Source organism: Melospiza melodia, chromosome 21, assembly GCF_035770615.1.
Source record: "Melospiza melodia melodia isolate bMelMel2 chromosome 21, bMelMel2.pri, whole genome shotgun sequence".
NCBI classification, from domain to species: domain Eukaryota; kingdom Metazoa; phylum Chordata; class Aves; order Passeriformes; family Passerellidae; genus Melospiza; species Melospiza melodia.
In genome coordinates, this window is record NC_086214.1 from 13,694,973 (window position 1) to 13,830,919 (window position 135,947).

General features: G+C 47.5%; 6 protein-coding genes across 15 annotated transcripts; 4 read left to right on the forward strand and 2 right to left on the reverse strand.

Moving 5' to 3' along the window:
* Window positions 1-3,666: 3,666 nt before the first annotated feature.
* On the reverse strand, window positions 3,667-21,984 carry AKAP1 (A-kinase anchoring protein 1). Of its 3 annotated transcripts, XM_063174208.1 has the most exons (12): window positions 21,899-21,968; window positions 15,750-16,151; window positions 11,109-12,705; window positions 9,693-9,826; window positions 9,065-9,191; window positions 8,689-8,819; window positions 8,430-8,607; window positions 7,620-7,770; window positions 6,906-6,973; window positions 5,950-6,023; window positions 5,387-5,452; window positions 3,667-5,259 (listed from the first exon to the last, which is right to left on the reverse strand). In XM_063174208.1, the coding sequence occupies exons 3-12, from the start codon at window positions 12,679-12,681 to the stop codon at window positions 5,200-5,202; spliced, it is 2,562 nt and encodes an 853-aa protein (XP_063030278.1). In that variant the 5' UTR covers window positions 12,682-12,705; window positions 15,750-16,151; window positions 21,899-21,968; the 3' UTR covers window positions 3,667-5,199. The 3 variants fall into 3 exon arrangements, with proteins under 3 accessions (XP_063030278.1, XP_063030279.1, XP_063030277.1); XM_063174209.1 differs by lacking the exon at window positions 15,750-16,151 and having other exon boundaries at window positions 21,899-21,984; XM_063174207.1 differs by lacking the exon at window positions 21,899-21,968 and having other exon boundaries at window positions 15,750-16,288.
* A 2,839-nt stretch (window positions 21,985-24,823) lies between these two features.
* On the reverse strand, window positions 24,824-98,218 carry NF1 (neurofibromin 1). 6 transcript variants are annotated; one of them, XM_063173803.1, is made up of 59 exons: window positions 98,122-98,218; window positions 91,164-91,307; window positions 89,814-89,897; window positions 87,151-87,341; window positions 84,791-84,897; window positions 84,465-84,532; window positions 84,151-84,226; window positions 83,480-83,637; window positions 82,790-82,963; window positions 82,498-82,620; window positions 82,127-82,201; window positions 81,684-81,815; window positions 79,380-79,514; window positions 78,730-78,843; window positions 78,306-78,385; window positions 77,620-77,743; window positions 76,846-76,989; window positions 76,283-76,529; window positions 75,883-75,956; window positions 75,683-75,766; window positions 75,131-75,571; window positions 74,539-74,678; window positions 73,982-74,104; window positions 73,624-73,707; window positions 73,418-73,534; window positions 72,105-72,286; window positions 71,821-72,032; window positions 71,077-71,238; window positions 70,432-70,535; window positions 69,785-69,920; window positions 66,769-66,831; window positions 64,791-64,949; window positions 63,881-63,978; window positions 63,615-63,761; window positions 63,004-63,150; window positions 62,556-62,666; window positions 45,423-45,855; window positions 44,894-45,234; window positions 43,978-44,180; window positions 43,518-43,711; window positions 43,044-43,184; window positions 42,555-42,834; window positions 41,240-41,454; window positions 40,921-40,982; window positions 40,681-40,795; window positions 39,749-39,850; window positions 38,737-38,877; window positions 38,283-38,409; window positions 37,599-37,730; window positions 36,921-37,056; window positions 36,009-36,166; window positions 35,038-35,160; window positions 34,229-34,356; window positions 33,673-33,773; window positions 33,065-33,207; window positions 32,912-32,958; window positions 32,079-32,295; window positions 30,995-31,045; window positions 24,824-29,429 (listed from the first exon to the last, which is right to left on the reverse strand). In XM_063173803.1, the coding sequence occupies exons 2-59, from the start codon at window positions 91,164-91,166 to the stop codon at window positions 29,287-29,289; spliced, it is 8,352 nt and encodes a 2,783-aa protein (XP_063029873.1). In that variant the 5' UTR covers window positions 91,167-91,307; window positions 98,122-98,218; the 3' UTR covers window positions 24,824-29,286. The 6 variants fall into 6 exon arrangements, 5 of the variants coding, with proteins under 5 accessions (XP_063029873.1, XP_063029868.1, XP_063029871.1 ...); XM_063173798.1 differs by lacking the exon at window positions 98,122-98,218 and adding an exon at window positions 97,377-97,475; XM_063173801.1 differs by lacking the exons at window positions 66,769-66,831; window positions 98,122-98,218 and adding an exon at window positions 97,377-97,475.
* On the forward strand, window positions 46,855-50,396 carry EVI2A (ecotropic viral integration site 2A). The gene is made up of 2 exons (XM_063173811.1): window positions 46,855-47,002; window positions 48,922-50,396. Exons 1-2 carry the CDS (start codon window positions 46,899-46,901, stop codon window positions 49,760-49,762), a joined length of 945 nt encoding a protein of 314 aa, XP_063029881.1. The 5' UTR covers window positions 46,855-46,898; the 3' UTR covers window positions 49,763-50,396.
* EVI2B (ecotropic viral integration site 2B) lies at window positions 51,725-54,307 on the forward strand. Of its 2 annotated transcripts, none has more exons than XM_063173806.1 (2): window positions 51,725-52,047; window positions 53,040-54,307. In XM_063173806.1, the coding sequence occupies exon 2, from the start codon at window positions 53,071-53,073 to the stop codon at window positions 53,887-53,889; it is 819 nt and encodes a 272-aa protein (XP_063029876.1). In that variant the 5' UTR covers window positions 51,725-52,047; window positions 53,040-53,070; the 3' UTR covers window positions 53,890-54,307. The 2 variants fall into 2 exon arrangements, with proteins under 2 accessions (XP_063029876.1, XP_063029877.1); XM_063173807.1 differs by having other exon boundaries at window positions 53,043-54,307.
* Window positions 55,635-59,515, forward strand: OMG (oligodendrocyte myelin glycoprotein). Of its 2 annotated transcripts, none has more exons than XM_063173805.1 (2): window positions 55,635-55,892; window positions 56,825-59,515. In XM_063173805.1, the coding sequence occupies exon 2, from the start codon at window positions 57,026-57,028 to the stop codon at window positions 57,887-57,889; it is 864 nt and encodes a 287-aa protein (XP_063029875.1). In that variant the 5' UTR covers window positions 55,635-55,892; window positions 56,825-57,025; the 3' UTR covers window positions 57,890-59,515. The 2 variants fall into 2 exon arrangements, with proteins under 2 accessions (XP_063029875.1, XP_063029874.1); XM_063173804.1 differs by having other exon boundaries at window positions 55,640-55,892; window positions 56,621-59,515.
* A 10,932-nt stretch (window positions 98,219-109,150) lies between the features above and the next one.
* Window positions 109,151-117,071, forward strand: WSB1 (WD repeat and SOCS box containing 1). Its single transcript, XM_063173659.1, has 9 exons — window positions 109,151-109,262; window positions 109,742-109,910; window positions 110,777-111,045; window positions 111,913-112,044; window positions 112,455-112,555; window positions 114,667-114,839; window positions 115,131-115,244; window positions 115,358-115,465; window positions 115,955-117,071. Exons 1-9 carry the CDS (start codon window positions 109,223-109,225, stop codon window positions 116,112-116,114), a joined length of 1,266 nt encoding a protein of 421 aa, XP_063029729.1. The 5' UTR covers window positions 109,151-109,222; the 3' UTR covers window positions 116,115-117,071.
* The last annotated feature ends 18,876 nt before the right edge of the window (window positions 117,072-135,947 follow it).

Genomic DNA, 135,947 nt, shown 5'->3' on the forward strand with positions numbered 1-135,947 from the left:
CACTGGCAAGTGTCCCGGGGTCCAGAGGAGAATGAGCATGGTCTGAATCTGGGGTCAGAGCTTGTGTGATTGGAAGCTCAGCTGTCCCTGCAAACAGCCAGCCCTGGGATGTGACAGCTCTGCCAGGAGCAGCAGCAGTGCTGGGACTCCAAGGGGAGCCAGAGCCAGGGGAGCCCTCTGCATCCCAGCACACTGTGACCATCTCAACAGGAACATTTTCCCTGACTCATTCACACCTCTCTGGCTGTTGCCTCTAACAATCATGCTGAACTTTGCTTCTCACTTCCTGCACTTGCAAGTCCATTTTCAGTGAGAGGACAACAAGCTCACTTAATTTTGGCTGGAGGGACAAAATGATCTTATTTGAGAAAAAAATAACCTTGCTTCTGTGTACTGAGGCAGCTCTGAGGGAAAGGCACGCCACGACCACAAAACACATCCAAGCAAATTAGGGGTCTGTCTCTGTGAGTGAAAAGTAACACTCTCCCTTTATCATCTCACATCCAGACACAGTGTAAGGACAAACCTGCACAAGCAGAGATACAATCTGGACCTGCGAGCACAGAGGAACACCCCAGGCATGTAAATCGCGGTGCTATAGACGCAGTGCACAGCTGGCATGATCCATCTCCCCTCAAGGCCCGCGAGCCGCGGCTCGGCGGGGCTGGGCCGGTGCTCGAGTGCCATCTGCTGCTGCCTCTGCACGGCAGCGAGCCGGCCGCGCTCCGAGCAGGGCAGGGAGGGAGGGAGGGACGGACGGCGGGGGTGCGGTGTGAGGGGGACAGGGCAGATACAAAAATAGCAAACCAACTTTTCTCCACTGCGACTCTTTCCTCATTATGCGTGATGCCTTTCTGTCCTCAGGCAGGGCTGGGCACCTGCAGCAGTTCACCCTGCCACCCCTCACAGTGTGTAACACTGGTTTGTGCCACAGAAAAGCAGCTGTCGATAGCAGAATTAGAGCTACAGGCTTGACAGGGCAGCCAAACATTTCTTCCTGCTCTGACTAAACAACTTGTCCAGTGAAGAACAAGCATCTCCCTTAGGGCTGGGGTCCCAGGAATCCCTCCTGAGCATGCCCCAGCAGCCACACTGGGAGATGGTGGAACAGCCAGGGAATGTCCCTGCACCAGGCAGAGCTCAGGTGATGTGACAGAAGCAGGAGATGCCCATGCTGCCACTCATGGCTGCCAACAAGAACAGTACTTGAGGGCCAGAGAAGTGCTTCAGGTGCACTTGGAGAACAACAGACATCAGAGAAGCCCAGAGCCAGGGATTACTGTGAGAGTGCTGCTATCCAGAAATGAGGGCACCTCACTTGAAACAGCATGAAATGTCTCTTCAGTGTACTTGAATCCAAACTGCAGAGTCAGGGCACAAAAAAAAGAGTAACATCCCCCAGGCAACACGCAGGGTTTTGAAGCTGGGACATGAAGTGCACAACCCAGAGTCCCTCTGATCCCTCTCCCAGGGGGAGGTTAAAACCTTGGTGTAGTGACAGCTGCAGCACAACTCCCATTGCCTTCCCCTGCTTTCCACAAGGATTGAGAGCATTGTAAAAACATCCAAACCTGCTTTCAGACACCAATACTCACGGCTGGGCGTGTGCAGCAGCTTTACAACCTTGATTCAGCAAAAGGAGGAAAGCTTGCAGCAGGTGTTCACTCAGCAAAGGCTCTGCAGGGCTCAGGGTCTGCTGGGAGCTCAGCAACCCCTGCTCCAGGCTGTGGAGCAAAGCTCAGCAGCTTCAGCCTGAGGCAGGGCAGGAGAGGAGGCTGTAAGCTGGGGGCAGTGTGGCCAAGGCACAGCAGGGCCATTACTCACCTTCCTGGGCACTGGCATGACGGATGAGCCGGGGAGGCTTTGAGGCAATTTAGAAAAGAAACAGGAAGCACTTTTCCCACTCACAGGTAATTAAGTTGTGGGACACACTGCCACGGGGAGCTGTGAAGGTCAGGAGGACAAATGGCCTCAAATGCCCTTGCAGCACCTCAGAGGGGAGCTCCTCTATGAGGCACGGGCTGTGTGAGGCACCAGGCTCAGCAGTGCTGAGGAGCTGGGACCCAGGGGCGTCAGGGCAAAACTGCTCTGACACTTCCTCTGGCAAAGAGCCCCAAGTCCTCCTCCAGCTGCCATCCTCATCCCTGTTGCCCAATGCAGCCAGATTTTTTCCTCTATCATTGCTGGTTTTTTTTTTTTTTTTGTTTTTTTTTGTTTTTTTTTTAACAGGGTGGGGAAGGAAGCAGAGGTGACTGAAGCCAAAACACAGCCCCTGAGACAATGAACTAAAGGCAATACACGTTTTCTAATTCTTGCTCAGCAGTCTCCTACATGCTGGCTTCCCAGGGACAGCCCCGAGCTGGGACCCCATGGATCTGTGTGATGCAGTAGAATGGAAGAGATAATACAGCCTGCACCTCAATTTCCTTTTTTTTTTTAGGGAGTAAAACCTCTGCCAGTGAAGCACCAGGGATGTGCTGAGCCAGACTCTGGGCTGCACCTGTGGCTCTGGGAGGGGAGAAGCTGAGCTGCTCCTTGTGTCAGACAGGGGTTTCCTTACCCTCCATCTGCTCCAGAAACTGTGCCCTCCTCCTCCCTGAGGAGCCCTGAAACCCGTGTGCCAGAGGGAAATCAGCTCTGGGCTCTGCAAGGGAGCAGCCCTGGCACAGCAGAGGCTGTGGCAGGAAGGGATGGGCTCCTGATCCTCCGCCCTGGGCAGGAGGACAAGGGCCAGCAGCCACAAGGAGGCCTCCCAGGAAGCACCTCTGCTCCATGGGAAGAGCCTGGAGAGGGGATCTGGGCAGGCAGGGGCTGCTTGGCAGGGAGTGCTGGAGTGTGCTGTGCAGCCCGTGGAAGCTCTCCAGGAGCGTATGAATGAGGCATCTCCTGAGACCTCATTCATTTCACCCCTAATAAAATTACCACTTTCCAAAGGGAAAAGCCCCTTTGAAGGGCTTCAGTCAGAGCACCCATGGGACAGCTCAGCTCCATGGGCCTGTGCTCAGCCTCAGGCCTGAGCCAAGGATTACAGAGCTGCTTGGGGGCCACTGCTGGATTTATGAGCAGCAGGACCTGCTCCAAACCCAGCACAGCTCATCCCCAGGTCTGACAGGGCACCAAGCACCACTGCCACAACCTCCCCTGGGCCTTTCTGGACTTGTGCCTTTTCCAAGCAGTCCATATTCAACTACAACCTTCCCCAGCTCAGCAAATCTACTCACTTTTACCACAATACAAAACAAAACCCAAACCTAAAATAGCCCCCCGTATTTATGCTCCTGTATAGGCTGAGTTGTGATTTTAAAGAAGAAAGAGCTGTGTATCTGTTACCTGCCAACACCTCCTCATTTCAGTTCCTCTCCCCCTGCAATGTTCTATTTTACTGCAGTTTAAAAACCAGGCAGCTCTCAACACAAATAGGAACAGGATGTTCTTCCACAGTGCAGAGCCAGAGGAAAACACGGAGCTGGTGCTGGCAGAGCTCCCCATCCCTGCTGTAGAGTCCTGACTCTGACACCTCTCAAAGAAGAGAAAACACCAACATTCAGACAAGTCAAACTTTGCCATGAACAATAAGCAGTGACACAGCCACCCCACGGGTGCAGAGCAAGGAGCCCGGGGCTGCTCTAATGGAGGCAGGAAAGGAAGGCTCTGAAGTCATCACAGTTTCACTAAGACGGCTTAAAATTCGAGCTTTAATTGAAATGGAAAGAAACATTCCAAAAGGATATATTTTTTTATAGATCTGAGTTACCCAATTTAGTTTTCCTTGGATGTTACTGCAAACATGAACATTAAATCAAAGCATCGACTAGGAGAGAACTCCAAGAAAGGATATAACCATTCCCTAGCACAGGGGATTGGGCTAAAGGCTGCTGTAGGCCACTGTCCAAATGTGTGGTGCCCTGGCATGTCAGCTCACAGGATGTGAGCACATCCTTGAATCACCTGAAGCAGCTTCTGAGGACTGACTACATCAACAATTTCTGGCAAGTGTCTTCTCTGCCAGCAATAAATCCCAGCTCAATCCATATCTAAAATGATACACATTAGAGGGCATGTCTTTAAGAGCATTAAGTCAGCTTAAATTACTTGAGCAAAATTTTAAATACGTAATAGAAATCTAAAAAGGAGCAACAAAAAAAATTGAGAGAGAACACCACTGCAAGAGTAATGCCAAGTTGTTACTTTTTTTTTTTTTTTAACAGATCTGTACAGCAACATAGCAAAGGATGCAGCGATCACAATTTCAACCAGACAGCAACCTAAGGGGACACTAATCCTCATACAGCAGAGCTGAAACACTCCCAACATTCAGATGCTCCAAATAATTTGGCTACCCTAATGAGCTCCATACCAGTTCTACCTATATAGGACATTTTGGTGTGAAAAAGTTTCTGTAAAGTTCCCTTTGTTTCCAGTGTTTTTCTTGTACAAAATATTACAATGATTTTTTAATATATATTTACAGACTTGCACGGCTAGAAAAATATAAACTACAATTGGGCTTGGCAAGCAGTTTCTTTTCTTTAAATACATGACATTTCAGAGCAAAAATTGTAGTGGTAACATCCTGCACTCCAAGCCCCTGCAGGGAGAGCAGATCAAGCCTAAAATCCATGATTGCAGTGAGACACAGGAACACAACTCCTCCACCTCCTGGCGCAAGGAAGACACAAGATGGATGCTGTTTGTGCAGGTTACTGGCACAATACAGAAAAATCCATAACTGAACATTAAATTCCTTAATAACATTCATTAATTTCATAGGCAGGGCCTGTTAAAAAGAGGACAACCGATGTAACTTTTGGGAAAAGCAGACACCGTGTTCGTGGGGCGCGACACAGCCGGAACCAAAGCGCGGTTACCGTTCTGGGGGCTTTGCCTCCTGCCACCCCCAAGGCTTTGACATCTTTTGCATTTAAAATTTGAGCAGAGGCCAGGGAGGACTTTTTGCTTTAAAGCTACAGTATTTGTCATTATGGCTTTGAACACCCCCTTCCAGGAGATGAGGTATCTGTTCTAGTGAAATGGTAACAGTTGAGCAAAACGTGTTTCAATGGACCACAAAACTCTGCAGGCAGGTGTGAGCGGGTCTCCTCGGGGGAAGTTGCCAAACCGAATTGTAACAGTGCAAAACAAGATTTTGTCCTTTGTTTTTTCTCTGCAGAAAGAGTAGTCAAGGCATCTAGGACATTGCTAGTAGTCGAGCCACCGAGCAAACCCTCTTTCCACCAGAGTCCTGTTTATTGACACCACCTAAAGGGAGGGGGAAAAAACCCAAAGAGTAGATAAGTGAACAAGCCACAGCAACAAACAGTGGTTCTGAAAATTCCTAATCAACAATAAAAGGTTTATGATTAAAGAGTCTTCAGCATATACCCACCTCATCTCCCATCAAGTTCCACAGCTGTATCAGTGGCAGCCCTGTGACACTGTCATAATTTGTGACCTGGAAACACAGAAAAACGTGAGTGTGCAGCAATTCTGGTGCCAAGTCCCTCACATGGACAGCCACAGCTACTACCAGAAGCACTTCAGAACAGGTGAGCACTTCTGGACTGCAAGCAGGTGCTGCCTGCAAGTCTCTGGGACATCACCAGACGTCCCAGGGCAGCCTCTGGCCAGCTGCAGCCAGATCCCACATGTCCCTGGTGTAAAACCAGGGAGGACTGGCAAAGCAGTGCACACCCAGGGGACCCCAGACTTGCTGGACACCGGGCCCTGCTGTGCTCCGTAACCATATCCAGGTTCCCTTCCCCCTGCCTGCATCACAAACAAGAGGGAACACTCATCCCCTCCAGTTCCAGGCAGTGCTGATGGGAGTTCCCAGCCCCAGCACTTCCCAGGAGCCAGGCTCTGGCTTTGGGGTTTATGTAACACACAGTGCAGGGCAGAGGACACCAGCAGTGCCACCAGCAGCAAGGCTTCTCCAGACAGGGGCTGTACCTGTGCCACGAGGACAGCACCTCTGGTCATCTCACTGACAGCAGCGTCGGCTTCCGGGGAAAAGTGATCCTCATCTGTGGGAAAAGCAGAGCAGAGCAAACACATGAGGTCCTGCACAGACTTTCCAGGCCAGAAAGGACTACTGAGTTAATGTTCTCTGTCCTCCTAGAGACAGAGATCCCTCACAGCCAGCTGATCCCATCCCTGGGGCTGTTGGTTCTGCAGGGAAAGGAAAGGATGAAGAGCTTCCTACAGCCACCAGCCACAATCATGTAAACAAGTAGCTGATGAATCAGGAGGCTTTAAAGACAGCAAAGTACATCTCTGCAGCACCTTGGAGCTGCCATTGTCATTTTGATCCTCAATAAACCAAGCTCAGGTCCCTCAGGGCTTTGCTGACCCCTGGCACTGGGAACCCAAAGTGTCTGTACCGCAGGTGCCCAGCACCTGAGCAGACCCAAGGACAAAAAAAGCAAACCAAAGTGTTTCCAGGCAGTGACTGACATTCTCCCAGTGCTTGCAGGCTTGGAGTTTGAACACAGAACTCTACAAATCAGTCATTTCAGGAGGAAAATGTCAGGTATCTGTGTGCAGATTAAAAACTAAGTTTGCATTTACAGCAGCTCTGTGACAGAAGAATTAGAGCAGTTACAGCTACTGCACCTACACCCTGCCAGTCCTGCCAACTTGCTGCTTAGGACAGTAATTCATTGTCTCCTCCAAGCAGGGAAAAGCTTGAACATTTATCATCTTTCCCCTGGATTCTGACAGGTTATGCCATGCTAGCACATTTAGAAGAATACAATACAATTTTTCCAGTCGTTCCTCTTGTCACATCAGAGGTTGCACTGGCAATAGAAGGTGGAAGGTTTAGACAGAATCATGGCTTGGACACATCTGGCATCCATGGAAACCTGCAGGAGAAGGGCCAACAGTACATCAAGAGCTCCATTTACCTGGAAGTGGCACCACATTGTCAAGTAAAACTTCTGCTCCTTGGAAAGGTAGTGTTAAAAAATCAGACCTTAAAGAAAAGAGTATCAGAGTAAGAACAGGGCTTTAAATCACTCCTACATTCTTCAATGTGACATTGATTAATCAAATTGCTCTTACAGGAATTCAGTTTTAAATTAATGACAGTCAAGCCAAAAAAATACAAATCAGACAATTCTCCCAGCAATCTAAGAGCAGCAATAAATTGTCTGATTAACATGCCAAGCTGGATCAGGCTCTAAGCAAAACCCACCTCCACCAGGGAGGCTGTGCTGCCTGTCTCCCAGCTCTGGGGCACAATCAAGTATTTAATGGGCCTGTGTAAGAAACCCTTGATCCAACACAGCTGTCCCAGACAGAGGGGCTGGAGCATAGAGAATCAGGAGCTTATTCCTGGCTCAATCAATTACACTTCAAGGCCTCCTGAAGGCATCCTTTTCTTTTCCTCAGCTTCCACACTGAAGTGGCAGAAGCTGCCATTTCCTCTCCCCTCCCTTCAGCAAAGCCTTGCAGGATCTTGCTGTGCTCCCAAGAACCCACACTCATTGCTGAGCTGAACCTTTGCACCATTTCCCACCTCAGCTGTGAAAAACCTTTAAGAATTCAAACTGTACAGAGTCCTGTGATTAGGATTTGAGGCAGACATGGCCTCAGGTCATGGCAGAGGATCTACAGACCTGATTTGCCTGAGTGTGTCAACTTTCACTTTATCATATCCTCCATAGTCCACGTATTTGAGCTCCACCTCATCGGTCTCCTCGAAGTAGCTGATGACTTGAGCCCGGAGCCATGCCCCATCCAGGCCTGGAGCTGCACAGATAATGCCAACTGCAAAACACCAGAATGCAGAGAAGAAAGGCTCAGGATAAGTGGATTTCCAAAAATCAGCACTTCAGCCATGAGCAGTGCTGCTCATTTATCTATGGAGAACCAACAGCATTTCTTAGGCTGCTTCCATCTTCCTGCAACATCCCCCACAGCCCCAGCACAACAGGCCTGCAGCTGAGACAAAGGACTGGTGGGTTTTACTCTCAGCTCTGTCTGCCACAACCAAGCTGCCCTGCCCAGGTACCCAGTTCCCTTCCTGTCTCCACACAGGAATACACAACCCCTGTCCATGTGATGCACCCTTCACAGCAGGTGCAGACACGGACACAGTGACACTATGAAGGTGAGGGAGCAGATCCACACTCTGCCAGCAGAAATACCCCAGATGCCAGGTTGACTGGAAATAAGCTGAGACAGGCTTGATCTCACTTTGGATTTCAACATGCAGCTACGTGGCTTGGGAGGTACTCCAGGGATGAGCAGGGTAAGGGAGAGCAGAGCAACATCTGTACTCTGGCAGCAGCTTAAAGATGAGATGACACGTGAGCTATCACATCCTCATCCACTGGGAACTTCCCACACCTGACTCAGGGACAACAGGTTTGCACAGGAGCCCAGAACTTTCTCAACAGAACAACGTGTGAGCATCCATGACTTGCCTTCTACTGGAGTGGGCAGGGTTGGGATTTCGGGCTGGGAGTAGCAGGCGAACATCTGCTGGTCGAGGCTGCGCAGCACGTGGAACGTGGGGTGCGTGTGCTGCTGCAGGAACATGTGCCCTGCGTCCACCTGGTGTGCCACCACCACCTCCACAGTGACTCCATCGGGGAGGAACAGCTGCCACGGGGAGGAAAAACCGTTGTGAGTGCTGCTGGCAACGCAAGCTCCAGCCCCAGCACTGCCAGAGCCGGGACTCACCCAGGCGGACACGAGCAGGGAGTGAAGCGGCATCGGCATCGGCGGAGGGAGGGTGTAGATGTTGGTGAGACACAGCTCTTTGAACTTCTTGCCAATCAGGCTCAGGACTTTCTCCACTTGCTGAGAGGTCCCTGGAAGACAAGAAACCCATGGGAAGTCTCTAGCATGGGCATGCTGAGGACATCTCCAGTCCTGTCACTTGAAGAAATACAACTGCCAGGATCCTCCTGCACTACCTCAACAGTGTAAGTTTTAAGAGGTTGCCCAGAGGAGTTTTGAAAAGCACTGGACTCAGAAGCCACTAAATCCATTTAAATTCCTTGCTCATCTAATTAAATCCCCCAATAGACCATGAATAGAGACATATTCCACTCACCTTCGATGTGACAGACTTGGGAGTCACGGAAATAAGGTAGTGTTGAGACATAAATCTTGGCACCAGACGCTTGTCTCAGGTAGCTCATAAACCTCCCCTGTTTGCCAATCAAGCGGCCAACCAATTCCTTCAGGAAAGGGACAAGAAAGCAACAGTCAGGAAGGGAAACACAGATCAAACATCTCTGCCCTCTCTGGGTTACACCACCCACATTCTCAGTTCCCCCATTACAGGCAGGATAAACACAAGGCAGTGCTGGACCAGTGCAGAGCTCAGGGGGTCTGGGAGCTCAGACCAGTAAGCACAGCTCATTTTGATAATCCCCTGTTCTGAATACCTGTGTACCCTCAAAGCCTCCTGGATGCTTTCAAAGCACTGGACTTCCAGGCTGGATGGAAGATAATGGAGAATAACAAGTTCAACCAGCACCATTTCCCTGGGTGTAGCCCTGGAGTGCTGCATGTTTACAGCTGTGCATTGGCTCCTCACCCCTGTGAGTCCTAACGGGAGCAGAATGCTCCGGTTGTCCTGGACTGGCTGCTGATCTCCCTGGGATGGCACAGAGCCAGCAGCAGACCAGGAGGTGGCTGTGGAGGGCAGGATGCTGAGCAGGCCAGCAGCTGGTTACCTTTGGGACCTCGATTTCCCAGATAACGAAGTCTGGCTTGCTGGATCCTCCTTCCAGCTTCGCGTTCTGGCGAGCCACCGTCTTCCTCATGGCACTGCCACTGTCCACAAAATCCACACTATTTACATCTGAACCTACGAGACAGACACAAGCATTCAGACTGCCCCCAAAACCCACACTTACATTCCCACCCCAAAGGGAAGGGCTGCAGAGTGACCCAGTGCTACATGTGCCCACTGTGAGGCATGGTAGGGGGCTGCCTTTTGCCCAAATTTGCCCTATATTTGAAGAAACAAGGTGCAAGAGCTGAAGTGCATTTTGCTCCTAAACCATCAGCTGATACCAGGAACATTTCTGCCTGGGAAAGGGACAAACTCCAACAGCCTCCTCCTGACCACATCTCTGATACAGCCAGTGTAACACGACCTTGGTCCTTCCTCCCATTAACAAGCAGAAACATGAAGATCCTCACTTGCTTGCAAGTATTCAGACCATGCAGTGAGACCAAAGAGAAAAATGAACCCAAGAGCTGCTTCACATTTGCCACATCTTAATGGGTAACACAGCACAGAGGCTGAGAAAGGCCAAGGGTGCAGCTGTTGGCATCGGCTTTGTAGGCAAAGGGAAGATTTAAGACTCACAGCCTGGACGTGAAGGTCAGCTGGGTGACCTGTTGTCCAACACTGCCACCTTATCAGCTTTACCCGCTGCATTCCCCTCTCCCCACCTCAGTGTCTCAGTGCCACCAGGCTCCACAACTCATTCCTGGGCCTTCTTGTCACACCAGCACTCACAACAAGGCAATACCTTCTCCTCCTGGCTTACTCTCACTAGTGAAAACATTCTGTGGGTTCAATCCTTCATTGTTGGCAAACTCAACCCCCATGTCTTGCAACAAGCAGTGTTCCAACTGCTTTGTAGCAATTACTAGAGACATCCCCTGTCATTAAGGGCTGTTGGCACCACAGGGTCCTACAGAGGATTTTAATTCCCCTCCCCAAGGTCACACAGGCTAATGTTTGCTCAGACAGCTTTGCATGTACTGTGCCAGGCACACATCATCCAGCATCTACAAGGGAAAAGCAGCACAGACAGATGGGGGAACTCCATGAATATTGCTCCCTGTTGGGATTTCTTGGCATGCACCTGGCCCCTCCAAACAAAAAGGCTTCAGGGTAATTGCTCTGCAACCAGCTGATTCTATCAGAATTCATCAGAGCTCTGCTCTGGCTCCTCCAGCAGCACCTCAGAACCTGCCTCACCTTCCTGTCAGCAGCAGCCCACAAACAGGGGTAAGCAGCCAGGGGGTCCCAGAGGTCACCAGAAACCACTGGAATGAGGTCTCACACCTGCAAGGTGCTCCCCAGCAATGCGTGTTCACTACATTTTCTGCAGGAGGATTTTGCAGTCCCTTACCTTCTGAGTGATCTCCATCTGTGCCTGGAGCACTGCTACACTCCTGACTCAGGTCTGGCCCATCCTCTTTCAGGATCCCATTGCTGTAGGGCACCGTGCTGCCCTCGGGCAGCCCCGCAGCAGAGGGGGTCTCCCTTGGTACCAAGCACTGCTCAGCAGACGTGTCTGGGGCTGAGGCTGTGCTCAGTGAGTCCGGGTGCTGCTCTGATGTGACAGACAGCACTGTGCTCTGCAGGGGCTCCTCCACACTCGTCCCACCTCCAGGTGTGTGTGTGCCATACCCAGAGTCCTCCATGGACAAAGGTGACTTTTCCAGAGAGTTCTCCACATGAGTCCGACCAACTCCTTGGGACTCCCTGCACACGCAGCTCTTCACCTGACAGTCCTCTGTGCTCCCCTGAACAGGGCTGGCCCAACAGCCGTGTGATGAACAACCTGTCACACCCTGACCCTGCTCCCCTGCAGCCACACCCTCATCAGCTGCTGTGGCTCCCTCCACAGGCACCTGAGCAGAGGCACCAACACTCTCCATTCCCAGAGGAGCCTCAGCCCGGCTGGCCTGGCAGAGCCAAGGGGATGCATCACCTGCAGAACCCGACAGCACTTCCTCAGTTGCTGCCAAAATGACCTTGGAAATTATCTGTATTGCTACCTGCTCAATTTTCTCTACTTCCTTGTCCAAACTCACTCCTCCAATCTTCTCTCTTTCCAACTCATCTCCTTTTGGCTGTGTCTCCTTCTGACATACTGGTACAGTACCAGTGATTGGCTCGGACATCTCTTCTTCCCTGGACTGCTTTGGACAGGTAGACTCCAAACTCCCTGGTAACACACTCACTGCAGAATCCTCGTGACCTGATACTTCAGCTTCATTCAGAAAGGCTTGTGGGGCACCGGCTTCTTTCTCCAATCCCAAGCAACAGGCTGTCACAGAGCCAGTAGCTGACTGCACAATTCCTGGCATCTGCTTTTCCTCAGGGGGCTTAAACGAAGACTCATCCGACTGCTCCGTGTTGCTGGTGTCCTCCGTGACTCCCAAAGACTCCTGTGTCAGGGGTGGCTGCTGGCCTTGGTTTGCCCCTAAGCCTTGCCCCAGTGCCATGTTCTGGTCACACTCTGAGCTCCCAGCCAGCACAGGGAGCGAGGCACGAGCAGGGACACCGCCTCCCTCTCCAGATCCTACCGATTCCAGCTGCTCACTGTCGTCCTTGGGGCTGGGCCCAGCTGCTGTGGCTGGCAGGTCTGGGGGGTCCCGTGAGAGCTCTGGCCCCTCGTGAGCTGGGTGCAGGGGAGAGGGCGTTGTCAGCCCCGCAGGCAGCAGGGAGCTGGGGGCTGGCTGCTCCAGGCACTCCTCTTCTGACAACAGAGGCACTCTCCGAGGGACACATGCTTCTGCCTTGGGACGTGCATCACTCTCTGATACTTCCTCCTGCTTCTCCCTTGCAATGGCTATTGCTTGTTTGTTGCAATAGCCCGAGTGCTTTTTTCTCCAGGAATAGATCCACCAGCAGCCAAGAAGCGCCAGCACTCCGGGAATGGCATACGGGACGAAATTGCGGAAGCGTAAAGCCATCTTACAGGGCTTCAGCAGTTACACCTAGGAGAAACACAAATAGCATTAAAATAGTCCCAGGGAAGGTGGCAGGAGGTCCCATAAGTGCCCCGAGGGGTACTGCTATTAGCATGGTCAGGCTTGTTTTCCAGCTGCTCTAGAAATGCACATCTCTGCTCTACCAGCACTCCACAGAACAAGATCTTTACCCAAGACTAGGGATATCTGGACATGTCTCATCATTATGTTCAATGATTTCACCCCTCCTCACCTCTGCACTTAATTTCCCCTTGCCTCCTCTGCCTCACACCTCCACAGCTCAGTCCTGCCCCCAGGACAGCCTCCAGCACAGCAGGTTCCTCCAGCACCAGGCTGGGCTCCCAGCCCAGGGGACCACAGCATTCCATGGCGGGGGCTTGGCACACAGCAGGGCTTCCCAGCTCTCCCTTGAAAGGCAGCACCCCATTCCCGAGGGCTCTGGACTCTGACAACACACACTCCTATAAAGCCTTAGGAATGCAGCTCCAAAGTTTATTCTACATCCAAACTCACTACACTGACAGCTGCCACTCCCCTGACTTGAAAGCTGACAGCTCTCCCTTTTCCTCTGCAAGGCCTGTGACCTCCTTCCCACCTGGACAGCCAGTCATGCTCCTTCACTGGCAAGCCTCATGGGGCAGGGCTGCCATGCCTTCCCTTTTCCTTAAGGAATGTCTGCAACAGGAATGCACAGCTAAACTGTTACCACATCCCAAACAGCCTTGCTGCAAAGCACTTACAGTTTATATTTTCACTGCACAGGAATTAAAGCAAAACACCACATGTCTGAGGGTGCTTACACAGACAGGCTTTAATCCAAACAGCCCCCAAGACTGTTGCCAGCAAGGAACAAAAATAAAGATTGTTTTCAGGAGATAGCAAAATCTTAGAAATGGGAGCCACCCACTGGAAGAGAGCATTATCTGGCTCCTCTTTAGAAGCATAATATTTCTATGACAAGAGAGGACAACCAAAGCAGTTGGCCCCAGTGAGTCTCAACCAAAAAACCCCTTCTGTTATCAGGACTAACACCCCAGCCACAGCTCCCAGTGCAACACTCCTTCAGGCCACAATCTCCACAGGAAGCTGATGACATTCTAGCTGAGGGACAAAACCATGCCTCCCTCGGGCTCAAACCCAGTGTCAGAGCCTCAGATAATCTCATATTCACCCCAGATTTCTCACCTCCTCCAGCCACACTCTCCATTCCACAGGAGCATCCACACAACTTCACCCACACTAGCTCAGACTCTGCCTTGCTTCCTGCAGGGCCCAGACACTGAGGCACACAAATGAATGAAAGCATGGCAAAGGCAGGGACTAGAAAATTGCTTGTTCAATCCCAAATTAAAGGTCAGCTGCAGAGACGATTTAAGTTCAGTAATATTCCCAGTACATCACAAATAAGGCATTTATGTTGTTCTACACAGAGACTTGCATGTCCACTGGACATTTGTATCTGATTAAATAAACTAAGTAACTAAGAGGTGAGCCCTCTGTTAATGGCAATGTCTGGGATCTTAGAATTAAAAACCCAACAAACCTATGCAATACTGTGGCTGTTCTGTGTTTGGAAGCTGGCAAATGGAAAGGGTGAAGCCTCTACATCCCCAAGACAAAAGGTTCCCCTTTATGCTGCCCAGAACAATGGCACATTGTGAGCTGTGAGTGCTCATCTGCTGCGTGCCCAAGTTGTTGTAATTAATGCAGATCTACCCTACAAGCTGTCTCTCAGGCACACTACAAACCCAAATTAAAGTAGTTCACATAAGTCCATTCCCAGCAAGCATTCCCAATTAAACAGACAGCCCTATTATTATCTGATTCCCTACTAAGTTGCACCAACTGTCCAAACCATAGCCCCACGCAGCTCTGCAGCACAGGGAGATGGTTGCAGGATGCCCCAGAGGGAGAAGCCTGTCCTGAAGTCTGGCAGACAAAACAGTTCTGTGAGTCATTCTGAACATTATCATCATTTAGGACATAGATCTTCACTCCTCTATGATACCTGGATGAGTGGGGACTGCTGGATTAGCTGACAGCTCCTTGCAATGCTCATTTGATTTCACGTTTTTGATTTCTTATTTAAGCCAGAGCTGCATCACTACCAGGATCATGTGAAACGGGAATTCCACATCCGGCCATCGGTTAGAGCAGGCTGAAAGGCAGTGGCTGTGCACGGGATGCCAGCAGACATCCCAGAGTGCTGGGTTGGCCGGGAAACAGCTCAACACCAACAAACATCCCCTCACACAGACCTGGCAGGAGCTCTGGCAGATCTTGCCACGCTGGTCACAGCCTGGCTGCACGTGATGCCTGAGGACAGCGGATCAAACTGCCCACCCCAAGGGCTGGGACACTGCTCCTTGCCCACTCCTGCCCCAAAGCCACTGCCCAACCTGTCCCAGAGCAACCAAGCCATCCCCCCACTGTCTGACAGCCAGCTCAAGACTGCAGTGGCAATGGGATCATTTTAACACACTGGAGGAAGAAAGCCTGGGATTTTCCTGCCAGCAGCAGGACAGAAAATGGCAACTTGTCAAATCACATGCCCTCAAGCAGTGCCAAGAGGGAGGGAGCCTGGCCCAGCAGGGCCTGCACCCTCCCTCTCTGGGCAGAAGGAGCCAGCTGGGAAATGCAGCAGCTCTGGACAGGAGAGGAGCAGCCTGCAGCAGCCAGAGCCCCCAGAAAACACTGCATCTCCAGCACCATTCCCAAGAGGCAGGGCCCCAACAGCCCTGCACCATAAATAGTGCAGAGCTCATGCACTGTATGCGCTCAGCCCAGCACCAGCCACTTCCACTTCCCTCTGGCACGCCGGGAATCCAGCCTAAATGTCACACCTATCATGGGCTGGAGAGCTGCAGCTGGGCCATGAGACTTCTCCAAACTGCTAAATAATTGCCTCTACACGTCAGGATGGGATCAAGACACCAAGGGGAGAGGAGGGCTCCGTCAGCTCTCCAAGTCTGTGTCCTGACTTGATTTATGGAAAACTGCTGGTAAAGAGCAAGGAGATGAGGACAAGAAAGAATGCACACATTACCTACCTGAGAAAAAAGCCAAGGACAGCCAATTTACTCTACTGGTTTACATTAGGGTCCCAGAGCAGTTCTAAGCCACCTTGTCTCCTGGCCAGGACACAGAGCCCTCAGCACTCACAGCCTTATAAGGTCAGAAATGTTCGCAGCACGAGGTTCCCGGGGACGCCAGATAATTCATTCTCCAGGTCCGAGAGGAGTTCAGCAAGCACTTGCTCAGAATCTCAGGGCTTCCTACACACAAGGACGTCTGTTCTGAAGGTGAGCTGGTTCGAGTCTCCACCAGGAGAGAGGCCAGGTTGACTCCCAAGTGCCTGAGCCCCCATGCTCTGCAGGGACGTGCCCTCAGCCGGTCCTGGCTCCTCCGCTTCCCTCTGCCCCTGCACTTGAGAGGCTTCCAAACTCTGAAAGCTGTGGAAATCAAGGCTGGAATTAAAGCCTGTCCTAAAGGATCACAGAGCAAATTGGAAATGCAGCTTCAACAGCAAGGCCAGGATGCCTCCTGACAAACCCTGCAGTTAGTGAAGCAGCACTTGGGAAATAAATACTATCTGGGTGAAAGAGAACTGGACAGGCTGGCATGGTTCAGACTAAATGGGACCACGTGGGCTCTTAAATTTTTCCATGCTAAAAATAACTGGTAGCACATGCTCTGCCTTATAGGAGGCATAAGAACGGGAGTTAACAAAAACCTAAGGAACTGGGGGCCCTACTGTTGAGATTAAAATAAGAAAAATTGCTGCACTGAGACAGACGTAAGGACTTACATAACCCACCCTTGGCATGAGGCATATTTTCATCGAAAGCTGAACTGGCACGTGGCACTGCATTATCTAACGGCAGCTTCTTTGTGCTTCACACAAGATGCAGGAGGCAGAACATCCACACCAGAGGGCCCTCCTGCCAGTCCTGCTGCAGCCCGTGCTCCCAGCTGTTCCAGCTGCAGAGCACAGGGGGTTTCCTCCCATGCAGGTCAGCAGCAGCCCTGGCCTGAGCTTACAGGAGGGAGCTGTGAAGCTACAGCAGCCTGCCAGCCCTTGCATCACCAGGGTGTCACTGGGCCACCAGATTCCACAGCCTCCCCAGCCCTCTGGGCAGCCAGCCTGGAGTACCCCCACCAAACCCAACAGCACCCAGAGCCAGGAGCTCAGACTGCGTGACTCAGGAGCTACCAACACCCAGAGACAGGTAGGAGCCAGGCCAGCAAGATCTCAAACTGGGTGGCACTTGTTTTAAAAGAAGCCAACAGGGAAGTCTCTCTGTACTTAACTAATTAAAGGCAAGTGCTGTGCAGCAATTTCTGCTTCAAACAGTAGCACTGAAAGACTAGAACAGCAAGAGATAGCCCTTAAGCAACACCACCTTTTCACAGCCCAGTAAACATGGACTGTGAGCCCAAGGAACAGGCTCCTCTCTGAATAAAACCACCACTGAAGCCACTTCACAACCTTAGAATATTTAGGAACCAGCAGTCTCCTATTTGCAGAAGGATAAACTGCGACTTAAGTAAAAGGCTGAAAAAGCTGGTTGATGTAGAATTAAACTAGTGCTCTGGAACAAGAAACACCATTAACACCAGGCTGTCTTTTATCTCTGAGATAAAAACTGCTTTCAGTGTAATCAGCATCAGTGCTGTTCCTACAAGAGCTCAGTCCCCCTCAGCTGGAGCTGCCACACTGATTGTTGGTTCTGCGCTTTCCCCCACTCAGCAGCCCAGCCCTGGCCCAGCACAGCTCCTGCAGCAGCCTTTGCACCAATGCAGGACTCAGAACACTCCTATTTATTTCCACACTCAGAGCTTTACAATAAAAGAATCAGCTGGGCCAACCTGTAGGGTTTTTTAATACATGTTTTGGAAATTAAGAAGCTCACAAGGACACAAACACCAATCCCCAGCAACCCTCAGCATTGCTCTCATGGACTCAGGCAGGGCCTTGGGTGCTCCTGCTCTGCAGGAATGAACAGTTTGTAATTAACATTAATCCTATTAGGTTATTGAGCTCCATACTGCTCTTGATATCTTATTACCTCCCTGCTCCAGTTGTTTCATTATTTATAGTTTCCTCACCCAAGTTGGTGTCTGCCTGTGAATCCTCTACTGCAGAGAGCTTTTTCTCCACTTTCCCAGAAAAGTCTTTCAGATACTTCAGCAAGCACCAAAAACTGCTTCTGTACCACTCTACCTGTACCCCCACAGTACAGGTAAAGCAGCTGTTATTCTCCTTATAACCTATCAACACATTACAAAGATCTGCATCTGGGAAAAGTTTTATCTTTCATTCTCTCTGCATTTTCACTCAGGCTGGAGAACAGAACAAATTATTTTCCAGAGTTTCAGAATAAACACATACAATAATCAGCCTTTTGTGTTTGCTTCTACGTAAGGAAGCCAATGCAGCCCTTGCTATGGGTAACACAGAGTAGTGGCCACTACATGCACAGCTTATAAATGAAGATTTAAAAGCAGCCACCTGAGTCAGATGGCTGGCATCTCTATCAATTTCCACAGAACACAGACTAAACTAACCAAGGGCTTCCAATACACTCTGCACAGGAGACAAAAACAAGCTGGAATCTTCAAGGAGACAGGACGGGGAGGTTTCCAGCAAACACACTGATAGGGCTGCAAGAGCCAGGAGCCAGGAGCAGCAGAGACCAAACAGGTCCCCAGGTATCTGGGGAGCAGCAGCAGCTCTGCTCATGGGATGTTTGCTGGGCACAGCCGCGAGACCTTGACAAACAGCTTCCCAAAACAAGAGCTGCACTGGGCTTGGGCAGAGAGCAAAAAGCACTGCAGTCTGGTTGGCAGCCTTGTGGCCAAGGCTGGGCTGGAGGAGAAACTGCAGAAGCACTCAGAGAGGAAGGGCAGCAATCAGCGAGGAGAGGCCCTGTATTCCCCTGTGCTGGGAGGGAACAGCAAAGGCTCCACTGAGAGCCACTCATGGGAAGGAGCAGCAAGACACCCGTATGAACAAAGGCTATGAGAGTGGCACAGCACACGCCAGCCTCACCACAGAGATCTCCAGAGTTCCCCATTCCCAGGTTCATCTCCAAGCAAAGCTAAGGCCTCTGATACCAGAGGCACATGAAAATCATGAACTTTTGCCAGGAACTGCTGCTATTTATACCCAGAGTCAAAAAACAGCCACAGCACATGCCAAGTTTCTCATCCTCAGTGCCAGGTGGCAGCAGAGGTCAAAAGCAACCCCGACCAGGACAGGTCTGCAGCAGCGATTTGTTTGCTCAAGAATGATTTTAAATGGTCTTTTTATGGAATATTCATCTCTGCTAGTACAGGACCCAAAAATCCAGTTAGCTTCCAGCTGACAAAATGCAGGACCAGAATCCACAGAGTGGACAATAAAAAAAATGTACAGTGAACCAGCTGAAGACAGAACACCTGAAAAAGCAGTTTGGGACATGCAAATATCTCCCCTTCTAGCAATCCCCATGAGAAACAACTGCAACAGCTTCAATTTCCAGGAAATATTAAACACCTGAAGAATAAAATAGCTTTTTCTGAATATCTGAGTGTGGCTGCCTGAACTTAATCATCATTTCATGAAGTCTAACCAGCCATTTGCATTAAGAGCTCCACAAAAGCACTGCAGTTAGAAATCAGGATTTAAAAAAGGCTAATCATTAGATCTGAATCATGAAACAATTATAAGTAATTAATGCTGCAATTAATGCTTTTTATTAGCTCTAGATGTTGCTAGGGGCAACTGGGATATCAGCCCCAATCCTATTACAGGCTCCCTGGACGCTAGAAATACCTTAAATCGTTTTTTTACATGAGTTAAGTGCACATGAACAAGGAGAGGCACAGATAAGTGGGCTATGTTGCTTTAAAAGCATTATGCTCTTCAGATAACTGCTCCTGCAGAAGTGCACTTGCTCTCCAATCCCCCTGCAGCCAGCCTGCAATGTTTTCAAAGTGAAGAGAGAGTTTCAGCCATCACAAATCCAACTGCTGCTGGCTCTGAGAGCTCTGGCTGCACTCCTGCAGCAAACTCCTGTCACAGTTAACTGCACAGGCAATCTGCACCTTTGGGAACAGACAAATCGTGGTGGATCTGAGCTGCAGGTCCTGTCGCCTCACACCCTGGGCAGTGAGGGAATTCCTCTTCCCCCATTTCAGGCGTTGTGGAGTGTCTAGGTTAAAGCCAAGGCTTCCTAGGCAGTCCATAATTTCCAGTATTACGATCTCAAAGCATCTCCAACATTCTTTAAGAAGGAATCTGGTTCCTTGGATGGGTTTCTAAACCAAGGCTGAATAAGGAGAGCACTCCCAAGTACGAAACAGCTGCTAACACACAGCAACTGAGCTCCTGCAGTGCCATCCACACAGACCCTGCAGCCCCAACATATCATTAGCTTCATGTCTGAGAGCAAACAGCCTGTTGCAGAAGATACTGCTACAATTGCAGTGAGAGACTGACCTGCATAAACCCCATGAGAGCTTTAAAAAGTCCTTTAAGAGCTCAATGAAACTTAAGCAGAAGCTGAAGGACTGTCAGGTGAAATCAAGGCACGAATGGATTCCGGTGGATTCCATCCTACTTCAAGCACTGCTCAAGCCCTACAGACTTCTCCCTTCTCACTTACTTGAGAGCTGTCATTTCCTCCGGGTCATTTGCACTGTGCAGCACATGCAAGCACACCAGAACGAGTCACAGTGAGGCTGTGCTGCCCTTTTCCAGAATCACAGGCCCTTCACCAGGTGACAGGTACAGCAGGTCAGCAGGTGCCTGCACAGCCCTTCGCCCTTACACAAGCAGCTCATTAAAGAATGAGGAGGTTAATTGACCCGAAGTGGGTCACACAGTGATCCCAGCAGAGGAGCCAGCTCTGTTGAGCTGCTCTGGCAGCTCTGGCCCAGCGCTCCCGAGGAGGGAGAGCCCCGTTCCTGGGTTCCCGGGGAGCCGCTCCACGTGCTCGGTAGATCATTCACAGCCACAACGTTACACCAGCGCTACACCTTCCGCAGCACCAGCCAATTCCTTTCACTGAGACAAAGTCCACAGGGCCCGATAACGCTCGGCAGGTGCAGCACAACCCCGGCAACACGGGAAGGCCCGACTTCTGCCATCCCACAGCCCCTGGCCTTGCCCAACAGGTGGGCTGCAGCCAAACGCAGCTTTTGCTGCCATTTCCTGCTGCTATGGATAACATCCACGAAGAGGATGCCCTTGCTGGGATCCCTGTCCATTCTGCGGTCATTGCCTCACGGAATTACTGGACTGCAGTAAAGAACTCGGCCAGGCACAGATCAAGTTGCCCATTTCTGGAGCAGGAGTTACTTAGATCTCCCTTGCATCAATTAAGGGGAAGAAGAAAAAGAGAGAGCAAACAAGGATTCTCCCAGGAAAGCAAGACTACAAACATCACTTCCTCAGTAGCAATATAATTTAATTCCTCTGCTCCCACCTGTACTCCATGCTGGCTTACGGAACAAAAGGAGTCACTACAGCACATCAGAAGTTTTGCAAATAACACTTTTTACGGCCATTACCATAACACAGGCAAGGCTCGCCAGACCAGACAGCACAAGATGCCTTAATCTTCACCGCGACTCCGCACCGCCCGCGCCACCGCCGGCCCTCACGGCGGGCGGGCAGCCCCGGCCGCAGCGCTGCCCTCAGAACGGGCGAACCGCCCCGGCCGCGGCCGCCCGGGACCGCGAGCAGGACACGGAGCGGCCCTGCAGGGCCCGGACCAGCCGCTGCCGCCCCATCCCGGGAGCAGGACACAGAGCTGCTCCGAACGGCCCACATCCCGGGAGCGGAACACGGAGCTACCCTGAAGGGCGCGGACCGGCCCCTCACCGCCCCATGCCGGGAGCAGGACACCGAGCTGCCCCCGCGGGGCCCACACCGGCCGCTCGCTGCCCCGCACCCCGACACACACGGCCCCTGCCCGCTGCGGCACGGCCGGCCCCAGCCCACGGCCGCGGTCACGGCGGGGCCGGAGCGCTGACCTTGGGTGGCGCGGGAGCGCTCCCGCCCCGGCCCGCGCACCGGCACCGAGGCAGGCACGGCCGGGAGCGCGGAGCGGGAGCACCCTCAGCGCGCCCCGCAGCGCCGCACGCTGACAGCCGCGGCCGCGGGCCCCGCCACTCCGGCAGCGGGCGGGCGGCGGCCCAGGGCGGTACTTACGGATGCTCCGGCGCGGCGGCAGAGCCCGGAGCGGTGCCGGGCCCGGTCCGGAGCGGTGCCGGTGCCGCCCCACGTGCCCCGGCCGGGCCGCCCGGCTCGGACATGCAGCGACACCGCCCCGCCCCTCTCGCGAGAGCGCGGCGCCCCGCGAGACTGCCCCGCGCGCGCGCGCAGCCCCGCCCCGTGGCCTGAGGGAGCGGAGCCGGGATCGGGCCGCGGCCGGGACCGTTCCTGGGGCCGCTGCGGGGCGGGCCCGGCCGGGAGAGCTCCTGGGGCCGAGGCTCGGGGAGAGTCCGGACGTGCCCCCTTCTTCCCCTCCTCCCTCTCCCGCGGTAGTCGCAGGACGGGCGCAGACAGGCCCTGTGGGGCCGCCGAGGCCCAGCCCGGCCCACTCCCGCCATGTCCCTCATCCCGGGCCTCTCCCGGCCCCTGCCCTCAGGGAAGTTTGATTCCCACAGCCCTGCGGGTCCCCGCAGCCCCGCTCCCCGCCTGGCCCCGGGGTTTGTGCCGGGTGCCCCGGTCGGGCCTTGGGCACCTGCACAAGTCGCTGGGAATGGCTGCTGTCACTGCTGCTCAAGGCCGCTACAGCACCCTCCGCCTCCCGCCTCTGCGTTCTGCTGGCACCTTCGGGCTCGGCCCCGGAGCCAGAGCACCTCATTGCCTGCTAACACAGCCACACACGCAAACAGGTGAATGTGAGCTTTAGACAAGAGTTTTACACAAACGTTTGGCCGGTGGTGACACATTAGTGAGCAAATATTAGCCAGAAGCTACAGCAATAGATTGGAACTGCAAGGCTGAACTAGATGAGAAATGCAAATCTGTGTTCAGGCAACGTTATTGCTCAGCTGCAGCAGCACCAAGTTGGAATTAATAGAGACTTTCCATGTTATTGTGTAGGACTTGTGACATTTCCCCCCAGGGCTTTTGGCATCCTTGCAGAAGATCCAGTGTGTATGACTGGTTTCTCTGTCCCAAGGAAGCTCTGAGGTTTTGGGGGGATGCACAGTAGAGCAGCGTGGCTGATCAGTTCTGGCACTGCCACGCTCAGTGGGCTGTGTGACAGCTGATTCCAGGACAGCTCTGGACAAGGCACTTGGAGGAGACTGGGAAATATTTGATGTTCTTCAAACCTGCCCGTTTCTTATTGACACGTGCCTGCAGCAGGCGGTGGGTATGTGAGAGTGTAAATGAGTAACTTGGAGAAACCACAGTCATGGGCAGGATTGTCCTTCCTAAATCACTGATTTGTCCAAGTATTTTTCTGTGAAAAGTTCCTGATTTGCCTCTTATCTTTTTGTTCATAGCAGTTGGGAATTAATACTAAATACCCACTTAGAAACTCCAAATTGTGTCACACATGAAGTGGAAAAATCCATCGGTGTTGAGACTTTGCCCTTTTGATGTCCCTAATCTGAGGCTCTCAGAAGTTTTTCCGTTTGGAGTTCCCAACGGACAGGCACCCTTGCCTGTTAGCGTTGGGCAATCCCGGTGTGTGCAGTGCCTGGTGGTCAGGCAGAGGGCTTTGTCAGGGTCACAGCCACAGCCCGTGTCACACACACAGGGACCAGAACTGCTGGAACCTCCTGCAGCTTCATTCCTCACAGCCCGAGGAGGAGGAGGAGGGCTGGATGAGCAGCTCCTCAGCATTTGCACTGTGTCTTGCTGCACAGCCAGCTCTCCTGGGCAGACCTTGCTCTGCCAGTACCTAACTGGGGGTGGAAGCAGCAGAACAGATATTTCCAGTTTGTCTGAAGGACAGTATGCTCTGAGAAAAAAAACCTAAAATACTATTTAATAGTTCAGGGGGATTTTCTTGAGCATATAGTTACTCCTGGCTATTTATAGCACTGTTATTTAAATATCCCAAAAGATCCTGTCATCAGAGGTTTTTTTCATGATTCCTTTGAAGAACAAACCCATACTTATTTGAACAAGTCACATCATGAGAGTTGTTTTTGTACCCTTTCCACCCACACAAGCCTAGGAGTGATTTTCATTTGAGAGCTGGTTAAGCAGAGGAGCCCCAGCAGGAGCCCCTGTTGCAAGGCACGAAAGACTCACACCTGAGAGCTGCAGCTCGGGTAGGGGGACAGGCAGGTCCCTGCTCTGAGAGGGGCCCAGCTGCAGAGCTCTGGCCCTTCCTTCTGTCACAGGTGGCTCATCCATCACTCAGAGCTGAGTGCAGGTGTTCTGTCCCTGGCCTTAGAGGGGAGGACAGACACACATTTGGTCATAGTGTGACCAAGCAGAATCCAGTCCTACACAAGGACCTAAGGGAACAGGAATCTCACCTGGGACACTGCTGGGGCACCTTCACCAGCAGCTCTAAGCCATCCTGGGCTCAGCCATCAACAGCTTGCTTTTCCTCCTTGTGCAGTTTTCAGCTCCAGAACAGAATCCATTCCCCAAGTGCAAGTAAGTTCTGCATTTTGACTTTATTGTTTTCCTTTGTAAAATATTTCAGCAGCATCAGTGGGCAGGGATTTTGAAGCTATTTCCTTAGACAGAATTGCCTGATCCAACAGTGCAATTTTCCCCTAAATACAGTTTTTCCAACTGCATACATGACTAAAATAAGACTGTCCTTTCATTCCTTCCCTGTGGCTACAGTGTAATTGTGATCTCAAGTAGCAGGGAGGCTCCACTGTCCAAAAGAGGAACTTTAGGAACGTTTTTCACAGCAGTGATTGAGCAGGTGCTGCTCAGGAGCTGGCTCCTGCCTGGATCCCACTCCAGGTCCAACTCAGAACTGAGGAACATTTCCTCTGAAGTAAAGAAAATGAAATGTAACAGTTCACACACTGCTGCTGTTCCACTGGTGCAGCCCCAGCTGGCAGCAGCAGCACAACAGGAATCACCTGTCCAGGTGTCTGCAGGTCTGTCTGTTCACCGTGCAGGAACAATAAGATGTCTCAGAAGAAGTCAATGCAGTCACACTTTAATGTGTCTTTACATACTTTTACGATTCACAAAGTCAGAATATAAGTACTTAGACACTTTTAATGGGGAAGTAATGTATCCCCCTAAAAGAAAAATAGATGTGATTAATCATTTGTCAGAGAAGTTGCCTGACAACTGAAACCTCAAGCTCCTAGGCAAAAAAAGCTCAAATAGACAAATTATACTGAATTGTTCTTTAAAGACCAAGCAGCTGTTTTATTACAATATTAAATTTACATTTTAAAAAGAAATATTCTGATTTATTATTCAGTTATGATAATCTTATTAAAGTGACATGAAATTCATGACAATGGGCTTTTTTCTTCCTCAGTCACCACAGGTAATCTCAGATCTGTGCAGGATCCCACACCCAGAGCAGCACCAGTCTGGGAAGACAAACCCCAGACACTCAGTTTTAACTGGAATCTGAATTTCCCCAGAAATTTGGGGTGTTGGGCTCTGTAACTGGGCTGGGTGCCTTGGTTCAGCCCCAGAGAACCCACCCAAACTTGTTCCAACAGAGAGAGGACATCAGCGTCCACCACCTTCACCTTGCAGCCCCGGAATGACCTTCAAACAACTGGGAGCAGGTTGAATTTACATTTTACTTCAAAAAAAAGGGGGAAGTACATACATGAGGGGAGAATGGGGTGAACAATAATTATCTGAAAGCAGGTTTCCACCACTGTGACCCACAGCTCCCAGCAGCCTGGGGCCAGCGGGCTCTCCAGGCTGGCTTTGTAAGCACGGCCAGGACTGGCATCGTGGAAACCCCTGGGAAGCTGAGGCCAATGGAAGCAGTGAGATCATACACAGGGTGAGTGTGTCGGACACAGCTTCTGCTTTAAATGACGGAATGCACCAGCAGGAGGAAGAGGAGTAGTTAACAGTTACTAACACTAGAATAATCAAATTTGTATGTTATACATATACAGCAACTAACTGCTTTACAAAAAAAGCAAAATAATACAATATATTGTCACATGTATTTACAGTGTAGTAAATATACTTTTCTGTCAAATTTTACACAAAACCTATTTACAGGTGAATATACTGCATAAAAAAAAAGGTGGGACCAACACTCTGAGTGACTGTCTGTGGTTTGTTGCATAACAATAGGACGTGCTTTGTGACTTCGGAAAAAATTAACCTTAGAATGAAACAGAAAAAGCCCTAAAACCTACAACCCGGGTCAGGTCAGAGCCAGCCCTGGCATGAACCAGGGGCTCAGCCCTCAGACTCAGTGAATTGTTCCCTGTCCTGGGAAACCTCATGCATGGGAAAGCAGAAACGTCGGCATCATTACAGGTAGGTTATGCACTATTCAAATACTACTGAGTTATCTTTAAGTCAGGGAAAATACAAACACAAACAGAATGTTAATTGTCCTTACAGTACTGAGCTGTGGTCAGTGTGGGGCAGGGAACGGGCTCTGAGCCAGGGGGTCACACATGCTCCCCGGGAGGGCCTTACATGGTCCACGTGTTCCAATAGGATTTTTCTGAATTGTAAGTTTTCGTGTCAGAGCACAGGGAGTCTGGGGCTGCAGCTCCAGCCCTGCAGCAGAGCCTGGAGCAGCAGAGCCTGGAGCAGCAGGCACTGCCAGTGGCCCGTGGGCTGCCCCGAGCGTGGGGCACTGGGGACCCTGGGATGGGGCTCCCTGTCAGGTCAGGGCTCACACCCACACTGTCACCAGCAACAACCTGCTGCTCACCAGAGAACAGAGCAGCAGGTGGAGAAAGGATGGAGCAGCCCGGGATGGGAGCAGAGCTCCCAGGGATGGGATGGGATGGGATGGAGAGTGCTCAAACAGGGAAAGAACAAAGGAAGGAGGATGTGAGAAAGAAAAAGAGGCAAATCCCAGCAGTGGCTGCTGGAGGGAGCAGGAGAGCGATGTACTGACAGTAAGGCACTCAACAACTAATTACTGATGGGAGTTTAATCATTACACAAAGGCCATGGTTCCCTGGGAGCCAAGCACAAGCTTCCCAAGCACCAGTACTAGGAGACAACGTTCCTGTCTATCAGGGCCCACGATCCCAAATCCAACCTTGGCCAGCAGCAGTCCTTACACCCCAATTCACCCATTACCTGACACAGGTGTCTGATACCTCTGCCAGAGTCCAGGCCCTCTCACTGAACCTCTCACACAGGGAAAACTCCAACCAACTCCTTCCAGGAAAGAGGAAATTCAGTTTTGTTCAACTGACTTTAGGAAGAGACCATTTTTTCCAGCTGGGACTGAGAGGCTGGAGTAGTTCTCACAGGGAAGGTGACTTTGATCCCTGTCCCCTCTGCTGCCACATCTCTGTGCTGCAGAGAACACAGCAGTTCTGATGGAGGGACACTTCTGACATGGGCGATGCACAACAGTGAAGGGCTTGCTCTCTGCCCAAACAAAGTCAGTCAGGCAGTTCCTCTGGAATTACTGTTCCTGTTTGCAGGAGACCTGCTCATATGAGAAACAACTGAAAACAGCACACCACCTTTACAAGAGGTTGTTTTCCTCCTACATACAAATCCTCAGGCTTCTACAATTCCTTGTCCTCAGCAAAACGGGAAGGGCTGAAACCAGCTCGACTGGGCACAATCCAGTGCAAACCCCAGTTACACCAGGGGTGGCTCCTCACAATCTGAGTTGTGAGATGACAATGGTTTCTAACCTGGCGACCCCAAACCCAAGGCGCTTGAGCCCCTGCTCTGTCCCTGAGCCCAGCTCAGCCTCGTGGCCCTGCTTAGACCCCACTCTGTGTCACCAGTGACCATGTTCCTGCCCTGGTGCCTGCACCACCCGAGTGAGGGATTTGGTTAATTGCACCAGTTCACCTTTCTAGCCTGTTTATTCCATGACTTGTAATTCTAAGTTTTCCTCTTGTTTTGGCAAACTACTTGCATATGAAGTTTGTGTTCATAGTTTTTCCAGGACTGTAAACAAATTAAAGAAATTGTTATTTTATGAATCAATACAATAAAGGTATTTTTATTTACATAAATGTTACATTGTTACTGTGTGGATACATGGGAATTATGTGCTATAGCAATAAATTGGAACCCTGAATTGTACCATTCTCTAATAATTTAGCTGTGGAGTTTGATTTACTGAAAGCCACTAACGATTGCACTGGAGGACTGGCTTTTACCTAATGGATATACTTTTTTTTCCTTTAAAGCCATCGAAGGATTGTTAACTCCTACCCCAGCAGAGGGATGTGAAACCGGGAAGCGGATCTGTTTCTGAGCAGGAGCCGTGTGAGCCCCAGGGACACAGCCCCTGCCTGGACTGCAGCCCGCGGGGCACTGGCACCCGCAGCGGGACCAGCCCCGGCACGGGGCACCGCCGGCACCGGGCACTGCGGGCACCACCGGCACCGGGCACCGGCTCCTGCCCCGCCAGCCGGCAGCTCCCGACCGCCACCGCAGCCTCAGGTTTGTGTGAGCCCCGCAGGAGCCCTGAACCCGCCCGGGAGGGGACTGCACCTCCGCCACACCTCCCTGGGACTGGACACAGTGTCAGTTAATTTAAATTCATGTACCTTGAGCGGACGTGGCTGCTTCTGTCCCTGCTCGGGCAGCACAGGGGCAGCTTTGCCACACACTATCCCCCAGAGCCGGGTATGGATCCATCCCATTTTCCCTCCATTCCCCACTGGATATTCTGCCAGGAGCTCTTGAAGGTGCACATTGTTGGGAAGGGCAGAACTAAAGCAGGTGCTACAATGACAGTTCGAGTTCCCAGGGATTTTCCCCTGTACAACTTGCTCAGGGAAGATAAAGTACAGCCAAAAAAGAAAAAAAGAAAAGCTTTGGAAAAAAGCCAGTTTGTCCAGTCTGGTCCATGTACAGTCCAAGTGTGTGAAGCTTGGTCTGGGGAATGAGGGACTCCTGCAGCCTCCTTTTCCTCTCCCCTTTATTGCTAATTACCTGAAATTTAACCTAATCCACCACTTCTGTTAAGCTCCTTGTACTGCAGCTATCGTGAACTTCTTCTCAGTGTGGTAAAAAAAAAAAAGTACACAGCTAAAATCTTATAGTTTGGATTAAAACCAGGGTTAGAGAAACTTCCCTGGCTCAGGAAGCCACTATTACCTTGAGGCGTGCAAACGGGGTCAAGGATCAACACTTCCCTTAGCAGGAACACCTGAGGCCAGAGCAGACATGGCAGGGCTGGGGAATGGCTTTGGATTGGAACAGGACGCGGCTCTGCAGCGCTACCGAACTCCAGCCTGGCGCGGGGCACAGGCGTGGCTCTGAACGCGGCTGGAGCCCGGCAGGGGGATGGAAGGCGTTAACTCAGGCAGTGGGTCAGGAGTTGATCATCTGGCAACGCGGCTGCATGGGAACTGTACAGGTCAAGTGCAGCATCACACCCGGTGGAGGGCCCTTCGCGAGGGGCCGCGCGTGTCAGTCAGGTCCGAAAATAAAAAAATAAAATTAAAAAGCGACAATCACACGATCTTTTTGATGCTGTGACGCTTGAAGCTGCCGGCGCTTCGCTGCTTCTGCACTTGGCTGGCGGAGCCGTGGCGCATCCTCCCGCTGTTGGCGTGGCCGGCGGTGGGCGAGAGCTCCACGTTCTCCTTGTCGATCCCTGCGGAGACACGAGCGCTGCGCTGAGCCCGCCGCTGGCAGCCCCGGGCCGCGGGGATCCCGGAGGGGCCGCTCCCCCTGAAGGCCCGACCCTGCCGAGCTCCGCCCGCCTCCCCCGGGACGAGTTTAAAAAGAACCAAATACCATTTGTGACAGGGAAGGGCTGCAGAGCCGCTCGCTCCTGCCCTCCAGCCTGTGGGGCCGGCAGAGGGCAAAGGGAGAGTAAAACCAAGAAAACTTGGCTGTCTGGCTGGAAACAAGTCTGCTTAAGTGAAGGAAGGAGGAAAACACAAACCACCAAACTGACTCTTAATGAGTAAAGAAACGAATCTTAATGAGTAAAGAAACAGTTTCCTAAGGAGGGTCTTGAAAGGACACAGGCACAGAGAAACTGAGGCTGGGTCTCCTCACGAAAACTGTGCTGAGTTCAGCCCCACCAGTGGCAGGAAGACTTGTGGGGCTCAGGATGAGAATGGCACCAGACAGGTTTGTGCCCACAAACTTAGACCCTTCTGAGAAGCTTTGCATGTCCTCTGCAGGATCTTGTCCTTCAGAGCAAAACTCTGTTATGCTTTGCTAAAAGTCTCCCATCAAACAAACCTCAAAACTGAAGTGCTTTAGTGAAGAGCCCACGCTGACACAACAGCACCACCCAATGCCAGCGTTAGAGCCCTCAGCTGGCAGTGGATTTGGGCACTGTCACTGCACACCCAACAGCCCAGGGCTGGCTCAGTGCAGCCCTGCTCCTGAGCAATTGCTGCTCTTGAGACTGTGCTGTGAGTTAACCCCTGCAGCAGCCCCTCCATGCAGCTGCCACACTGAGTCTGTCTGGGGAGTGCTCACCAACACCTCAGCAATGAAGAGCACGATGGGTGGTTTTATGCAAGAGGATACAACTACAATCAGCAGCAAAAATTAGGATGTCTGACAGCAAATAGGTTAGAACAAAGCTCTGTTATTGTAAGTGACATATTCACAATTATGTGCAAGGAATTAATTGGTGTTGGCATTAGTGAGAACAAAGAACACCTTCAACACTCAGCACGGGGACAATGTGAGGGCTCCAGCCAGAGCCTGCACCTTCCTTTCCTGGTGTGGGTGGCAGCACAAAACTCCCAAACTATGCTGAGGACAGGGACAATCCACGGGCATGAGCAAAAAACCCTCTTCTGCAGCTTTCTCTTACTTCTCCACACAAAGCAGAAATGCAGAAGCATGCAGCTCCTGATTTACTGCCCCACTGTCTGCTGCAGTTTAGTCCAAACTAGTGTCTGTTTGCCCATGTGTCCCTGCAGTCAGAGCTGAGTCCTGGCCAACCTAAGGAGCTCACACCAAACAGTTCATTTCAGCTTCACACGTGCAGCAGAGTGATTTCCATATTAAGCATCCCTCTTGTTACCAGATTTATTCTCAAGGCTGTGGGTGACTTTGTCATCCCCCAAAAAATGCACCAGCTTAGCACTTGCTGAAGCCATTCCCGTGTCAGAAACTGCTCCTCATGCCACAGCCCGGCCCTGACGCAGCTCAAGCAGCGTTTCGTGCAAATATGATGAAAGAAGAGAGTACCTGGATGAGGCAGCTGCATGAAAACTGCAGACTTAGAGCAAGGCAGAGAAGCTTCACAGACACAGAATGAAAGAAATAAACATAAGTGAATAATGTCCATGAGACTGGGAAGTGGAGGCAGAGGAACAGAGATGGTGACAGACAAAACATTTATAAACAATGATCCTGCATAGTTGTTTCCAGATGCAAGAAATGAATTTTTCATGTATCTGCAACTTAGTATTTGTAGCCATAATAAAAAAAACTCACTTGGCTGAAAATGTTTCTTTTAACGGAGTGCTGCTGAACACGTGGCCTTCACACTGGTGTTTTAAATTTAATTTCCAAGCAAACAGTGTTCAGAGTGCCAGCAGTGTGCTGTTTCAGACTCACTATTAACCTGAACAAGTTCCCTAGTTCCCAACTCTGTTTGTGGAGACTCTTAACCAGCCTTTGACAAAAGCCATCTGTTTGCACAGCACTTGGAAGGAATGTCTGACGAGTTGGATTAATTCCTTTCTCTCAGCTTGTAAAGGAAGAGGGAATGAAAGTGGGGCAGAAGGAAGGAGGACATTTGCAGAGCAAAATGCTTCTTTCCCTTGCAGAGAGCCCAATCCTGCACCACCACCTCATCCTTGGAAAGGAACTGCTGGAGCTGCCACCGATGCTGTGTTCCAAATGGAAAGATGCTGCCCAGAATGTCCTTCCACACTGACTGCAAGGTATGTTCCCAAAGAAACCCCCCTTCCCAAATAATCCCAACAGCCTTGCCTTGCTCCTGCTCTCCTCTGAACCCTGAACAAACCATCTCAGTGCCTGTGAGCCAGGGATCCCCTGCAGGGCACATGTTCCAATATAGGTGCTGCTGTTCTGATGCCCTTAATTCTCTTCCCTTCACATGGAGTGACCTGGGAGACAATTTTTGTGCTGGATAAAATCCAGGATCTGAATCAACAGGGTAACAGCTCAGGAACAATTTAATATTTGTTTGACTCCACAATGCACCAATGTTTGACACATTAACACATCCAAAGAGCCAAGGAGGCTCCTAAAGCAGGAAATTCCCCATTTCCCCCACCCAGATGGAACCAGAAGAGGCACTGACCTGGGGAGTGCTGGGAAGTGGCAAGTGAGGTCATGGAGTTGGAGAGATTGAGGTTTGCAGTGATGCTGAGCTGGCTCTGCACCGCTGGAGGATACGGAGAGGTGGGGGTCAGGAGAGATTCTTCACTGGTTTCCTCATCAATTCCAGGCAAATAGATGTCAATCAACGCATCCAGGAACTTTACGATGAGTTCTGCATAGTCTGGGATTTGGGTTTGCTGTGGGAGATGGGGGAAAAAAAATTGTTCCTTCCATTGTCAGTTTGAGCTTTGCTCCAGAGCTCACTCTCAAGTCCCTCTGTTTTGCTTGCATATTTTCAAGAGTATTTGATGTATGCGTAAAAACTCATTTGTGGCCTTGTCCAGATCAATCTAACTGTCCACACTGCAGACCAGGTGTCAGTGTGATCTCAGTGTGTGGGAGCCCAGGGCAGGAAAAGGGGCTGCAGAGCCCCTGCCCCAGCCCCACACCTGGGCCACCTCCCTTGGGACGGCTGGACACACGGGCAGTGCTCCACTGGCTCTGCTTCAACACAAAATTCAGCCTCCTGGAATCATCACTCTTACTAAATTAACCCCTACCCTGTCAGATACATGCAATGAACTGACCCTGGGAGCAGGAAAAGCTGCACTCACACACCTGGCTGCTTTTACCCCACTTTGGTAACTTATCTATCACAGCACCTGCTGCAGGCCCAGGGCTGGTTGTAGCCCTGGAGGTGCCCCTGATGCTCTCTCCTCACTCATATGAGGATGATGCTCCTTATGAGCATCTTTGCTGCAGCACCAATGTGCCCAGAAAGGTCAAACAGCCCAGACCCCACAGAGCTCTTACCTTGGAGAAGGGGCCAGCAAACCTCCACAGCCCATTAAATCCAAAACCTGCAACAACAAATGGAACACCACCATGAAAGCCCAGCTCTCACCTGACAGAGAACAGAGTGCTCCTAGTACAGCACTTTTTTTGAAAAAAAGGAAAAATATTTACTCTGTAGATAGGATGTTTGGTATTGGGGTGGAGACTCCTCATGGTACACAACACTCTGCACAATCCCATGAATTGGATTCAACAAGTTTGGGTCCTGGCACAGCGATAAAAGGGTATTGATCTTGGAATCCAATAAATTATGCCTGAGAAAAGGAAAAGTGGCTTAGTTTTTGGTCATTAAATAAAATAAACCTGCAGTTCTCAACTGACTTTAGCAACCAGCACTTCAGGTGGGATTTTTGCCCCAGCAGTGATTTCAGAACACAATTCCCAACTCTGTTCCATGAGGACTCTAACGATGTGCTCAGGTCAGTTTGTGAACACTTGCTCACCTTAACGTCTGACAGCTGGGTTTCCTTTACACATATTCACTCCAGCAAAACTACAACAGGTGTCTAAAGAAACATCCAAAGAGCACCTGCACTAGGCTTCACATCAGATTTGAAACACCTGGGGCACAAATTAAAATCAACCAGCATGGACAGACTGCAGCCTGTAACCTCCATGTAAGCTAGTGCCTTGTAGAGCTAGTGCTTCTGGACCAGAGAGCTCTAAAGAAGAGCCATTGTAAAAGAAGAGTTATTGTAACCACAACTTCAGGTACTCACACAACAGGAAAGACCTTTGGGAAGACAACGCTGGCCTCTGCTAAATACTCGTAGAGGATGCGCTGGTCGAACTCGTCCGTGGTGTATTTCACCAGCGTGGCCTGCCAGGGAAGGAGCTGTTAGTGACCTGTGTGCTTACAGCCTTTGCTGAAAGGGTTCAACATTTCTGACTACCAGAAAGCAGTGCTAGAAAAGATTGATTTATGTCTCTGTTGAGAAACAACAGAACCAGATGGCAACAATTTGTCTTTTGCCAATAAATATATCTCATCACTGTTTTACACAACTGACCGTAGCTGGAGTGGGAACTGCAGTGGTACAGCTGAAGAAAGTGCTATCAGACTGCACCTCTGACTAGTTAATGACTTTTAAACTGGATCATCCTGGGATTCAAATAATGCTCATTTCTTTTAAACTATAATGTATTAATAACCTTTTGTTATACAAAATAGTTTGTCATAAACTCAGGCAGGAAAAACTCCAAGGAACATGTTTGTTTTGCTGGGAGGTAAAAGGACATCAGAAAATAGCAGACAACACACAGAAGAAAGCTTACAAGAACTGTAAGCAGCAGAGCTTGAATTTTTGGGTCAGTCAGAACTTCTTCATCCAGGAGGACGTTTGACTCGGAAACGGAAACTTTCCGGAGGTGTGGGTGCTGCTGTGGTGATATTCTCTGGGTTTCTGCCAGATAAAAAAGAGCAACTCATCCAGAGCAAAAGAAACCCAAAGCAACACAGAATCAGGTTCTGCACACCGAAGTCAGTCATGTGCAAACCTCAGAGCTCGCCGGCCTCGTCACAAAGGTCAAAGCAACGACTGCGCTGGAGTGCAGCAGCACTGCACCACTACATGGGATGTGTTATCAGATGGCAAACAAAAACCCCAATTTCCTCTTCAGTGAAATACAGGCCCAGGGGTGTAAGTACCAAATTAAGGGTCAGGCAGATACAAGAGAAGAACCCTGGTCTTGCATTGCAATTGGGGGTGAGGGCACAGGAAGCAGATGGGGGAGAAGATGAAGAGAGGCATTCCAGGCATCAGCTCACGTTCCATCTCCTGCAGGAATTTGCAGCTGGGGCTTATTAACTTATAGAAGGCCAAATGCTATTTATTTCATTGCACTCTTATATGCAGTCCTTTAGAGCTGCCCCTGATTCTGCACCTGTAAACTGAGCAGCTCCAGTGCAGCTGCCAAAGATATGAAGGCTGCACCCTGCAGAAGCCATTGCTAAGAAAAGTGCTTCTCCCTTACCTTGGAGTAACCTTGGTAAGTAAACACTGAATTTAGAAATAGCCCTTTGTATAGATATACAAAGCGTTTACAATTAGTATTGTTCTTAAAATGTTAGTCCTGTGTCTCACCCATTTCATAATCATTTTCGGCTACTCTCCTCATTTTGGGAGGCGTTGTGATTCCAGATTCCATGTCTTGCCTTTTAGGAGCCTTTGTGTCCGATATCAAATGGTCAAAACTTTTCCTTGTACCTAAAAACAATTTATCAAGCAATTAAAAACATTAAACCTAAATCCATATTCTAACTTTTTCTGATTTTCTGGCCAAGCTACTCCCCTATCTACCATGTGTTGACAGGAATCTGTGGACCTTTTCACCATTTTCAGGAATGGGACAGAAAATACGATCACACCATGCCGCTCTCCATCACAGCTTCCAGAGTGCTTCACAATACACAGGAGGGAGCATGCAATTAGTCAGGGGGGCATGCCATGGACTCCTGGCCCCCACACGGAATACACATGCCAGGACGTGGTTACTGAAAAGGAAGCAGGAAAGGGCTGGAATGAAGGTAATGCCCCTGTTCTTCCACCTGTGTAATGCCAAAGGGCTTCCACAAGTTCTGCAAAGCAACTCAGCTTGTTCCTCTGATACATGAGTTTGTTGTAAACATGATGCACTGAGAAGCCATGAGTACAAATCAGATTGTTTACACACATCTACCATGTTCTGGGACCATCTCCTCCAGCCCCAACCAGAGCACTCAATGGAGCAGCTAAAAATCCACCTCCTGGCTTTGCTGGAAAGGGCTGGGAGCACAAAACTGGCACTAGGCACCTTCGGGAAATGGAATATCTTGTTTTCTCCACTTCAACATGCACATCTTGAGCATCGCTCTTGCTCCCCCCTCATGGCCAAAAGAACTGAGTCCTCTTTAACTGTCCAGTGCCCTGAAATTTGCATTTTGCAGAAACTGCATTTATTCCTCTCAATCAGGAATAAGCCCTTAAAGCCAGAACTAATACAAGAACATTTTTTCTCCAGTAACGCTTCCCAGGGTATTCTGTAGACAGATCAATAAATTAGTTATGTTAATAACCTAGAAGCTTTTTAGTGTTGGCTTGTGAAGGCTGCCCCATGTCCAAGCTCATGGATTTCCGGGTGCGAGGGCTGATCTGTCCCACTGTTGGGTAACTGGCAGCCAGGTGTCTGTCTGACCCCTTGGGGGATGACCAGGGCTGGTGTTCCTTTAGTGTCCTGAAAGTGCAGAGAAATTCAATTAAGAAAATCTTAAAACTATGCTATTTAGGCAGAGGTTTTTCAAGCAGCCAAACTATCCTTTCTTAAACCCATCTTTCCTACCTGGTTAATTTCCCCAAAACACATAACAAGAAATAGCAATTACTTTGCTTGCAAAGATGTCTGGGCTACTGAAAACAAACAATCTGATGTGAATGTGATGCTGAAGGGATAAAAAAATAAAGCCATGAAAAGAACACAAGCAAATCAGCCTATGGGGTAAGATGAAATATATTTTGTCATCAGCCACTCCAATCTCAGTGCTAAAAAGAGAGATCATGAGGGAAGTGCTCCCTGTTGAGGACACAGGCTCTCCTTGGCACTTCCAGTTGATTTCCTGGCTGATCTCTCTGGCTGCACACAGGCTGTAACAAGGTGTCAAGGTTTCCCAGTGGGACAGACAGCTCCATGCCCTGGAGCTCTTAAAAGGACAAACAAAATGTTCCTCTAAAATATAAATAAGATTAAATCAGGTCTCGTAGAGAGATTTTAGCAAAAGGTTTAACAGCCTCCAGAGCAGTTAAGCTCTGAAAATTAAATCTGCATGAATTGCACATCCAAATTTCTGTGACTCCTGACCCCAGTGTAAGGAGAAATTGCTCAGGAGCCACCACAGCCCAAGGACTCAGCGCTATCAGTGGGGCTTAGCTCACTCACTACAGGAACCAGGCTTTGCAATGTGGGTAACTGATCTAAAAGTGAGACAACCAACCTATAGCTAGTGTCACTGTGATGGATGGGGAATGTGTCCATGGGAACATTTTCCATTGACACGTCTGTCAGCAAGAGAGACTTCCTGTGCTTGAGGCTGCAGCGGCTCCGCACCTCCTCCGACACCGTCAGCAGGGCTGCAAACACACAGCAAGGCAAGGCAAGGCAAGGGAAGCTTTCACAGCAGAACACAGTCAACAGTGAAACAATATTCCAGCCTTCTGCATTTCTTACAGGCATCAGTGTACCTTTACACCAACACCACTGAGCTGCAGCTACACCTTAGGGAATGTACAGATTAAAACCAGATAATTTAAAAAGAATTCTGTTTCCCATCCAGTTACAATGACAAGATTTACAAATTTGCCCTCACATGGTCACAATTTCTGTGTCCAGACCACTGGAAACTTGAAGGCTGTCAGGCATACACTGGATTATTTACACCAAGAAACCTCCAGCCTCCCTGAAGAAGTGCCAAAGCTGTAGAGGATGTGCTATGCTGGCAAAGCCCTCAGCCCCCAAAAAACCTTCCCAATGTGCCCACCCTGACCACACTCCTGTCCACCAGTTACAAGTTTTCTTTGTGCTGTACAATTTTAACAAGCTGAACCTGAAGGAATCCCACAATAACCAGTCCTTTTCAGTCAGCTCAGACTGGAAAGGAGGTTTGGTTCATTACCTGCCAGGTAAGCCACGCTCTGGGTGTTCACCTCGAACTTGTCACAGTTCCTGTGTTTGTTAACCAGAGCAAGGAGTGTGTGCAAAATCCTCACTGTTCTTGCTACAGTGGTAGGGGAAGGATGCCTGTACCCTAAGAAACAAAAGATTGTATTTAACTTCTGAATCCATATTTATGAAGCACTAATATTTTGAAGGCATTTATAAATATTTTCCAGCACGTTCTCAGACATTCTATGTCAAGGGTAAGAGAGCACAGTGCTACTAGAAATGGCACATTTAAGACTAATTCTTTTTACCCCTCCCTCAAAACTGCATAATGTCAAATGTCTGTGCATACATTATATCTGTTATCTCACAAATCAGTCTTCTATAAATCCCGGTGAGCCTGAGCACAGGCAAACAGGGAGAGATATTCTTGGAGGAAGAAGTAAAAGACTGCAGCAAATGAAGCTCTGCACCCTGTGACAGTTAAGAACTTTTAGCAGCAGCACTAAAGACCTTCACAGGAGACATATAAAGTAAAACTGGTGAAGTCCTTTAATCCAAGAGTGTTTAATTCTGTACCTACTCTGTAATCCAAGTTTCTCAAAATCCATCACCCAATGTGGCCCATTTATCTCTTGACTTGTTTATATTCCTGAAGTATGAGCCATCTCAAACAAAGAGCATTATGCACTCTTACCTTTCAGGAGATGTCCCACTAGTGCAAAGTTAAAGTTGGAGTTGAAATTTAGCCCAACAAAATGATCCATCTGTTTGCAGTGCCATTCGAGTGGTCTCCTGATCTCCATGAACACTTCTTCTGGGCTCTGACCCACAAAAACAAAATACAAGAGCACCTTAGTTGAAGTTACTCAGGACATGTCAAGTTTGTTGGGTTTTTTGTTTAAGTGGCAGAACAGTTCTTTCAGAGGCTACAGGAAAATATCAAACACTTTCTCACAGATCACATCTGGACATTTCTGTTCCAGTTTCCAACCGAGTAATGACAACTTCTCTCCACACCTTTATCTGTGGATATCACTCGAGTGTAATACTTTCTAATGCAAATTCAGGTTTAGTTCACAAGGACAAAGCTGGGTTTTTCCCCTTTTCTGCAGCTCTGGTGGCTGCAGGAGCGCAGGCTGTGGGCTCACCTTGTCGTTGAACACGCGCAGGCTGTCCAGGGTGTGCAGGTTCTGCTCCAGCAGGGCTGTCCCTGCCGAGTACAGGTTCACCTCATCCAGCTGCAGCACGGCCATGGCCACCCAGAACAGAGCCTTGTGCATAGGGGAGTCCTGCAGGGAGAGAAAGAGCCACCACTGCCCCTTAGAGCCAGTTCCTGCAGGTGAAGGAACAACCAGGATGGAGGGCAGGGTTTGTCCCCCTTGTAGCAGGTTTTGTCTCAGCCACACCCATTCCAAGGGAACAGATGCTCACGTGGACCTGTTAATGCACTTCACAGGTGAACAGAAGAAAGAAAATGAATTTCAAGCCTTGTTTGCAACTCCCAAGCCATTCCTGCTCACCTCCATCCCTTCCTTGCTCAGTGTCAGACCCACCCTGCCCTGCACCAGCCTGAGCAGAAATGGGTCTGTGGTTCTCCATCTGAACATGGACTGCAGCTCTGCACACAGCACTGGCCAAGCACTTCCTCCTCAACACCAGAACCACACACAGGAGGAACTGGCACTGAGCACACGCTGGGTGCCCTGAGCAGAGCTGTTTGCAGAGCAAGTTTCACTCACACCAGGAGCTGATTGTCCCTGCAGTGCCCCCGAGTGCTCTGAGGCAGAGCCCGGCAGTGACCCAGGCTGGCTGAAGGAGCAGCCCCCACACGTGGCCGTTCCCCTGGCGTGCAGGGCAGCAGCACTCACAGCTCAAGCTGCACTGGGGCCTGTGGGAGGAACGGGCACAGCCTGGGCACAGCCTTTGCCCAACTGCCAGGGCCCCGCTCCGGGAACAGAACAGAACATTCCCAGCATTTCTCAAGCTTTTGCACTGGTCCCACAATCTGCCACACTTCCCATATGTGCTCCTTCCACGCATGAATCACAGTGAAGTGAGAACTTCAGAATCCCCAACATTTAACTTGTATTTCTGAGATCATACCCATAATCACAATTAACAAAATACATTCTCTGTTTATTCAAAAGGGTGGTGATTTACCTTGTTAAGAAGAGGCTGCAGCTTGGTGAGGGCTATAACTGTGGCTTCTATTAGAACTTGGCTATTATAATTATCAGGGCCTTTTAAACAGCTCTCAAGTCCCTGTTTGAAAAAAGAGAGTAATTAAAAATACAACCATAATTACATTTTGCTTTGTAAAAAGAAGATCAAAGATCTGCACAATAACTGTTTTTCTCAATTACTTACAAAGCCTGAGTTCATTTTAAACCAACTCTCAAGAAGTTTTCCAAATGGAGATTTAGACAGCAGAAATAAATGTATGACTGCACAATGTACCCCAACAGTCAGGCTGCAGGGGGTTGTAAGAGCTGTAGAAAAGCTCTTTTATCATTTAGACACTATTCAATCAAAGTTTGTGTCTATAAAACTCTAATGAAATGCTTAAAGGACACATATTTAGTACATTTTTAACCTGCTGTGGAACACAACCTGCTTTAGAATGATGGAACATCATTGTCAGGCCAGGCACCTGCTTCAAAGTTTTCTGATATAAATCAGCTCTTTACTATATTTACCTACCACACATGAGGTCATTCACTTCCTTTAAGAAAAAGGAAGCTATGCATCATGTGCATGCTGATAAATGCCAACAGAAAATTTCTCATTTATTCAAATACTGACTGCTGGATCTACCTGTGTCAAGAGTTTTAAACTCAATACTGAGACCTACTGATACTCTAGAAATCACAGCAGTGATGGAACTCATTCAATTTAAATTCAGAAGCCACCAAATCCATTTAAAATCAGAAGCCTGACCTACAGAAAGTGTATTTCCAATCAGTTCTACACAAGAATATGCTAGAAAAAAAACATCTATCCTAAAATTATGCCAGATTCTATATTTGATGGGAAAATAAAGCTAAAAATAGCTACTTTATGAGTCACAAAGGAAAAGAGACAGACCCATATACCTTGCTGAGAATTCGGATTATTTGTTTTATTTGTCCATGAGACACTCGTTTACTTATACAGCCAAAGACAACCAATGCTCTTGGCTGCAGGGAGGGGTTATACTGGAATGCAAACCTGTGAAGAAACAGAGCACATTGCGTTAAACAACACATATACAACAAAATACACATAACAAAAAGATGAGAACTCTGGGTGTACTGCACAGGCAGGGAGGGTTCAGGGTTTGAAGTCTGACTTACTTTTGAGCTAGTTCAGTCCACTGGTCCAGCCACTTGCATGTTGGAATATCCCTCATACAAGCCTAAAGAGAATTAGACTATTTGAATAGATGTAACGTGGAGAAAATGTATTTGTACAACTGGGAATGTGCAGAGGTTTGGCTCTCAGAAATCAGCTGTTAACTTTCAGCAGGGAGGAGGCACATCCCCTGCCCCGGCTGCCTGTCCCTCAGGGCCCACCCCTGTCCCCACACACCTCCATGATCTCCAGCAGGGCCCTGTCCCTCAGGGCTCCCCCGTGTCCCTCAGGGCCCACCCCTGTCCCCACATCCCCACACACCTCCATGATCTCCAGCAGGGCCTCGGTGACCGTCTCCAGCGAGGTGAGGGCGAAGGTCTCTCGCTCGTAGGAGCCGGGCGAGAAGGAGCGGTCGCGGTAGCTGGAGCGGAACGCGATCACCGCCGCCGACTTCACTTTGCTGATCCCAAACAGCAAATAAAACTTGGGCAGGGAGAACTCGGTCAAGCTCAGCCTTAAAACTTGCTTGGTCTCCTCTGTAGAACAAAGTTGCACATTTTATATTGACTCCAGGGACATTCAAATGCACATTTCCCCCCAGGGACACAGCCAAGGTCCCTGTGCCCATTCCAGCACCACTCCCTTGGCCACTGCCCCGGGTCAGGCACAGCAGCTCTGCTCTCCTGCCCTGACTGCTGAGACCAGCCACGAGGACTGGATTCTAGAGACTCTACAGAGCAACTTGTGTAAAGAGGTGGCTCTATCTGTTCTCCTCACAGTGATTCATTCAGAAAATGGAAACCCAGAGTGTTCCTGCTCTGAAATACCGACTTAACTGGAAGTTCAAACTGCAGCAGACTCTGCTTTTGGCTCTGGCACTCACATGAAGAAATACAGTTAAAGCAGAAGAAAATGATGGCCCTGCTCTGGCACTGACTATCTGTACAGTTCTGACCTTTCAGTTGATTTCAGTGTACTTCATACCCACTGTGTGAGCAGGAGGCTCAGCACCCTGTGCATGAGAGCACAGACACACAGACACCTCTGTGTGTGTGTGTGTGCACACTCCCTGCTGATATCTACAGACAAAATGAGAGACTATAAAAAAAAAGACAAGATCACATAAACTTTGAATTTTTCTTCTGCACAAAATTCAGCCTGGTTTCACATTGTGCTGCTTCTGGGCTAAGAAGAGCCAAATTGCCAATATCAATTATTTTAGGACTGCTAAAATACAGCAGTAGATAAAATACCTGTTTTAACACTCTAAGTTCACAATTCCCTTATGTAATTGGTATTTTTGTTACTATGTTATGCAACCCTTCACAAGATGTACATGAGCCAGTTTTAGCACAGATGTATTTTCTCCTTTGCCTTACCAGAAAATCACTGGTACTTCTCTTTTTCTAAAACCCATTATACAAACAATTTACACTATGCACCTGCTCTAAGTAGGATATTTTTTAATTCCATACTCATTTCTTGTTGATCATATCCTCATTCTGATTTGTATTCATGCTGAACTACAACCCACTTTTTTCAAACTCTCAGAATAGTTTGCAGAGAAAGACAACTCAAATATTTGTTAAACAAATTAAGGAGCAATCAGCTTCATTGAAAATCCAAAAAAGCTCACCACTGAAGTGGAGCTGTGAACAAGTGCAAAGAGAGTGAATGATGTTGATGACGAGCCCGTGAGTGGAAGCTCTGAGGGAAAGGGGCCCCGTGGCCACCAGCAGAGTCACCACGTGGAAGAGGTAGGGCAGATGTGCAGCCACGTCCAGGGAGTTGTTGAAGGAGAGCATGAGCATGTACCGAGCCAGAATGGCAATGTCATCCCACATCAGGTGCTGCTCCAGCGTGGGTGTGGGGGACAGACAGGTCTTGTCAATGATTTTACACATCCTCCCAATCACCTGAAAAGAGAGCAACCATTCTGTTCTACTCAAACAGGAGCACAGCTCAGAATTTCAATAAAAACGATCATCACTCTACTGCTTGGAATCTATTTTATCATGGCTTCTGCATTGTTGCCTGTCCTGAGTTACCAGAAAGCATCTCAGTGTCACATTAGTAAATAACTAGAAATTCTCTAAAAGGAAATGAAGGCAAAGAGAGAACTCACTTTGCTTGACACCAGTTTGACATTGCCAGAAGCCAGTGCTACAGCTGTGTCTGCCATCACCTCAGCTTTGATGGAGCCCAAGCCCCCCGTGGCACTGGTTTTGATGAAACTGTCCAACACTACATCCAGGAGATCTGTTATCTGACAGAGAAAAAGAGTCAGATTAACTTGACTTTTGCACCGTGAACGACCCTTTGAACAGCAGTAATTCATTTCTTTAGCTGAAGATGCACAACTATCACAAACTGAACCATCCATGTTAGGGACTCGTTACCCTTCTGGCAAAAAGCCCCATGTAAATTTTAGAAGCATAAAGCTGAATTCCATTAGGTTTTACTACCAGTGATTCAGAACTAGAAACTAAATTTAGCACTATTTTTATTTCATTTTCCACTTTAACTCTTTATAAAATGCTGACCAGGAAGAAGAAACCTGATGTGAAGTGTTTGTTTAGAGAGGATGCAGAAGCAGTACCTGTCCCAGGCTGCCCCATATCTTGGCCTGAATGGAAGGGTACATCTGCTTCTCGTTGATGGTCATGGTGATGAGCTTGTCCAGGATGGCGGTGACGCGCTGGCGCTTGGCGTCGTCGTTGTGCTTGCAGAAGCGCACCAGGTTGGACAGCCAGGGGGTCATGTACTCCAGGCACAGGTGCTTCAGCTCAATGCCTGCAACAAAACGCTCATCACACACGGCCAGCACTGTCCCCCTTCATAAATAACTCCTCCTTCCAGTTTTAGTGCCTGAAACAATTACTGTCCCAGCTGAGCAAAGAACACTGGGCCAACAGAGAGCCTTCAAAGAGGCATGGCAAAAGGAGAGAGCAACAGAGCCAGTGAGGAAGCTCAGTTGACTAAGCTAGATCTAAAATCCTTTTAGAGATTAGTATCTTTTCAAATTAATGGATGGCACTAACCATACTGGAGCTACTTACTGGATTTGCTAAATCCTGAAATACACTCCTCCAAGAACTCCAAGGTGAGGTGTGGCTCATTTGCTGCAAGAGTCTTACTGATAGATACAATAAATAGTGTGTTGTTGGCAGGAATACACAGACCTGAAGTTTCCAGTAACTGGCCCTCAATCTTTAAATTAAAGGTACAGGTTAAGGCACATAGAAGATTATAGGCAGCAGACCTGTAACAAAGCAAACAATGTGATTTGTAAGAGCTTTCTTGTACTTCTGAACATATACATATTATACATCACAGTACTGACATTTCAAAATCAATTCAGTGCTGCTATAGTAGAAATTACATCTAAATTCCCAAACGTTTTCCCCTGGACAGGCTACAATTTGCAGCAAAAAAGAACTTCCCTTGGAGAAATAGAAGAAATGATTCCTCCACTTGCTCTGAACAATTGCTGATAAGGTGACAGAGTATGTTTGAAGGGCTTTGTATTGGGTTTCCCAGAACACCATGGAGTTCCAGGAAATTCTAAATCTCTCCAGGTGTACCTAAGCTGCTGGGAGAGAGCCTGCCCAAAGCCCAGGGGTGCCCCTGCTCAGCCCCAAGCCTGGGAGAGCCTGTTCTGACACAAATCACAAGCTGCTCTAAGGGGTACAGCTCCCACGCTCTTAAACACAAAGCTCAACACCATGGAAATGGTATGTACCAATAAACACAGAGTGCAAAGCAAACTACTGCTTCTCATAAAGAGAAATTAAGTTTCCTTCACGCCTTCACTTCCCCTGACAGTGTGTGCCCTTCTTCACTCACAGGAACTCAATCTTTATTTACTGAGAACTGCATTGTATGGAGCTGTGGTTTTGCTCAAGAGGCTCCCTAGCAGTGGAGCAGCCTGAGGAGCCCCTGAGGAGCAGAGGAGCAGCAGAGCAGAGCTGTTACCGCAGGCTGGGGTCGGAGCTGCCCAGGTTGAGCAGGGCGATGTTGAGCAGCGTCCCGGGCACGTCCTTGGGGCGGATCTTGGTGTGCTGGGGGATGGAGTCGGGCTGCGACAGCTCCCAGCGCGTGCGGATGTGGATGATGGACCTGACGATGGCCTCGCACTCCTGGTGCATGAAGGTCAGTGGGGTGCCCTGGTTGGCAATGGTCAGGGTGAACTGGTTCTCATCCACCAGGCAGATCTCCTCGATCTCAGAGGCGTAGTAGATGTCGTTGAGGAACACGGTCTGGCCCAGCACCCGCGTGCGCTCCGCCGACGTCACCTGCACCGCGGTCGAGCCAACCTTGGGGACACAACAGAAAACTGCTGCAGCACCTCTGGGTAATCACACAGAGAAAACACTCACACTCCTACTTTTAGCAAAGATGAATGTATGAAATTTTGTATGTACGAATTAAGAGACAGTAAAATCATATTCCAATCCCTAAACAAAGATAACAGATCATTAGGAACAGCATTAAAAGCACTTACTTTAATAGAAACTTTGGTGTCTTTATGAGCCAGTTTGAGAGCATTGTGAAACACTTTCAAGTCCTCCTCCAAAGCCAAGGTAGCTGCTGGGAGTTTCTGCTGGTCGTGTTCGATGTGCTCTGCCAGCTTCCCTGGAGAGTCTATGAAAACAAGCCTTTTGCTCCCTTTCAAACCTGTCAAGAGCCTTTCATGGTATTTGGTGTATTCTCTGACCCAAGAGTTACAGTTATAAATAAAAACTGCTGCAACATTTTCATAAGCAAAGCCTGGAAAAACTACAAACCATTTAGAAAGAAAGTCTGTTTTAAAGCGATTACTGGGGCCAGCGTGTGTGAGGTCCACCACAATTTCATATGGCTTTGCATAGTATGGCTTCAGGGTCAGCAGCACGTGGTAGATCAGCAAATCCCCGTTGATCTGACCAGTCTTGAACCTGCAAGACAGAACAGACACGGCTGGGTCATGCTTGAGGCCCGCAGCACAAACCCCGAGTGCCCAGGCACACCAAGAGCAGCCCAGTCCTGCCCCGAGGCAGACTGACCCTTGTGCCAGTCCTGCAAACAGGGACACCACACCGGCCTCAGGCACTGCCTCGTGCTCTGGCCACGTTTAGTGCCCACGATGAGGGGGCTTGGATTCAACCCAGCTTCATCCTCAAGTGCCCCACAACCTCTGAGTGCCTCTAACTTTGTGACAGCCTTAGACATTCAAATCACATCTATACTTGTATGTGGAAAAAGATATTTGTCTCAGGAGTCTTAATAATCAAACATCCACACCCCAACTTTTTCAGAGGGTCCAGAGCCACTCCAGTGACTCTATCCTGCAACACTCCAATGCTTGGGGGTGTTTCTGAGAATGGTCAGTCTTCTGAGGAGGACAGAGGACTTGCCTACAAAAATACCTCTTTTCAAAAACATTCACATAATTGAGAACAGTTTTTCTTACTTAAAAGTTCTCTGAATTTTGAGATTGGGCAATGCATCAGCCTAAACGACACCTCCAGGGTTCACACAGCAGACTGAATTCTAGTAAGAATTAATTAAAAATAAATTCATCAGCAGCTTATGAAATTTTAAGGTATTTTTAAACACCTGTCACTGTTCTGAGCTGTCATTAACTCTTCCAAAGCAAACAACAGGCTACAGAAGAGCTGATAAGTGCTCAGAGCACAGGTGTAGCTTTAAGGCTTTTGGGACACTTCTCTTGATAGCACCTGAGTGCAGGACAGCTCAGGAGACAGAACACAGAAAACTCATCTGCACAAGAGATTTCCACCCCCCCGTTACCTCCGGTGGTTCTGAGAGCTAAGTTGGGCAAGTGGTGTTTTTCCCCCAACATGTCATGGCAGAGCTGTTACCAAAGGAAGTGTGTCATAGCTGTGGTTTTAGTACCCCACTTAGGGCCACATGTCATTGCAGTTACAGGTTTGCCTAAAAAACATCAGCATTGCCCAAATCTCCCTGCTGTACACTGATGGCTGCCTGCATCCCAGGAGCAAATATATGCACAAAGAAATCTTATTACCAAAGGACTAAATACCTGAAACATCCACGTTCTGTCAACTACATCTTGGCAAGGTAAGTACACATTTTCCTTCTCCTATTTTAAGTTGCACTTTAAAGTTAGTTACATTTTGTAGAAAAATATATGAAAAGGTATTTTTACAGAAATTTGAGTAATTAAAAAATAGCAACAAACTGTAGACACAGTATCTCCAACTGAATCAGGGAAGCTGATATACTGAATTTTTCATCATGTTAAAGGTTATTCACAGTCAGACTGAGGAATTAACAGTGACAGTCACTACTTGGCTCTGTTGTCCTTGTAGTGCAGATCTCGCTGGGTACCGAGACCCTGTCAATACCCAGACACAAAGGGTTGAACTAAAAAGAAAACCAGCTCTTTAAAGATCAGTTCCTTTGCTCTCGTGGTTTCAAGAGCAGCCCCTCACAGACGAGCCCGCTGATTTGTAAGAAAAGCACATCTGGAGTGGGAGCCCACAATGAACACTGGGCTCAGTGTGCTGGGGCAGAGCTGGAGCTGCACCCTGGGCAGGGACAGGAACACTGGGCTGGCCCTGCCTGTCCTGCTCCAAACAGCTGAAATGTTACAAACCCCAAGCTTTGCTGGGTTTGCTTTCCTTCTCCTTTCCAAAGTATGCTACAAGGAATCACCCAGGTCACTTCCACCATACACAAACAAAAATCCTACCTGAGTTGTCGCTTATGACCAAGATGGTTTCCAGTTCAAACGGAACAAACAAGATTAATCTCAGGATGGAAAACAAATTTATGTTATGGGTGAACTGCAAAGTTATAGACAGATCTTTTGTTGCTTGCTTGTTGTGCAAGGAGAGATCCCCTTACACACCAGGTGTAGCCCTGCCTTCCCTTCACCTGTTCACACACAGGAACATCACTTCTCTGACATTTCATATTTACCCACACACAAATACACTTTGTTACCTTTACAGGCAACAAACACATTTTTTCAAGAACAACCATAAAATTAACAATGTTACTTTTGGTCACTCCCTGTAGCATTCCAATTTGCACTATGCAGAGTGTGTCACACTCACAGGACACGCTTTGGTCTGTTACCAGAGCCAGCAGAAAGCCTCTGGTGGGACACAGCCTTGCCCTGGGAAGGGTAGGAGCAGCCTGGCCCACTGCCTGGGTCACTGCTTGGCTGATTTGTCACTGCTAATTTGAGATAATTAATATTATCTTCATATCTGACCAACCCCACTCTCACATTCCTACCCTCCAGAAAAGTTCAGGTACAGATTTGAATGCCACACAAATGTGAAACAGAACATATGAATGGTTACTCTCATTTGCATGATTATCGGCGGTGTTTTACAGAAAATGTCACAATCTGCAGAATGTTTGGGAGAAAAATACAAGAAGTACATTTGTGATGAAGAGCTTTTTGTACAAAAAAGCAGAAAAACAAGAGAACAAAGATTTTCCTGGGCATTTTAAAGTACCCCAGACAGCTGTGCTAGGAACTACACACAGTTCACATTAAGTTATTGCTGTCACTTACAGGAACATTTTGGGTTCAAGTTTTTCCCTGCAGGGTTCCCCTGCCTGGCCCAGGGGAATTCAGGGAGGTGAGAAGCAGCCAGTGATGTGTAACCTCCACAGGGCCTTTGTGTAAAGCAGAAGTGATGACCGGGTGTAACGTGGGCAGCTTCAGAGAGAAGGAACTCTCCGAGTCTGCCCTGACATCACGGAGCCCCCAGTAGGAAACACTTCTCTTTTTCTCTCCATGTTCTTTTTTGGTCTTTGTAAGTTTTCTATAACCTCAAACTGTCAGAAGTTTGAGACAATCTATTCTTTCACAATCTGGGCACTTGAACTTGCCCTCCTACATCCCCCAAAATGAGGCCGTGTATTTTCCACCAAGAATCCTGCTATTCCCTGAGAAATCCAATCCAAACCTCTAAGAAGCAGCATCTGCTAAACTAGCATCCCAATTTGTATTTTTGCAGGGGATTCAACAGGAAGATGCAGACAACGAGATGCAGTAACCCAGGCCTGGCCTTTCCTGTCATGATCATCTTCTCCCTGTGGCTGCAAACAAGTGCAAACCACACAGGCTACCCTCACCTCAGAGAAGAAACCTGGAGTCCCATCAGCCAAAACCTCAGTGAGAGTCAGAACAGGACAGAAGCAAGCACAAATTCTCCTCTGAGCCTCAATTTCAGCAGCCAAACAACTCCTTCTGAAATGCAAAGTACCTTGCCATCCTCCTCCTCCACAATGGCCCAAAATTCAACATCTTCCCGTGCCAAAATACGAAGTACCCCGCCATCCTTCTCCTCCACAATGACTCAAAATTTGATTTCCCCTGCCCCAAGTGCAGTTTCCACCACAGGAGGATTAGAGAAAAGCAATAAACCCAAGAGCCCAATGACCAAAGAAACCTGTGAAGACAATAAGTCTCTCATACTGATTTGCTTCATTATCATTGCAGTTCTTGTGCTCATCTGCATCTCCCTGTTTCTGTCCACAGTCATAGCAGCCAACAAAATCTCCTATCTGAAAAGAGCCCAGCAGGGCAAACGCAGGCCCAGGAGCAATGGGGACCTCCTGGCCACCAACAGCCTGTGGCCCACAGCAGCAGGAACGTGGCAGAGGATGCCCAAGGAGACAAGTGGAACTGAGCTGATAATGCAGGAGCTGGTATCAGGGAGGGATGCTGTGAACCAAAGGAAAACTGAAGATGAAACTATTGAGAAACTCACCAAAGCAGCAGAAAATGAACAAGAAAGCAAAGAACCATCCCAGTCACACAAACCCATCTTAACCAATTTTGTAGTTGAGATTTAATTCACACTCAAGTAAAAATCCATCTTTTGCCTTTGTTACACTATTAATGTAAGGCAAAACCTTGTATTTCAAGTAACAGCAAAAAATCTGGAAAGCTAAATCCAGATTTTAGAGGTTTTCCATTTATGCCAGTGGGAATGCTGCAGCCATGTGTGGATCCAGAAGGCGGTAACACTGTGTTAAATAGCTTTCTGTAAGTAGTGTCAGGTCTGGTTTTACTCCTTTGACCAGAAGTCAGGGTGACAGGAGCTGAACAGGATAAACCTAAAGGACAGAATCTGCCCATGCTCCAAGAGCGCAGAGGGGAACAAGGAACAGACTGTCAGTCTGATCAACACTCTGAACACTAAGATGCTGCACAGGCATAACCAAGTTGCTTTTCAAAGGAAAACATACATTAGTCACAACTCTGATTCAACCACTAACCCAGGATTGAATGCCTCAAAATGCCCTTTTGGATTTTCCATCAAGAACTTCGTAAACCAGCTTAGTTACTTTTGAAGCAGACTGATTGGAACCATAATTACTATGTTTCCACATTGACTGTGAGTAGATAAAGTTTGTAGTATTTGCTAGAATATGAGAACTTGTGCAATTTGTTATCTTCAATAAACTTGCAATATGAGTTTTTTAATTGCTTACATGATACTATTTCTCTAAGTCAGATGTTAGAAAAAACTATGACCAGGCATCTTGGAATGTTTTATTGCTGTAACACTGGCTGGCTCAGGAAAGGTCTCTGATGACTTGCTGTGATTTCCTGCATCATGGAAACACACTCCACTTTCTCCTGACACCAAGCAGAACATGCCTGGAGTTCCTTTCAACCACAACAACTTTTAGTTTCTTTATTCTCAGAGACCTGACCTTGCTCCAGTGCCAGGGAGGTGCCTGTGGCTGCTGTCCTGCAGCAGAGCTTTGCTCTTTTAAGGAAACGTGAGCAGCTTTCCACAGGCTGCCCCTCGGGCTGAAGAAGCTCTGTTGCACTGCGGTTACAAGTGCTGAGGCTGCACAGCGCCAAAGCTCCAAACATCCTGTGCAGCTGTAACCAACAGCTGTGACACATAAGAGGGTTGTACGAGTTTGAGAGGACCAGGATGACTGAATCCCCCACCCCAGTCCCACTGGATCACCCATTAGCCTGGCTGGCAGGGCAGATAGAGCAGCAGCAGGACCACGGCACTGTGGCAGCCAGGACAGAGACAGAGCTCAAAAATTCAACTGCCAGGCTCAAAGGTGGGCTGTGTGGTGAGAAAAACAAAGCTGGAAGGACTCTGCATGCTTAGCCTAGAACTGGGAATCAGCTGTGGGGGTTGGAGAGAATGGGGAGGAGACAAAGAAACACTGGGTTAGTGTGAGTATGGGATCAGGATGTGTGTGTGCTGCAGGAGCAGGCAGAGTGTCAGAGAGAGAAGCAGTGCAGTCAGAGAGGCACAACAGGAAGGGCTGCAGAGGAATCTGTCAGTAGCTACTGGCAGAACACAATTGCAAAGTGCCATGAGACATATTTGGTGTGAGTTTCTTTCCGCCACGCTGCCTTTCCAGGCAAAAATGCTCACAGAGACCCAAGAGAGCAGCTTGGGTTACACTCCAGGGTATGGACAGGGACAGACAGGGGAAGCAGCTGCTCAGAGCACAGCCCTCCACCAGCGATGGCAGCTGGTCACAACCCTGTCCACACAGAAAAACAACCAAGCAAGTAGGGACAGGCTGAGGGTGAAATCAGATTTTGCCCTCTGCCTCTCACTGCGGCCACACAAGGGAGGATGTGCAAGCAGCCAGCATCCCATGACCACAGAGCTTTCCATGACTCACCAAGGAACCCAGCGGTGGTTTCCCACTAATAACCCTGAGAGCACAGCAAACCCACCACTGAATTACATCAGCCATTCCAATCCAGCCCAAACTCGCAGAGTTTTTGATTCCCACAGAAGAAACCGTAACTATTTTCTACAAAGACAGGCAAACAGGTATTTGAGAATTTCCACATCAATACACAGAGGTGCCTGATGTGGCAGGAGCCACAAACACCTTTCTGCAGAAGCCAGGGCGGGCAGATCAGAAGTTTGCCCGTGGGACAGGGGACACAGGATCTGATCTGAGATAGGAGCCCCGAGCTGCTGGCGCAGACGCTTCCTGCCGGGTTGGCAACTTCCTCCCTCTTGCACAAAGTTCTACGTGAAAAGAGCCATTTTCCCCAGCCTGACTCTGAGCACACACAGCCCTCCCGAGCCTCCAAACAACAAAGGCAGACGCTGCCTGCTTCAGAGAAGATAAATGTGCAGGTAAGGATCACATTCAAGTACTGAGCCTATTCTGAGAAGAGGGGAGCAGGATAAAAACTGAATAGAATCACTTTAACCCATTACAAATCTGTCAGAGTTTACATCAGGATGTTCTCCAGTCATTAACTTACTGCTCATGTGTGTTTACACTGCTGCATTTAAAATTTAATTTTGTGTATTTGTAAACCCACAAAGACTCATGCATATTAATTTCCCAGAAATAGCTTCACAGGACTAGCACTATAGTAACTAACGAATTAGCTCAAATTGCATGAAAGTGACTTTAGAAGGAAAAGAGCTGCGTAGGGGATGAATTTTTATAAAATTTATTTCATATGAAGACATTTAGAGAGCTGAACTCTAATCAGTACAGGAAAAAAAAAAGTCTGTTTCATGCCAACAACTCAACATTTGCACAATCTGCATGCAGGAATTTATTTATAAAATACTTTACCATTAGAATGCTGTGTCATTATGGCATAAGTACTTGGAAAACTTTTAAATATTTTGCTATGCTGAACAAATATGAGAACAGGAAATAAAAGTTTAAGAGAACTGTAAAAAGCCTTTTACTTCTGTCTCAGCTTATATCACAACAAGCCACTGCTTCACTTCTAACAGTCCTGTCTGTCAATGCTGCAGAGTTTGTTCCAGGTCCATAACCAGTTACATTATAGTTAAATGTTATTTTGAAACCTTGTGAGGACTGCTCTGCCAATGCCTTTTTCTGATAAGGTGAAACAAGACGATAATAAGCCATTACCTTCAAACAAGCCACTTTATTAATATGATCCATAATGCTGAAAATCTGCTGTTATTTGTAAAGTCAGCGCCAAACCCACTGATCATGCAGATGGGAACAGGCTTGAAATGTGAAATATTGGGGAGACTGTTATTTTCAGTCTGATGGTATTAACACAGAATGTCTGGTGGCAGTAAAGTGCAGAAATACAGTGTACAAGTTACCACGTTCTACTTCTTCCCTGCAACAGCAGAGGACCCTTGTAAAGAGGCTGGAGGGAAATGGCCAGACACCAGGTGATGCTGGCTGTGTTCTGTGGGGAGATCTGGAGTTCCCTGTCTGCAGCAGCACCTCAGCACGCTGCCAGGACTGAAAGCCACATGTGCCCCAGTGCCACGAGCCCCAGGGCAGACAGCCTCCTCCTGCACCACCTGCAAGCGACTGTGCCCAGCCTAGAGCAGGCTGCCACAGAGCCCCAGGCCTTCCCAGGGGAGGAGGAGGCTGGGGATGGCAGCTGGGTGGCAGCGCTGATCCTCGGCAGCATTCTGATTGGGATGGCGCTGGCCATTACGGTGATTCTCCTGTGGAAATGCTGCCTGAGGCCTCCTCAGGCCCAGTCCCACTGGGCAGGCCGCTCCCCCTTCGCCGATGGGGACACCTCAGACCTCTGCATGGAGCCTGACCCCGGCACCAAGCGCTCTTCTGTCCTATTTATGCTGCCTTGGAGACTGAAACAAGGCACAAACTTGCAGGAGGACCCGACTGTCTCAGAGAACCCACCCCAGCACACTTGCAGTGCCGAGAACGGGCAGCCGCCTCCGCCGGCCGCGGGCTGCTCCGGAGCCAGCTCTGCCCCCGCCCCAGAGCAGGAGCCAGCCAACACTGCAGCTGAGTGCTGCCCTCCCCCAGACCCTCCACCCGAGTGCTCCGACCTGCCACCACCCCCCGACTGGCTCAGGGAACCCGCTGAGGAGCCCAGCTCAGACCCCAGCAAGCACTCGGCACTTCACTTGGAAGCAGAGGAACCACAGCCCTCACCACCTGAGCCACTGATCCAGGAGATCCATGAAACACTGCCCCAGCCTGAACACCCTTTGTAGACTGCCAAATTCATTTCCAGAATACTCTATATCTTTCTTAAACTGAGTAATTTTCAATAAAGTAAAAAAGGAGAAGTTGACACAGGCAAGAACGGTGAGGCCCCAGCATTTCCTTCACATTTCCGTGGTGTTTCCCAACTTCGGCTTTCACAAGAGAGAACAACCTGCTTCTGCCTGAAGCAAATTTCTGACTACAAAACAAATTGTGCCCAGTCATCACCTGCAACCAGAGATTCCAGAAGGCAGAGTACACAGCTGTGTGTGCCAGCACAGCCAGACACAGGTAACACACGCGTGGAGATGTCACAGACAGCCCAGCGTCAGAGGGACTCAGCTTTGCACCTGGGTTTGCTCCCCTGGGCTGTGCAAGTGAATGCAATCACTTCCAGGACATTTCAATAAAGCTTTCTCAGTCAAAGACGTTTTGGTCACTTAAAGCTCACCTAAATATTTGCTTAGATACAGCATGCACTCAGTCACTAATACAAACTCATTTAGTGGTTCACGGATGCTACATTCCTTGGAGCTCCTGGTGTCCCAGCGCTTTACACGCTCCTCTCTGGGCCCTGAGTACCAGCACAGCTCATCTCCCCCACACCAGCCTTGGCTGGGCAGCAGCAGGCTGGTAGCAGAAGCAGATTTTTTTTTTTTACCAATATTGAATATATATTAAGAAGCTGCTAGATGCTGAAGCTAGCTTCCCATGAGAGCTCTGCAAAATGGTAGAGTTTGCAGCTTGCTTGAGGAGGGAATAGGTTTATGGATGGAGCACAGGACTAAGACTTGCACACAATAAACTTCAGAATTTTCAAACTATCACTAATAAAGAGTAGTACATTATCCAAATGCAATTCCAGGCTTCTGTGTATACAATGGCCATAGGAAAATATATTTTCAATTTTCTTTACTGTTTACATAAGCTGTATGATTGGGTATCCCTAAAGAATAGCATTACAATTATACAAAGACTTTTGCAAGGCTCGTTCACATGACATCCTGTTAAAATTAACAGCACTATAAACAAAACATTATAAACACTCTCACTCTCATATTGCTTTGAGAAAATCAGATCAAGATTTCCTGTGGAAATCTGTAAAATCCTACGAGCTGAGCTATAATATACCTGACAACACAGCAATTGCCTGATCCAAAGAGCGGAAAACAGTATTTTAAAATTATGACAATATATTCTGGCAGCGTAGCTTAAAAAGCTTAAGCTAGAAAACCTAAATTCACATTAACCTCTATTACAGGAGGAGAGGTTAACAGAAGGCAAAAAGAAGCCAAGCTAACCTGCCATTTCAAACAGAAACGTGCAGTGGAGTGGCAGCCTGAGCCTGCGGGGGGAGCCCAGAGTGCAGGCAGCCCCGGCTGGGAGGGAGCAGCAGCAGCACAGCAGGGCTGGGGAGCTCCTGGTGGCACTCCCTGTCCCAGCAGGTCCCTGCCAGGGCTGGGGAGCTCCTGGTGGCACTCCCTGTCCCAGCAGGTCCCTCCCTGGCAGGGCTGGGGGGAGCCGGGCACTCCCTGTCCCTGCAGGTCCCTGCAGGACTCGGGGGAGCCGGGCACTCCCTGTCCCTGCAGGTCCCTCCCTGCCAGGGCTCGGGGGAGCCAGGCACTCCCTGCCCCAGCAGGTGCCTCCCTGGCAGGGCTCGGGGCAGCCGGGCACTCCCTGCCCCAGCAGGTCCCTCCCTGGCAGGGCTGGGGGCAGCCGGGCACTCTTTGCCAGGGCTGGGGGCAGCCGGGCACTCCCTGCCCCAGCAGGTCCCTCCCTGGCAGGGCTGGGGGCAGCCGGGCACTCCCTGCCCCAGCAGGTCCCTGCCAGGGCTCAGGGCCGGCTCTGCAGTGCCCACAGGATCAGGTGGTTGCGGAGCCGGGCGCAGCCGTACGATGCAGCTGAGACAAGCACAGCCCTCGGCAGCCTCTGGAGCTGCTCTCCAGAACAAGGCGACCTCTAAGCTCCAATCCATCACAGAAACGATGTGCTGATACTGCAGGACACCACGGTAAGTTTGTGCTTTTTGATTTTACTCACAAAATCCTACTACCAAATCAGAGAAGGAAACGGGAATGGAATTAGGAGCTGATGACAGATGCTTGCACCAGAAATTTGCTGCAGTGTCTGAGATTTCTTACTAACGGTAACTCGGGTTCTAAACATGTGTTTCCAGCTTTGAGATCGTAATTAACATTGCAAGGAGGAAAAAATGCTACAGTGCATGTTAGCATGAACACTGGAATTTGGGGTTCAAGCTAAATTCCTACGATGTATTTTAACCAATTTACTTAAGCAAACAGCATGCCTGGATGGGGGGGACTGCTACATTACTGCAGAGATTTGTGAAGATCCAGTTGACAGCCATTTTTTCATCCTCTATAAATGAACACATTATTCCAAACATAATATAGGCTTGAAATCACTAAAAACAAGAAGCAGACATTGTATAACGTTTGGAAGAGACTTGCGTTTTCGGAAGAAAGCCCTCATTTGAGCTGGAGGGGGAAAGGGAGATGAAAAAAACAAGTCTCATTCTGCCAGACAACATGACAGGCTGAAGGGATGCTTTGTGAAGTCTCTCTTGAACAATTCTAAAAAGGACCGTGCCACAAAGGGGGTTATTGATATTTTTACTTAATTTCTCCTGCAAGTGGCCATTGCCAAGACAACCCTTATACGGAGATAAAATGTATTACATGGATTTAAAGGGTGTCATTTTGGTATATTTATTTCCAGGCAACAATGGAATACCAGATATTGAATACATCTACCTGTCTGCTGGTCCTTCTGGTTTTCATACCCACTGGTTTGGGTATCTGTCCTTCTAGCTGTAAGTGCTCAGGAAACGACAGGAATGTGGACTGTTCAGGCAGAAACTTAACTGTACTGCCCCAGGGACTTCAAGACAACCTTACATATTTAAACCTGTCCTTTAACCAGTTTGTAGATCTCGATCATCAGCTAACGAGGTTCACCAATCTGAGGACCCTTGATATTTCAAATAATTGGCTCAAGAATGTTCCTGCTCATCTGCCCAAGTCCTTATGGGAATTATATGCCACAAACAACAACATTAAAGTTCTTCAGAAACTTGATACAGCTTACCAGTGGAATCTTAGAGTGCTCGATATTTCCAGGAATATGGTGGAAAGAGCTGTCCTGATCAACAACACACTGAGCAGTCTCAAGTTTCTCAATCTCAGCAGCAACAAACTTTGGACAGTTCCAACCAATATGCCCTACAACATAGAGACAGTGGATCTATCCAATAACTTCTTGTCCCAGATACTCCCAGGAACACTGGTGAGACTGCAACACCTCACAAGCCTCTACCTGCACAACAACAAGTTCTCATACATTCCTGACAAAGCCTTTGACCAGCTCTCCCAGCTGCAGGTAATAACTCTGTACAACAACCCCTGGTCGTGCAGCGATAACGAAACCATCCCTTATGTGCTGCAGTGGGTGCAGGGCACAGCTGCCCGTGTGCTGGGGGCCCCCTGTGCTGAGCAGCCCTGGGTGAGCACCGGGCCAGCCCCGGGCCAGCCCACGGCCCTGGACTCCAGCCCCATGATCAAAGGCACCAAGGCAGCCGACAGGGAGGCTTCTGCCGCGGCACCCGAGCCCACCAAAGTGACCAAAACACACAAACAACTGAAAGCCAAGGAAGTCCCTCCCTTGGGGAGCCAAAGCCCCCCGGCCCTGTTCCCCGGCACGGACTCCCCTGATGGCCCCCAGGAGGCCGCGGCCACCCGCACAATCCTCGTCCAGGACTCCACCGAGGGCAACGCCAGCCTGGCCCCGGCCACGGGATCCTCCACCACTCCCATGACTTTAAGCATCACCAGTGGAATGCCAACTAACTACTCCAAGATGCCTCAAAGCACAACCGCTACCTTAAGGAAGGAGGAGGCCACGCCAAGCGTGCCCTCCCGCGCCAGCCGCTGGCCGATGGGGCTGCTCTGCCTGGCACTGCTGCACGCCCTGGCCCTGGCTATGGACTAAGGGCTTGCACCCCATGGAAATTACTGGGGTTATTCCTGTGATAACAGCTGGAGTTAACACATCCAGCTGAAATAATGAATGAAAGAAATTCAAAGTCCCGACACTGATCTAAAGAAAGTAACAGTTCTTAAAGACGCGCACACTAATGTCTTGATACTAAGCTGCTACTTATTTTCATATGTCTTAATTGAGAACAACTAATCTATTATTTTGTTTTTAAAAATGTGCTTATTTTGTATTTAAATTTTTCATCTTACTTGCACAGAATAAACACATCAGAATTTTAAGTACTGATTTTACATATGATTTTGTCATTGAACAACTGGAAAAAAACAGAAGGCCTGTATCATATCTGCATTGTCTTGCTTGACTTGCCAGTGAGCAATTCCTGTAATATAGCAGCACAGATTCTTTGTAAGTTACGATGACATGCAAAAGAAAGGGAAAAAAATAAAGGAACTAAACCGAACTGTTTCACTAATCAGAAGTTATTCCTGAGCAAAATCGCTAGCATGTATATCTACGTTTGCTTCATATGTATTAGAGCATTTTAAATATGAAGAACAACAGTTTTGAATGTAGGAATTAAATATGACAATGCCATGATGTCTGCTAAGAGGGTGTAAACCGAGACGGCAACATGGTCCAACTTCAGCATGGGACAGTGGTAGGGGCCAGTATCCTTCTGCTCTGGCTTGACTTAGAGACCGCAGGCAAGTTATTGCTCTCTCCATATTAAAAAAAGAAAAAAAAAGAAGAAAAAAAGAGATAAAAGTAGCAAAAAATGCCAGATGTTCAATGCCATGACACTGACAAACACCAAGGAGTTATCTACCCAAATTAATGACCTGGAACTCCTTGACTTTATGTCAAGTGACATCCTGAAATGTTAATATGTTCTGCTTAAAAGAATACCCACAAATCAGCCAGAACGTAGCAAACTACTATCAGTAAAATGAAACACCAGCTGATTTCTAACACAAGTCATGTAACAAATCAATTAAGCAGTTAGCTGGTGAGCTGTCACTGAAACACTCCTGACTCTTGTGACTCCAGAGAGAAGGAATGCAGGCCATGGCACTGAACATGCCCAAATCCCTGCTTTCTAAGGGCGAGCATGGATGCTCTTCTCCTCGACATCTGCTCCGCCAGCCAGTAGAAATAGCTGCACGCATGGTTCTGTCCACTCTAGGAAAACTATTTAAATTATGGCAAAGGTACCTGATATACTACAGATGAAGTTTTGCAAACAGCATGAAATGAAAACTGAAGAACAAGTTAATTGAAAAAGTATTATCCACTTAATATTACAGATCTTATACAATGTTTTCCATTCATTCCAGGCCATTTATTTTCCAGTTATTGTAGCATGAAGGTGCTGCAAAACCCAGAAAACCTCACAACCAAGACTGGAGTCCTCTACCTGTTCCTCCTAAGGTGTCAATGGGGGCTGTAGATCATTTACAACTACTGGTATCAGAGAAATGACAACTTTCCAATTGTGAACAGTATTTCTATAACCAGATACGTGTTTTAATTTCTAACAGTAAATGTTACACAATGGATTTGTACAGTTATTTCATTGGCATTTAAATAAAAATAAAGTTATGTTTGTATTGAACTGAACTAGTGACTGTGCTTCTTTTCTAATAAGCAGAGTAAAATGAATAAATAGATAGCATTGTATTATACAAACCTGTTTGAAGCAGTCTTATGGGGGGAAATTATGGTTATATTAAATTGCACTATTTAGATACTGATGTATCTCTAATACTGTTTAGCAATAAGCTGATGACACAACACTGTGACTATCCTTCCCCTTCCTACTCTTTAGAACTTAGAAACACTGAAGAAGTCCCTGCTGCCACAGTCCCTGGACAGTCCCTGGGTTTGCTAAGGGCTGACTGACTGTAGCACAGCACCAACCTATTTCCCAAGCTCAGAACTCAGCAATTCCCAGAACTGCATCATTCTCTGGCCTCATCCCACACAGTGGGAGCAGCTGGGCTTGCAAGGCAGGACTCATTACAAAATGAGGTGCTGTGGCTAAACTGCTTGATTTGAGGAAATTACAGGAAATACTGCATGTGTCTTTGCTGCAGAATCAGTACAGGATGCTAAATTCTATTGCATTAAAAAACCTACAGGGAATTGACTTTAAGGCTCTGAGAATGTTTCACCCATAATGAGACAATGTGATGACCAGCAACAGGAAACACTGCTTTCCAGAGGTTATCTGGGGCAAACTGCAAGCCCCCATCCTGAAGGACATGCTATTCAGCCTTCAGAGTGCTCAGCAGGCTAAGAAAAGCCTGGAAGGGGAAATGGGGCTCTGGGGTTTCCTAAAAGCACAGGCAGGACTGGGGAGCTGGATGCAGACCCACAGCTGGGTGTGAAGTGAGCTGGACCACGGCACTCCAGGGCTCTGCTCCCTCCCAAACCCTGCCTGAGCTGCTGCAGCACCAGGGCTGCCTGCTCAGACTGCTTTCAGAAAGGCAGACTGGAATGGAGGCTTCCTGGTATTTTTCTGGAATACGAATGAGTCGATAAGGCACAGGGAGGAGGCAGGAGTGTGGGAGTCGAGCACTTGTTGCTGGGCAACTGCGCAGCCACTCTGAGCTGAGCTCGGGCCGGGGCTTGTAAACACCCTGTGCACTCAGGCCTCCAGAAACACAAAATAATCTATTCCCGCTGAAATTGCTATCCAAAACAACCATTCAGCGTTTCAGGGCAATATTCAAAATACCCAGAAAAGCCCTGGCACACCCCTAATAGCTGGGTACTCACTCTGGAAAGGGTAAAATTGCTGTGGGGATTGCTGCGGTCTGCAGCAATAACTCAGAGGTTTTATTCCTATTAATTAGTTTGGGATCAGCCTTAAAACCTAATGGCAGTAGTTCAGGATCAATATTCATTGATTTATGGATAATTTTTGTAACTGGATAGGGATTAAAAACAGAAGAGCACTGGCTCCAGAAGCTGGGTTGTTGCCCAGGAAACAAAATGTGAAGACAGATGACAGAAGGAATTAAATTTCACAGCACAAGGAGGACATAAACTGATCCAGATATATCAGTAAAATGACTCAACAATGCCTTAGCAACAAGATCTTCAACTACAAAAAAAAAAAAAAGAAAAAAAAAAGGGAAAAAAAACAACCCCAAAAAAAGCCCAGCCTGCTACAAGCCCTCAAATAGCCTAGCAGCTTCAATCTAAATAATTCTTCCACATTTCACACCTTGAAAACAAACACAACACCTGTCTCAGAAGTAGAAGACAAACACCCCAAATAAGCTCCACTTAGCCACATCCCTGTGAGAAGAGATGATGCCAGAGCATTGTCCCAGAGCAAAGCCCTTCCTGCTGGTTTGACAGGCAGCCCTGCCAGGATTCCTGAACTGTGCAGCTGCTGAAGACAAAGGTAATAACTCACCTAGCAGCAAGGCCCATGTTGCAGTCCAACCATATTTTCAGGAATATCCCATACCTGGATAAAATGTTCAGAAATCTGCTCCTGCCCACCCTCTCTGAAGGCAGGAATGTTTGGCTGACTGGACCACGACAGTTTTACCCAGTGAGGCATCTTTGGATAAATTAATCTTTCTGCTTTTAAAGAAGAGGGAGGTGAGCTAGGCCTAGCAAACATGTGGTGCAAACTTTTGTTTTGATTTACTTCCAGAAACTCTTTCTCTGCAGATGAAATAACCATTTCTTGCTCTGCAAACAAGGAAACACTGCATGTCAGGTCTGCACAGAATACATAAGGATGCCTCGGATCACTGCCAGGCACAGTCACTTTTTAAGATGGGTTATCACTACTCTCTGCATTTGTATACCTAATTTCTTGTCTGAACAAGGCAGGATAACAATGCAGGCATTTTGTTTTACTTGACATGAAATAAGACTGTGTCTAATGGAACAAAATGGAGAAGGAAAATGTGGCAAGCAAACAGAGTTTTTTAAAGAGGATTCAAAAGACTGCCTTTGATTCTAACTCTGTGCATGTAAGGGGATTAAACATTAGGGATCTTGCTTAAAAAAATGATGCTCCTCATCTTGTGTTCTTTCACTCCATCCAAAGAATCACCACTGATGACATCCTCTCGTGACAACACAGAAAGTGCCCCCCCAGAGCCACTGCACAAACCACAGAGCAACCCCAGCAGCCCCAGGCAGGGCTCTGCTCCCAGAGGCACAAAATGCACCTGCAATGACCAGACCATGAACAGCCCAGGGGCTGTGCCAGCACCCCAAAGTGCCTGCTGATGGCAGGACAGGAGAAATCCCAGCCCTGGCAGCACTGCCATGGCCCCCCAGGCCAAACCAGCCTGCCCAGGGCTGGAGCACACCCCCACCAGCAGCACCTCAGCACAGAGAGCAGCTTCAGCAGCTCACCCAACCCTCAGAGCTGCTCCTGACCACACCTGGGGGTGAGCACAGCGATCTCCCCTTGCTCAACACCTCCAGGAATGACTCCTCTCATGAGTGTAATTACTTTGAAATGACAATCTTGCTTTAGGAAAAAACTCAAAAATACCATCAGCAAATATTAACAAATAAGCTATTTTCAGACACTTGTTTGTTACCAAGCTGGTGTCTCTTACATACACTTGACACCTCTGAGTGACAGGTTCATTTCAGACTGGGAAGGTGAAAGGTTTCTTACCGCCGAGCGATGTAGTAGAAAACAGGATTGCCAACTTTGGATGTCCCAGCTTGGTAGAAAATATTTAATGTTTTCAGTGCTTTGAACTCCTCTTTCTCATGTACCTGATGCCTAAAAAGCAATACATTGACATCAAGTTTCACAACTGCCTTTCAAACAAATTTTAAAAATCCCAAACCCTCTTTACTTCCATCTCTGAACAAAAGTATTAAGTTTACACAATCCTGAGTCTTCCTTAAATCACATACATTACCACCATTTCTCATACTCGGTTTAGTTTTTTAAATTAAAATCTACTCAGAAACCTAAAAGGTTTGTGTAGACTCAGCTTTTTTAATTCTCCTTTAAAACAGTCTTGATTGCAGAGTCTTAAGAACTACTGATATATCCTCACATGATAAAGTCTAGAAACCCACATTGTGTGTCCCCACCACAATAATCTTATTACCTTGTCATAAACTCCTCAAACTTGGAACTAGTGAGATTTAAGCTGGACCAATGTGTATCTGCCACAGGTTTGTGCTCAGGAGGCCCCAGGTAGGCAAGAAGCGTTGCCATCTTGTCAAAAGGTCGTCGTCCAACAGCCTTGTGGTCCCTACAAACAACATGTTCTCTGTCAGGGAGCTCCTCCTTCACTCAGCAATTCCCACTATCCTTCCTCAACTGGAACAAGCAGCATTTTCTTTATTAAAGTAATTATGAGAAATCTTCAATGATTACTGATATTCTTCTCAGTAATAACAGAAGCAACAGAAGGGAGTATTTCCAACTTTTAACAGCTTTCAGCTGAAGGAGGGGAGATTTAGATTGGATATTAGGAAGAAATCCTTCCCTGTGAGGGTGGGGAGGTCCTGGCACAGGTTCCCAGAGAAGCTGTGGCTGCCCCATCCCTGCAAGTGTCCCAGGGCAGGCTGGACAGGGCTTGGAGCTCACTGGGATAGTGGAAGGTGTCCCTGCCCATGGCTGGGACGAGCTTTATGGTTCCTTCCAACACAAGGCACTCCAGGACTGTGCTGGCTCTCCCCTGAGCACACGCCCCACTCAGGGCTGCAGGCTCACCTGTTGCTGGACAGGTACTGGCCGATTTTCTCCTGGTTGTTCCAGAGCAGGCGGTGCAGGGCCAGCACGTTGCCGTCGCTGATGAACGACAGGCTGTGGTTGACGGTGTCGCTGGCCGGGCAGTCGGACGCGATGTCCAGGAAAAACCTGCAATTCCCAGCCAGGAGCACACATCAGGGTGGCAGGGACAGTGAAGGGCTGTCCTGCAGGGGCACCCCAGCTCTCCCTGCACACAGCACAACCCAGGTGCTGTCCCCAGGCCGTACCTTCGCGCCGCATCAAAATTGCTCTTCACAAAGTCATTGAAAGGCCGCATGTGCTCCTCCTTTGTGAACAGCACGTGGTTGGCAATGCTCTGAAGGATCTAAAGGGAAAATCATGGCAGGGACACACAGAGGTTTAATGCATTACTGTTACAGCAATTGACACAAACATTTCTGCCTGTGAAGTTAAACTGGCAGAAACAGTTTATTTTCACTTGTTGTCTTGAGGTGTTACAACAAAAAGCCAGTAAGTCAAGTAACTTAAAATACACTCACTTTCAAAGGTTTTTGTTTCTCATACTTTTAAATACTAAAAACCAATTCACTTTTTTATGAACTTTAAACTAGGAAAATAAATCATCTTTCAAACCACCAGTGAGTTATTAAGTATTTCTCCTGGAACTTAAGGCAGGTAAGAAAAAGCAGTAGCACATCTAAAGAAAAATACGATTTCCCAACACTTACAATGGATAATATAGACAGATCACAGAATTTGTGTGCCCTCATTAAATATTTTTAAATTTTTTTTACAAGAAATATGACCAAATAAGATAAAAGACAGGAAAAATCCCTTCTATAGCAGTGGGATGAACTTGATAAATGCTGGCACTGCTACCCTCACTGTGCTCATAGGAACATTGGTCTCTTTGTTACCCAAATGAGAAGTTCAAGTGAAGGGCTGGAATTCCACTCTCTTATCCATCCTTTTGGCCAAGTGTTCATCCCCAACCTTACACTGCTGAGAACTCGAGCAATGCCACAATGCATAAACACAGCACAGATGCTGCACCTTCAATAAACGTGCTGGCTGCTACAAAAACCTCCACATTTTCCCCTTTTCTCACACTGGTGAAAGAGCAGCACGGCAGCAGGTACACACACAGCAGGGCAGGCAGACAGGGGGTGGGTTCACCTTGGACATGAGCTTGAGGCCGCGCTCGATGCGGGGCGGCGGTTTCTTGTCCAGGATGCCCGCCTCGTACGGGGACACGATGGCGGGGTTGATGAAGCGCAGGAACATGGCGCTGCCCACGGCCCCGATGCTGTTCTGGGGGAAGCGCTGGCTCACCACCTGTGCACGGACAAGCACACACAACAAGCCTGCACTTAGCACCGGCCAGGGGCTGCCACAAGCCCTGCGTGGCAAGCCAAGCCAAGCATTCCTTCCACACCGACCATGCGCAGCACCTTGGAGCGGCACTCTCTTGCATCCCAGAGAACCAGAACGAGAGGGAAGGAGTGGGGCTCTCAGACAGCAGCTGGCTCTCCCTCAGCTGCTGCACAGCTCCCGTGGCAGGGACACGGCTGCCAGAGCTCCTGGCCATGTCTCAGAGCTGGCCCCACGCAGGGCCCTGCCCCTGGAGGGACCCCGCAGGTGCCTCAGGTGTGCAGTGCCGTCCCCCAGGGCAGGGAACACCTTCCACCTACTGGGTCTTTGATCTGTGCGTTTGTAACTGCACACTGAGCCACGAGCCTCTCCAACAATAACACTGTACTCTACAGCTTCAGGAGTCATTTTCCATTTGTGAGGAGGAGCTATTTGCAGAAATACCCTTCAGAACCATCATCTGTCCACAGCAGGACAGAAGGAGCCAGAGCTGAGTAGCCACTGCACTCCTCTGCCTACACATACACTGTATAAAACCACTGAGCAGATTTAAAATATTGTCCTTTGCCATCCAGGAAAAAAATAATTCCCAAGAAATCTCTTTTCTTTTAGGAAATCAACTATGCATTACTAAGAGGAGAATTGTTCTTTGGATGTCTCTGATTTAACTTTGAAAAGTTAAAGACAAGCTTCCTGACAAAAATGAAGTTCTTAGATATTCAACATGTGGTTCTATAAAACATCACTGTCCTCATGTGTATACTGTAACAAGTAACAATGGTTAATCAAAAGGAGTCAGATTCTTCCTTTCCACAGAATAAAATTAGCAAACTTGATATTGTCTGTATAGTTTAAAATAAAAAACTCCAAACAAATCCCAGTTTAGTAAAATACTTCAAAACATAACTAATGCAATCTCAAATCATGCTGCTCAAACCAGACAAAGCCATTAGTACAAAATACACCAAAAATCACTTTGGTTCATTAGCAACTCCAGTCAGTTACCTTGTGATGCAATTACTGCTATTTTCTTGTAAAATACTGGTTTGCCCACAACTTTTGCATTTTAAACATGATTACTATTCTGCTCAGCTACAGCAAAAATAACAGTATTTAATAAAAGTCTAGATTTCCATTCTGGTTGCTTCATACTTTGTATTTTGAGGTCACTGCCAAAGAAAAGAGTAAGTCTGAACTTTTAAAGACAATGCTCTAAAGCAACCCACAGATCTAAACCCTAACACAGCAAGTTACTTATAATGGAAAATTTGCTTTTCTCAGGAAATAATACAAGTGCTAAAACTGGGGTTTTCTCACTTCATCACAAAGGAAACAGAAGACAACATGTCAGAAACAAGTCTCACGAGCCTCTTTCGACTACCCCACAAATATTAAGTGTTCTTTGCCCAGGATGCAAGCTCAGGTTATCTGCCAGAGTGTTAAAGCAGCTCAACAGACCCAGATTTTTCTCAAAACCAAAGGAAACATTTTTCTTCCACAATTTTTTAATTTGAAGATGGTGGCAAGACTAGAAGAGTCAGAATATTAAATACTAAGCAGTAATGTTAAAAATGTCTCATTTACTCAAATAGGCACACAGAGAATATTTTAAATCTAACTTAATTCCAGTGTTAATTGAAATGAAAGCTATTTTGTGCCAGAATTAGTAGAATGATTTTACAGTGAGGTCAAATAGACTGAAGTGAAGATATTTTGAACAAACAGCAAAAGATTTCTGTTGTGCTTTGAAAGAAATGGCTAATAAAAAGGTCTCCAAACTTACTGATTTTTTGTTTTCCTTTTTTTCTTTTACGGTAGCTTTATTCAGTAGAGAGTGGCAAGTTGCCTACAGAACAGAGATGAGCACAAACAAGTCACAGCACCAACTACATACAGCAACAAAAAAACCAATGTTGACTTGTACATAAATTACACAGTAAAATGTAACAAACATAACCAACAGAAAATGAAATATATAAACTAAAGACTGATGATGGAGTTTTTATTCCACAGTTTTATTACATCTTACTTACAAAGCACTAAATACAAAACAAGCAAATGTTGAATTTCAATCATTTCTACTATTTCTGGCTAGATTAAAAGTCAAACCACATCAATGTGCTCATGATACACAATCTTGGGCCTTAAATGGTGTATTCAGCTTTCAAATGTATTTTACCATCCCCAAATAATTTTAACAGTACAAATAGTAGTGTTATACCTTTGAAACACATATTGCTTTTAAAATTAAATTTAGAGTTTTAAATCTTCCCAATGTTTCTCTGTGTGTCCTTCAATTTGGTTAGACCTGTGAACCATCAGGGTTATTACACTGTGAGAGGTAACTGCCATAAAACACTCTCTGGACAAAGGAAGAAAGAAGCTACAGCCTACAGTTAATTTATTAGAGATTTCCAAGTCAAGAGATCTGACTTATTGTGCTTATTTCTGCATTTCAGTGAGATGCAAAGGGACCCACCACGAAGGCCCCAGTTCTGTTTTACCTCCAGCAGCACCTGAGCAAAGCCCCAGCCCTCGTGCCCTGCTCCCCAGCCAGAGGCATCAACACTCCTGGGAGCTGGGACAGGGCTGGGCACCCCTGGGAGCCTCAGCAGCACCCAGGGCTGGGTGCCAGGCAGCACCCAGTCACCTCCAGAGGGTCACCCTGGCACTGAGAGCTCCCACACGTCCAGGACGGAACAGGATGAAAAGCAAACACCCAACCCAAAGCAGCCAGGAAAACCCTCTGCTAAGCAAGCTGAACTGAAACCTGTGCAGGACCTATGAACATTTAAACAGTGGCACCTCTGCCAACCTTCCCTGTGAAATTTCCATGAGTGGCTCCTGGAGCAGCTGTACACACACTCTACTCACTGGGATACCGCAGCGAGAGCAAAGTTTCCACCCTCCCTTCACAAGAAAACCCATGCATGCCTGTGGGGACTTGATGGAAGAGGCAGCACAGATCCTCTGAGGAGGTACTGTGAGCATGCTTGTTCTCACATCACACTCCTGAACATACATTACCTGTAAGGAGCCAGGTGAATCTGTCCCAGTAGCCAGCTATTGATGTTTCCAAACGAAAACACTCACTGGGCTCTGTTCCCAAACAGAAACACCAGCCAGCAAAGCCACCAATATCCAACCAAAGACACCGTTTCTGTGAGGTAGCTACAGTGATTAAAACTAGCTACTAATCATTTACAGAACACATCTGGTGAGCATTCTTTGCACAGTTACTTTAACACTCTAAGCATGAAAAAACCACCACAAAATTCGGTATAATGTATTCTCACACTAGTGCTTTGGATGGAACATGTTCACCTTTTTAAAAGGGAAGTTATCTTATAAAAATCACCTATTTGGTTCATACAATAAAAATGGATTAATGCCCCCAAGTCAAATCCTGGTTGTACTTTCTTTCAGATAAAGGCTAGACCTCAAAACTCCCTGAAATTTTAAGTACAGAATGTTCATTACAAATAGTGTTAGTCAAACACTTGTACAGAAATCTAGTTGTTACTAGAAACAGTTAAAGTAGTAAATATTGAAGCTAAATATCAGTTAATACCACTTGTATATCTGCCAGTAAATATTCTCTTTTGGGAACAAATTACCCTTATTACCACAGACAGTAAAGGCAAGAATAAAGCCAACACACTTGGAAAGGCTTCCATAGAAGAATCTGTGGAAATGCCTGCTGGTGAGCCCATTTTTAAAATTCCATTTCATGAAGGAATTATCAATGGTTTGCACAGAAATAATTGCTACCAGTGGAGCACTGAAATGGTAATAATATGACATATCCTGGAAACAGCCTATAAACCCAGTTCTGGGATGAGGTGTGGGAGAATGTAACATCCAATAACAAAAGGAACAACCAAGGCTGTGCATGATACTTTCAGGAACACTCAAATATTCTTCTAGTTGATGTCTGTGACACTGTGGCCATGAAGGAGACCAATCTGCCCACTTCATTTCCTGATTACAAAACCCAAACAAATCAAAAAACCTCAAAGTCACTTTGCCACCAACCCAAACACAGCCACTGTCAGGAAGAGAAACCAAAAGCCTTCAGAGGCTTTTACAGAGCTCTCAGTCAGGAACAAGGCTCAGCATCTGCACACCTTCTTCAGTGCAAGGGCTCACAGGAACAACCCCAGACCACAACAGTCCCAACACACATTCCCTGCTCTCACTCCCAAACTCTGGGGATTGCAGCAGCTGTCCTGATCACCCCAGCATTCCCTGTGCAAATGTGACAGGATTTTTGTTACTCATCATTATTTCACACAGGTCAGAAAACCCATTTGCTTGGATTTGCTTTAGACCTGAATACAGACTTTGGCTGAAAAGGCAGAAATAGCTCTTCCAGAGCACCTCACTGAGACCACAGCTCCAACATTCCACCAGGCACAGCATTTCTGTGACATGCTCCAATTGGACTGGAAACTGTATTTCCAGTGAGCCTCAAGGGAACTGCTACTCAGATTTTTAGCAGCAGCTGAATCCATCAGAAACACACAAGGAGATCCAGCAGGACACTGGGCTCAGCAGCCACAGGACAGAGCAGAGGAGCTGGGGATGGAGGTCAGGGAACCTGGGTACCTTCAGTCACCTGCTGGCTGCAAACACAAGCCTTAAAACACCCCTAGCCCCAGTGATCAGACTGGTGTTACGTATCAAACGTCTGAGAAGAGCCTTTAGAGATGCCCCTGTGTCTAGCACCAAGCTCCAAACTGCTGGAATTTCACAAACCAACCCCAAAGCTTAGGGGCAGGCAAGCACTGCAGGCATACCTGGTATAAACAATGGCACACACTGCGCAGCTGGGGTGGGAACTCCGAGGAGGAATTTATGATTGCCTGAAAAAACTTGTCTGTCATTTGCAAGAGACTCCTCTGGTTCTCTTCAAGGCTCTCTGTGGGCTCCAGCCTGAAACAGACCCACACATGTATGACCAGCAATCAAACACAACACAAGCTGCACTTACATCCTTGGTAAGAACCTCATTTCCCCTTTTTCTTATGGAAATACCTGTGATCTTTTACACAAAAGTTTCATCATTATTTTAAACCACATAAGGAACAAATAAAAGGCCATGTAAAACTCAGCAATGAACAGACAGATATAGGTGGCATTCTCTCAGACCATTTTATACAAACATGTGCATGCACAATTCCAACTGATAACTGCATTATCAGTTCATGATGGTTTAAGAGTTGGAAATAATTTTGATTTTTCTAAGAGTTAGAAATAATTTAAAGCAACAGAGCAAGAGGGCTGCAGAGACAATTAATGTGTCTGGAAAAGTGAGAGGTACAACAGTATGAAAGCATAAGAGAAATATCTGCAACAAGGAAAAAGGAATGCTATTACAGAGAATGAGTGGGAATCATGTTTACAAATAAATACAATTGCTGCTCTGCTGCCCTGAATCTCAAACCTTGTTGGATCCACCTCAAAGCTGACGTGCTGCCAGTCAGGGGATGTGATCACAGTCCGCAGCAAGGGTTCCAACAGCTTCTGCAAATATGTAGCACCATAGACCTGTGTGCAGGGGAGACAAGGACAGAGCCCAGATTGACACAGGAACCTGCAAGTTCTGGAAGCTTTCAACAGCCTGAAACACTTGGGCTGCTTTGACATAAGCCAAATTCTGTAAAACTCGGGTTTGTATATTATAGTCTCACCTCTGGAACACAACCAAGATCAATTTCTACAGCTATTTTAATTAATTTCCAATTAGAAAAAAATAACAACTGCATTAACCAGCAGACACTCTTCCTTAGAGCACTGACTCCACACTTCACCTCTGTTTGTACACAACTTTTTGAACTGAAATGGGAGCACAAACAAGACCTCAGAATTTAGCAGGAAGAGTCCTCCAGCTGGCACTGGCCCAGAATCACTCATACAATTGAACCAGTCAGAAAGGCAAAAGTTTAGTGCCAGAGGGATGCCTACTTTTTAAGGGCCTGAGCATAAGTGTTCTACAAGATTCACTTCATGAAGTGTTGAAACACAAAAAGTTTTCCTTCAAAAGATTGAAGAGATCTGTACCAGAGGGAAAAAAAAAGAGATTATGTACCTTAAAACAGAAAGTCATTATTTTACTGGCTAAGCTGTTTCCTCGGAAGAGTGTTTGCATGGAGTCTGCCAACTCGACCTCCTTTGAGAACATATTCCAGAGGAGCTGGTAGAGCAGGTGCCGGGAATCAAAGAGTGTGACCAGGACACGAGCCAGCTCATCCTTAAAGGGAGGAGGAAGAGTTAATCTGACTCGCAGGGAGCCAAGTATGAAATCCCAGCACTATGACAAAACCACCAAGCAGTTTGCAATAAAGCTTTATGTCTGCTATGGGCTCTGGCAGGTAAATATCAAATTACACAAAAACAATCTCTCTGCAAACGTTTCCTATGCTACTGCTTGTCTCAAAATCTGCCTCAGGATATCCAGCCTTACAAGTTCATAATGGTTATCCAGACAGACAAGCAGTTACTCTGCTGTCTAACAAAGCCCAACTCATCTTGCTAAAACCTAGAAGAGAAAACACAATTCTGTGTGTCTGCATCACAGCACACACCACCCGTAATAAATAACCAGCCCAGATGCATTTATTATAATAACTGTATATAAATAGTTCCTAGATGTTAACTAAAATGCAGTTTATCACCAAGATCTGATCTTAGATTCAGTACATTATTAAGAACACACAAAAGAAGGCTAGCTATTGTCAGTGGCAGCTCTATTCACTCTGTACCAGACTGTTGTGGCACTTTTTATTTCACGCCTTATTATTTTAACAAAATGTAGGAAATAAAACTAACTTACCCACTGAGAACAAGGCACCACATTGGCTAAAGCCATAGCAATGGGAAGCTCCCCCTGATCACCCATCATCGTAACCAGCTCCACCAATCTCTCAAAGCGATCCGCTAGCACTGTTTCTGCCAAGGTATCAAACTCCGTCCCCTGCTGCAGGATCTTGGTGAGGACTTCCATGAAGGTGGCTCTGGTCTGGAGGTCTTTATGATAGCCCAGGCCTGCGGAGAGAGGCAGCAGCAGTGAGGGGGATGCAGAGGCAGGGGGCGGGCACCGGGCAGGCGGGGCGTTACCTATGGAGTGCATGAGGCCGCTGTCCACGTTGGCGTTGAGCAGGTTGGACATGGCCAGCACGGTGCAGTGCCGCAGCGACGCCAGCCTGCGCGACATGCCGCGCTTGCGCCCGCCCGCCGCCGCGCCCTCCTCCTCCGCCTCGCTGCAGTCGTTCAGCAGGTTCATGAACAGCGTGAAGTACCTGGGGACAGCCCTCACGGTCACAGGTGCCCGGTCGTGGGAGCCAACACACATCAACCCCCCAATCCTCACCCATGCGTGCTAACAAACTTCCCAAACCCTCACCCATGGGAGCCAATGCACATCAACCCCCAAATCCTCACCCATGGGAGCCAATGCACAACAACCCCCAAATCCTCACCCAGGGGTGCCAATGCTCAATAACCCCCAAATCCTCACCCATGGGAGCACACGCACAACAGCCCCCAAATCCTCACCCATGGGTGCTAACAAACCTCCCAAATCCTCACCCATGGGAGCCAATGCACAACAACCCCCAAATCCTCACCCATGGGAGCACACGCACAACAGCCCCCAAATCCTCACCCATGGGTGCTAACAAACCTCCCAAATCCTCACCCATGGGAGCCAATGCACAACAACCCCAAATCCTCACCCATGCGTGCTAACAAACCTCCCAAATCCTCAGCCATGGGAGCCAACACACAACAACCCCCAAATCCTCACCCATGGGAGCCAATGCTCAATAACCCCCAAATCCTCACCCATGGGAGCCAACGCACATCAACCCCCAAATCCTCACCCATGGGAGCACACACACAATAACTCCCAAATCCTCACCCATGGGAGCCAACGCACAACAAACCTCCCAAACCTCACCCACAGCAATCACACAACAAACCCCCCCAAACCTCATCCCCTCCCCAGGCAGCCTCCTCAAGGCACAGCTCAAACCTTAACTGTGCTCCAACCACCTCCCTTTGTCCCAAATCTGGTGTGCCCATTCTCCCCAACACTGGTGTGCCTCTATCAACAAATGTCTTCAAAGAGAATTTAGGTTTTGTGCATAAAAACAAATAAAATACAGTATCAAATTGAGCTAATCCTTGCCATGACTGAAACACACACATCTGCATTAAGCAAAAACAAAGTCAAATTTTCTAATTATTTTTAAATGAAAATGTTTTCATAAACCTACAAAGCAGAGATTTTGAAATGGGCCAAAGAGGTAATTCCTATTGGGATAATAATTTTATTTCTGCTGGAAGAAAAGCACAGTTTGTAATAAAGGTCATACAGGGCTTCTCTTCAGAGTAATTATATAGAGAAACATTTAAAAGTCACTACTTACTTGAGAAATAATTGAGATTTTGCTTCCATCAACTCAACACCATCTCCTTCTTCAGGCTGGAGTGGAAGCCCAGCAAGAAGAGAGACCACTGCTTCCATACTCGCCTGGTCCAAATCTCTGAAAAATAAAATTTAATAAATATAAGTCACTTTTACTTATAGCTCTACCTGCAATCAAATGCTGTTACAGTGAAGAGTGCCCCTTACCTGGTCAAGCATTTCACATCCTCATCTGTTGCTTGATTAGAAGTTCCCATTACCCAGTCTGTCAAATATTCCACCATTTTGTTCCTGTTACACATAAACAGATTGTTTAAGCTTCGTTGGGGTTTTTCTACCAGTCTTCTATCACACAATAAATTGTTACAAGTGTTCAGTATCACCACAAACTAAGTAATACTTAGATGCAGCACCAGGCTCATAATCATTCTGAAGACAGGGAACTCTCCCTGTACCAGGAATACTACTGTGCCAGGGCTTTGGGCTCTTTTTTAACCACCTAACCACAGAAAACTATACTTGCCCACAGTACTCTACCCTATCAGTTAGGTAATGCCATCCTTACCTAAATTTCATTTCTTGACAAAATGAAAGGTCATCTCTCCTCTCCATCATTACTTCTACCAACTGACAGAGCTTTGTTTTTATTTGAATGGCATGTACCAGATTTCCAAGCACACGCACATACCTGAAGAAAAAAGCAAAAAAGATTAGTTAATTACTTCATGCTACTTCACTTCCTCTGCTCCAAGTAATCCCCTGCATCAGTAGAAAATTTCTTCTGGCCAAAACTTTCTATCAGTGTAACAGTGAACCAAAATCTGGCCTTCAGCTGGTTTTTAACCACTAACATCAATGTACAGAAAAGTAACCAGGAATGCCTATGGTAGTAGGGCCAAGCTATGGAATGGTCAGCTCTAAAAAACAAAACAGCCACTCTTCAGCAAAGTACTTTATGCTACACACCTTCCACAATTACTGAAGCTGTCAGAACCATAAGGAGGATCAGAAAATCAGCTGCTGCTTCTCCATGGACACAAGCAAAAAGATATAAACTAGAAGGCTCCAACTCACTTCTTAAACATAATGCCTGTGTATAAGAAGGTCAAGAGGGCTCCTTACCTAACCAGATTCAGCATCATTGTCTCAATGCTTGCTTGGCCAAGGTGTTCTGAGCTCCCTTCTGTGTGATTGTCAAGCAAATTCTTCATTATAGCAATGGTTTGCTCTACAAATTGTGTGTTGGTGTCAGTTAACAAGACCTGCAGGATGACAATTTCTGGTTAATTTTTTACACATAAAACCAAAGAAAGAGTATTTGCCAAATATACTGCAACATTTCAAAAATCTCATGGACAAGCATTTTTCTAGTTACCACCAAGCCAACAGAATTCCAATACACGTCACAATTCAATATGTGAACACTGCCAGCCATAAGGATTCCACAAACAATCTCACAGATTCTGCACTCAAGAGTTCACTATTCAAGAATGTTAAATACAGCCTGGAATCACAACCACAATAATCATTAACATGTGCTGTGATGATCACTCTGCTCACAGGGGGTGTGCACAGAACACAAACAGGGATCCATTTCAGTCACTGGGGGGGGGGTGGGGGGGGGAAAGGCAGGACTGACACAAATGTAAATAGTATCACATGTAAATAGTATCAAATAGTGTCAAATAGTATCAAATGTAAAACTGCTAATCACCTGTCCTTGGGAATCAAAGAACTTGCTGATGGTATTCTTCAGTTTGTTGAAGAGCATCGGATAGAGCGCTGGACTGAGCTCCAGCCCCACCAGGTCTTTGATGTTGGTGCGGATCTGCAGCCCCACCTTCTCGTGGTTGCAGACCATGAGGGTGAGCAGGCGGTCGATGAATTTGCTGACCGGGGTCTCCACGCTGCCCTCGGTGGAGACCATGGAGATCATGGAGCCCTTGCGCTCGTTGAGGGGGCCCATGGGGGGGCTGTAGGTGGCCAGCCCCGCGCTGCTGCGGTGCTGCAGGCACACCCCGCCCAGGGCACACAGGAACCCTGTCATGTTGATCCACTCCTGCAGCGACTCCGTGTCCGACAGGTCGATGGAGCCGCCGCCGCTGACGTGCGACATGCGCCGCTTCACGATCGTCTTGTGCAGGCTCTCGGTCACCTGCACACAGAGGTCGTTTGCTGAGTTAAAACTCAAATGCCTTAAAATATATAAGCCTAAAGACTTGTTTCAATTTCAAAATGTTGAACCAATGGAAAAATTCATAGTCACCTGCCCATCTTCCATTTTGGTCTTTGGATAGTTAAGGATTAGTTTTGTAGCTTGTTCCCATTTTGCATGAGTATCCTCCCAGGCCTGAAAGAAAATAAGATATATCAAGACTTAACTTCAAAACTACTTGTAGTGACAATATCTCTGTGTTTGTTTTTTTAATATGCACACAGAGCACGTGAAGTGAGAAGTTAGTTCACCTCTGTGTTGCCTGCAGTGGGGTGTTCAATGCGCCTCAATAACGCCATCACTCTCTTCTGAAGAGCTGCTCTTCCTGCAAAGGGCACAGAACATTGAACTCAGTTTTTGAAAATCCACCTACATCAAATTTGTGATCTTTGAAAGTAATTATTGAATTAAGAGGAACATATCCCCCTTAAAGTCTTTTGAAAGGTAGCTTCTTGTTACACAATTGTAAAATCCTCCTGAGCTCAGTCACCCAAATTCCTTACCCTTTCTAGCAATTCTAATAACTAAGACATTCCAGGAAAAGCCAGAGCAGCATGAAATCAAGAACTTCAACCTGTTTAAAGAACTCAAGCACAGGTAACAGCCTTTTGTCCAGGTACAAAATTACTTTAACTGACTCATGACTCTCACCTGTTGACATCATGTTGCTCACAGATGCAAACTCCATGAAAGTGTTGTAGTTTGGCAAAAAATTATGCACTGAGACCTCATCTACTCCACATCTGATGTCAGCCTCCTCACAGAGGTGACGGAAGCAGGACATGGCCACCAGGACTGCCTCGATATCTGGGCTCCACAGGAACATGTATAAGGCCACTTCCAGCTTGGTCTGGGCTTGGCGGCAGATCGGGGTTCCGCTGCAGCCTGCAGTGCTCTCCTGGCAAACACACAATCCCCAGTGGGGAACACTGCTTGTGAACATTCAGCCCTGGCCACACTGCGTTTGAAACTGCTTTTGTTCTAGTAGGAATAAGCCATCCTAAAAAGGATCAGAGCTCATATATGCTGTCACAATGCTGCTTGCAATTGTAATCAAAAAATATCCGCCAACATTTAAACTCAAAAAATGTTACTTTGTAAAGTCTGAAACATCATTGTTAACCAGCACATTAACTCTAAAGGTAATTTAATTTCTACTTGCCCACAGGGTTTTTCTCAAATGTTAAAATTAACTATAAACATGTATTACTTACTATGGAAGAATTCCCCTTTGCTTTCCTCAGGGCAGCCCCTGGTGCACAGCGCATCATTTCCTCATGGTCAAGAGAAATTTGACTAGTTCCACTTCCAGAGACATCATAAAGGAAAAGGAAGTGGCAGGAACTCCTATCTGATTGCTATAAAGAGAGGGGACAAAAAGAATATATCAATTGATACTTTAAAAGAGTAAAAGGCATAGATCTGAGGAAGGTAAAAAGCTCTTGGACATTTACACAGTACTTTTTCCACTGCTGCACTCAGGGTGTTACCAATTTCCTTGTTTTAATGGTATCCTAGACTGATATTTCCCCAAAAGAAATACATTATTTGATACTTTAAGAATATCAGAAAGAAGCAAGTCAGAATTCTGGGACTCAGAAGAACCTGAGATGCAAAAGGAAACTTCCTCCATCCATAAGCATGTGTATTTTACCATTAACTACCTTCCCTTTCTCTCACCTTGGGGACTATTTCCCTGTATTAGGCAAAGAGGCACAAGGCACATATTTCTGTGAAACATTCCTTTTCCAGGCAAGTACAGCAATCTGTGCAGCCAAAGAGGAAAAAAAACATCCCAAACCTAACTTTAGTTACCCATTCTAACCAAGGTGCCTCACAAAGCAGAGAGGAAATCAGAGAACAGAACATGTAGGAGTAGCTACTTAATCTTTTCCAATCAAAAATAACCTGGTAAATAAAGGAAGTGACACCAACAGGGAACAACTCATGTTAATGATCCTAACAGGGAGATGGTAATGTTCACTTACTTTGTTTTTTAGCAGAAATTTATTCCTACAGATGAGAATCTCTCGCAGCCACTTGAGGATTTCTGTACTGCTGAGCATCTGATGACTTGTGAGCTTCTTGCAGATATAAAAAAGCATTTGTGAACTGCAGCAAAATGAAATTCAGCATCAGCCTTCTGATGGAACACCAACACTTCTGAAGGTCTTACACTACGTTTCACATAGAAATAGGCACTTAGCATGAACACCCTGTGCAAACACTACCCTGGGCTTCCAGCAGTACAACAGAGAGGTGAGAGTGTGCATGGACAGGCCAAGCTCCCCTGGGACCCTTCCCAGCGCCCACGGCCTGGAGCAGCTGAAGCCCCGCGGGCAGCCCGGCCTGGAGCTCCAGCTCTGCCCAGGACAGAGACAGCACAGACAGGGCAGCACGAGTTACCTACACTGCTCTGACAACGTGTCAACTCTGCTCTGGAAGGAACACATCTAGGGATGTTCCTTCTTCACATCCCGTCAGGCCTCACACTCTCTGTTAAAACTGCCAAAGGGTCCAAATTAGTGTCAAGTGTGACGGGTTTTCCCCCCGCCCGAAGAGACCGTGAACTTCCTGTTGTTGCAAAGCTTTCCCAAAATACTCACAGCTATTTCAAAAGAGAAGACAAATCAAAACAGCTATTTCTCTCATTTATATACGTTAATTTACATACCTGATCTCCCAGAATGTTTCTATAGGAGCATCAGGATTCCACAAGTCAATGCTGTCCAACTGGTGCAGAACCAGCAAGGCCTAAAGCCAAAGACAGTTACACTTAAAGACAGAACTTTACAGAGTACCTGAGCACAGGCAGAGAAACAGGTGAAGTCATATTCATTAACTGCTTTAAGAACAACAAAAGATATAAAAAGCATTTTCCATAGAACAGCAGGAGTTCATTGTTAGTCAGTGTCAACAGCATTTCAGTTTAGTCATTACTCCACGCTCATACTGCAGATGCAGAGGTTTTCCCTGGTATCTCTGTCCCAAGCCATGCTGTACACACACACACACACAGACAGACTCTGTTTCCGCAGGAGAGGCTGTGGCAGCAGCAGTGCCCAGCCAGGGAGCCCACCCAGGGCTGTGCCCCTCACCTCCATGGCCTCCTGGGCGATGTCGGGCATGCTGGACTGCGGCACCAGCTGCACCAGCCCCGTGATCAGCTCGGCCGTGCTGCCCTGCGAGTCGGGGCCCTGCTTCCTGGGGTTCTGCACAGGAACACACAACACAGGCTCAGCTGCAAAGCCTTCCCTGCTTGACCACACTGCTGACAGCTCCTGCAGCACTCCTGCTGCTGAACTAGGAGGATTTGGGGATCCTTCAGAGAATCTGTTATTTTATTTTTAATCCATAACACGCCTTGCATATCATGTCTCTGACAGAACTGGAATATTTTTATATTAAACCATCACAGGCCTGAGAAAATGGAAGATCTAAGACAGTACTCATTGAAATGATGACTAATTTCCAACCTCCTTATTTTAATTTTCTTCTATTCCCCTCTCCTTCCCCCACCTTCCCATTCAGAGTCACAGAACTTCATGCTCCCCCTCATTGTCTTGCTCTGATTCTGTAAAGTCTCTTAGTTTCTTTTTCCTTTAAAACCACAGGACCATCATAACCAGAGAAAAAGATGAGTAGGAAGTGTCCTAGATGGTCAGGTGACCATTAATTTTTACTCATTTAGTAGCTTCAAAAGTAAATTTCACTATGACTGAACAGCATGACAGTAGGATTTACTTACACACAGCAAAAGCTTTGGATCTGCATGGATCAGTTTCACCAAGGACAACAACAAGAACTTGTAGCTTCTGGTTTCCAAATCAGTAGGTTTTTCTTTAAATTTAAGGCTTGTCATTTTCTCCTTAAATGTAAGGCTCTGATAGAAGGAAAAAAAAATGACAGTCTTCATCAGGAAAGTAGTCAAACCTAACAGTTACAATTAAACATATTATGAAATATATTGCTTTTATCATCTATAATTCAAGAAAAAGTTTGAAAGTACACAAAACTCAAGTACAGTCACATAGCCTTCTAGTTCAAAATCCCCTCTCACAGGCAATCACTACTGTATCTTTAAAGTTCCCTTAACAATTGTTTCAGTAAGCTGCACGAAGACATAAGAAAATTTTTTGCAAAAGAGACAAACTGTGGCGAAAGAAAAGTGGAAAAAGTACCAAAAGGAATTACTGGTTATGTCTCTGACCTGAGACAAAAATAAAAATAAATGTTTACAACTTGTTCTGAGTACATGAGAGGGAATTCTTTCTAAAGACAAAGTAATGTCTTTATTTTCTGCTACAGCCCCAGGCCAGATGCTTGCATGTTCACCTCAACAGCCTCTGGAAAATGAACCTTTCAATTCTAAAGGCACACAGGGCATCACTTAAATATAAAAATCTGCCTTCTGCTGAAAAACCAGTGAACTACTTTTAAGTTTTGAACAAAAGGAGAAAGCCTTTACCATTCAAGGTAAATGATGAGCTATGACATGGTATGATTAACTTCTACGAGAAATTAGGTCTTCATGTTATTTCAATAATTAGTTATTGTGCAAATATATGGAATAAAACCTACCACATAAAGCATCTGATCAAGAAATTGATAGCCCAGTGGTAGAGGCAGCTAACTCTGTGCTAAGCCTTGGTTTGCCACAGCTCAGGGATTTCTAGGAGAGGCACGTGGCGAAAGGAAATGTGTTTCTGTGAAAGCACTTATTGCCTCCACACAATCCAAAGTACAGAGTGTCAGTGAGAAAGACAGGCCAGGCTCTGTGCAGTGCACCAAGGAACCAACAGCAGCAGGACACTGACAGACAGCACCGGACAAGGACAGACGTGGAGGAGTTCAGCATCAGTGAGTTCAGGCTGGAAATGAGGAACCAGTTCTAAAGCAGAGCAGGGGCACGGGGCAAGAGCATCGTGCTGGGCACAGAACCAACGGTGCCCTCCTGGGGGAAGGAGCTCCGCTGGCGCTGCCCGGGGCTGGTGGGCTCTGCGGTAACTATGCACAGAAAAGTCAGCGCAAGGAAGGGCTTTTCTGCGGTAGTTACGGGTCATACTTACAGCAGCAGAGGCCCAGGGCCATGCAAAGCAGGGGCTGGCGGGCGTCTGAGCACGTGGGCAACAGCAGCCAGGCAGAGGGAAAGTGAGAAGCAGAAGACAAAGCACCACCAGTCAGAGCAGGGGTATTGTCAGGGCAACTATTCTCCAACAGATGAATACACACAGGTGAAAAGCAAGTTAAACATGGAGTAGCTTTCAACCAAAAGCATTGTGCTCATTTGCTCTCCTTTGAGAAGCCCAACGCGAATATTTTTATGTCTCATTTTAGGCTCTCTAAACCAACCTACCAAGACCACTTGCCACAGCAGAAGTCCTCAAGGAATGTTCAGAGGAGAATGCAGCAACATAGCTGTGTGTGGACTTACTGGAAGAATTTGGACGAACTACAAATCTGAATTTACTCAAGACTTTCTCCAAGACAGCCAAGAATATTAACTTTATTTCATAATGGCTGAAAAATCTTTTACTTTGTTGCTGTCACAAAGACCAAACAGTCAACTTGCTCAACATAAAGGAAGACAAATGAAGATGCCAATCATGGTAAAAGTATCACAGTTTTCAGTGATTGCCTTCACATACAGAATGCTTTGGTTTTTCCACATTAAGCAGGGATGGACATGTTAGCTGGCTATTCACAGAGCCAGAAAGCTTAAAATGGACAGTTAGCCAAAGAGGACAGTTAGAGGACAAATACTTGTATGTAGCCAGTTTAAAAGCACCAGGAAAACTGAGAGACATTGAACTAGGAACAGCCAATCCCCCATCACTGCAGGGCTACAGAGCACGTGTGGCTCCCTGCTGCTCTGTTCTTCCCCCCTCTGGTGTCCAGCGCAAAGCGCTGAAGAGGAGGGCAGGGCTGGGTGCCACAGGCAGGGCTGGTTGCCCTAGGGCCGGCTGCCCCAGGCAGGGCGGCTGCCCCAGGCAGGGCCGGCTGCCCCAGGCAGGGCCGGCTGCCCCAGGCAGGGCGGCTGCCCCAGGCTTACCGGGGTCATGCGGATGGCAGGGTGCGCCCCGCAGCCCTGCATGGCGCGGTGCAGCGTGTCGCTGAACATGCTGCGCAGCTCCACGGCGTGGCAGTACACGGCGTCGATCCGCGGCCACCAGTCCAGCGCCGACTGCAAGGCAAGGGCAGCGCTGACCCTGAGCCATGGCTCTCAACCCCTCACCCCAGCCCTCGCCCCAAATTCCCTGTACGTTGTACCAGTATGCCCATTATCAAACCTATAACTTTAAACAGGCTGCAACTCAAGCAGCTGCTTCCGACCTAGCTGCTCACTACAACACTCTGCCTCCTGAACAGGCACCAACCCCGAGATGTTCTGCACTCACAAGATCTAGCCTGCCATCCAAATGGTATTTACTAAGCAGATATTGATCTGAACAGAAGCCCCAGACACTGGGCTGATGAAATACTGCCAGAACTTACGTTTGTGATGATTCGGTGGAGTGAATTTACCAGCACATAATGAAATGTTGATGGGGAATTCTGTGCCAAGCAGATCTACAATAAAAATACATAAAAGCCACTTAGGAATATCTTTGTCTTTGCCATCTTTCTTATCATCCTGAAAAACATTCTGGAGCCTTTTTATTAAATTGACAAAGCTGTCAAATCTGAACAAGAGAAGCCTAATCAGCTGTGAAAAGATTTATCAAAACATGTAGGGATTTATTACTAAGGGATATTTACAGAGTTGAACTCATTTATGAGCTTCAAGCTGCTGTTAGCACAGCTTTTATAACTGACAGATTGTCAATAGTATGTAGAGAATGACTTACCATAAGCAGTGTTCTTACCTTGAAGTGTTGGTTATTGTGAGGATTTATGCGGAAGCAGGAAACCAAGCAGTCAATCATCAGGTCTACATCTGCATTCTGATTGCCTCTTGAAAAAGGTTTGCTTGGGTTAAACAGCAAATTCTATATAATTCAGAAAGATATAAATATATAAATCAGATACCATTATTATTCTTGGCTACTTTTAATACAAAACTTTCAATTGAAAACCACTGGTATTCAATTAAGAAATTCAAAATTAACTTCATTATTTCAAATTTCTTCACTGCAATTAGGAAATAGACATTCTTACCTTAAGATCTACTACCATGGACTGCACTAGCAGGAAAATGACAGAATTATCTTCCCAGTTGATGTACGTAGATGCTTTGCACAGTTTAACACAAGCAATAGCAGCACTTTCAGTCAGCTGCCTGCTCCCACTGTGTCCTGCCAGGGCCTTCCTGAGATTGTCCAGGAACAGCTTCTGCAGAATTCCAAGCAGGGATAGTTATAACCAGACACTGTGATGGCAAAAACCCACTGGATGCAGCACCCTAGAGAAATCCTGTCATTATTAAAGACATTCCCTTTGACAGAGCTGGGGCAATCAGAATGGCACAAGAGGTGGTTGTTCACTCTCAGCCCTCATGCTGCAGCCACACCAAACCCAGCACCTGTGGGGCTCACAGCCCCCTGCAGACCCCAGACCCTTAGCACAGCTGTTTGCTGCGGGTGGAGGCAGAGGAAATCACAGCACAGAGATTCAAATCTCCAAGGAAATGGAAAGTTCTGAAATAACTTTGTTTGGGACATACTATCTGTATGAATTACTGACAGTAAAAGAACGTATGTAAGGTGAGAACTTCAAAAGAGTGCATAAATTTACATATGGAATTGCAATGTGCTCAAAGGAGGAAAGACAAAATTAAACATCCTTGAAATACAGAATCAGCAAAACCAAGCCAACTCTAAAAACCAGAGCCAGAATTCATTCTCTTACCTTGTTCATTTTAGTTTCCTCTACCACATCCTTTGCTATATCTTGGATTATCTCTGGACACAGGACCAGGAGGATGATCTGCAGTGGCCACACTGCTGCTTTACGTTTCGTGCTTTCAGCAAAGCCATCCACTAAATCAAACAACTTCTCAGCACAATCTGCATAAAACATAAGCCCAAGTCCAATACCAGTTTTAACTATGAAGAGATAAAGAATAGGTATAAAAGAGCAGAGGGATGGTTCCACCTACACAGAAGGAAAGTTCTGGTCTGCACAATACTGACATGCTACTGGGGATCAAATGGTCTCAACCCAGTTAAAGACATAGTTTACCTGAAAATATAAATTCTCCTCTCTTTTTCACTAGAGACAAGTAAAGGTGATGTTCTCTAAGTTTTACCCTGTATCAAGATGAAAAATATAAATTTACAGCGTCTCCATCTTTTGGGGTTTATTTCTTTGTGTTGTGAAGCACAAAATCAATCTCATTTAAGAGGGGAGTCAGGAAAGAAAACAGACAGGAACATACTCTTGCCTGCCCTGACAAAGGCTGACAGAAATTTGTTTATTTGCAGGCTGCACAAGGAGCAAAGAGGGCACAAAATGCAAGTGAATGCATTTGGTGATATTTGAGAAACCAGCCGTGAACACTGTCATGTGTTATGCCTTACCAGCCATGTCAGTCTGGGGGGTTTGGTACAGCTTTGTGAATTCATCAGGATAGTTTTCCACCCAGTTCCAAAATGCCTGCAGATAATGGGAAACACCTTCACATTCCAGAGCTTCAACAATTTTACTGAATTACACATATAAACAAAGAGAGGTTTTATTCTTAATTCTAATCACTCAAAATTTCTTGCAAAACATATTTGCATCAAAGGGTGGCAGCAATTTTTATTTTATAGTAAATTACTGAATTGCAACTATTGCTAAACTAGAAGAAAGTCTACAAATAAGCAATGAAACAGAAGTACTGAACACTTACCTTCTCAAGACTGTTGATAACAGCTAACTGAGCTACTTTCTTTAGAGCTTTAAACTTGAATACAGTCTCTGTAAAGATAAAATATTTCTGCATTTAGAACAGAAACTTGTTCTAAAAACAACACAGGTTATACAAGATATTTGAAGCACAAAGCAATTTTCAAATCAATATTTTAATAGTACTTAACTACTCTTAAATACTTCAGTAAATACATGACTGCTTGGAGTAAAACAGAGCAATAAACCCAGATATATCAATTGCACTGTGTCATCTCTGACTAATCAGATTAAAATAGAAATATTTCAAAACACAGGCTCAGACCATACCTTGCAAGAGTCGCTTGAGTTTTGAACAATCCACACTGATGTACTGTAAAAGTTCAATATCATGAACATCAGCATTATCTTCTGAACAAACAGTCAGTTCCTGTAATCTAAAAATACACAAAGTAAACAAATTTTTCCATCAGATCCAGCCAGACAGGTACGAACACACCTGTGAGATTATACATTTCAATAGCAGGAGAATGTTCCATCATCTCAGATGAACATTTCCAGATTTAGAAATAAAAGATCTTGCAGGATTAAGACTTAATATTACAGTCTTGTGCCATCCTCATACTGAAAATGGAGCTAGAAAACCAGTGATGATCTTACAAGATGCCAGTACCTTCTGTGGATTGACTGTGCCCAAGATTTGCCTAAATGCTCTTGTTATCCACCCTCCTGTGGCAGCAACCTTGTCATCCTTTCAACTACACACTGAGGTGATGGACTCCTGACACCTTTAGGCTACTGTTGGTTCCCAGCAGGTCCTGCCCCAGATAAGACCTCAGAGTACAGCAGGGACTGAGGGTACTACTGGGTATCACCGCAGTGAGCTACAACCATTCTAGCTCCACATTTCTCTGGCCTGGGCACACAGGATGAAGTTTAATCACACCCGTTTAAACACAACAGCATCTTTTCACACTGCTGTCCCAGAGAATTTACTCAGCATCTCCCAGACACCAAGCCATCACTGCAGCATCTGTTCCCACAAACTCGGAGTGCCACGGCTCCTTCCAAGGCTACAGATGTGTTTCAGACATGGAATGTGATTTCTAGTACTAGACACAAAAGCAGTTCTTCATGTCTTCAGCGCCAAGGAAACTTAACAGCCCTCGCTGGGAATGGGAAGGTCCCCACTGCTGTGCTTTTCATGCCAAAAATCCCCCAGCTGCCGTGCAAGGCCCAGAAATATGCCTAAACAGGAAACCCAGGTCAGGGATCAGCAGTGCTGACTGGCAGCAGGCTGACCCCTGTGGAGACCAGCAACAATCGGTCAAACATTTAACTGTTGCTGTACAAGCCATCTGCAAGGGAAAACAGGTTAGGGGAAAAGCACTCTGCTCCAGCTCAAAGGGATGCTGAGGGGGGCTCTGGAGCAGGGCAACAAACCATGCTACAGGCATACAAATTCACACAGATCCAGCCACTAGAATCAAGGATTCTCAAAAAGTTTCAACCAAAAAATGCTTCCAATAGAAGCAGCAAAAGAAATTGTTTCCATTTCCATAAGCAACAAAACACTATCAACCTACAGAATAAAACAACATTCCCCATGCTAGCTGCCAAGTCTATGTTCTTGAAATAACGTTATTAAAGGTTCTGTAACAACTTAGAAAATACTTTAACCTTCAAATTACTCAATCATTTTAGACTGAATTCTAAAACACAAACATTTCCCAAAGAAATATATAAACATATGAGGAAAATATAAATCTTTGTTTCAATTAAATTGGCTCGCTCATTGCTATGTGACCATGTAAGGCTGCCCAAGCTCCATTTCTAATAATTCAAGAATGATGTCAACTGTAACACTGTGTGACAAGAGCTAAGCCACTTCAAGCACCTTTCAAAAATATCAAAGTACTTCAGTAATAAAAAGCTTAGCACACCACTCTAGTGGACTGACAAATGCTGAAGCATCAGAAGGATCTGGAACAGAGCAAAAAGAGACAATAGATGGAAATTTTGGGCCTGTCTCCCTTCTTACTTAGAAAAGCAGAAAATCCAGTTATTTTTACAGTAGATGTGCTGTGAAACTCAAATCAGAAGACAAATGGGTCTTTTCCAACAAGTAACAAATAGCCCAGCTGTTTGTCCCCTTCAGGCATAAGACAGATTTAACATAAAAGCTTCCTAGCAGGAAAACAATCATGGAGCTCCAGCAGAGTTGTGGACAATCACCAGTTTTCCTTCCAAATTTGTAAGTAAATGGATACAACCATTAGCTTCGGCATTCTTTTTTTTTTTCCAAAACACCTTGCACCCACAATAACTTACTCAACTTCTGCTGCATTATCTTCACTCACCATTTTCAGTGGTACTTTTGAAAGCAGATTAAAAAAAGCAATAAATGCAGCCAGCAGTAACCCAGGATGGGGTTGAAATGGGTTCATTTCATAACCTGAAACCCAAGTAAACCTTTTACTCTGCCCAGTGAAAGGTTGAGGGCATTCCACTTAAGAACTACCCCATTAAAGAGTATTTAAACCATTGGATCCTCTGAACAGCTGGTGGCAGACAGAGGCTGCAGGCACAGTGCAGATGCTGTCCCTCCCCAGGGTGCAGGCACAGTGCAGATGCTGTCCCTCCCCAGGGGGCTGCCTGCACACAGCAGTGCAGATGCCAGCAGTCCGTACCTGGTGGAGATGCGGCTGAAGACGGCGTTGAAGTTGTTGCAGCTGAGCGAGAAGAGCACGCCCGAGGCAGAGCTGCGCAGCTCGGCCGCGTGCTGGTTGCCCTCGCGGTAGGTGTGGATGAAGTGGCAGATCTCGGGCAGCAGCTGCTTCACCAGCATGGTCTCGTCCAGGCGCATGGTGTCCTTCGGTTGCTGCGGGCAGACAGCGTCCCCTGAGCTCTGCTCGGGAGGCAAAGCCTGGATCCACCTCCCGACCTGCACAGAGAGGCTCCTGCCCCAGCACGGCCAAACCACCCCACAGCTCCAGCCTAGGACACCAGGCTGATGGATCCCTCTGAGCAGCACCAGGCTGATGGATCCCACTGAGCCCCAGGCTGACGGATCCCACTGAGCAGCACCAGGCTGATGGATCCCGCTGAGCAGCACCAGGCTGATGGATCCCACTGAGCAGCACCAGGCTGACGGATCCCACTGAGCCCCAGGCTGACGGATCCCACTGAGCAGCACCAGGCTGATGGATCCCACTGAGCAGCACCAGGCTGATGGATCCCACTGAGCCCCAGGCTGACGGATCCCACTGAGCAGCACCAGGCTGATGGATCCCACTGAGCAGCACCAGACCGATGGATCCCACTGAGCCCCAGGCTGATGGATCCCACTGAGCCCCAGGCTGATGGATCCCACTGAGCCCAGGCTGATGGACCCCACTGGGCCCCAGGCTGATGGATCCCACTGAGCCCCAGGCTGATGGATCCCACTGAGCCCCAGGCTGATGGATCCCACTGAGCACCAGGCTGATGGATCCCACTGAGCACCAGGCTGATGGATCCCACTGAGCCCCAGGCTGATGGATCCCACTGAGCAGCACCAGGCTGATGGATCCCACTGAGCCCCACGCTGATGGACCCCACTGAGCAGCACCAGGCTGATGGACCCCACTGAGCAGCACCAGGCTGATGGATCCCACTGAGCAGCACCAGGCTGATGGACCCCACTGAGCCCCAGGCTGATGGATCCCACTGGGCCCCAGGCTGATGGATCCCACTGGGCCCCAGGCTGATGGATCCCACTGAGCCCAGGCTGATGGATCCCACTGGGCCCCAGGCTGATGGATCCCACTGGGCCCCACGCTGATGGATCCCACTGAGCCCCACGCTGATGGATCCCACTGGGCCCCAGGCAAACATCAAACCAGGTTCTGCAGCAATACACGCTTTGCCCTGATGAACGTGCCCTGCTGCTCTGGGTGAGGATCAGAACAGCACTGCCTGCCTCAGCTCCCCCTGAGGGCTAAAGAGCAAAGCCCACCCTCACTTCCCTTGGGGCAGGGGCTTGCTGGCCATATTTTGACAGTGAGTATTTTATATTAAAAATTAATTAAAAAGAGGTGCTTCTCCCTCGTTCCTTCTGGGAATTGCTCTATATGAGTCAAAAACAGCTTAATTCCCCTGCAAAAGAAAAATCTAATTTTTGCCAGTTTGCACAGTGTGAGACATAAGGAAACTATTTACAGAAGAATTCAAAGTGAAACTTTGCTCTACTAAGAGCAAGTTTTAACAGAAGGGTCAGCACTAAAGCTTTCTAAAATTCTACCAATGAGTTTTCCATAGGGAATTGGGAAGTTTCAGAGACTCCCATTTAGTTGACCTGCGTCCTGTTGCCATGAGAACTTGATGAAACATTGAGCAAGAAATCCATCTGAAGATACCACAGAACACAACATGCTTTGTACAGAGCTTTGGCTCACTCTGATTTAACATATTCTGCCCTCAAACTGCTCTCATTTCAAGTGACAGAGCAAGAAAGATTCAGCACAATTTTAGGCTATTTAAATATGATGATCTATAAGGAAAACCACTGTTTCAAATATTATGCATAGTAGAAATATTTAAAAATAACCAAATTCTGAAGATAAAATTCTGGTTCTTTGACTCAAACTGTTCTTTTGACTCAACACATCAAAGACAAAAAGTGCCAAAAAGGGGTGCTTTCCTCAGCTGTAAAAGCTGGAAATCGAATACAGCTTAAAAATAAAATCTGTTCTTGTTAAAAGAATAAACCACTGCAAATCTCACTCTCAGTGAAGTTTGGCTTTGCAATTGCAGCTCGGCACAGTAAGCTGTACAAGCAGCAGCACTCTCCTCCCAAAGGGACCAGCAAACTGCCTCGCAGCAGCTCTGACTGGAAAGCTCAGGCCTGCACTCCCAGTGGAGATTTGGACATGGTTAACTAATGTAATCTAGGAAACACCTGCAGAAATCATCTCTAGAGTAGTGGCAGCAAAGTTTCTGCTCTGTATAAAAGCACATGGAAAATTACTTCAACAAATGAAAGTTTTAAGACATTTTAAAAAAACTCAGCCCTGTATACAGAGAACTAAGTAGCACAAAATGAAAAACTTGTACTGAATCCTCTGTTACTTTTAACAGGAAAAAGGACCATTAATTTTAGGCAATGTAAAGCACCCTCCAAATCATTAATGCATCAGTTACATCTACTACTTGCATTTATAGGAAGTTTTAGTGTTTTTAAATTGCATTAATCCTATTTTGCTCTAAATCTGATGAGGTTTTAGTACCAGTAATAACAGATACACAAGCATTTGACCTGTATTCTCCAACCCATTGGATTCCAAGTTAGAATTACTTAAGCAAGCCTACTCACCCCTGCCAGACATTTTTCCAGTGTATCCAAGATAATCAGCTGAGATAGATATAAATTCTTTTCAGCAGTTTCTCCAAATATTCTCTAGAAGAAGAATGGATTCATCTGAGACACAGATCTTTGACTTGTGATGTAATGAAAGGGAAGCAGCAAAGTGGCACAGTAAATCATGGCTCCATTACTGCTCTGGTTTGGAGTTTAGACATAAAGCCAGCAAAAGTCAAATTAAAATAGGAAGTAAAACCTTATCACTAAAGAAATATCTTTGTCCAGTCTGCAATGCCAAAAGCAATAAGGAACCAACAGCCCCGGCAAAGTAAGAGTGGAGGTGCCCTGCAGCCCCTCACCTCCCCTAGGCCCACTGGCTGCTCAGAAGTGTGGGTTCACCTTTCAGAACCTATTTTGGTATCAATCAGTGCTGACTCCTTTGCAGCTCTGTACAGGATGCCCCACTGCAGACACAGGCAGGGTTCCCTGGGGTGCTCCAGCCTGCACCCAGCCCTGTGTCGAGAACAGGCACTGCCTCCAGCAACACTGAAACAGCAAAATACAGCAGGAAAGACTCAACCAAAACCACAGACAGAGCACCTGTCACAGCCACCCAGAGAAGTTTACCTTACCCCAGGGCAGGGATGGCTCACCTCAGCCCAGGTTTCAGCTGACACTCTTTCTGAGTGCTATGACTGAGTGTCTCTTGGCCTGGTCTGTTCCAGCCACAGAAACCCTCCCCAGTTATTGCTGATTGCCACAGAAGCTCACACCACCACATGTGACAAACATTCAGACTTGCTCCTCAGGGCAAACCTTTTAATTGACACTTTCAGCTAGGTCTTTCCTCTCAAAATCTGTGTATCACACAGAGAAACTTCTTTAAACTGTAGTTTTCTCATTTATCAGCCAATCACCTTGCACATCAACATGCTCCCTCATGCCTGTAGAGTTTAATTAAAATAAATTCTCTCTCCAAAGGGATTACAGGTAGCTTTAAGCAGCCTAAAATCCCTAGCAGCAGGGCAACCTATTTTCTCATTTTATCAGTCCTCCGCAGTTCCAGCAGATGCACATCCCTGTACAACTGACAGCCAAGGACTCACTCCAAATAATGTCTCTAAAACCATAAAGAAAGCACTGCCAGAGCCTGGCCAGTTCTGTTACCTGTCTGGGGAGATTCCAAATGATCCCAAATTACATTGATTCAGAACTCAATGAACTAAACTTTTCTCATGGCAAAGGTTCTGACTGAAACTCATCTGGTTGTTAAAAAACACATCTATTTTATATATACACAGACACACAGTGAAACACCTAAGCAGCCTGGAAAATTCAAATAGCTCAAGTTAGAAAACTTACCATGTTATTAACATTTTTTAATATATTGGTGAGACCACTGATGACCAGGGAAAACTTGTACTTGGAAATGTTGATGAGACATTCCTTGTTGTGCTCCGTGCTGACTTTGGTGTGGGTATTCTGCTGGCAAGCCTTTATTGGAAGCTACAAGAGAGAAATGTTATAAGCTTTTTCACACTGAAATTGACAGCTTTAAAGGTGGGTTAAAAACTTGAGACACACCAGAAACCACCTTGAAAAACATTCAACAAGAGATAACAGCAAACACATTATTTCATCTTCTTTACATTCATCTTTCCATTAGTTATCTATAAAACAAAACACTTAAGCTCACCTGTACCTTTTTCTTAACTGAAACTGAACCTCTGTTTTGTGATAAATTTTCTACAACCTGGATGTCAAAGCAATCAAAAGGAGCAGAAAAAATATAAGACAGAATTATAAGAAAAGAGCCTTTATTTTAAAAATGGGCTTAATAAAGACCAAAAACCTTCCAGGAAGAAAATGTATCCTGGGACCTGAGGGGAGGGAAACCCCAGAAGGTTCCAGAGCAGGTGAGCTGGAAGGCAGCAGCTGCTCCATGTGTGTCCCCTGCTCTGTCACAGGGCAGGACTGGCCAAGGAGGAGCCAGTGCTGGCCCTGCAGCCCCCATGGACATGGTACCTTTGGGGTCCCCCACAAACACCCCCAGTGCTCAATCTCAGCCTCAAACACGCTTGGAGCACCTGTGAGCCACACGTTACCTGTCCCTGCCCATCAGCCAGTGGTAAGAACTAGACCTGAAATCTATCTTTGCCCAGAAAGAGAAGATTCAGAGCCACTGCACGGCCTGAGATGTTCCCGCTGCTGTGTGAACACTGGGTACTTTGTTTTCTCTGCACCCAAATTCTTCAGGGGTCACAAACAAGTCACTTCCCAGGCACACGCCCACTCCCCCTGCCTGCTCCCAGCCGCCACTCTTCAGAAACAATCCCTTTACTCAGGATTTATATTTTTAAAGCAAACTAATACAGGAACATTTATGCCATTTGTATTTGAAAGCGTGACTTTGGAATTCCCTATCCATAGGAGCTTGAATTGCCACTAAAAGTTTTAACCAATTTTGACCAGAATTGTGAATAAAGGTGTATTCTGAAAGAGAGCAACAGCTCAATGGAAAGGCCATGTGTAATATTTGTGCATTAGAAAAGATTATCGGAGAGAGAGAGAATTTAAGAGAGGGTAAAAGAAGGATTCCAAGGAATTACAACCAGCTTTACAGCAGCAAAGTGCCTTAGGAGGCCCCTGCCAGGCTGGGGGCTCTGGAAGGGCACCCTCCCCACTGCCCCCACCTTCTGCTGGGGAAGGTCCAAATGCCCAGAATGAAAGTGCAAGGTGAATGGCACTGAAGAGCCCCGACCTGGAGCACCTGTGTCCAGCAGCTGTGAATGCAGTGTGCCTGAGCCAGCCTGTGCCCTGGGAGGGAAACGGGCACTGACACACTGTGCTGCTCTGATGCCATGGCTGACTCCCTCTCTGTATGTGCTGAGCTTTGGTGTGGGTTCAAGCTCAATTCTTCTGTACCATGGACTAGGATCCCTATGGACATGGCTGGGTCTTTCCTAAGAGAATGGCTGACTGTCAATGAATCTGTGACTCCTGGCAGCTTGGGCTGCAGGGCTTCACAGCAGCGTGAGGCGCTCCAGTGTGCTCCCTTACCCCTGGAAAAGCAGAATAAACAGCATTTATGACTCAAGCTTTGTTTTCACTGTCAGATGTTATTTCTACAATACATTTCTGGAAGTCATTGGAGGATGATAGATACATTTAATTTAAAATTTCACTATTGCTAGTACTTTTTATTTGAATTTTCAAGTCTCTGTGCTGACAGCAGCAGCAAAGCTCAATACCACTGAGTGCTAAAACACTTGAGAAGAGCTTCTCAAAGAAACTGTGTCATAGATCTAGTTCTGTGTGCTCCCATGCCAGAGAAACATCACATTACATGCTTCTGGAGCTTCCTGCCACAACAGCCACTACAACAAGGTCACCTAGAAGTAAAACTGCTTTTTATACTATCATTTAAAAAAGGAAACTATACAAAAAGGAAATATTAGCACTGTTATTTTGGGGGGTTTTATTACTCGGCTCTTTTCTTTGTGCACTCTGACATGCTGGAACATTTTATTTCCCCTCACAGAATGCAGTGACAGTGCTGAGCAACTAGAGAGAATCTATTTTATTTCTCTACAAATATCCATTAATCTAAACATTGGGGGTGGGAGAAAGCTGAAATTTTACTTTCATTGACTTTTGATTCTCTAGTCTGATGCAAGAAGGTCCAATCTTTTGTTATATGAAGATGGACATTGGTTTGGAACCATGATCGCTGACAGGCCTGAGTGTTTCTAAGTTGTGCACTCAGGCTGTTGAGAAAAACTACACCGAGCCATGGATTTTGCTTTATCACTTGTAATTAATGAACACAAAGTTAAATCAACTCTAGTTAGTTGGTACTTCATAGTCTGGAGAAACACACAATATCTAGGAAAAAATCCCTACTGCTATCCTTAACAGACCCAAAATCCACCTCAGTTCACCCTTCCAAACAATCTCTTGGAACTTTTCAGCAGAACATAATACACACACGTACTGGTGACAGAAAATCCCCACAGCAGCACCCCTCCTCAGCATCAGCACTGTCAGAACCAGACACAAATCTCTCTAAATCAACAGGCACCTTCCCCCCTCCATCAACACACACCTGCTAAAGAGGCACTATCCCTGAAAAGAACCTCACAGCCCAGCCTTCCCAAGTTTCAAAACTTTCAGAAGATTTTATATATGATGCTCTAAAGATAAAGCATTGTCAGAAAGTGAACTGGAAGTCGCTGCTGTGACCAATCCTGTATTTCCGCATCCTGCCAACACAAACACTGTGCCAGGTGAGGAAGAGCCATGGCTCACCTGGACACTTTGAGCAGCTCCCCATGCAGCCAGGGCACACCTGTGGCACTGGGCATCTCCCTGCTGTCCCTGGGCAGAGCAGCACCTCAGAGCAGATCCCCTGCACACACCCTGAGAGCCATCACACCAGAGCCACGGCAGGCTGTGCTCTAGAAAGATGGAACAGCACACCTTGTGCTGCAGGCAGGGCTCCAGCCTGGCTCAGCCCCAGCCCTTGGGGCATTCTGCCCCACACACAGCAGCTGAGCCCAGCCCAGCCTCACCTCCCAGCACAGGGCGGCCCTGGGGGCACAGCCAGCACAGCACAGCAAACATCTCACAGTACACCCCATTACTACCAGGGATGTCCTAACAAGGCAGGAGGAAAACCACAGCTGGTACCTGCAACCGCTGCCTTTTCAGGTCTCTGATTCTGCACAGATTTCAAACACTGTGGGGAAAAATCAACAGGAGGAGGGAATATTTGCTTTAATTCAATACCTTTTAATTAAAGGGAAAATGGAACATTACTACTGACTTCCAGTTTTTATGCACTTAACTGACAGCCATCACACCTCATGAACTGCAAATGGGAAGCCTAAACCAAAATCCACATAACAGAAGTCTTCTTTCTTTAAAGCATATCAGAATCACAGAACCACAGATGATTAATGGTGGAAGAGACCTCTCAGATGGCTGAGTCCAACCTTGTGATTGATCCCCGCCTTGTCACAGCCCAGTCATTCCTTGAACACTTCCAGGGATGGGCACCCCACCACAATAACCACTTACATGGCCACAAGTTTATAAAGGATTAATAGTTTTTATTACATCTGATAGTTTTAAACCAATCTAGATATAAATGGTTTGGGCAGTCAGACTCCTCCAACTGTGCTCACAACTACTCAGTGCAGTGCCAGCCCTCCTGTGATTTCACATTGTAACACACTTCAAGCACTAGGAAAACACAAAACATAAAACTGGAAGTGAGTATTTCCATAGGAAAAACAGAGAGAATTTTATTTTCCAAAGCTCTGACTATGTCTGAAATCACAGGGAATTCCATGAATTTCCAGGCTCTTTGTGCTACTGCAGTCTAATTTTATCCTGTTCACCCCAAGTTTTGAAAAATGCAGTAACTAGTACTAGAAACTAGTACTAGTACTAAGGGCAGGCCCTGCTGAGAGGTGTCCCTACGCTCTCTGTCAGCGTGGTCTGGTCCCACAGGTCTCACCTGCTGCAGGTGAGGGCTCAGTGGAGCACAGGGCAGGACTGGCAGGAGCTCCAGGATTTATTCTGTGAGCCAGGCACTGGTTAATTCACAAAACTCTGCCTGCCAGTCACTGCAGGCCCACAGAATTGTACACACAAAAGCACATTTTGGTTAAAGCAGCATTTTTAACAATAAACAAGGGCAGACCAGAGCAGACTGGTTTGCCCTGATTTCCCTTGTTTTCAATACCGATTAGCATCCTCTCAGCTTGCTGCTTCATCTTTCCTAAAATGAATTCAAGCACTCAGCAAATGAATGAAAAGCCTGTCTACATCTGTAAATTGGGAGGAAAGATGGTTACACTTTCCTTCTTTGCAAAGGAAGGAAGAAACCCTGGAAAAGTTTGTCTTCTGCTGGGCAGGAAAACCAAAACACAACGGAGCTGAGCTGCCCCTCTCCCCCTCCTCACTCAAACCCACTCTGGCATGCCAAGCTGCTCCTGGTGCTGAACCCACAGGTCCTGCATTCAGGCACACAGAGCATGCAAACCTTCACAGCTGCATGAACCACTGAAATAATCTGCATATATTCAGTGTATTTTGATAAGACACCACAACTGTGACTGACAACGATGCACTTGATGCATATCATCACTGTAACTCCACTATTTCAGCATCTCAGCTTTCTTACTAACCAGAGAGGACTCCTCCCCTACATTATCCATAACCATGCCACAAAAAGTACAGAAAAATAATTCTAAGTTTGTAACTCCTAATAGATGCTGCAAGCCCAATTCCACAATATACACAACAAAGAAGAGGAGAAAGCCCAGCTCCTTTAAACACCAGTACATCAAGAAATATTTTCTTGCATTATTGAGAACATAATGAATCCTATGTTTTCTAAGCTTATGGAAAAAATGATCTATGACTCAAGGAGGAGAATAAGGTAACTATGCAAATGTGTCTATAATATATTGCAAAAATTTGCCTCATTATAATGTCAAAAGATAAAGTTTGATATTTTCCTCTTCAAAATAAACTTCATATAAATGTGAAAAGAAACAGCTTGTTTTTCTTGCACCAGGCCACATCTTTCTGCAGGGTGCTGAAGCCCAGCAGCACTGAGGGACAGATGCAGCACAGAACAAGGCTCAGTCTGGAGGAACAGCTCCACGTTTTTGATGGATTTACAGCAAGCAGGGTCTCACAGAGCTGGGACTCCTGCGACACAAGGGCTGCACTCGCAGTGTGGCAAAATGAGACAAACACCACAGGAACTGATCACTGCGCCTCAGGGGAGCTACTTCAGTCAGGAAAGCACCTTGGGAGCAGGGAAGAAGTGTAAGCTCCGAGCTTAGCCCCACGGGGAGTCACCCACCTAATCCCGGTAAGCAGTTCCTGCTGGTGGATCAGAGAAATGTAAAGTCTAAGGCCAACAAATCCCTCTTCCTTCCATTCAGAAAATCCTTCTCGGAACTACTAGCGCTGACTTTTGCAAGGAGATGTAAATATCCATCCCTGCAATGGAAAGCAGGGGCCGGAACCCCCTCGTGACGCCTCAGGGGCTGGGGCCGCACACCGACATCCTACGGCACCGGGGGCACGGGCAGCGCCTCCAGCGCCGCTCCTAACCCCGCTCTGAGGCCGGCTCCCCTCGGGAGAGGCAGATGATGCAAAGCAAGGACGCGAATTTCACAGCACTGTCCACGGAGAGCAGGGACACTCCGGGAGAGGCGGGGGAGCAGCGGCGAGAGGAGCCAGGCCCCTCCTCACAGCCGCTGCCGGCACAAGGACGGATGCGCCGCACCTGGAGCGGCTGGCCCGGCAGCGGCGGGACCCCGAGCGGCGGGAGCGCCGGGCTGCGAGGGGCTGCGAGGGCAGCGCGGCCCCGCCCCGGGCCCGCCCGGCACAAAGGGCGCCGGGGCCCCGGGCCTCGGCCCCGGCACGGGCGGGGGGCGGCAGGAGCGGCGCTGCCACGGCCGCCTCATCCCGGGGAGCGGGGCCGCTCCCCCGCCGCGCGCCCCCGGCCCTCCCCGCGGCCCGGGGAGAGGGACGCGCCGCCGCCCCCGCTACCTGCTCGTCGAAGCGGTTCACCACGGCCTGCACCCACTCCACGGGCTTGTGCGCCGCCATGTCCCGCCGCCGCCGCCCGCCCGGGGAGCGGCGGGTGCGCGCGGGCGGTGCCGGTGTCGCGGGCCCTCAGCGCGCGGGGCCCGCCATGACACCTCACCGGAAGCGGGAGCGCGCGCCGCCCCCGCCGCCGCGCCCGCCGCGCCAGGGGCACACCGAGCCCCACACTGCGCCTGCGCGGCGCCCCCGCCCGCGCTCGCGAGCTGCTGCGCCTGCGCGGCGCCTGCGCAGGGGAGGGGCTGGGCGGGAGCAGGGCGGGGCCCAAAGAGGGCGGGGTCGGTTGGGGCGGGGCCCAAAGAGGGCGGGGCCGCCGTGGGCGGGGCCGGAGGAGGCATGGCGGGGGCCTGGGGACCGGTACGGACACACCGCCCTGGGGAACGGGCACAACGGACACAACGCCCTCCGGGACGGGCACACCGCCCTGGGGATCGGGCACACCGCCCTGGGGACGGGCACACCCCTCTCGGGAGGGGCACACACCGCCCTGTGGGACCGACACACCGCCCTGGGGACACAGCGTGCCCCTCCCCGCGGCGCTCCGTGTGCGCGCCCCTGCCGGACCGAGGCCGCTCCCCTCAGAGCGCACCTCGGCTGGGGCCGTGTTCCCCCTGCGGGGCCATCTCCGAGCGCTGCGCGTGACACATCCCCCGCAGGTTCGCTGGCTCTGGGATGCACAGCTGTATCTTACCTTCCAACATAAACCCGGGTATTTCCATAAATTCACTTATTCTGTTACGTTCCGAGTCTTCACTCTGGCACTAACTGCAGATCCGAGCCTGGTCCCACCAGCCCCTGCCAGCTCTTTACTCGGTGACTCAGAAAAGGAGGATGCACACAAATAAACATCCACTTCCACTTTCCTTCTTGGGAATGTTAATTTGTTTTCCTTCTGTGTAGCCAGAAGCACAAAATAATGTTCTTTCATACCAGAGTCACGTTGAAATTCTGATGATATGAATAAAGACGCAGCTTGAGGTGAGGGCTCTGGAACGGTGGATTTAAAATTGGCAGAAGAACTGTAGAATCAAACGAAATTTCTGTCCCCCCACTCAGTCAGGGCCTTGATGTGACTCAGAGACTCTTGCTGTTATCACAGCACACAGGAATTATTACCAGCAACAGCAATATCAAATTTATCCTGAGTTAACTTTTCCTGTAAATAATGAGCAATAAAAATCCTGTAATTTGGATTTACAGGACAAGCAGTTCCATTGCATTCCAGCATCAAATCCAGGAATCTGGGTGACAGCAAATTTTTGAAGAGCAGATGTTTTATAAAAAGACAAAAATCAATTGCAAATATTTAATTTAAGGAAAAAAAACCCAATTAATTGGTTGAAGAATAAGGCATTGTCCCAGGGAGTAGTGCAAAGGCAGAGAACACAAAACACCAACACCGAAGGTGCAGAGATGAACACAAAACCCCAAGGGTTCAGTGGAGCAGAGCCCTTCCCCAGCAAGGTTTACTAATTCACATTAAACTGAGGGCTGGGTCTCCCTGCTGGGGCAGAGCCGACCCCACTGGGCCCTCCTGGTCACGTCTCCTTTTCCAGCTGCTTCTGATTTGAGCCCTCAGTGTCCCACAGCAGCCAGGCTGGAATTATCTCCACTGAAGGCAATCCAGCCAAATCTTCACAGGGATCTCTGCGTTCTGCCAAAATCTAAACAATAATAATTCGTGTAGGGGCAGGAAAGGGCTTCAGCTGACTGATATGGTTATGAAAAACATGTCCCTAAATGCCAGAAAGAAATCAGGGTGATATGATTAGATAAGAGAGAAGCATCCTGGGAACTCCTGACTGAGGTAGAAAAGGACAGGCTATTTCTTCCCTTCAAAACGTACCAAACAAAACAAACACTGCTTCTTCCTGCTTCTGGCAGTGCTTTTCCCATAGTAAATCTAAAAGCAAACAAGATTTGCTGCAGTATTCCCAGGTTTTAGACACAGGGGTAGAATGGCAATGTTGGAAATTCTCATAGTGTTCCCCCAAACTCCATGAAAAATTCCAGCCAGTACTGGAGACCCATTCTGCTGTCCCCAAAGCCCCACAACAGCTGTTCTATTGATTTTTGTGCCAGAGCCCCCCTGACTGTGCCCTCCCCAGGCAGAGACAGGACAGTCTGTGACTGCCAGCTGGGAATTGTTGGAGAATGAGCCTTTCCAAGTTCCCCAGCTCCTGAGAACTCTGAGGGTGGCACCATTTCTTCTGCAGCTCTTCACAAACTCCCGCTTGTGGATTTTTAAGGACACTTTAGCAAGAGCTTTTTTATGCACTTCCTTAAGCTTCCATGTGAACTAAAATAAGGAATTGCAGCCTAAGGCATCCACAGAGTGTTGTCAGGTTCTGCTGTGAATGCCAATGGCTTTTCCTCACTGAGACTCTCCCAGAGTGGCTGTCAGAGTGGCACTAGTTGTAGGAGTCTCTTGGCACAGGGAAGTCCCTGCCATGTCTCCATTCCCCCTCAGCAGAGGTTTAGAGCCTGCGCAGCCAAGCCATAAAGTGTGAGTTGGAAATTTATCCACGTGGGAAGAGTCCCCCTTGTGAAATTTCCAGCCACGGATGCTTTCAATCCAGCCAAAAACACCCCTTGAATCACTTCCTTGGAGGTATTCTGGCACTTCTGCTTTTTGCCTGAGCTAGAGGGTGAGGAGGCAGAGGAGAAGATCGAGGCATGCATGGGAAATGACCTGGCCAGGCCTGCAGGAAAACCTCAGGGAGCTCTCAGCTCACCCTTTGTCCTTGCTGGGAGTGAAGGTGCTGATCCTGTGTCACAGATACCATCAGTTAACAGCCCCACCTCCAATCAAGTCCCCTTCAAAGGCAGAAGCTCTGCAGCATTTCCTTCCTTTCTGCTGCATTTACCCTTTCAGATTCAGCTAATTTCATGAACATCACCCACACTGTACCCAGGAGATCTGAGCCTCTCTGGCATTACACCTGAACTGGCTCTTGGAGGTGACACTTGGCTTCTTGCCAGAGAATATAGAATTTTTCCTTTCTCACATCTTCTGCTTTCCTTATTTTGTGTTTTAACTCAAATTATTTATTAACCTTTTTTCCTTCTGACTTCCTGAAGGCTGTTTCATCCTTTGATTTTTTTCTCTCCATTCCTCCCATCCCAGTTTCTCATTTTCACTGGCATTTTCCAAACACTGCAGCAGTGGCTCAAACATGCAGAGTGATACTTTTCAATTTCTATTTATCTGCTTTGGTCCAGAAAGCTCCACTCTGGAAGCATCCCTCTGTAAGGCACAGGTTTGATACCATTCCTGATGGACGGGGTGTCACTGGGGGGGAACCGGGCCAAATCTGCCATCCAAAAATATTTCCTGTTCTCGAGAGAAGCCAAACAAACCAACCTGAGTAAAGGAGGAAGGAAGGGAGGAAGGAAAGGATCTGCCAGGTTTTAGTCAGAGGTGATTTAACCTTCCTAGCTCCAAAGCCCTCGAACCCCGCGGGTTTAAGGCGGAGCGGGCAGGTCCCGAGCAGAACCGGGGCAGGTCCCGAGCAGAACCCGGGCAGGATCCGAGCAGAGCTGCAGCCCCGGGACAGCCGGGACAGCCCGGAGGGAGCTCCCCGCCGTTCGTCCATCAGAGGGCATTAGAGGCCGCTGAAATACCTCGGGTCCGGGCTGCCTGCCGACTGTGAGCTCCTGTTCTGCCGTGAGCTGCGTCACGGACTCACCCCGCACCCGTGGATACACAGCAAAACGCGAAGAAACCTTTTCATTAGAGCAAACCACGGGTTTTCCTTTGTGTTCTCTGCTTCCCAGTTCCTTCCTGACTGTAACGGGATCTGTTAAACAAGAGCAGTGTCAGCAAATGATCTGACTATTAGGGATTCTGTAAAAAACACTCACATCGGAACTTCTATCCCAGAAAGCCCAGTCATCAAGGGATCATTCAAATTGTAGCACGATGTTTCACACAATCAATTCTAAAAGCAAATATTTCTGTTCCAGTAGAAATCTCATTTGGATGCAAAACACCAGGAGTTTAATCCCTGGCACTTGATCTGATAAAAGGAACAGTCTATTATCAGGGCCCCTAAGAGCTCAGATATTCTAATTGCACTTAATGGAACAGTATATTTTCTGAAATGGACGCTGATGCCTGCACGGCAAAGGGACACAGCCCCGTTAGTGTCTGTCCATTTGCCTGGGAGCTAGAAACAAGCTCTTTGTCGAGTCCCAGTTGAAGTTTGTTTGATCACAATCACTCCCAGTGTACGTGTTCATGTTCTAAAGACTTCAGCAGAATGAGATCATTTTGTGTATCTACTTTTCCCTTCCTTGGTGAGTAATGCCATCCCCACATACGACAGTCATTGCAGAGGTTAAGTTACTTAAATATTGTAAAGCAGTATTTTAATTGTTCTGGATGACTAATCAGTTCAGCCTAGATTAGAACATTGCCCCAAAGGATAATTCGAGGTTATCACTTCCTCTGCCTGACATTTTGTTTCCTTTCTTGTTTATCACACTACAGGGTCAGCAAGAGGAGCTTTCAGCTTGTTCTTAGTCTCTATCTCCTCTGCATCCTGCAGTGGTACCACTGCAAGCAACGCAGAACTCTCCTAAAATCACATTAAACGTGTCTCCAGAAAGCCTTCCAGTGCCTGGAGATCAGCTCCCAAAGGCTGCTCAGCCCCAGGCAGACCCACCCAAGGAGCCCCAGGGAACGCCCATCACCTGGGGACCCCTGGAATTAAAACCAGTCTCAGTTTGTACAATATGCGACTGGGCCTGACACTTGTCCCCCTGGCACAGTGTAAAAAAACTGTGCAAGTCCCATTCAGTTCAGAGGCATGATTTCTCAGTCAGATCAGCTGATTTTAGACCATGATCACGCAGTCTGGGAGCCAGGATTTGGGTTCAGTACCACCAGCACACCCATCAGGCATGGCCTTTGTTGCAGGCACCACAGCACTGCTCCTGCCAGTTCACCCTGAGCAAGGGGCTGGGGCAGAAATGGGATTTACTGGCACAGCTGGAGTCAGTGCTTAGCAAAGACCTGCAGGTTCACACTTTATTTTAACTTACCTTAAACACAGGTGCAGTGCACTGGGGAGAAGAGCCATCAGAGCAGCCTGGCCATCAGAGATTGCCTTCCCTCCTGCTCTGTCTCCTGAAGTACTGAGCTTAGGGGAGGGACTGATGAGGGAAAGGAATTGTCTGATGGAAAGGTAAGTCTTTAAGAATTGGGAAAATGTCAAGACCAGAATTGAATTTTCTACTTCTTAAACAACCTCTGTGTAAGCCTTGTGTCAGCCTGTATGAATTTATGAATATAAAGACTCTTTGTTACTGAAGAGTTTTTCCCCAACTGCTGCTCAGTTTCCTCCCCATGACTCATGCCATTAGCTGATGCTGCCCTGTTTAATTGCAACTGCTGCTTAAGCCCACACAAGCTTTTCTAAAATAAAACCTTAAAAAAGCAATATCCTTTGGATAAAACGTGCTGCTTTGCTGGGCTTCTAAGTAATGCTGAGCAGCACAGAGGCCTTGGTCACGGTGTCCTTGAGCTGCTGATAAATGGAGCTGGAAACTGGGGATAAAGCTTACCCCAGGGCCATGCTGCTCTTGTGAACACCAGGGTTACATTTGCACTGTCCTGGTGAGCTCCCAGCTGGTATCCACACACAGATCCAGTCCTTGTATTTATTTTTTTAATTCTCTGGCCACATGGGCAATGACAATGTTGAAGACTCACACTGCTGGCCATTCAATAACTGTCCTTGCCCCTGCCCCTGCCCCTGTAAGGGCTCATTAACCTGCTTTGCATTTTTGGACTCGTTGCTCATTGTGGGTGTGATTTTGCAGTGCTGCAGGTCCACGGATTCCCCAAATATCAGCATGTGACTCAAAAGCAGCAGTGAAACAAAGGCACCACCTCTGCCTTACTTGCAGTCATAACAGGCATTAAGAAACAGCAAGAAAGCATTCCAGAGCTGCAGAGGGCAGGGAAAAATGCCAAGCTCTCTCAGAGTATGCAGTATGACAGGAAAAGCCAGCTCCAACAGAAAGAAAGGCAAGAGGGCAACGCTCCCAGGCTCAGTAAGGAAGGAAAGGAAAAGGTTACACCTGTGTAGCACACGAGCTTCCTCCAGCTAAATCGTGCAATGGAATTGCATTTTAAATATTTTCTTGTGTTAAACTGGCAGGATTCAAGTGGTCAATTCATCTTTTACTTCCATATATGGATCTCAAATTAAAAAAAGAAAATTTCACCATTTTTTGGACAGAGTCATGGCCTAACAGCTTTCAAATGCAGCCCAAAAAAGGGCCTGGATTTGGCCATGTGGGAGCAGATTGCCTTACACGTCAGGCCTGGCAGGAATGTGCTCTCTGTCCATGCCTTTAGTTCTCAGTAGCCTTTTCCCAGTGACCAGAGCATTCCCAGAGCATTCCCAGTGTTCAGCCAGCCATGAGCTCCTTGTTCTGCAGCTGATCCCTGTGTCCATAGGTCCAGCTCATCCCCCATTTATGACACCTGGCAGAAAGGTTCATTGTGCTCCCCCAAATCCTGCTTTGCTTTAGTGGGGAACCTATTAATCTTACTTGTTACACATCTTGTGTGCAATCTGTGCCTTCAGGAGAACTATAATGAGAGTATAACCAGAAATCTCGTCAGCTTCTTTTGGGAAACATTTACAAACAGACCCAGAGAACCTGGGTCCTACCTGTGTACACAATGCCCACAGACTGCTTGCACAAGGCAATTCTTAGCTGCCAACTGCTGCATTTTCAGTGCTAGTGGCAACACTGAGCTTTTACTTTCCATGCTACAGAGGCTGCTGGGATAATGGAGCCCATAATTACATCCAGCCACTCGTTAGAGCTCAAATTACAAAACCGGATTTCTGTGCCAGACCTTCAGGAAGTAAGCCATGGGAGGAATCTCACAAATAACCTGCAATTACGTTAATGCAGAGGGCAGGGCCTTCCCTTAAGAGCTCTCAGACTCGCTGGCGTGACCCTGGCTGGCTGAGCAGAGCCAGACGTGCAGTGCAGAGAAAGGTGATGCAGGAGGTGAATTACACAGGCACAGCCTCTGCACCCAGGGCTGCTCAGGAACACACATAAAGAAACAAAGCCTGTGCTGTGGTGTGGGGCAGCCAGACAGTGGGATCTGTGGTGCTGTGGCTTATTCCTTTACCCTGTGGAATGGGCTGTGCTCTCTTAAGGCACATGCACATGGTCACACCTCCATTTGCAGTATGAGTTTAACTGTGTCTCTTCCTAGAGTGGTCTGGCAGCCCCAGAAAGCTGTGAGCAGAGCAGCACTGCACAGCAGTGTGAGGAACAGAGAGCTGGGCTCAGCCAGACCTGAGAGGCCATCACTGAAAGGTACAGCACGGCCAGCTCTGCTGGCAGCTCCCTCCTGTGTGTCTGTGCACGGGGTGTCCCCTCCAAGGGTGACACCAGCCTTACCTGCACACACGGGGCAAGCACAGCCACCCTTCTCAGGGTACTACAGAAGGGAAGGGTCTGTGTTCTCTCCTCTTACTCCTATTTACAGCATTTTCACAGCCCACAAATGGGGACTAGGAGAAATTTGCTTGTCCAACCTCCACTTTCAAAGAATGTCCATTTCTCTCAGATTCTGCACCTCCTCTGTAGCCCTCTGCCTGCGTTCCCTGTAGCAACAGGGCTGGACACAAGCCACCCAAATATTTTCAAGCTCAGTTCAACACCAGCTCAGGCCCACCTGGAGCTGTTTGATCTGTGAGCAAACACTCTTTATCTATAAGCAACCTGCTCTTTCCCAACTGCCCGCAGCAGGAATGCAGCCTCGGCTGTTTCCAGGCAGAGGCTGTCACACACGGCCCTGCAATTCCCTACAAGCTGACTTCTTCTGTCCTGGCTATTTTATTGAGCTGCTCTACAGAATGTAGGGAGTCTATCCCATTTGTTCTTCCTACTAAACACAACCTGGTTTCCTATAAATTGACTTTATAGATGACTTATTGACATTTACACCCTCCATGCCATTGATTTTCCCTCAGTTTGCGCAATCCTGATAGTTCAATGCCAAAGCATTAAAAAAAACCCCAAAAAAACCAACAGCCAGAAATAATCTTTCCCTTCCATTGTGAACATGTTCAGCAGTTTATTACTGCTGGCACCCCAGGTTAGCAGCAATCGCTGTAGAGTTCTGCCATGGGTCAGATATTTTATAAAAAGGTAAATATTTCATATTAACACAAAAGCATTTGGGTTTGGAACAATTCAGAACATTCTCTGCTGCCTTGTGATCTGTACACTCAGAGCTGGCCAGGACACAGCCCTTTTTCTAACTTGTTATGTGACTGCTTTGAATTCCTCTGGTCTTACACCAGCTTCCCAATCCCAGCCTGTTCTGGCCAATGCCTGATGGGCCCAGGAGAGCTGAGCACTCGGCTCCTCAGCACTTGCAGACCTTCCTTTGCCCCTGTCCTTCTTTAGGACAGCTCAAAACTCTCAGTGTCACTTCAGCCATCTGGGATAAGACCTCTTGTACCCTCAGAGGGTAAATTTAGCACAGATATTTCTGCAAGCAGCTCCCTTACAAGGCACCCCTGGCTGGCTTACAGAGAAGGGATGGTTTGAATCTAAAAGGAATAACCCCAAACTTCTGTCTCTGTTATTTCAGTGCAGCTACTCATCATGGAAGCACTGAATTCCCCAGATACACTGAGCCATCTGCTCTATTTATTATATCCAAAGACGTGCTCCAAAAATTGTAAAATCCCAACGAGACCAAAAAAAACCAGAGAAAAAATTCCCATGGTTTGATATTCCATCTGTGCAACTTTTCCACTGCACACTCTTCCAGCAGACCTTTGAAATTAACCCTTAAGTACCAGATGTACATCAATTTAGAATCACCTAAAATTCTTCACAAGAAGCAATGGTAAAGAGATCACAGAGCAATGGACAAAAGGGGAGAAATGACAGCCCAGAATTCCAGGAAGGGAGGCAGCCTTATCTGGTGCCTGTGGGAAAATCACACAGTTATGCTCCTGACTGCTCCATGATGACCCTGAGAAAGTGGCCTCATCCCCCTGTTCCTCCTCCCAGCTGCTGTTTGCCTTGTCTGTTTAGACTGCAAACTTCCCAGGGCCATGGTGGTGCCAACACTGCTCACAGTCAGCAGGCACAGAACAGCACGGAGGGGAAATGGAGCAACAGCTTGGTGCCAGCCCAGCAGCACCTCAGGGCACTGCTGCACAACGGGGGCAGGAGTCACTCAGGGCCAAAACTGCTGAGAGTTTTGAAAATGTATTTACAGACCAAGAGCTGGCAAAGCCTCATGTGCAAGGTCCCATGCACTCTAACAGCTCCTTGCAGGGCTGGGCTGTTGCTTTACTTGCATGTTGAGTTTTTAACCCTTCAGCTTGGGGGCAGCTGTCACTTGGATTAGGATCACAGAACCCCAGAATGTCCTGAACTGGAAGGAACCCACAAGGATCATTGAAGTCCAGCTCCTGGCAGCACTTTCCTGTCTCAATCCTCTGCTGCTCACCATTCACTTCATTGCGAGCCCTTTTCCTTCTCAACCTTCTTTGCCATCTCCTTCTTTCTTCCATTCTGTGTTTTCCTTTCACCTTCTCTTCTGCCTCCATGGCCTGAGGCTGAACTTCCTCCATCCCCAAGAGGTTCTCAAACAGGAGCTTGTGAATAATTAACAGTGTAGACTAAAAATAGCATAATTTTTAATGGCAAGCACTATTGCACAGATGAGCTACCTTGGATTTAAGTGTGACTGGACCTGTTACTAATTTGCCAGGAGTGCTTTATAGAATGACAGCTGTGAGGAGAAGGAACATCACTTGTGGGCCTGAAAAAGACAAGATAAAGCAAAGAAAACGCGTAGAACTGAATTCACCATGTCAGAATACAGGAGTGTGAAACCAGCAGATCCTGGTGCTCCAGCAGCCTGGGGAAAGCTCCATAGCCTGGAACCCTGAAGGTATTTCCAGGACAGGCAAAAAGGACAAAAGCCCCTTCACTTGTGAAAGCTTACTGCAGTGAGCAAAGACTTGATGGAGAAAGATGGCACCAAGTTTGTGAGCTTCCCAGCTGAGCAGCCCTGTGGAGGCTTGGCAGCTGCATCCCTAAAGGAAGATAATGGAAAACCCATAAATCAGCCTGAGCCACCCGCTGCAGGCCCTGGCAGCGTGTGACAGCCTGGATCCCACAGCCACACCTCACCCAGGAAGAACTGAAAAATCACCCTGCATATGCCACTTGCCAGGAAAATAAACACAGCAAGTCCCCAGGAAGGAAAGTGTGGTTTCTTTATCTCCTCAAGTTTAGACTGCATTTCGGACAGATACATTTTACTGAGCAGAGCGGATGAGTTGGCAGCTTGCAGACAGAGCACAGCTTTTCACCCCTCCCTCTCTGGCTTCAGACACAAGGACAAGCCCTTCCAGCCCAGCCCAAACAGAGAAGGTGCTACCAAGGTCCCCAGGACAGCCTGTGACAACAAACAATTCCTAACACGCTTGCAAACCCCTGGGGTTTTACATATCCCTTTCTGCCTTTGTGTCCATAATGCACAAAATGTGGACTGGAGAAAAAGAAGTGAGAAAGGCTTCTCAGTGAAGCTGAGTAAGCCAAAGCTGCAGTTTGCTGGCTGTAAGAGCCCCCAGAGTCAGCAGCATGTCCTGGCTCTGAGCGAAGCTCAAACCCTCCAGAGAATCCTTACGTGAGTCAGCTCAGCTCTGGGCTGGCCTGGCTCAAACATCCACAACCCATGAGCAATTCCAAGCAGCATTTCACAATATTCACTGGCTTCAAGTCTGCCTTGCTCCAAGGAGTTGTCCAGGGATTAGCTGCAGAGAGCTGCTCAGGGCTCTTCCCTCAGCGGGCAGTGGGGGACGGACAGAGCAGGAACAGGATTGTGCTGTTTCAAATAAGTGCTAGGATGTGCTAGGGGAATTTATACAAACCAGCACTAATCCATGCTAGGGCTCACATCACCAAGAACATGTCGAACTTCTCCCTGCTCCTTTCTTTGACATTGTATCATTGCATAATTTAAAAAAATGCTTTGCTGGCCCAGCTCACACTGGGGTAATTCCTGGCTCTTGCTATAGCTGAATAGCTGATCCCATGGCTATTGTAACGTGCCTGCCAGCGAGGCCACTGCTTTGGAATGAAATCACAGTTATTATCTGCAGTTAATTATCCTGCTGCGTGCTTCTCTGGAGTCCATAGGCAGAGCAAGGAAGAGTCACTTCGTTGAGAAGAGGGGCAGAATTTAGATATGCAAAAGGAGAAAAGAGGTAATGGAAGGAGAGAGGGATGTATAGAGATGTTAATACAAAATCACAGAGAGCAAGGGGCTCTCAGGGTGTCTTTCCCCAAGTTCCTTGTGAACAACTTCATTAACAGCAAAATTTTATCACAAACCTGACGCTGCTGGATTTAAATGCTGAAAGTATTTAGAAAGTAACATTACAGAGCAGGAGACTCCTCCAGCCCCTGAACCAGGGAGGCGCACAGCGGGAGGACGGGGTCGGGCTGCGAACCAGGCCGGGACGGGCAGCGGAGCGGGGCAGGAGCGCGAACGGCTGCGGGTGGGCAGGGCAGGGCAGGTTCCCGAGAGGCCGAGCAGGGCCGAGCCGGGCAGGGCCGAGCCGGGCAGGGCGGGCAGAGCCGCTCCCTCGCGGCCCGGCCCGGCCCCGCTAGCGCTCCGCTCCCCGCCCCGCCCCGCCGCCCGCCGCCGCCATCTTGCCCAGCCCGCGCCCGCCCGTCCCGCTCCGTGGCAGCCCCGCAGCTCCTCAGGCCGCCCGTCCATGGCCAGCTTTCCTCCGAGTGTCAACGAGAAGCTCATCGGTGAGAGGGGGGGCGGGCAGGGGCAGTGCGGCCGGGCTCAGGCTGGGCCCAGGCTCGGGCGCGGGCGGGCGGGCGCTCAGCCCATCCCGCATCGCGGCAGCGCGCTCGGGGCTGCCCCTGGGGAACGGGCGGGATCCCGGCACACGGAGCCCTTGCCGGCACACGGAGCCGTTCCCGGCACACGGAGCCGTTCCCGGCCGCCGGCCCGTTCTCGCGGCCATGGGCAGGCGCGGGCCTGGCGGCATCGCCCGTACCGTACCGGCTGCGGTATCGCGCACAGCTCGGTCAGCACCGCGTGTCTCCCTGCGGGGGCTCAGCCCTGCTGGGTTATTCGGTGACACCGGGCCCCCTCCCGATGGCGGTAACCGCCGTGAAACACAGCGGGGTGACGCGCGGGTGCCCGTGCAGCCGGTACAAGGCGCGGCACGGCTCTCCCCCCCTCACGGCTCTCCCCTCACGGCTCTCCTCTGTCCCCCCAGCTCGGTCGCGCACGGTAGGAGAGCTCCTGGCCCCCACGTCTCCCTTCGACAAGAAGTGCGGCAGGGAGAACTGGACGGTCGCGTTCGCTCCCGATGGCTCGTACCTGGCGTGGTCACAGGGACATCGCATAGTGAAGCTGGTCCCCTGGGCACAGTGCCTCAACAACTTGTAAGACAAACCGCTATGGCTTTCGGTGCACCTGGAAAACAGGAGATAGCTTCAGATCGATTAAAACGCATGTATTGGTCTTCTAAGCTTTGACACCTTGGGGAGAAATTAATTCCTTAAAATAACAGCTATTCTTTCTCTTCCTATGTGGCCAGCAAGAGGAACAACTATTGCAACCTCACAAAGCCTGTGGAGGAGTGACTTGTTAATCAATTCACACACTCTAAAATAAGAGGAAGTTTGAATGAAAAGGGAATTTAGAGACGTGGGCAGATCTGGCCCTTTACACTTCCTATCACAACGCTGCTTGGCTTTACCTTTTAGGAATTTACTTAAAGGCAGACCTCTTTCCTTATCATCCTTGTTCGAATGCAAGTGGAGTTCCAAAACACGCATTTTATTGACACATGCAGGTTGCATGTTAGCAAAGCTGGTAGCTCACCACTGCAGTTTTGTAGATGGTTATATTTCTCTGACCCATTTTTTTCCCCCTTTTGAGGGTGGTTAATTGTTTTCCATGTGCTGGACACTCAGTAACTCTTTAGCAGAAAATCCTAGAAATTTTGTGGCTCATTTTTTCTGTAAATTGTTCAGAACTGTTCAATTTTAGTAGGTTAAGTTAGTATCTTGCTCTCCATGGAGGTAAAACTGTATACACAGTATTAGTATTATTTTGTGTTGGAAGATTTCCAGGTGCTGGTCGTTTTTCTCAGTTACCAGAAAAAGCCACTTTTATAATTTTAAAGTAAAGATGCACCGTTTCGCGCCTCAGAGATGTACATCATGACGCCTCCCGGGTTTCGTTAGAAGAAAGGTTTGTTTTTGGCTGCACCTTGTGCTGCAGCGTGCTTTGTGCTGTGTTTCAGCCTGCTGCACGGCACCAAGAATGGCGCGAACGCGGCCGGCACGCGGCTGCCGCGGCAGAGCAGCGAGGGCAGCCAGAAGAACAAGCCCTGTGAGCACGTCATCGACTGCGGGGACATCGTGTGGAGCCTGGCCTTCGGCTCCTCGGTGCCCGAGAAGCAGAGCCGCTGCGTCAACATCGAGTGGCACCGCTTCAAGTTCGGGCAGGACCAGCTGCTCCTCGCCACCGGCCTCAACAACGGCCGCATCAAGATCTGGGATGTGTACACGGGTGAGTGCGGAGGAGCTGAGGGCACAGCGGGCATCCTGAGCTCAGGGACACGCGGGGAGCGCCCGGTGCGGCTCCGGGCCTGCCCCAGGACACCCCAGCACTGCCACCCTGTCCCTCAGAGCCTTGTCCAGATGCTCCGTGTCACGCTCACGTGCCAGCTCACACTTCTTGCAGTGATAATGTTGGTACACACCAGGAGTTGGTTATAGAATTGTAACTGGGAACTGAACCTTCAATACAAATTAAAAATATTAAAAAAGCATGAGCTCCTGCAACTAGAAGTAACAAGAAACTGCCAAAGGAACAAGAGAGGCATGTCATGCTTTGAGATGTGAGAGATGGAAGATGCAAAATAATTAAATGTGTGCATACATACATTGGTTCTTTACTCAATAGTCTTCCTAGTTTTACCAAGCTTTAAAAGCATGAAATTGTTGGTTTATGTTGATAAGGACCTTTAATTTTTTTAAAAAGAAAATGAATGACTTAAAAAGACTGAATCTGAACTTAGGGACTTTCAGTTTTGCTGGTAGCACAGCTGTTCGGTTGGAGAAAACACAGTTAAAAAAAATAATGACTGTTGAGTAATCTGTCCTTGTAAATTGAAGCTTGGAACAGGTATGTTCATCAGAAGACATGTCTTACCTTATTTCTGAGGTTCTAGTGTATAGATTTTGTAGCTTTTCCAGGAGTTACCTCTTGATACAGGAGAGTGAAAGGATCCATGTGCTGCTCATTGTAGGGACCATTTCTACAAAGAAAATTGTATCTACATGCAGTAATTTTATATTCAGTACTTGTATCCATAAAGCATTTTATTTAGGTGCAATAGTCCTCATGTTAAATTGTGGTGTTCTCATGTAACAGGAAAACTCCTCCTTAACCTGATGGACCACACAGAAGTTGTCAGAGATTTAACCTTTGCCCCTGATGGCAGCCTGATTCTTGTGTCTGCGTCCAGAGACAAAACCCTGCGAGTGTGGGACCTGAAAGATGATGGTAATGTCTGGGCTTTATCTGCTCCAGTACCTGAGAGAAGCACCCATGTACTCACCTCTTTTATTGCTCTAGACTCAGTTTAGTCAGGATTGCTTAAAAACTGAGTGTTCGGTTAGTCACTCACTGTGCACTTGGAATTCTTTAGTCACTCACTCTGCAGCCCCTTGGAATTCCTTATCTGTCTGAAGCCTGGAGGCAGAAGCAGGTTTTGGGCTAAGAGTGCGTGAAGTAACCTTTCTGAATAGGGACATGGAAGTAGAGGCTGCATCCCAGGGGTTTTATTTCTGTGTAGAATGACTCTGCAAGAAGTTTGGGAAAATAATACAAAATTTTGCAAAGAAATAACTAACTTGGAAAAGATTTCCCATCTGAAAATTAACCAATCCTTACAGCAATGCCTTTCTGTTTAGGAAACATGATGAAGGTGCTGAGAGGCCATCCGAACTGGGTGTATGGCTGTGCATTCTCTCCAGACTCCTCCATCCTCTGTTCTGTTGGAGCTAGTAAAGCAGTATGTGTCAGAGTTTCTTGTTCCTTAATTCTCCTGAATTGTGTGCATAATCATTTTAAATCTAAGTAACATTAAGCTTGTGCTCGGTGTCATGAACTTCTAATGTTTGATGATGATGTGAAAGTGCATGAAATTAAACTGGCAAATGGTGCATTGAGACCCTGATTTGTGAATGGAACTTGCACTGCTTTTAGTTGAGGAGACTGTGAGTGTGGAGAAATAGGTCTGCACAGGGTCATGGCATAAAACAAAGACCACTAAAGCTGCCAGTGTTAAAAGATACTTAGATTAATGCATAAAACTATTTTGGTTTTGATTTTGTCCTTCCTATTTCGTGCTCAATGAGAAAGACTTCCCAAAGTTGTAGCCAGACAGGGCATCTCCTGCTGAACAAAAACATTTCTCTCCTATCAATGGCAGTAGTACCTGAGAGTTAGAGGGAAGAGGAGCACACTGGTTTTGCTTCAATCCTAATTCTCTGCTAGAGAACTGAAAGCAGTGCAGGTAATGCATGTATGCCATAAGCTACTCCTGGCACTGAAGAGTTAGGGCAGACCAGAAAGGGAGTTCAGCCTGGTTCCAGGGGCTCTGTAGGCAGTGTAGTGCAGCCTCAGAAGCCCAGCTGAGGCACTGGCCATCACTCCTGTGGGAGTGCTCAGAGGCATTGTCCACAGCGGTGAGCACAGCCGAGCTCTGGGGTTTGGCTCTGTAGTGGAGCAGAGGGGGATGTGTACATTGCTGTCTGGAGGCTGTGTGTTTTCCATAAGCTTCTTGCTTTCCCTGTCACAGGTGGTGGCAGCAATATTGGTGTGATTGAGTTAAGCTGGCACCACTCTGAGGAGCACAGTGGTGTTGGCGGGCAGAGAGTGGCAGCTCTGGCCGCCAGCCCGGCGAGCTGTACCGTCTGTACCGTAGGACGAAGTAACCTTGCCCTCGGCTGCAAGGGGTCCTGTACGTACGCAGGTGCTGCTCCATGTCCACTGTCTGCTTGCTTGCTTGCTTTTTTTTGTTGTTGTTTTTTTTTTTTTTTTAATAATTTTCACAGCAGTGAAACACACTGACTCCTCAAACTTAGTTTCCAGTTTCGTAGAATGTTGGGGTCTCCTTGGAAAAATTAGTGAACTATTAGTGTTTATAACTGATTGTAAAATGGTTCAGAGTTAGGCGGTATGGGAGGCACTCAGGTTGAGTTTGTTTTGGTCAAACATAAATTTGTCCAAGTTGTCAGAATTTAACCTGTGCAGTAAAACTGTCAAGGGTAAAATCAAGGCCACTAGTGAGCTCTTTGAGGGACATAATAGCCTTTGCTAAAGACTTATATTCCTGTAAAACCATGCTGCAGTGCATGGATAGTTCCTATTAAGTCATTCTGCACAGTCCTTGTTTTGATAATATATAATATACAACTGCATGTAAAATACTGTAATATTTCATGAATTCTTACAATACACTGTGCAATTAGTTGGGTAAATTGTAATATTAATGTTGTTTGTTACTGTTGACTTGATTTTAAATGACTAAATTCTTTCTAATAATGTGGTTAGACTTCCCTGTTGTTTTGCCACAGACATAACTTTTGGCTGTGAAAATTCTTTTTGCTTGCAGTATCTGTTTCTCTTCCTAGGCTGACGTTGGTGATCCAAGCAATTGTAAACAAGTGATCTTAAACTCAAAGGGATGCCACTGGAGTAACAATATGTTAACCTTACATTTTCTGTCTGTATATTTCTTAAAATTTTGGTAGTTACTGAAAAGAGGGGACTGTAGAGTTTAACCCTATTTATTTCTGAATATTTTAATAAAATAGTTTTGTAATATATGAATTTCAGTAAGCTACATGGTTAAATTGTGTTGCCTTTATCTTATATTTTGGCTTATTTTGTTAATAACATTTAACAAATTTGAGTTAGAACTTGCATGTCTGCTTTAATTATTTTTTTAAAAACCTTGATTTTAATCTGAATATGACACTGAGCATATTTCTTAATTGTAGTAATTCATAATACCTGATTTTAGTGTAATCCTAAATAAGACTAGTATACTTAAAAAACAAATTAAATGCTTCACTGCCTCTCTGAGCAGAGCTATAACATCAGCTGATTTAATTGCAGGTTTTCCTGTGGGATATGGATAAATACTCCATGCTACGGAAACTTGAAGGCCATCACAATGATGTTGTAGCTTGTGAGTTCTCTCCTGATGGAGCGTTACTGGCTACTGCATCTTACGATACTCGAGTCTATCTCTGGGATCCACATATTGGAGTGATCCTTAGGGAGTTTGGGTAAGTAAAGCACTCAAATCTGGGAACTGTCTCCCAGAATGGACTTGGAAATGAGCAGTGGCTGATGGAAGTCGTAAAGTGGCAGAGGCTAGAGGTTGTTCTTCCATCTGAGAGTGAATTTACAGGACCGGTATTTTAAGGTTTGAATTGCACTGAAGAGCACGCGGCAGTTCAGTCCCCACTGAATCCGCAGTGAACTGGTCCAATGCTGTTTGTTTGTGAGTGCCCGAGCTCTGCTGTCCTGGCTGTGTCCCTGTCCCTGAGCGTGTGTGTCTGTCCATCTGTCCGCAGGCACCTGTTCCCCCCGCCCACGCCGATCTTCGCGGGCGGCGCCAACGACCGCTGGGTGCGCTCGGTGTGCTTCAGCCACGACGGGCTGCACGTGGCCAGCCTGGCCGATGACAAGTGAGTGTGGGCCTTCTGCCCTGGCACAGGAGCCTCTCAGCACTGTCACAGAAAACACCTAGCACAGTTAAAAACCCACTCTGATAACTTCCTCTGTTGTCCTTCCCCCTCAGAATGGTGAGGTTCTGGAGAATTGATGAAGAATACCCTGTACAAGTTGCACCTCTGAACAATGGACTCTGCTGTACTTTCTCTACTGATGGCAGTGTTCTGGCTGCAGGGCAAGTACAGACTTCTTTTCCTTTCTAAAATATGAAGGTAACACAAGAGATTGAAAACAGTGGCTCAGTGTTCTGAAAATCTTCAGTTGTGACTTGCAGCCTGGTGCTTCTGACTGGTACTGTTTGTTTAAACATGCCTGGAATAGCAGTAAAATCAATCAGCTGATAAACTCATTTCTTATCTTTAAAAATAAATATGTGAGAGACCCAGAACATAAGGATTGGAAGAAGCCCATCAGATAGCTGAGGGCAGTTGTTGTGTGTTAGGTGGCACAGCAGTAGCTGCTGGGAGATCTGTTCCCTTTGCATAGACAAGTTGCTTATTGTGCTGCTGCAGCTTACAATAGGAACTGGAGTAAATCAGGATCCTGGAGCAGCTGGAACTGAGCACCAGCAAGTCCCCTACCTAGTCATGCGTGTGTGTGAGTTGGTAGCAGGCTGAGCTGGTTCCTGTGGAATAACCTGGAGGCTTTTGTGGGTTTTGTGCAGGACCCAGGATGGCAGCCTGTACTTCTGGGCAACCCCGAGCCAGGTGTCCAGCCTGCAGCACCTGTGTCGCATGGCCATCCGCAGGGTGATGCCCACCAGCCAGGTCAAGAACTTGCCTATCCCGGGCAAAGTGGTGGAGTTCCTTTGTTACCAGATCTGAGTTATTTGAGAAGAAAACAAGCAAATGAAACCAACAACTGGGAGGTGGCCCAGCTGCTGAAACTGGCTACAAACACTTTACAGAATCCTCAAACTGTACAGCCTTTAAGCTTAAAACTCTACAGGTTTTCAAGAGCTATTTAAAGTGATAACCTAAATACTATTTTATCAAAATGCCTGACAGGTAATTTTTTTTACTATTTATAGAAAACACAGTAGAAGTATTCTGGTGTTCTCAATTTTCTAAAATGTAACTGTGAAAACATGTACATATATAGACATAAGCTGCTACATGTTATCAGTGTACCTTTAAAATTGCTTGTATGATTTTTCATGTGTCTCATGTATATATTGCTTTGGTAGAGCCATGATGCATCTGAGCTGTAAGTGGAAGGACAGCTGTTCTGGCACACTGAGGTAGGAAAACTATTGACTTACACAGCAGTTAAGCTTCCTTCTGTACATTGGTTGGGGTGCAGAAAGCTGCCCCCCAGGTCAGACTTTGTGCTAGTTTATTGGTGAGAGGTACAGCTTTGTAGAGAGCAGTGTGTGGGAAAGGGCAGGAGGTTAAAAGGAGTGCAGTGTATCTGATGTAACCCAGGACCATGCCTGAGTCAGCTGAAGGCCTTATGCTCCATAGCAGCAAACCAGGTGAAATTTCAGTATTGGGCAGTGTTAGAGAACTATTTCCTTACATTTCTGAAAATCTGACTACTGTATTTTTGCCTGATACTGTGTCTGTAATGAGAGACATTTGCAGACTCAGTTTATTATCCTTTAACCCTGTAATATCTGTTTGGGGGTGATTATTGGTTAATGGCCAAAGATAAGCAAAATACTTGGTTTTGCCTTCTGTTATTTATCTGTACCTGCAGATATAAAGAATGTATGCATTGCATAAAATGCCTGATTATATATATTTTTGTTGAATTTTGTATTAAAAACTTGTATAAAAGTTTTTTGGTGTCTCATGTGGTAACTGATTTATCAGCACTGTGTGGCTGCAGCGCTCCAGGCTGAGCTGGTGAGGCCTGGTTTGTGCTCCCAGACAGATGCTTACAGAGCTCTCTAAAGCCATGACAGTGTTATAGGCATGTGTGAGCTGCAAATCTGCCTATTTAAGCCCCTTCATGAGCTGAGCTAAAAGCTAGGCTTGCCATGAGCCTGTTTCTGCAAGATCACAGTTCCAGCCTCGGAACAGCAATAGGGGGGTCTTGCAGGAGAGCCTTACTGAAAGGTCCTCTCAGGTTGTGTTCACCAAAAGCTCTGATTTATGCAAGTGGAGGAAGAAAACAACATCCCAGCTCCGCCTTTCACCACCTCTGAAAGCTGCTTCTGCCTGCAGGAGTTCCTCTGTTTGCTCTAACCTTTCTCCCAGGACACAAATGATAGTGTCAGACCAAGTACACATGCTTTCCTCATTAGTGAGGCTATTTATAATCATGTACCACGTTTACAAGCCTCCTCCTGCCATGGTGGGACACCACAATGTGAGGCCTGATCCCCAGCATCCCCAGCAGGTCCCAGCTGTGAGCACAGCACAGAGCTGGGCCCTTCAGCAGGGTGAGGCACACGGCTCCTCCCAGCTGTGTTCAGTAACCACTGTTGGGGGAAAGGGAACAAGCAAAGGACAACACCATGGAGAAACTTCCTGCTGGCTGAAGCTCCAGTTTTCTCTGGAGTGCTCTGAAAGCTCTATTTTCCACATTCACATATGGCATTTAGTTGAATCATGAGTGAATAACACTGCTAAGTATTGTGTGGGGTTTGTTGTTTCAGTGCTGGATCAGGACTTCCATTGAAGCACTCTAGAAATAGGGTGGATGAATCCTGTGACCTTTTCCTTATATATTACAATAGTCTCATAAAGGACAGGGGTTATGTAAGATGCCATGGGAAATCTGGTAGAGGTGTCAGGCAGAAACTGTTTGCCCAAGTAATTATTTCAGATCAGAACCACCTGAGTAAGGCAGGCAGCGGGTTTATGTGGGATGCTGGCTTCTGCACAAGGACGAGTTTGTTTTATAAACACTGCTCCACACCCAAATCCCACTGCAATGAGCTGGATCAGAACAGCCCTAATTATTGATGTACTAGAACCAAAAGAAAGCCAGAGTAAACTTCAGATAAGTCATGATAACACTGGTAGTTATCAGCAAGGTTATGCCTTGTGTAACCAGCTAATCCAGACAGAAGTTCTGAGGCAGATATGATTTATTTCTAACATGAGATTAGAAGCTCCTGAATGCTCACTTCTATTACAGCTGGCTGTGTGCTTTGTTGCATTGAGGAGAAAAATATTTATTTATGGGCTCTAATAAGAGTTGCTATGCTGGGGTTCCCTGACAGAAATCATAATCCCTCTCCCTCTCTCAGTTCACTTCTCAGCCTACACAAGCTCCTGCTCTCCCCTGCACACTAACGGGAGGAACTTCTCCCATTTAATTGGAGAATTCGGCCCACTTCTTCAGGTGCTCCTCTCCCCTCCTGCTTCAAAAGGCAAGCACTTCTTTGGGAAGACTATCTCAATCTGCTTCCTGATATAACAGCAATCGTAGTAAAACTCTTGTACCAGAATAAATGCTAGGATGGAAAATTTCAACTGAAATTAGATGGGGAAAAATCTATCAGTATGCATTATTAACAGTGTAATTCAAACCTGGGGCAACTGTCCACGAGCCATTAGGGTGTTTGATGATATTTATTATGACCAGCTCCTTGTGGTCACTGCAGAAGGAACAAGCCCAGAAGAAAGACTTAAAATATTGCTTCATCTTAATTGCATCAGAGGAAAGGAAAAAAACAAAAAAAAATTCCAAGGTCCATTGCAGATAAGAGCAGTGAGAAGAGTTTGGGCAGAACTTTGGTCCTGATGTGGCATGTCACAAGACTGGGACAGGGGTTTGCTGCTGCCCAGTCCAGAGAGCTGTGCTGGTTTCTGTGAGCTCACTGGCACGGGAGGAAAAGGAGCAGCTGAGAAAGTCTCCTCCCTGCCTTCCAGAGGTCTGTGACACAGCCCCAAGGCCACCTGGCCTCCAAGGGAGGTGTGAACCTGCCAGGTGGTTTCCTTCACTGATCCCAGAAGTTCAGATAGTTCTGATCATCAGGTGAAGCACCTCCAGCTGGCAGGCTCTGAGAGCAAACAGGAACTAGGGGTGGCATGCTGCCTCTGTGACTGTATAAATCAGCACCAAATCTGGCTGCACTTTGCCATTTCTCTGACCTCAGTGCTCTCATAGACGAATTTGATCTGGTGCCTAGAGAATCCTCTCCTGACTCTACTCCAGCACAGCATTACAAATAAAAATCTAATTAAGCAGATTCCACCATGGCAATCATCTGCAACAACTGACCAGGCTCTAATGAAGCATATTCATAGCAAAGGCTTGCAATAAAGCTGGGGAAGTTTGAGATACACACATGTACATCTCTGTGGGTCGATGTGGGGGTGAGTGCCTCCATCCAGGTGTGCCTGTATGTAACTCACACACAGTGTAACTCCCTGCCAGGGGTCACTGGAGCCTGGGAAAAGCTCGGTGCTTGCACAGTGACAACACTGCCCTGGGTAGGCAGTGACTGGGAGGGCATTTACCTCCTGGGGGAAGGTGCAAAGGCCCCTTGGCATCCCCAGGTTTATTGATTGTGTCCACTGGATCATGAGACATTAGAGAAGCTGGAAGTGGACTGACCTGCTCACAGCTTTGTGTTTGGTGAAGAGCTGCCAGGGTGGCATGTGGCCAACACAAGTGTTGCAGCTTCTGCTGGAACCCAAGATGTCCATCTGTGTGCATGGAGAACTTCTGAAATGACACTTTTCCTATGGAGCTCTTTGCCCAAGGAAACTCCCCTGAACAGGGATCCTCATGCATGGCCTGGGAAGACATTATTCTGTGCACTGTGCTGTGGTGAGAAGGGTTTCCTCTTTTTAGTATCACTTCTGTCTAGTAATTAATAAGAAATATGATGTTGAGGGTTTTTTTTAGTGTATTCTTTTCTGGAATCTATAATAGTTCTTGGCTTCAACAGCAGATATTATTAACTACTTATTATTCAGAAACAAACCAGTATTCTGACTCACCAATTATCTTAAATCACACTTTAAACAAAACATAACTCAGTAGCACTCATGGAGAAATGTAAGGATAATAACATTTGGAGTATTTATGGGAACATGGAAATGTTTGAATTATCTTCATTTGTGCACTACAGTAGCATCCAAGCCTTTAATAAAGAAGTCTCTCTAATCCAAACAACTCCTAAGTTAAACAGAAAAGAGACAAAGGTGGGAGCAGAAAACATAACCACTCACTTAGAAGTAAATAAATGAGGCACAGAAAGGGATTCTAAAGAATACTGTGGCCAACCTCAGAATCTGGTTTTCCTCCCTGATGTGGTCAGAAAGTCCCTTTGGCACAGGCCTATCACGCTTTCCAAACAAATGCCAAATGTAAATGCAGTTCCTGACGGTCAGTGTGCAGGGCCTGCTCCAGAGGCTTGCCCTCATTCAGCACAGATGCTGTTCTGCTGCTGCCTCGATTTTCTCTGCCCTTTCAAACTCCGGTCTTGTGGTCTCACACCAAGTACCAATGCTCTTAAATGTTCAATTTCCAGAGCAAAGGGATCTGAGCTGAATACCTTCTCAAGGCAAGAGAAGCCTTGAGCAAGAAAATTCTGTTGTATTTCTAGAAAAATGTTTGAGAACAAGATCTCTAATCAGTTCTGCTCTTTCCTCCTGGAAAGCTGGAATTGGTTTGGCTTGTTGCTGTACCCTCGTGCCTGGAGAGAAAGGCCTGGGAGGGCAGCAGGGGGAGGAAATCCAAACCCCTTCCTCAAATCCCGAATCCTTCACCGGCCCCAAATCCCGGCGGGGGCTCCGGGACCGTGCGGGCACCTGTCGGGTGTGCGGCGCCCTCTGCCGGCCGCGCGCGGCACTGCGCGCCTGGGCACGCGCGGTTCTGCACACCTGGGCACGCGCGGTTCTGCGCGCCTGGGCACGCGCGGTTCTGCACACCTGGGCACGCGCGGTTCTGCGCGCCTGGGCACGCGCGGTTCTGCACACCTGAGTATGCACAGTTCTGCGCACTTGAGTATGCACAGTTCTGCACACCTGAGTATGCGCAGTTCTGCACACCTGGGCACGCGCGGTTCTGCACACCTGAGTATGCACAGTTCTGCACACCCGAGTATGCGCAGTTCTGCGCACCTGGGCACGCGCCCCGATCCCGGTCCCGGTCCCGGTCCCGGTCCCGATCCCGATCTCGGTCCCGGTGGCTCCCGGCTCCGGGCAGGCGGCCGTGGCGCTCTCTGCTGGCTCCCCGTGTCCTGCAAAGAGCAGGAGCAAAGCGGCTCCTCCAGCCTGCAATAACCCCCACGGGACTGTCTGCAGGGGGATTCGCAGCTTGGCCCGGGTTTGGAGGGGAGATTCCTGCAGCACCTCCACTCTGAGTCATATCGGTGCCTTGCTTCCTGCTGCAGGTCGAATTTGTCAGCGTTAGAGACAGAAAATGAGCTGGTTGGGAATTTCTGTCTCATCAGGGTGCTGTGCTCTCATCAGTGTTCGCTGCAAACAGCAGCACCGAGCATGAAAGAGTTCTGCCAAGGCCGGGAGACAAACCTTGGACTTCTTTTGTTCCTCCTGCTTTAATTAGAAAAGAGCCAATGCATGAAACACAAGGAGTGCCAGAAAAGCAAACAAATGTAAGCCTTTGATGCTTTCTTCCCTTGAACACACACCTCTGTCAGCTCTTCAGTCTCTCATCCCTTCAGAGGCCAAAGGTCAGAGGGGCCCCTGTGAACTGCTGCCCTGGGAGAGGAAGAGGAAGGAAGTGACAAATTAGCTCGGCTTTCCAGGCCTGTCTTGATCCACTGGTGTGAGTCACCAGAGCGTGACAGCAGTGGCTGCACCCTAGCATCCATCAGCACTGGCTTTCCTCTGCTGGAGCTGCTCACGTGACATCTGCAGCCCTGCTCCCTTGGGCCTGTGAACAGTCCTGCAGCTCTCTGGTGGGGCTGCACTGCAGAGTCCTTTCACTGGGGAGTGTCAGCAGAGGTCCAGCTAAACCTGCTTATTCTCATCACTTCTGGGAAGAGCAGACTGATTCCTGGCTTAAGGAAGAGTGCAAAAACTCCTCTTCGAGCAAGTAATGAAGAATTACTTTCTGAAACTGTCCCAAACACAATAAAGCTGCCAGTCACCACTTCAGAGGCTTCCAGCTTCAGAACAACTGTGCCTTGGACATTCTCACCTCCCATTTACTCCTGCATGTTGTGACCCTCAGGGCCTCACTCATAACACACCTGAGCATCACCTGCTTGGACACCAGAACACCTTTGGGAGGTGGAGAAGTTCTGGAATATGTTTGAAACACAGAGGAGCTGGGTACCTTACCCAGAGTCACACATGGAGTGTCACACCAGAGATGTAAGCACAACTTTGCTTGGTTAAAACTCCATTATGGAGGTTCTCCAAAAGAAATGAGGCTGCCTGCTGGAAAGAGAAGGCAGCATTTTAATGATGCCCTCTTTCTCAGCAAATGTGCTGAGTATTTGGTAACTCTTAATTTATTAATTCAGAAAAAGAATTAACAAGACTAGCTAAACTAGTCAAATAATAAAATGTCAGGACCTATGGAAGACACTGCTCTCCTTGGCATTTTTACTGAGGCACAAGAGTGGTTTCCACCATTTTTTTTATTACTTTGAACTTTTGTTTCTGTTCTTGTGCTCAGGACTTGCTTGCTGGGCCAGAGAGACTTGCTGTGTCTACTGGAGGTCAGTTTCTTTAAATAAAAAAGTAATCCAGATCAATGTGGGATTACAGGGCACGAAATCTCCTCATGGCTAAGCAGGGTCAGTGTTCTTGCATTGCAAAACTGCCCTGAAGTTTCAGTTTGCAGTAAAATGCCTGGCTCCTCGCTGGCTGCTGTGCTCCCCCCCCAGCCCTGAGCTGTCCCCAGCACTGTTGGGGCTGAACTCAGCACAGACCATGTCCAGCCCAGGGGGTGTGCTCCACATCCCCCACACCCAGCAGGCACCCGCAGGAGCTGTTTCCATGCTCTGGCAGGAGCAGGAGCATCCTGCTCAGCCTGAGGCTCAGCAGAGGCACTGTTCAAGCAGTGCTCAGAGCACTGCAGGAAGAATCTCCCCATCAGGATTCCCCAGCACTGGCACAGAGGGGGTTTGACTGCAGGGTCCCCACAAAGCTGTGGCTCCACAGGAAAGGGGGGATGCCAGGAGTGCCTGGGGGCACAGGACAAGTGTGCATTGTGGCTGCTGAATCTGCCTGCTACAGACAGACCGCTGCAGAGCCCTGCACGGCTGACAGCTGGCCGCCAGCCTGAAGTGACTTCAAAGAGCAGAGCTGGGCCCAAGAGATCCAACATCCTCTTCCTCCGACAACACCTGGGCTTTAGCAGCAGCCACCCCCACGAGCTCCTTTTCCAGAACAGAGATGCTCTGACCTACACAACAGGGGCTCCAGACAAAGATGCACCACCAACATCAAAGTCAATTCCTACTGACAACTGAACCTTTGAGGAAAGTAGGATACTGCAATGCAGGACATTAGCAATGATTTTAGAAGAGCTGCATTTAAAACAAAAACAACAACTTCAACGACAGGAAAACAAGGAAGGGAAAGACCTGAAACGAAAGTTCTCCAACAGAGACTATATTACTGCACAGGACTCCAGCGATAAGACCCAATTCCACAAAACAGCCACCTGAAAGAGTATCTCAATGGCATTCTTACTGTGTAGTTGAGATGGTCTGAGGTCACTCCCCACATTCACCTCCCCAGTTCAGCTCTCCGTAGGGGTGGACTGGGTAGGCGGAAGGATAGGCACCATTCCCTTCAGGTTGCTCTCAATCACTAGGAATGTATTTCATTTCATCTTGCCCACAACCAGAAACCATACACTCTCACAGGCTGTGAGAGAAAGTAGACTTGACAAAGATTTATGCAGTGAGTCTGTTAAGAAATTATACACACCTCTGCTATTTTATAACACACACAAGGACGGGTTTTAAATGTTTTGGGGCAAGAATAATTTTCTTATTCTGGATCTGTCCCTAACTATATTCCTTAGTGATTCAAACAGTGGGGAGGCAGACCACAACTGAGGCTCCCAGGGCAAAGCCATGAATAAATGCATAGCACAATGAAGAGCAGAATATTTAGGTTCATAAATTATAGGCCCACAGGAGATGCAAGAGCCTTGTGTAAGCAGGACACTGTGAGGGGAGCAGCTTGCATTTGTCCCCACTGTAAGTGTTCCTCGTGCATGAAACAGCCTCTGCACAGATGGGGCAAGAGGACAGGGAGCACAGGCTCTCAGCGTGGTCGTGCTGCTGTTATTCTGCAGGACTGCTCTTGATTGATGTCCATCAAAGCATGCAAGTCCCTTATCTGGGCAGAAGGATCAGTCTCCAGGCTGGTTTACAGGAATCACGCCCGTGGCTGCACGATTCCCTCTCTCGCTTTGACAGGCGGCTCGAGCCGGGGCAGCACCAGCGTGTGAAGTTAATCTACCGAAAATTAATCTAACGAAAACAGCTGTCTCCGGCAGGATTACCGATTTTCATTGCCTGCGATGCTCCGCAGCTCCCGCAGGAGCCCCAGGCCAGCGGCTGCAGAGGGCACCAGAGCGCCGGGCAGGTGCGGCTGCAGCCCGGGCTGCGAGGGGACAAGGGACAGACAAGGGAGAGCCCAGGGTCCCCGCAGCGCCCCGAGAGCGCCGGGCAGTCCCTGGGGTCTCCCAGTGTGTGACAGGTACACAGAGCCTGCCGGGGGAGCCCCCAGTGTGTGACGGCACCCCGAGCCTGCCGGGGCAGCCCCCCTCGGTTACCTCAGCACCATCTGGCATCGCTGCCGCTGCTGCGGAACCAGGGCCGCGGCCGCTGTGCCAGGAGGAGAGCAGGGATTTACAGCCCCGGGGGAGCGGCTTCATCTGGGTACTGGCTGCACGCCAAAACAAGTAGCAATAAACACATTGGCCCAACCGGCTCAGTTTCTTACTTAAGTAATTTCCCGGACTGGGAGAAGATGCAGAATTGCACAATGTTCCTGGGCAGCTGTTTTCTCCCTCTTGTGTCACTTCAAGGCACAGGGGATGTCACTAAAAGTGACATAAAATGCTGAGACCATATCCTTTGGCTTTTGATAAATTCAGTGAGTCTGTGTCCCTCCCTGGCTCACGGGAGCATGCTCTGCACATAACTGGGGCAGAATGGCATAAAACCCACGCCTTGGTTTGGGCAGAAACAGCATTGGTTTAGACAAAGTCAGCTGGGAAGCAAGCTTTTGCAAGACTTTGAGGCACTGGATGAGGTCCACAGGGAACAGGAAATAAGCACTACTGTAACATCAGTGCTCCTTGTTTGCAGCCTTCACTGCGAGCTGGCAAGCGTTCTGAAACTCCTATTACAGCAGTGCTCACACTCCTTTATCCCAGCATCTTTAAACAGCCCCATTCTGTGAGAATATTGGTGACCATTTTACTGTGATTTTCAAGTGCTGAGATCTCAGCCCTGCACAACCCAAACATGTCAATATTTCAGATTTTCACCTTAGTTTAGCAAAGACGATCCTTCATTCCCAGTGACAGAAAAGCACTGCATTTTCCCTATGACCTCATCATTGCTCTCTTCCTGACATCACTGCAGAACAGTTATCTGAGTAACTCGAAAAGCCCTCCAGGGCTGGGTTGTTGGGGTTTATTTTTCCCACTTTTAAATCGGTAAGAACTCCATTGTTGCTACAGATAAGCAGCCATTTGGGGTTATTTGAGTGCAAACTGCAGATAAGAGAGTGTCTCCTGAAGGCTTTTGTTGTCTCTTTTTGCCAGCGGCTTTTTGTTTCTCCTATCTTTATGTATAAGCTCTCTGAGGTTGCTCTGTGTGTGAGGGAAAGTACTGTGATCACAACTGCTTCCACAAGGGGTAGGGAATCTGTACTGCCCTTGGGACTTTCAGCCCCAATTTGCAAGTCTCACTTCCATGGTGAGGCCATTAGAAGTTACCAACTGAAACACATCTTCCACAGCCCAGGTCAGGAGGATTTAACGTGTATAATCACTTGGTTTTTTCCTCTTTGCCAAATAATTTCAATCACAAATCTGGTATGAAGAGCTGACCTACAAGCACTGTTCCTGTGTGCAGATAAGCTTCTGCTGGAGTTGCAGCACGATACTCTGCCTTTCATCTCAGTTTTTGCAGCTCTCTAGAGCAGCAGGGAGGTGTTGAGACCATCCAGCACACATCTGGAGAGCCCAGGTCAGAGCCTTCTGTGACACCCTGACTGCATTCCTGTTCTTTGCTATCACAGCCCCGGGTAATAATCAAAAGGGAGTGCCCAGTCACGTGAGGGATGAGCCAGTCCAGCCTGTTTCCTGATTTTCAGGGTCAACAATTTCTTATATCATTCCACACTTACAGAGCATTTCCCAGATAAAACAGCTGCATTCCACTTTTCAGTTCTGCCACAGATTCAGGCAGACACTTTCCTCCCTGCCTTTCCCAGGTCCTGCAGGACTTTGAACAGCACTCGTGTCTAAAGGCAAGTTTAGGGCTTGCCTACAAGGGCTTGCCTCCAAAAAGTACTCTACATAGCAGTCATCATGATAAATTACCTCTAATAAAATAACCAACCTTCTCCAAAACCTTGTGAAAGAGACAGTTAGGTAAGTTCTATCAGCCCCAGTTTACAAGGAGATCAAAGGATCACCTGTGAGATGTGCCCAGAGCTACATGTGGCACGCAAGGAGGAGGCAGCCAGTTCTGCCCTCCTCTCCTCTGCTGTCCTCTCCACAGCATGCTGCCTCCAAACCCAGCCTTTGGCAGCACAGCCTCTCCTCAGAGCCCTCTTTTCTTCAGCTTTCTACATGGCAGATTTTCTTCTTTAACGTGCAGGAAGAGGCACCTGAGCTGCACTGGTCTCTGAGGGGCCCACCCTTGTTCCAGTCTGCTGCACCACGTACTAACCCTGCCTTGCATCTTGCTGGGGCTGTCTAGGGTGACCACTTCATTCTAGAAAATTATGCCCTGGGGGAAAAAATCCAAACCTAGCAAGTGTTTACTATTTCTACCTCTCCTAGTAGTCTTACTATTTCTTCTTGTGGTATATTTTCAATTTCTATACATCCATATACCTTAGAAGCACCTGTTAAAAAGAAAGGGTTAAATAGAAACAGTGTGTGCAGCAGATGTGCATTGGGATGACTTTGCTCAGTATTACCCCTCTCCATTATTCACAAGCTCCTGCCAGTCTGCTCTCAGCAGGGATACCATATGTGGGATTAAAGGAAGAAAGGAAACAAGAACCAAAGTCAGGTTTCCCTGGTAGCACAGTTTATGTGCCTTCCTAATGTGCTGCTTTATCTGTCTAACTGAATAGCAATAGCTGCTGCAGAAGAGAAAAATAAATTATGCCTTAATTAGGCACTTCTTGGTTGCTTTTCTAGTGCCCCCAGGGAGGCAAGGCTGTGTCATTCTAACTCCATCCATTTAGGAAAAAAACCCCATGTACACTTGGGACCCTTGGGAATATTCTGGAAGGCACAAAAGCCCCTGGCACACCCAGGACACTGCAGTCCATGTGGGGATTTTTCACTTGCCCAAATGCAACCCTCTGTGTTCTTTTCTCAGCTCAGCTGCTAATGCAGAGCTTTACTTTGCCTTCCCCTCTGTAATTCCCAATTGATTCTCTGGGAGCAAAGCTACTGTGATTGGGAATGTCAGATTGTGCTGACTGCAAGAGCCTGGATAACCTGACTGAGGTAACAAACTCCAAACAAAGCATTTCTAACGGGAAAGACGTTGCTGAGAACCTTTCTGTGGTGTCTAATCAGCAATGAGTTCACACTACCGCTTGGCACCTCCATCGTAAGATTATTTTCCCCAATCAGGCAGGGATTTAATTATCACTAATACCTTTACCCTTCTATGACATTTGTTTGAAATAAATAAATAGTTTATTAGGGAGTCACACAAGCTGCCTTGCTGTACCCAATACTTTCCTACAGGCAGCCAGCACAGCATGTGGAGCAGAACTCTGTGTGCCCCAGCTCCGTGCTGAGAGCACAGCCCACCCCTACCTGCACACCTCATGCCCCAGGACAGTCACTGGTTTGGACTGGGAGCTGTCTGTGGAATGACTAAAGCAATCACAAGCCAATCTGGATTAGTTCCTTTACACATCACTGTGTGGAAAAAGAAGTGTATTAAGCCTGGCCTACTAAAGCTGGGTCAAAATGCTTTGACCACATCACAGTAACAACACTTAACAAGGCAAAATGTCTCCTGTCAGAGGCTATTGCCAGCCCTCCCCACTGCTGCACCAAGCCAAGCAGCAGTTTGTTCTCCTAGCACAAGCTGACCTCCTGTGCAGCCAATATCTGAACCACACTGTGTGAGGAGAGGGAGCTGGCAGCACTGAACGATGCAATCCTGGGAGCACACTGAGCATTAGCACTGCCAAACGCACCGTCCTGCTGGGCTGGGAGGCTCGGCGCTGGCACCCATCTTTGGGCTGGAATTCTTTGCAGATGCCTGTCTCTCCTCAGCAGAGGGCAGACGTAAACCCCATCGGGGGCTCCCAACAGCTCTGCCCTGTGGCAGAGGGGAGATGTGAGCACAAAGGCACCTGCAGCCCCGGGGCTGCTCTTTGCCACGTGGGCCACGGCTGATGAGCCCAGCTGGGCAAATCCCTCTAACAACTGGTGATGGTGAAACTGTCCCGGTTTGAAGGGTGCCAGAGGCGTCAGGACGTGGAGGGACTACAGGGAGCATTGGCTGAGCTAAAATTCCCAGCCTCACAGCACAGGTGATCAGCATGACATCTAGGACAACCAACAACTGCTAAAATTCTACAGATGTCTCACTTTTTAACAGAAATGCAGAATGGAAAAGGACCACATGGGTTCTTTCATAGCTTGAACACCTACATAAAATCATTAGCAACTCTTAAAATCCTGATTATCCTTCATGAAAATACTTGGATGCTTGTGGGTTTGATAGTTTTGATTTTCTATTTTAAATGTGAATTTCTGGAGGTAAATTACAGTGTTTATGGTTTGAGGAGAGATGCTTTGTTTCATGTTTTGGTAAAAGACAGGCAATACAATTGAACAAGGCTCTTGAATTTGGAGGAGTTTGCAATGGGTGTTCATGGATGGATGGGAGCTGGAAGCATTCTATCAAATGCTCTGACCACAGTCTCATCAAAGGAACACCACAATGAAGCATTAAAGTGCAGTATTCTGAGTTCTGACTTCACTAAGCTCAGTGAATATGTGGAGTAACCCCACTAAACCCACGGATTCATGTTTTATTTTGCCCACTGTAATGGGCAAAATCTGACCTTTTGAAAAGGGTTCTGGGAAGTACAGATGCGGATCACATCGACCCCTTTCATCTTCTGAGTTTAATTCCTCAGTGCTCTCCATGGTTTAAATAGACATGTCAGACAGAGGAAACATTCTCATCTCTGGTTCAGGCAGGGGGGTAGACAGATGAGATGATTTGCCCATGGCTATACTTTCTGAAAGAGCCAGGAACTGAACCAGACCGGTCCAGTCTCAGTGTCTCAACCACAGGGTCATCATTCCCTGCCTTGAAATGGTTTCTGAAATCATGCACTGAAGTATGGATATGGACGTCAAACTAACTCTGTGCTTATGCAACATTCTGAATACAACCACTTTCCTGCACTGAGCCTTCTGTCCTTACTATGATCAAACACTGTGGTCTTGTCAGGCTATATTCCCCCTCAGAACCACTGGGACCTGCACCCTTTGCATGGCAGAAGCAGCAGCCAGGGACAGCTGCCTTTTCCTTAGCTGCTGAATTCTCCCATTCTGCACTCAGAGCAGGGGTAAAACATACAAGCTCCTGGATCAGAGAAAACTAAACTCAAGTATGAGGGAAAGTGGTAAGGGTTTACTTTGTTCTTTCCTGTCCATTTGTCCACCATGAATGCAGAAGGTTTCCTATTTGGTGCTGTGGGGTAAGAGCCAGAATTTTCAAAACTTTGGCTCAGCTCCTGCCAGCATTCAAGTTCTCTTATCTTGCTTCCGGTGCAAACTATTTCCAGAGATGGTGCTATTGAGAAAGTCAATGACTGTGATGGAAACTGAGGAAGAAGAGTGAGCAGAAAATCAGGAGACTGAATTCAAATGCTCTCAAGAACCAGGCAAGACCATTCTCTCCTCAGACACTCTCAGCAAGATCAGGGTGTGCACTCGTGCAGAACTGGGGCAGCTGAGCCCCAGCAAGCTGGCAGTTACTGACAGTTTCTCCTTTCAAAATGAGAAACTCAAGTCAACAGTTAACGTAAAACTTATGCCCATTTGATTTGACAAAGACTTTTACTGTGTTTGAGTAAACTGCAAGTATGTGGCTCACTGTTTTCTCTGGCATCATCAGAAAAAGGTTTATCTGCTTGTATGTTTGTTCTTGGTGGGTAGTTTGGGCAGCATCTATCTCCTCTGTGAGAAGATAAGCATATGCATGAAGCTCTGAGCCCCCATTTAGAGGAAGATTTGCACAGTCCTGCACAGCAAGTTTGGGCTACCATACTCCTCACACTCAAGCTATGCGTGCTATTAGCTGGTTAATTAATGGGTGCACTAAATAGCTTATGTATTGTATGGGTGCCATAATCCACAGCCTGAACTGTACACAGAGTTCAAGCAGGGATTAGGGCAGTATATGCCCTTAAAGGTGAGGTGACTTTCAACAGAAAAAAGTAAGTCAGAAATATTTCTTTGCTGAGAACCAAGGTGTACAGAAACAGCCTAAAGGTATTTTAAGGACATCTCTTTTTATGTCTCTTTCACCTGACAAACTCCAGCTGGACCAAAATCGTTCACTATTTAAACATACCATCAAGTGAAGACTCCTGGTAAAAATGTCTAGTGACTGTCCACACCCTAATGGAATGGGAGCATCATTCTGTGAATACAAACAGAACCTTGCTGGCATCTCTTCACACCACCACAGTCAAAGCAGCAAGAATTTGCAGCTCTCAAGGGCTCACAAATCAAGACACAAACCTCCTTTATGTCATGAATTTGGCCTACAAATTGTCACAGAATAATAGGGGGTAGGTTTTTCTCTTTAACTTCAGAGCTAAGACTGCAGATTCTTCCTGCTGCTTTTGTTTTCATTGTATATGACTTGCCCTGTCCCTCCAGGCTTTGTTTTAAAAAACTGCAATTGTCCAGTGGAAGCTCAGTCACAGCTTCTCTGTGCCCTTCAGTATTTTCCTCCTAAACCTGAAGTTCAAGCCATTGGCTACCTTGAGACCTGACCCAGTTCTACACAGCATGGCAAACAGAACCCTTGTTCCCAGGGACTGACACTGACTTGAACAGAGCTCTGAGCACAGCTTGTCTTGCAGCTGTGGTCTCTGCAATACAAAATGAAAGGAAGGGGTTAAGTTTTTTAGCTAGTTCTGAAAAATAGGGTGCCAGTGTGAGACAGAATTAAAATGAGAATGAATCCAGACTGCAGTTCTTTAGGATACATAGTGTTTTCTATAAATCTCATTTTGCATCTTCCCTTGAAAATCCCACTCTGTCTTTAACATATATTACCAGTATTATACAGTTCTACGGAATTCTCATTAAGCATAATTAAGTAATGTCATGAAATCTAGTAGATCAGGAACCAAGATTTTCCCTTTAAATATGTTTCTTCCCTAAACAACTTAGCACTACTGTAATCACTGTGAACAAAGAAAAACTGCCAGACTCTAATCAGCACACAGCAGGGATGGGTCATGGACACATTTATCTTCCTTCTCACAAGCCTCCCCTGGATAAAGGAAATGCCCTAATACTCAAGGCATCTTGGACACCAGATGGCTGATTATTAGACATTTTATGAAGAGGAAGGAAGTAAAGAGAAACAGCCTGAATTTTCATGGTACTGTAGGGATAAGGGAAAGGAGGGTGGAACAAGGACTTAATCCAAAACTTACTGGCTGGGAAGACACTGCTTTCAAAGGACTTTGAATTGGAAGGAACGAAAGATCTGTGTTTGTTTTTCCTTCTGCAGATTAATTCTCAACTCATCAAGAGTGAGAATGATTGATAGTTGCATGAAATGTCCTTTTTATTATCATACTCTAAGGACTTCCTGCTGAGCCTTTTTTTTGCAGCAGCAGCAGACAGGTTTACGTTTCTAAATATTCTTCAGAATGTTGTAAGCTCTCTTTAGACTGTCTGCAGGCTTTTCACAGACCTGGTTTCCAAGAGCCTGACTCAGTAGAGCAGGATCAGGCTGTGAGGCCAGGAGGAACAGCAGAACACACAGGCAGTTGCACACAGAATTCCATCTCCAATGAAGGAATGCCACAGGCATGGAATTCTGTGTGCATTCTCAGATGCATCAGGGCAGTCCCTCCACGCATATCATTTGGCCCAGCCTCTTTTACAGTGTCTCCACATTTAGAAACCTATAGAACTCAGCTCCTTCCATTTTCTCTATGGCAGAGTTCTTGCAGCTCTTCCAAAACATAGCTGTCAGTGCATGCAAGCTCTCCCCAGGGACCACTACATAACTGAGACCTACAAGACATGCACCAGAATGCTTCACAAAAAGATATTTCCTGGATGTTTCACAGGTGGAAGATGGCAATAGATCCTCCCAGGTCCCATCATGCACAGCAGAGGGATACAGCTGCATCAAATGTGCAGGTGGATCTTGGGAAGAATGTGGATATTTGATCTAGTGGTCTTTGTGGTGCTGCTCCTCCCATGGGAAGGGATGTGGATTATCCAGCAGACCCTGATGAACCCAGGACAGCATTCCTGCTAGGTATGTAATGAGAGACATAATGTGGTGCTTGAGAAATGGCTGTGGTCAGCCCACTTGTGAGGCACTGCACACACAGCTGCAGAGGAAGGGTTGCAGAACTGGAAAGGAGGCCTCCCACAGAGCAGGACAAGAGCTGGTGGTAAAATCTCCCCACAGAAGTGGCTGCATCAGGAGAAGTTGGGTTTTTTTTCCTTTCACCAGAAAAACTGGCATTGATTCAGAGCTGCCAACAGGCACAGGGCACGGGGGTGGGAGGAGTTTGCTCTCACTTTGCTAATTAACATAACTCGGTTGGCAAAGCCGAGGAGCACAGGACAAGGCTCAGCGGGGCTGCAGAGCAGAGCCTGGGCCCGGGGCCCTCCCAGAGGGCTGTCACATCAAACGGATCCCGCACGGGAAGAATGGCAGCAGATGATTAACCCGCCCAGCTCCTCTCCTTTATTTAAACACCAAGAAAGGGCTCTAGGGAATGAAGCTAATAGCCATGTGGAGTCCCAGCTCCAGAATCATAATGATGGACCTGGAGCCTTTTCTCACCCAGATGAAAGAGGGGCTGTTGTGCTGCAGTTCACAGCGTGCTAATGACAAACACAACTAAAACCTTCAGCCTGTTTCAGACTCAGGCCTGTAATCTCCTTATGCAATACACTTGACAAAGCTCTCTTGTGGAATATGAGCCTGCTTTTTCCACCACAGTATATGCCCCCTCCCTCACCAGACTGTGCACTACTGGACTTGATTCATTTAATTATTTATTAATTATTTTTACTCTGAGAGCATTTAACAAAATAAACAGGTTATTTTGCTGCAAATAAAACAAACATCAGGAAGCTCTGCTTGCAGGGATATGCCTGTCTGAGGGGAAGAGCAGCAGCTCACCTGCTGCATTGTTCTGAGAGGTAAAGCTGTCTAATTATTTTTTATTATCCCTCTGTTGTTTCATTAACCAAATATTTGTCTTTTTGCCTCACACACATATCTAATGCCAATATACAAATTGCACAAGGGGATTATGCCAGCATGAGTCAATCCAGGGTGTGTTTATCCTTGGAGAGACATAAGCCTCTGTTTCTAAAGGCGGGTGTTTCTTATCCTTGTTAGACCTATGAATATCTTTCGCCAAGAAAATTTGTCACTTTTCACTGTTGGCATGTCTGCTGCTAGAACAAACCCCACGGGCTGGCAGGGCTCCAAGTGGAGTGGGGGCTAAAGCCTCTGGGCCTGTAATTATTGAGTATTTATATTACAGCAGAGCTCAGAGGCTTCTCGCTGAGATTCAGGCGTTGCCGTGCAAGCAGAGAGTAAAAGACTCTTCCTGCCCAAACAGTTTATTTTACTGGTGATAAATAGCAGACAAAAAGGCAGCACTATTGCAACAGAGCTGATGCTAAAGAAAGACTGCAAAACCCATGAGATTACTCTAAAAATAAATGCTGGGGGTTTTATTTGTTTTATAGACAACTAAAATTCTTATGTTCTTAAAGCTAGAAAGTTTCTGGTTGCTGTAACAGCTGCAATGCTTGTTTACTCACGTGACTCCAGAAGGTAAGATGAACACATCACTTCAGTCCTCCTCCTCCCAGTCCCATCTCAAAGTTTCTTTCTGTTGCAGGGGAAGTGAGCAGGGGGTTGGTGGTGCTTAGCTGCCAGCTGGGGTTAAACCACGACACCTGTCCACAGAAAACACTGAGTGAAGCTACAGAGCAGTTTCTTTTGCCTTCTACTTGTGGGGCAGAAATTCCTTCAAGATTGCCCAAACACAACTGTTTTCCCCATCCATGACAATTATTTTTAAGAAAAGGAGTTAGTGTTTAATTTTCACATCTTTGCCCCCATTACTGTCAGCGCACAGTTCAGTTTCCTGTATCTATCCCTGACTCACTGGGATCCACCACTGCCAAAGCTGTAGATTTGCTGGTCCATCCCTGGCATTTGACTGTGCCATTCGGCACAGACAGCTGAGAAGGAAAAAATCCATGGAAGAAGCGCACTTAGACTAAACTTTTTCCTAAAGGTGAAGGTCATATCTTATACTTGTGTGAACTGGTTTGGCTCAGTTGCAAGCCACGGAGATATCTAAACTGGGGAATGGTGAGGATTTGTTCCAGGAACACCATCTCACCATCCTCACTTTCTCTGTATATCCTAACAAGAATATCCAGCAGCATGTCTAAAAATAGGACTTGAAGTTTCTCAGCTTCCCAGCAGAGGAGCATGCCAGAGCTACTGTGTATTCCTGTGCTGTGCCGGGGAGAGGAATACTCCTATGGCTGTGTAGGAGGAAGCCTTTGAGGGGAAAATCACCGATAATAAAGGCCTCTTTTATCTGAAATACCTAACATTTCAGCTCTTCAAATCCCAACACTGCATTTTCTTAAAACAGGTCTCTATTATGTGTTAAACACATCAAATAGAGCAATTCAGTCTCATCATCTAAATTCAGTGTTGTGATAGCTGAATGAAATTGGGGCAAGATAGCTAAAAAGGTAATAGAGGCTTTTCATACAGGCAGCCTGTGAAATGCATCTGTGCTTTTCGTTCTCCAGTAACAAAAAAAAAGGTATTTTTCCCCAGTGAGCTTATTTTACTGAGTCGAAGACCATTGCTATGGTCCAGGATTTCCAGGGGTGCTTAGCAAGGTTTGGGTTTTATTGAGGTAGCTAGAACCTGATCTGTGTGAGCAAGAGAGATGGGGGCAGTGGGGAAGAGAAATCCCCTCAATCTGTAGGCCAGTGGCTTAACCAAGGACTTATAGGTTTTCTCCAATCTAGTTCAGGCATTCCACATTTTATTGTTTTCAAAACTATTGGCTTTTGACAGGGTGGCAAAAAAGGCCACTGTACAATGAAGTTGACAATGTGGGTACGGTTCACTCAATTCAAGAAAAAAACAGTTGTTTTAGTCTAGAGAATGCAGTTCTTATGTCCACTCTACATAAACTGTACATTAAAAGCAAAATCCTAACAGTGCATCAACACATGCGTAAAGTACAACATTAAATATGTCACTTCCTGAA

Excerpts from the sequence above, each read along its gene's own strand:
- AKAP1 (XM_063174209.1), bottom strand. The coding sequence starts at position 12,681 with ATGGCTTTACGCTTCCGCAATTTCGTCCCGTATGCCATTCCCGGAGTG. Across the intron at positions 9,827-11,108 it reads AGATGGAGATCACTCAGAAG|GTTCAGATGTAAATAGTGTG; the intron begins GTAAGGGACTGC and ends TCTGTCTCGTAG. Across the intron at positions 8,608-8,688 it reads CCCTGCTCGTGTCCGCCTGG|CTGTTCCTCCCCGATGGAGT; the intron begins GTGAGTCCCGGC and ends TCCCCGTGGCAG.
- EVI2A (XM_063173811.1), top strand. The coding sequence starts at position 46,899 with ATGGCTGCCTGCATCCCAGGAGCAAATATATGCACAAAGAAATCTTAT. Across the intron at positions 47,003-48,921 it reads GTCAACTACATCTTGGCAAG|GGGATTCAACAGGAAGATGC; the intron begins GTAAGTACACAT and ends GTATTTTTGCAG.
- EVI2B (XM_063173806.1), top strand. The coding sequence starts at position 53,071 with ATGGCCAGACACCAGGTGATGCTGGCTGTGTTCTGTGGGGAGATCTGG.
- OMG (XM_063173804.1), top strand. The coding sequence starts at position 56,627 with ATGGAATACCAGATATTGAATACATCTACCTGTCTGCTGGTCCTTCTG.
- NF1 (XM_063173798.1), bottom strand. The coding sequence starts at position 97,436 with ATGGCGGCGCACAAGCCCGTGGAGTGGGTGCAGGCCGTGGTGAACCGC. Across the intron at positions 62,667-63,003 it reads TTTGAGGAGTTTATGACAAG|GCATCAGGTACATGAGAAAG; the intron begins GTAATAAGATTA and ends ATTGCTTTTTAG. Across the intron at positions 43,712-43,977 it reads TTCAGGATTTAGCAAATCCA|GCATTGAGCTGAAGCACCTG; the intron begins GTAAGTAGCTCC and ends GTTTTGTTGCAG.
- WSB1 (XM_063173659.1), top strand. The coding sequence starts at position 109,223 with ATGGCCAGCTTTCCTCCGAGTGTCAACGAGAAGCTCATCG. Across the intron at positions 114,840-115,130 it reads GTGATCCTTAGGGAGTTTGG|GCACCTGTTCCCCCCGCCCA; the intron begins GTAAGTAAAGCA and ends ATCTGTCCGCAG. Across the intron at positions 115,466-115,954 it reads GGCAGTGTTCTGGCTGCAGG|GACCCAGGATGGCAGCCTGT; the intron begins GCAAGTACAGAC and ends GGTTTTGTGCAG.